Source organism: Gallinula chloropus (assembly GCF_964237585.1).
Source record: "Gallinula chloropus genome assembly, chromosome: 11".
In the NCBI taxonomy this organism is placed as follows: Eukaryota; Metazoa; Chordata; class Aves; order Gruiformes; family Rallidae; genus Gallinula; species Gallinula chloropus.
In genome coordinates, this window is record NC_140096.1 from 21,771,402 (window position 1) to 21,915,580 (window position 144,179).

The following is a 144,179-nucleotide window of genomic DNA, read 5'->3' on the forward strand; positions in this document are numbered from 1 at the left end:
TGGCTGGGGTCAGAAGGAAAGGCTGATTACACCAGCACAGAGCTGAATCCATCTTTTATGGAAAAATACAATAATGTTAACTAAAGTGCTGAAATGGGAAAAGTCCCGAGATATTCTGAATTAAAAATAGGTCTGACCAGGGAAGGTAAATGATCAGTAAGGGCTTCTCAGCCCTCTATCCAGAGGATTACTTGAATCTTTGAGTTTTATTTGCTACTGCAGTAATTGATACAGCTGGAAAGTTTAGATCCTCGTATGTGGATTCTGAGGAACACTTTCCCAAAACACTTGGCATACGTGCCTTTAGGGTGTTAGGTAAACACCAACTCTAATTAGTTTCATTACACATGCTGTAAATGAAAACAGAGTGAATCAAGGGGGTTAATGCATACTCATACAATCTGAGAATATTTCCCTAAAACATGCAACAGAGAAGGAATTTCAAAAAGTTCATAAAAAATGTAGCCCCACACTGATGCTAAATAAGAGATTTCCCTTTGAATTGTTTAGGCTGCAAGACAAGATTGGCAGCTCAGAACTTGCATTTAAAATTGAAGTGGCAAATGGGCATTAAAATCTTTGTAATCCATGGTTTCTTTAGACAGGACAGGAAGAGTTTCTTTACATACAGTGCAGTCAAACACTGTAACAGCCTGCCTAGAGAGGTGATTGATGCTCCACACCAGTCAGTCTATAGGAGGCATTTGCCCTTACACTCTAAATTTTGGTCAGTCCTAAACTGGTCAGGCAGTTGGACTAGATGATCACTGCAGGCACCTTCCCACTGAAATAGTTCTGTACTGTAGTCATTAGCTTTGGTCATGAATTCAAATTACAGAAGCTAGTCTTTTAGGACATACTGTGTCTCTGTAGTCACAGAGAATCCAAAATTTATTTATTTTTTAAAAATTATTTTCAGGACTGTCCTTCAATCTCATTTTTTACCCTGAGTCGAGTATTTTATGTTCATGACATTTTAGTAATTAAGGACAATATGTCATCATAGGAATCTTACTTTTTATGGACAAAATCCACATCTTCTATTTAATTCCTTTTTCTTCTGAGTCACTTTGCCCCCTGCTGTACAGAGCGCTAAATACTTCAACTGGCATACAGATGTGTGGTGCAGATGTCACAATGAGCATCTCTGTATGTCTTTTGAAATACCTGTTTTCAGAAGCTTACAGTTCTGGTTTCACAGTGATTAGAACTAATGTTGTAATTGTGCATTCCAGTCTTAGTCACAGCCTAGAGCTTCACTGTGCTACACACTGCTGAAGAAAACAGAAACACAGACTAACAGAAGAGGAATAGGAAACGGTGGACTGGAAATTAAAAATTAAAAAACACTACAACAAATAAAATAAAATTAAAAGATCAGCAGAACTGGAAATAACCTTAGTGAATAAGAAATTTAGCCACTATCCTAATTTAATAAGTCTCTAGGCAAAATGTGGTGAATCTGAAGGTGCATAAAGAATTATTAACTGACCCTTGGGGGATTTTTTTTTTTTTTAAGATGTGAGCGGCATGGAGGGAGAAAAGTATTTGGTTTTAAGCTCAGCAGGTGAGAAAAGCAGCCTCAACAGTATCTAATCATAGTTGAGACTCAGATTACCATTCCTGAGTGAGAAACATCAGGTAAAGCCTGATAAGATCTGGAAATGAAAACATTTATCCTTTCTCATATGAGCTAGAGCCCAATAGCTAATGTCATGGATACATGGGATGGCCTGATTACAGGAAATTTTCTAATCAGAGTAGGGTTCATTGTGTCTGAACAGTGCACTCCTGCTGCTCCAGACATTTTTTGTCCAAAATATACTAGGGTCAATTTCCTTTTATTTCATCCAAAGCAGGACTTTCTACACCCTTTTATACATTCTTAGCAGGTTTTGCCTGGGACCAGAGACAGCTTTTATCAAGTTACCCAGGAGCTCTGCTCCCAAAAACCACTTGGGGAAAAATGTGGTACCCACAAAACCAACAAAGCAGCATGGTTCAGGCATGCATACATACATACATACACATATACTCATATATATATATTTATATATATATACACACACACTCACACACGCTTACATCCTTTACTTTAAAAAGAAAAGAAATCAGCGCAAAATAAAATTAAAAGATAAAGACCTCTTAGATCCAGAAACCTATTTCCCCCAACATTTCTAGTCGCTTTGCTAAAACACTGAACAAGAAAAATCTCCTACTGATCCTCTGAACAGATAGAAGGGAAGAACTGTATTTATCAACCAGAGAAAATGATGGCACAATAATCAAGATGTGATGACAAAAGCCTAAATAATACATTCAGTTATTCAATAATTCAAACGCTAATAGATTTGCTGTTTGTTAAACATCCAAGGCTCTATCTCAGCAGTCACAACTGCATGTAAAATACAGTAGCATAAGTAGCAGTACAAAATAAGTAGTACCTGCCATGTTTGGTTTAATGCGAGTGGTTTATGAGTGGCACGCACAAAAGCAAATTGTAGTGTGTTGCAGTATTGGCTTGAAACAATTAAAGCTGGTCAGTCTGGCTTAAAGGTTCCCTGTAGTATGGATTTTAGCCAGATCCTTAATGGCAACTGGACATTTTTATTGTGGTAGCACTATATACTAGCATATTAAACATTTACTACAGGCATTTTCTGGTTGTGAGGTGAAAGACTTGAAATATTCCTCAATGTCTCTGAAGTACTATGGAAAGAAATCTGTAGAGACTGAGGATAGCATGACATTTCTAAATTCAGCCTACATGACAAATGAATGTAAACTGTACTACAAAAATATGTGCATTTCTTACCTTCATTTCAAACACACTGCCCTGTTTGAGTATCACTTTTCATTTTATGCTTTTCACTTATCAAGGTTGGCAAAAGAAAATGATTAGTTTCATAATGTCCATAATCAATACAGTAGCAGTTTAATTGATTAGTTAAGATATGTTCTCTAGATCTTCAAAATATTTTGGGCAGCATATATTGAACTCCTGGCAATTTGGCAGCTGATGTCATAATGGGAGGTTTAGTCACTACGCAGGCACTTAAATGCAAACCTTAACCCTCAGTCCTAACTGCAGAGGGTGAACTTTTGAAATGTGGTACTGCATTAACTTTTTGAGCAGTGGTTTGGTTTTCAGACTTACAAATCTAAGTTCTGACAAAGGAAAAGGATTTACACGTTTCAGTTCCTACCGTACATTGCAAGAACAATGTAGTCTTCAAAACAAAGGAAAACACACAAAAAACTGAAGTCACAAACTGTACAACCTGTCTCCTCAAAATATTTGAAATGTGCATATTTTAGAGTATGGTATGATCTCTTTAAAACCTATTTGATACATCATCTTGCTCTTTCCTAATATCAGCAGATGAGTTGATTTTATAATCAGAGGCGCTGTCAGCTTGTCACAGTCTGCAGTTCAAAATGTCAGATGCACTGTAAACAGGCTCAGAGTAAGCCAGACACTTCAGAACAGAGAGACTGCATGCTGAGTTCGGATGTAGAGAAGAGATGAACCCTCTTTATATTATACAGAATAATACATGAGGCAATAGTTGTTATAAGGGCAAATTTCCTTTGAGGGATTATGATGAACAGGATAACTGTGGGCACTGGGGCACCTTTCAATAGAGCCCTCGCAATCTCATCCCTTTTCTCCTGGAATTATCCTTTTAGAAACACATATGCTGTATTAGGACACACACTCTAAAATATCTGGTTATTTCAAATTCTTTTCTGTCAGTTTTGTGGGTCTTCTCTCTTTCTTTCTCCCTCACCCCAAAACTGTTTGACACATGCATGGTAGAGTTCACTGAGAGTAAACATCTGAAGGAGATTAACATCTATACAGCCATGAGTGTGAAGAACAATTACGAAGTCTTGAATGTTTCTGGAGGAATCAGGAAAAATCTAAGTCCAGATATAATGTCATTTGTTGAAACACAGTAATTTTTTTTCCCCAATTTTTACTTGAAAGGATAACTTACCTCTTTTTTCGTGCTATATCTGCCTACAAGCTACCTAAAAATATGGATTTCACTAGAAAAACTTGCATTTAATTGGCAGGTGAATGTAAGTACATCAAAGGAGAACCTTTCTCTAAAGCAAAGAATTTTGAATTAACCAAAGCTTGTTAGAATGAGGATAATAGCAGCAGCAGTGCTCTTTTCTATTATTACAGTGCTGGCAGATAGATATTTGTTTCATTATTTTTTTTTAAAGAAACAGACTGCATTATTATCATAAGTGTAAATAAGCCCAAACCATTCTAATCATACTTTCCTCTGGGACTGAACAGTGACATAAAAAACCCCCACAACTTTGGTTTTGGTAAGTAAATGGTAACACATCTAAATTAATCCATGCATCATTTTGCTGATGGATTCATGAATAATTATGTTCTAGAGGATAAAAGCAGGACTCCCAACGACTGGAGAGCAGAGAAGTTGAACTGCTGCTCCTTCAATCACCTTTTAATCAACAGCAGTCATTGTGAAGGAAGTAGGATGGAGTCCATGAAGGATTTAAGTTACCAAAGTCACTCCCTCTGAACTCTGTCATTCGCTAGTTGAAATGGTGGGGAAGGCGATGAAGACACACAGACACACACAAGCAGGTCATAAAGACAACACACTTCTCATCTGCATCACGGAAAGGCCACTTTTCACTTCATGCTTAGGCCAACATACTTTACAGCATCTCTTCCTGTGAGCAGTGTCAGCAGTCAATCTGTATTGAGACCGATTTTACAGTGAAAGATAAATTTTAGGCAGGAAAACGTTATTGATCACCACTGACAGTGTGTTCTTTTTGCTCTGTCTTTCCCAATCCCTACAACCCTGCTCTAAAAGCATTAGCATCGATATCAAACATTTTTATTCTACTGGTCAAAATCTATTTCTGCTAATACCAGCAGGTGCCATGGACTAAGGCTGCATTAGCTGAGCATCGCTCCTCACTCTTGGCCAGGCCCTGAAGGATTGCTGTCAAATGTTTTCTCCCCATAAAGAATTTATAGTTCTTACTCTTTTTGTCAGTTCCTGATTTCAAACCAAAGACTTGTCAAGATTCTGGTCAATATGTAGTCATGGGAAGGGGTTGGGAAAAGAGTTGATCAAAGTCCTACAGAGTCAGAATTTTCTTTACCTACATGCCTGTATATGTAGTATTTGTAATATTTGTATATTAGTATTTATATATTGTAGTATTTGTATACTAGTATTTGTAAACCATATCATTCCTGGTTTTGCCAAATTTCAAAATAACTTTTATTCTTTTATCTTTTCTTTTACAAAACATATGACAGCATTACGAAACCTTGATCATTTCCATTCTGAAAACACTAAACTGTAACTCACATTATTGTAGCTTCTTGAAGACAGTGTACCTGTATGTGCTTACAAAAGGATAATCTCAAATTAACATAGACTTTTTAGTGACCAACCTATGCTTAGGAGATGCATGCACCTAATCTCTAAATGACTTCTCTACAAATATCTCTCAACTTGATGCAATGTGTTATGCTGAATGGCAAAACATCAGATTGCTACTGCTTCAGTTATTTTAGTGAGCAGTGTCCTATTACATGGTTTTAGAGGAATTAAAGATGGGGATAGCTGACAGATCGTACAAACAAGCAGTGGGGAGGGTGGGGAGTTCTCTCACAGGCACACAAGGACCTACTATTAAGAAGACACGGAATATAAGATGAAGGTAGTGTTAGTCAATGAGATTTAATGCACATAATAAATACCATAAGAAAACTGATCCATCTAGTCAAGCAGCTACCTATGCAGAATGGTTCAGGGCCATTAATGATGATGACATACAGTAACAGTTCTGAAAGATGCGCTACATATTGAAGGACTGTAGGGGAAGTATAGGCAGAGTGAAATGATGGTGCTTGGTTCAGGCTTGTACCTGAACAGTATCCAAATGTAAAACAAGGCATTTAATATGTAACTATACATATGGTAATACTTTGCAAAGAAAATGAAAAAGGAATATAGAAAGAAAGGTTTCTAACAATAATAACTGGATTTTATGCATTCACAATGCACTGAGGTACGTGATAACTTCTCTCTAAGTGCAACAGTGTCTGCAGACTGGGAAAAGTAGCTGCCCTTAAATCACTGCTTCTGCAGTGGTGCACATTTGGTGGAAGTGGGATAACAATGAAACTTCTAATTGTTGCCTGACAATATAATACCACTCTCCTTCAGTGTTAATACTCAAATTTATACTGATACTTACACTGAATTTATTTTGGTTCTGTTTGAAAATATTGCAATATCCAGTTGGGTTACCATGATTAATTAATCCATCAGCTGGCTAATGAAGAACAGTAGCTGTGTGTCCCGGAATTTCAAGGATAACTTATACTTCTTAAGGATCTCAAGCTGATTTTTTTTTCTCCTGACAAGGGGTATAATTGATTGAATTTCAATGAGCTGAAAATCAAGTCTTTTTCAGCTTCTTAATTTTTGTGACAATCCTATTATAATTGCATATAGTTCAAATTGTTCTATATCACATATGACCCGAATACAAGTAGTCTTCCCTTCTACTCTAACTTTGAAAACACATTATTTGATCTCTATTTGTGATTGACTCTTTGATGCTTTTTTTTTAAACTGAATCTACTGTGGGAAACTTGGAGGCACTTCCAAACATCTATGACTTTGATCCTGAGCCCTTTTAAACTCTATATATCCCTCTTCTACCCCATAAAGTTTCCAGAAGAAACCTGAGTGCCCAGGTGGGAGTTGCAGCACAGTCCCTAGCTTGGACTAAATGAATGACAGGATTCCTGTGTGCCCTATAATACATATCACCTACTTGTTTTACATGAAGTCTCAGCCACCTGGAATACTTCATGACAGGTAGTTACACCACTATATCCTAAACTAAACTCAAAAGGCATCCAAATAACTTTATTCTCTCCATTAGTACATATAACTAATAGCAGCTGTTAACACTACAGTTTATTTATAAGCATGCTTTATTTGAAATAAAGACCTTACTTTTCTTGTATCTTCCTAGGTAGTAATAGCAAGACCTATTCTCCAAGTTGTCATATCAGAAGTACATTGCAGTACATCCTGTGCTGTGAGATACAGTCTGCACTCCAGTCAAATAAAGCTTTGTGGTGCTACATCAGATCAAATATTCCCTGGGGCTACAGGCTGCTGACTGTACAAGGAGAAGAGGCATTTCTGTGTTCCTTGGACATCTCTCCAATTGTAGGTAATACAGTATTGCCACTCCGTATGAGCTGAGTAGGAACAACTTTCTTGATGGAATGATGCATTATTCACAAGGAGAGAAACAGAGCGAGCTGGCTCAGAGTTGCTGAGTTGTTTTGTTCCCTTTCTGAGAACAGCGCTTCAGCTTAACAGCTCTCTTGCTTCAAGATTTATGTTCTTGGCCTTCTAACTGGCCCTCTCCAGTCTCTTAAAAAGAAAAAGAAAAAAAACCCACCCAAAAGCCCAAACAAGCAAGCTATAGGAGGCAGTACATGGTAAGAAGTGTCTAGAAGTGTTTTGACTAAGTATGTCCACTTTAGAAAGGATGATATCAGTTGGAAAGGGAGCAGTGGTCACTGCTAGAGCAGGTCTGAGTCACACCATCAATTCAAATTGAGGACTGATAGGGACAAACCTACTCTCAAAACCATCATGTTGAAACTATCTGTATGTGCAAACAGCACTGGAAATGCAATTCTCTCAAGCAAGGACAGGACTGAGTGCAAAGCAAGGCTATGCTGTTAATTAGCTATGAGATATTGAAAACCTTAGTCAGCACAAACTTTCAGAATGGGCATCCCACTGATTTTGGGAATATTCAGAGCATCTATTTTAGAAACATACAGACATTAAAACCTCATTTTACTCTTTTTAACTTCAAATCCTCTAAGATCTGCCTTATTAATTTGCAAAAGGACAGTAATTTTACTAATATTGAACCCTCCAACAACTCAAGCAGCATAAAATCAGTCCTCTCAGTTAAGTGTACATAACTCCAACTGAAGTCAACTGAAATTATTTTTTTAAAACTTCCTATTTCACTCTGCAGAATACCTTAGACACCTTCTCAAGATAATTTCTTTAGTTTTGCAACCATTTAAAGATAACACGTCTTATTTGGTATGGATAGCTGGACAGACACAAAGATATTCAAAGCTAAGGGATACACCAAGATTCCGCTCATGTATTACTTTTTCTCTGGATTTTACTTACAACCACTAAAAATAATTTATTATTTACTCTCCTAATAAAATTTCTGGAAAACATGAAATGCCTAGCCAACAGACACAGCCTGCTTCCTCACAAAAGATATCACTCCTGAATATGGTTACAAAAAAAAAAAAAAAAGCTTTACCATTGGATTAATCATGGTGAAAAGAATATATTGAGTCATATTCTAAACTTGGGGGTTTGTGCCAAATGTTTTGCTTCTTCCTCTCTACAAAACCAGTCATGATGTACATTACACATTGTGTAAACTACGTTCTCTACAGTGTTGAAGTCAGAGTTCATGATTCTAACACCTTGGACTGGAAAGTGGAGGGGGAAAGAGTTTCATTTTTGTCAGTAATTATTCTTTGTATATCAAGTATAAAGAAGATTATTCTTTTTTTTTCTGCTGGGGTGTTGGGTTTTTTTTTCTGTGGTGGGATGTGGGATGAACATGCAGAACTTTTTTATTCCCACAAATCTATCACAGCATTTCAATCAGTGCAAACTTTGTACCTGCTGTCAGAAATGACTACACTATAAATGGAAGTAGAATCAAAAAAGTTAAAGACTGCCTGCAAATTGTTCAAGCTTAGAATGGTTTAAGTTGGAAGGGACCATTAAAGGTCATGCAGTCTGAACATCTTTGTGGTCTCCTCTGGACAGAGGTGAGGCTGACAGGTCAGTAGTTCCCAGGATCTTCCTTTCTACCCTTCCTAAAAATGGGTGCAATATTCCCCTTTTCCAGCCACTGGGGAATTGACCTGACTGCCATGATTTTTCAAATGTCCTTAAATATACATAAACAATCAAAAGCTAAGGTTTGGGTGAGCATGTAAAATGAAAGTAGGATTAAGCAAAATAGAAAATAAAAATCTCTGAAATTCAAACATTTAAATAACCATCCAGCTTTTCTCTGTATTTCTAAAGCTCTGTATCTTCTGATTCTCTATGATAAGAAGATGAAACAGCTGTGCCTAGTGACTACAGGTGCCAGCTCATGGAACCCCCTACTGCCTGCCAGTTCTGGTAGTAATTTAGTTTATTATTTTGGCAAATATTTTAACCTACTGTGCTTCAGTGACCTGATCTGTTAATGAAGAAAATGATGGTTTGTGATTATACTGAAATCTGTGGTTGGAAAATGTTATACAAGAATAAGGGTTGATCTAAAAAAGGAGGAAAAGGAAAACAAATTTTTCTGATAGATCTTGCACAAGTGTAAAATAATAATATAGGGAAAGGGAAATGTCTCTCTGAACTCAGTCCTTCATACAGAGGTGAATGATCTGCCGATAAGTATTTGCAAAGGCTGGGGTCCAATACAACAAGCCAAGACAAGTTAGGTGAAGAAGATAATAGTTCACTACACCACAGTTACTACAAGATCCTGCTAAATGATCAACACAGCTGTGGTTGTAAACTATACAAAAGTTTTCAAAGTCTTCACAAAAAAGCACGTGGTAAATCCATTCTACCAAATATCCTGACAGGGGCAAAATATATTTACATGTAGTTACCAGGTTACAATCTGGTACATCAAGACCAAAATAAATAAAACCTTCAAGCCCCAGGTGGCACGAAGGAATACAGCAGATGTGAACACTTGTCTCTATCTTGCAGCACAGGACTTGTGGAGAGGAGAGAAAACAGGGAAAGATGGGGCAGGACTGAAAATGGGTATGCAAGTTCCCCACCCTGCTTCAGGACAGATAAATTTGTGCAGCATCCTATTGCTTGCAGGTAGAATTCTAGACAAATGTCTCTGGTTATAACACATAGCACTCTTGCAATGTTTGCCAGCTCTGGGGAGAGGTATTGTGTCATTTCAGTTAGGCCCAGATTGATACACTGAAAAATTACTGCAGAGAATCCTGAGCAAGACCTTTGCAGTTTCTCCTCACTTAATTTCTCAGATTATTCTTTTACACTTTCACTTAATACAAAGTGCATGGCAAACCACAGCTAGTACTTAATCTAACATAAAAGCTGAAAGGTAGTATCTTATAAAATTGACACACTTATTTAATGATAAACACCTTTTTCTAGAGAAAATATGTAGCAATTTAAAGAGAGATCTATACCTAAACTTATAATTCCGACCTTGAGGTTTTGCATTAAAAAAAAAATTCTTTATAAAAGAAAATAGAAAGAGTTACCTCCAAGAGGACCCTTTTCCTCTTGGGAATAGATATTGGTAATTAACTTAACGGACCACTGGATGCAATCTTTTCTTCACATACATGAAGCTGATAAAGCACTTATCAGAAAGAAGAGACTTCTAAAGGAACATAACCCAAAAATGACATTTGCAAGTAGTTTTTTTGCAGTCTGCATTGCTGGTAAAATTGAATATATTTTAATCCTCATAAATTGACAGTTTCCCATAATCAAAAATCAACTAACCATTGAAAATACCATTAAAAATTAGAGCAGATTTCAGAAAAGCCAAATGGATACAGCTCAGTGTATCCTACTTAATTTACTGCAAAGTAGTTTTCAAGACAAGAAATAAAAGGAAGTTTTAAAAGTCTAAAAGTGTTTCAGAAAAAGAAAAAAGTTTACAACAGGAATTGAGTATGGCACATTTGAGCATGACACTTATTTTAGATTTTTTTTTTAGCTTCCAATATTTAGGTGTTCCTTTCTATGTTTTCTGAAATAAAAAAATTAGATAAAAAGCAATGTAATGTCCATTTCTATCTAATATCAACACTGATCTAAAGATTTTCATGTTAAGTACCAGGAATTTACACTTCACAGAGGTAATTTTTGGGCTTGAAAGTTGCTTCTTGACTGCTGAATCTATTTGGATTTTGTGATGTTGGTATTTGGTTTTGGCATATTATCACGTGATAAAAAATAATTAAGTATTTTGTAGCCAAGTTCACTGAGTATGAATGGCTAAGTACAAACTTCCATTTCACACTGCAGCAAAAGAAACCTATCTTCAATGGTTTTCAATTAAGTAATTCTGAAAACAAAGAGAAAATCACATCTAAAAAATTAATGTATTGACTTCCTTAAACTTGTTGTTAATTAGAAATATGGGAAGAACCAGCTCATCCCCAATACAGAAAAAAGGAGGGTGAATTTTTGCTACTGATGTGCTGATATGCTCTAAAGAAATATGGAAAAAGCCTTCTTAAAAGTGAAAACAGTGAAACTGATCCCTGTCCAGAGGAGCACTGAAATTGGGCCATGGGAATGCCCAATTTAAGCCTTTACAGGCAAATCCACCTCTTGCTTTCTGTATAAGAAGGTTGATTTTGGAACGAAACCTTCTGACTCAACTTCAAGGAATGATACACAGTGCTTGTCCTCAAGGCTGAAGAGCTACAGTTGGGCAAGGTGTTAAACAGGACAGGATCCAGAAAGTGGATCATTTCCCTGAACCCTTTCTTACATAAATAACCTTTTTTGTTTTTTACAACAAGTATTCCCAGGGATTTCTTGCACAGACCTGGCTCCCATTCCATTCCATCAGAAGTTGAAAGCCTCTTTTTTAAGAGGTGAATATCCATCTACAACTTCTGTTACTCCAAAAGCTGACTGTACAAAACTGACAAAATACAGGAGTCACACATCTGATGGAGACCTGATGCTTCTCTGGTAACAGGGACACTATAGCTCACAATCATTGGCAATGTAATGGCTTTAGGAACTAGAAGAATTTATTTTATTTTGGCAAAACTCATTAATTCTGTTGAGTTGACATGATTAATTTATATTGCAACTCTAGGTACATATTTGAAATGCATTCAAGTTGTTGAGCACATCCTTTTGTTCAGGAGTGGATAACAGCAGGTTACCTGGAAGCATAGAAAATAGAAGCATTCAATCCATTTGCCTCCTTTTTGTCATCATTAATTATGAGTGGTTTTAAAACTTTAGCTGAGTTTTACTGATATACATTGTCCTCCCAAAGTACCATATTTCTTTATTTTTAAGATAGGACTGCTCAGTCCTTTGGGTGTTTTTCTGGAGTACAGACAAGTTTGACTGGTTGGTTGGTTTTGTTTGATGATCAGCAACTACCACATTTGTAATCATTGCAAAGCAGATGGAAATCATTCTTTTACTAAAAGATCATGCAACTTTAAAGAGAAACTAAACCCCATAAGTAATTTTTAAGGAGTAACAGCAGATTGGGACAAGACCACAGATGACAAAAAATGTCTCTCAGGTTACATTTAACCTGATTAAATAAGAACTGTTTGTCTTTACCCACTCCCAAAAGCCTTTTTGGAGCTAAGACAACAGATGTTTGTCACTACAGCTAGTCACATGCTGCAATTTCACTCTGGTGAACATGTATTGGAAACAAGCTAATGAGGTGATCTGCAAGAAATGTGTTTGTTCCCCTTTGGCTAATATTTTACCACTGATATCATTTACCCTTCATCATTAGGTAGAACCAACCTGCAATTACTTTGTCCTCTAAAAAGAAAATTAAAAAAATATAATAGAACATTTTCTAGAAATGTGTCTGAACCCTCAGGTCTGCCCAGTGTCCATATCTGTGGCTCTCCAGAAAAACTAAACTGAGAAATCAGATGCGCAGAAACTGAGTGTTCCCACAGAAATTTGAAATACTTTTCTTTGTATATTTTGCTCCACTGTAAGGTGATCTCTTCCCACCTTGATTCCCTCCTCCGCTTTTCAGAGTGCACCTGTTACCAATTTTAACAACCAGCCTCTGTAAAAGTTACAGTGATATTTCCAAAGTTTTGTGCCAGAGGATTGTTTGACAGATTTGGACTTCTCGTTGAGAAGTAGAAACTTTTCCAAGGATAAAGATGCCTTTCCTTTTCTAATTATTTCTAGTCATTACATAAAAAATAAAATCCTTTTACTATGGTGTTTGCTGTTGACAGGATCCAAAATGAACACTAAATTCATCGCTGAAGACACGTACCATTTTGCATTTACTGGCCCAAACTAGACGCTTCCCTTTCTCCATAAGCCACAGGACTGAAAAATAGTCTAAAATTTCTAAGCACTCTTGGCACAGTGGAGGCCTTAAAGCTGTAGAAAGTACAGCATTACACACTATCTTTAACATGTATTAGTCACGTAAGCTCCCGCTAAAAAATAAAACCAAAATGCCTTTATCTGAGGTAAATATTATTACATTAGTGACTTCTAACAACATTACAGATTGTGTAGAAACACATTCCTGGAAACTTCACACAGTTTCAGCTTTAATTAGGCCATTCATTTCTGTACTCATCATGACAAGAAAGACAAAGAATAACAAGAACATAAGAAACAACAGGAGGAGTAAGTGAATCTGGATTCTGCTGCTTTTTTTGCTAACGACTTACTGTGCTTTTCTTTAATGAGACATTTTCACATTTACATCTAGTCAGTTAAAAAGAGAATTAAAAGTAGTTTCAAACACTACATCTGCCCTTGAGTCATTCTGCCAATTTCTGTGATTTTACAAACACATTTCTTTCCAAACATTTCCTTCCCCTTGCTGTGTGAAGCAATCAGACATAAAACAGACAAACTGAAGAAAAGTCTTTCATTTATGATATTGCTGTCATTTGTAACAATGGTAGGGTAAAGACTTATTGGACAGGAATATAATGCCTATGTAGAAGCATTAACTTGGATATCAAATTGTTTTCCATTTATCTGCAATGAGGTTGGAGAACACTCTTGAAAGCAGAATAAAAATTAATCTTACTGGGACAGTAACTGTGACACTATTGAGTGTGATGAACTGAGCCGTAGTTTTAAAAGAGATCAAACAAAAGCAGATTAGCATTCAGTTAGCTTCACTTATATTCTGTACAACTCGTGTCTAGTGAGATCAGACAAAGTGAATTTGCAAAGTTGGGGGACAAGACACAAGAGACAAGTGATGGCAATACCACTGCATCAGGAGACCGTACGAGTTACATGGTAAATCAAATACTTCCCAGGCAACAGAACATCTGAACAAAAAGGCAAAGCACAAAATCACTGCTGGAAAGATTTGGGCCTTTCAGCCTTTTCCATTATTTATATTTTTCCTCAACATTTTTAATTTTTTATTTGAGTTTGGAGTTTAATGTAATATCAACCTAATACTTTTAAGAATGGCACAGTCAAAAGGTCTCTGTTTGGAACGATCTGCTCTACCAGTAACTGAAGAACCAAAGATTTATAAAACTTCACCAAATCAGTTTTCTTATTTAGAAATTAAGTAAACAAAAATCACTCTGTCACTCTCACATTGCAACATCCAATGATGTGACTCAAATTTCACAGTCATGACTCAGCAAACTCCAGTTTGTGACACAGCAAATTGGTATAGTCACAACTCTGGAAATCCCAAGTTCATAGGGTACACTCGAACTCTTAAAAATCTGCTTTGGACTAAGCAGTCATGAAAGGAAACAGTCACTAATGCACAACTGCTTCTGCAGGGAATGCTGCAGTCTGATGGCAGCTGGGTTATGGGGTTCTGAAGTAGAGTCTCACTTACTTCCTCTGCCTGCACAGTTTGATGTGGTTATCCGTCCTGTGCACTGGCTTCATTTTGTGCTATGCAGCAGTAGGGAACATGGACAAATTGCTTCCAGTTAATGAAATTAGTTGTTTAAACTAAAGCAAATGGCTACGTAATACAAAATAAGTGGAATAGATGGTTTGATTGATTTATTGAGGAAACTGTGAGGTATTAACTGCTTATACTATGAAGACAGTTTAACACGGTCGATAAGATTGCAAATTAAAAATACATTTGCGAAGAAAAAGAAAGAGAACAAGAATAGAGTACCTACTGAAATATGAAATTAATCAAGCAAAATTGAAATCGATTAACAATTAGTAATACTCTCAGGACTTAATAAACTTCTGCTTAGGATGATGGAAATAGTCAACACAGTTTCCATGAATTTAAGTTCAGGCCTTGGGCAGACACCTTAAAGTGACTGGGACTAAAAGTTACTTAATCTTATCATATCCAAAACTACATCTGTAGCCTCACAGCAAGTAGTTTCTTTACTGTTCCACTCAGTCTAACATCTGAATTGATAATAGATAGTTTAAGTCAGATTAGATTAAGGTACTTTTAATATGCAAGAATGAAAATAATCTCAATTAAACTTTATTAACCTATGAAGTCCTAAATTAGATCTTTAGAGCTGTCAAAGTTTTCAACTTTTAAAGTTAAATAAAAGGGCTAAAGTTCTTTTCAATCGTAAAGTTTTAATTCATCTTCTCAAATCATAATTTTAAAGTGTATATTTAAAAATATTTCTAGTTTAACAAAGCCATCCAGTTTTGTAGTAAATAAGGTCTTCAAATTCATTAATGTCAGTAATGGTTGGGAAAATTTTTCTGTCTGTTTTTCACTCTTTTCCTAGTTCATTTCAAACCTTTCCATGTGATATTTCTGTCCCTCACATTATCTTCTATATGTGTATGAAATTCATATATTTGATAATTCAGTTCTTTTGAACAGTACTGTCATTAAACACATAGAGGTCAAAATTTTCTTATATTTAATGACATAGTATGGATGTAACTTTTGAAATGATGATGTATGAGGTTTTTTTTCAAAGAAATGCATGTTGAAATATATACTCCTACATAAATTATTCCAGAAGTCTTCGTAAATATTTTTTTAAACTGCAAAAGATATAATAGTCAAACCATGAGCAGAAGGTAAATTACGTTTATATTGTCCTATGTTGAAATGTTTGGGATTATAAAAGTAACATTTCAGAGGACAGGAACAAAATATGTATTCCAGAAGTAGATATATTTTGTATTTAAAAGGATAAATTAAGCTACAAAGCAGGAGTTGAGCTCATTTTTGAGGGGAAAAATATATACTTGGATATTTTGCATTCTTTTCCCTCCCCCTTTGATTGAAAGGCAACAAATTTAACAGGGATTTGTCATTATTTTCAGTTCCTCTACGCAGTTTGGGTTTTGGGGTTTTGTTTGTTCGTTTGTTTTTGTGGTGTGTCTTGTTGGGTTTTTGGTTTGGGGTTTTTTTGTTGTTTTGTTTTTAAGTTCAGCAGACCACAACACTTTGATATCAAGAGAATAAAACAAAAATTATCAAGCAGGTATGAATTGATATTTTCCACTACTACATAGCTGCCCAATGTCAATTGCAGTTTTTTTTCTTAGGCAAGTGTGTCTTTTTTTCTTTTTTTAAACATTCATTATTGGCATTTAATATATAGGAAAAATTAATAACGGAAAAATTATTTTAATTATTAAATAATCCAGAAATGTTAATTTAAACTTACTTTTGCCTCTATACAGACAGCATTGTAATGAATAACTAACAGACTATCCTCCACAGAGCAATATACTCTATCACAAATCTTGAGTTGCATTTCCTCCTTTCTTTTTACACCAAAATATGATTCCAAAAAGATATTATTAAGTTATAACATCTTAGTCATTTTCAAGCTCCAGGCACTTAAGGTGTTGAATTTTAGATTGCTTTTTTATATTCTGCCTGTGCCTAGCTTCCTTACTGTATGTTAAGTTATTAAAAGTGTCTGCTCCAATTTCCCCTCTGCTTAGGAAGATATGACAGAAAGATGAAAAAGACTACCTTTAATCTTGAAAAGCAAAACATACCATAAAAAATGTAACAGTGGAAACTATAAGGGATCAGTGGAAACTAATAGTGCCTCACCAAAGTAGCTTACATCATGTGGTCACTGAAAATACACTAAACTAAGAGTGTGTGACATAACAGGAACATGGCTCTGTTTCTTCTAGAAGCACAACTGCTAACCCTCATAAATTAAGCTTCCCCTAAAAGGCCCTAACATAAAAGAAATTCCATGAAATTAGTGTCATAACATTTTAGAAGAAAAACTAAATTGGAAGGTTATTCAGAATAGCAAGAGCATCAATTTTTAAGTTTCACTTTTATGTGAATGGAAATAGTTCAATTTGGGGGAGAAGGTTTCAAAATACTGATTAATGACTAAAAATTGAGTCTGAATCCATCTCCATTCCCATAGCTTTCAATGCTTGAATTGACTTGTAGCATGGCAGTGCTTTTATGTGCAACTCCTGCTGTCCTGGAAAAATAAGGAAAAATAAGGTATGGCTCTGTGACTAAAGTTCTAGAGGGTATAGGTAGGTGGAATTTGAGGTTGCAGTATGTAATCTTAGCAACTGTTACCCAATAGATGGCATAATTTAGAATTAAAAAAAAAAAAACAAAACAGTTTTTATACACATCTATTCAACTAAGAGCCATCAGGTGCATTTATGTTTTGTTTGTTCCACTTTAACATGTATGTCCCACACAACACACTTCTTTAGATAAATTTCAGCAAGGGAAAAATAAAAATTTGGTCACAAACTCATCCCAGGAGAACAGTGTAAGCTTTTATATTTATTTATGTATAGAGAAGACTAGTTTCCAGCCACTTTGATCCAAGTGGCATTTGCCCCACCATGGGCCAATAACAGTACAGGTTTTACATCCTTTGGTTTAACCAGGGAACCACAAATGTGACACCATGAAAGCAAACACCCGAGCCATCAGTTCCTATGTGCTTAATAGGCTGATTTTGGTCACTCTCATAATACTTCAGAAAAAAATGTCTGAGCTATTAGTGAGACCGAAGGTAAATAAAATTTTGGTACAGAAAAAAACAGGCCTGAAAAGGCTCATTAACTAAACACTAAACGAGCTGTCATACCACCCTGTGTCTGCCGGAATGCGGCCTACACAGAAGCAATCCCAAAGCCCAGGTAATGGGGCGCCATTTGGTCTAATTCATATCATGGACTCCGGCCTCACGTTGATAAATGCAGCTTTGGTCTGTGATACATTGAGCTGCATCACCAAACAATTGTACCACGGCAAAGGTAAGCACTGAGCTCCTCTGAAAGCTTAAAAAGTGGTTTTGTGTTTTTTTTCCTCAGAGCATTTGTCATTAATGGTTAACTGAGCCTGCCTGCCTTTGGCTGCTCAGCGAAGCCTTTGGAACGGCAGCAGGTTGCTGTAGGCCAAGGGGAATCTCCTGCCGTTTTGCAGTGCCGGTGACAGGAGCACAGCTGATTTTATGTGAGATATTTGCATTCCTTTTTATGCTAACAGCTTACTTTTTAATGTTAGGGAAATCAAACATTGCAAGACAGAATAATAAAACCACATTTTCCTAACTAAGGGACTATGGTTAATTGCCCTTCTCCACCGAGGTGAAAACAGTGGTACCTCAGATACCTCTCTAAAACAAGAGAAGGTAAGCAATAATTTAAAACAAGCTACTATTTCAAATATATTTTACATGCCCATAGATGGTAAATTTTCTATATCATTGTTGAGGTGTTTTTTTAGACTGAGAAGATTATTGCTTAATAACTCAGTGAAACATTTCTCCTCTATTGATGATGTGTGTGTAGATGTTTTGCTTAGTAAACTTGTAACATTTTCCTACAAGCTGTCTTTGACCCCATATCAGTGCTGAAGGCAACATGTTCCAGAATTTTCTGTCAAATAACATGGAACAATCAAGACAAATTATATTTCTGCACTGCAAAAGCAAAATTGAAGATGTCAGCTCCTGTTTGTATCCCACAAACAGCTCATCTGGAAGATCTGATAGGAAGAATTTCCTTTTAATTAGTAAGACAGAAATGCTAATATGAATATGCTGTAATTACAAGAGATAAAAATCTGTCCATCCCATTCTGTACAATGATATATACTTATATATTCATTTCACTCTGCGAGTCAGCTTAAAAGGCAAATGACTCTAATAAGGACTAATGCGATCTCAGTGTTATATAAAGGACAACATACAGCAGAAGGAGGAGTAAAAATAAGTAGTAATTAATGTGACTACATATACATCTGGTTTGCATTCAACTGTTTTTCTGCCTTATAATGCATCCACTTACTCATGCTGTCTTTCTGTGCTACACTCCATTTCAGAAAAATAATAAAACCAGTAAGAAGATAATCAAGGAATTTAACTTTCAAACATAGTACAAATCCTCGCTATGCAAAAAGAGAGAAACTGATTAAATCCATATATTGATAAAACAAGGCTTCATTAAGTATTCAGGCAGCAGGTTTTTGAAGCAGTAGAGAAATGAGATATCTGTATTTTTCCCTAATTGATGTATGCTAAAAACCACACGTTTATTTCATAAAACTGAACTTGCAGTATTGTTTCTAGATAATCTGTTAGGTAAACAGTAAATCAATTTTAGTAGGAAAAGAGAGGAACGTGCTACAGGGAAGCGTATCTAGTCTCAGCGTTTCCATTTCCATTTGACCGGTTTATTGATGGTTACTTGCATATTAGCTGTGTTGAATTGAAGAAGTTATTTGGGATAGAAATATTTATATTTGCGGTATTAAAAGCATGTTCCAGCAAAAACTCCCTCCTCTACTTATAATCCATCTAGCTTCTGAAAGGAGACAGTACTTGTGCTATGAATTAATGCAGAGAGCTCTAATGATCACCGGGATCAAAACTATCAACATTGGTTTGAATTTCTAGCATGAGCATACCTACTTCTCTAGCTATCTAGTGAATGAAAGCCCAATGAACTAAGACCCAAGTCACAGCTAAATACCAACACAAGTCAAACAGCAAGCTTAGCTGTGGTTTCTATTAAAACAGTCCAAAGCAAGGCTGGATATTTCCCAGTCAGCTGTAATAACCAGAATGTCACTATTTTGTTATTTTAGTCTTTTGGAAATGTAAATGGAAGAACAGGGGATGAGCACAACCTCTGCTTTCATAATGTTCTTCAAATCCCACTTATGAGAGAGTAAATTTTCACATACTAAAATCCATCAAATAGTCAGACTCTGTAAACATCAACAATTCATTAACTGCTGTATACTGCTCTTGTGAGGATTTTACATCCATCCTCTGCTTAGCACTCAACAAATATAACAGAATATACATGATAATAACAGGGAAAAATTCAAATATCTAAGTGTGAGGTAACACAAATTTGGTGGAGCTTGCAAGGAACGGCATGTGGAAACAATTGAACTGTCACCATGATGAGCATATGATAAAAATGTACAACATGTGGATGGATGAAAAGAGAAAAGAAAAGCAAATACTGATGTTATCTCAAATGATTCTGATTACCCCTAGCAAAGCAGTCACAAATGTGCAATAACAATAAAAAAATATATAAATGGAAAAATAATAGACCAAAGAAACAGAATTTTTGTTCTTGTTTTTCTATCGCTTGACTATCCATTTTCAATGTCACCTGATGACTTTCTGATCTCTAAAACACAGCATTCTGTATTTTGCAGTGCACGTCTGAATTTAGGTTGAGTATATTGTACATAAAATGTTCTAAGATAACTATGGAAGATCAGTTGTGTTCCCTCTATTTAGCTTCCTTTGGAGATGGAAGCTCACCACAGCATTCCTCATTAGAGAAACTCCAATGGAAGAGTTTCAGAAAACCTGAAGAAACACCTGCATGAGCAACATCCATCTTGATGTTTCTTGAGAATTTTGGAAGATGTCAGCTCGAACTCTCCAGTTCTAAGAATGGAGAGCTCATTACCAAAAAAAGCAGATGCAGAAGTTATGGCCAATAGCTATTTTCATCATTACATCTTGAAAGATGCTTCCAATTCGCACTAATAGACAGCAACTACACACAAATAAAGGCAAGAATCCAACCGAGACAGGCAGTAGGATTTCTGTGCAAGTCATAAAGCAAGGTTAGATAGCTGTGAAGTGATTCAGAAGGAAAAAAATTGTTTCCTATGGCAGAAGTGCACGTACCATTGGAACACTGTTTTAAGCACAGGGAAGGAAGAACAGTAGCACTGGAAAAGAAGAGAATACGATGGCAAGAATATGATTTCTATCTATGCAGTGTATTTTCACTGTCTCTTTCAACTCATCTTTTGTCATGCAGTGAAAGCAAGGCATAAGCTACAGATGGACCATGCAGCTGTGCTTATTTGGCTCAAAGGTGTGTCAGCTCAGATTTGTTATCAAGTCAGCCAGCAGGCACATGTTGCAAAGCACGGGATGGGATCAATACAGACGTATGTTAAAAAGAGCAAGTCAATCTGCGTGTGGGCAATTTGCGCCTCTGTACCGCTCTCTGTATGCAGTGTGTCTATGGTTACTGTGGTCGGAGCACTGCTGTTTCTCTGGTTTACTGTCTTAACAGGGTTGCTCTAAGAGTTAGTGTGCCTATATCATGAGTTTTAGATAGAATTCAGACTCCACTTTTACATTAAGACTGGGTTCACTGAAACTTCAGGACATCAGGACAATGTCAGAGAAAGCAGTTGTTTTATATGACTTCAGCAAAGATAGCACCTTTTTCTTTTTAAAAAAAATATTTATAACTAAATGTTTTTCATCCATGATCTATGTAAAATATTATAACATGTTTCAGTTTTACTTGTTCTGATGATGCATACATAATTAAAGGAGTCAAAATAAAAAGCAAAAAAGAATAACCACTTCAGCATGTGGGAAACGTTTGTGATCATTTTTAGGGCACCAAAGACCAATAAAGGAATATATTTGAACCTTTCTAGATGTTTTCATTATATTTTCATGACATATTTCAGCTCCAAATATTTGAAAATTGTGCTGATTTATTATCATTTTTGATATTTCAAAATTACATCAGTTTTCACTTTATATTATTTTTGTACATTTGAGGACTTGACTTCCTTTAGTACATAACATAGTAAATATAAACCTTTTCTTTGTGAGCTTGTGGAGTCAGGGAGAAACAATCCTCACTTTCCCTAATTCCAGCAGTGTAATGTAGTGCTCCACAACTATGAAATCTCAGATTGCCTCAGGGTTATTTTTCAGCATATATAGTACCTAGTAACAATGTTTTGAAATTGTGTTGTTCCACAAAGGTTCTTGTCCTTATGTATATGGAGATGTCAGGTCTTGTCATGTTCCTTGCAATTCTCATTTATCTTAAATTTTGCTCCTGGGCTGATCAAATGAGAATCTCATATTTCATTTTGATTTTAAACAGTCATTTCATGATTGCAAATACTTTGGGGAAAATTTGAAAATCCAAACCTGCATCTAGCCAAAATTTCAAGGAATATTAAAGTATTCAGACTGAATATTATTAAATAACATTTCTGATTGAAAGACCATCTCATAGCTTTTAAGGTTAAATTATTTTTGAATTATTACAGTAGAAAATAAAAAATCCAAATATAAATTAATATGAACCAAATATCAGAAAAATATAGTCTGGATTTAGTTTTTTGGCCTAAAACTACTTCTGTAGCTAAAATTACAAAGTAATGTGTATTTTAAAAAGAGAGATGCATAGATATCAGAGCCCACCTTTTACTAGATCCCTTATCAGGTTATCATGTATACATATTTCCCGTGTGCCACATCCCCCCACAACATCAGTTCTCATCTACTCTTCTTCAGCATATTTCTTGATACACATGTTGCATCTAGACTTCTCATTTGTTCTTCAAAGCATAATTGCAAAGCTGAGGAAAAGAAATAAAAAATAATAGCAAAGCTCCATATGCAGCAATTCAATGCCTAGCAACCTGTGATAGACTGAAGGAAAAAAAATGACAAATTATCTGCAAGAGGCAGTTGGAACAAGGGCTTGGGGTAAACAGACACACAAACAACATGTCAGCCATGATAAAGAGTGTAAATTTGAACAGATGTCACTTCCAGAGCAGCAGCAGGCAGATTAAACAGAATTGGCTTTGGATGAAATCCAAGGAAGAGCAAGAAAATATGATGCTTTTACCCTGAGCTCTTACTGAAATCTAGTCTCCAGAACCTGTTTTCTTTAGTAATCATATTTGAGCAAGGCTAAAAATAGGAAGAGACTTTAAGAAAACCAGTTTAAAATAAATACATTTATTATACACATTGTTGTATAAATACTTCATTTTCAGCTAAAAGGAGAAAAACACCTATCTACTAGGAAAAACAATTGCCAAATAACTAGTTTTCAAGTTATAATGGTAGTAGCACAGCTTTCATCAACATGCTACTAGTGCTTAATGAACCTAGGCCAAATCATGAAACACAAAGTAAGGTTGCAACTCTCCAAATTAAATAGTAGTCATTACAAATTCTGGTGTACCTGTTGCTTCTTGAGTTATTCTGGTTACTAGTATTTTTGCACAGGTATATTTTAAATAATTGTTTATTCTTACTTTGTTGTATCAGTTTATTGTAGATGAAGTACCACAACAGAGAGAATACAGAAGAAAACATGAGTCAAGAAATAACACACATACCTATTGAATTTCTACTAAAATTTTCTAGATAGACTTTACTCTCTAATTCTGTTCAGCTACACTGTTGTTATACATTGCAAACCACTAAAGACTAACCAACTCTATCCATGACATAGTCTGCAGCACACAGATCTTCGCGTTGGTTTTTGGTTTAGTTTGTTGTTTTTTTCCCAGGATTTCAGTGTCTCTTTCAGTGTAGCTTTGAATGCCAAACAATGAAACAAAACTTTATTCCAGAAGTTCAATGAACACATCCCAAAAGAGTTCTTATCTATTCCCTTCATAAGTATATAATTGTTCTATTAATTTTAAACCATAAAATTAGCAGAAATAAATGCCATTAAATTGTCCTCAGTCCACGTTTCTGTAGTCCAGAATTAAGAAAATTTTCTCTATATTCCATTAATAAGCCTAAATTAATCCATTATCAACATTACCATTATTACTTTTCAGTGCTAGAGACAAATAAAGCAGGAAAACAAAACTCAAAGATATAAAATAAAGAAATAAATAAATCGCAAAAGTAGAATATCAAAGCCAACTGACTTTTCAATTATTTTTAGTGAAGTTAACTATATGATACAACTCAGGATCATGCCCTTGGTTCCCTAAGGAGACCTGCTTCCAATATGGCCCACCGAACAGTGTGACAAGCTTCATGGAAGAAAAATGAGTGACAAGTCATTATTTCTCAAATTAGTTAATATCAGCTTTCCCAGTCAATGCTAAGCTCCACGTGGAAGAGATAAAAATCACACACTTCTTGAATATGCACAACAGATGCCATTTTTCCCCCATCTCAATAGCGTTTTCGTATTTCTAAGTCAGTATTTCAAGCTGAAATGTTGCATGGCTTTTCTAAGTCAATAATACAAGCCTACAAAATTAAAATGCACTACTTGTGTCAAATACAACAAAATCACTGTTTGTTTATTTTTAAGGTGATAATAAAAAAGATTAATGATACTGCTGGATGATGAAACAATCTGCCACGAGGCAAGCTGCAGAATATAGAGTGAAGCTCCAGCAACAATCCTAAGAGAAACTTCAGCTTTCTTCCAAACACATTACGAAGTCTCTTTTATTACCAGGTGACATTTTTGCATTTAAAAGAGAGTTGATTTTCATGTGGTGCTTAAAGGTCAAACAGTTAATCTACCTCTGTAAGGAGAGCGTTTTCCTCTGAAGAGATTTCTAGAGGACATCAAATCAATAAGAGTCATCAGACTCAACAGGAATAAGACCCTTCAGTGTTCTCAAGGCAAAAGTTTATACCAGTCCCAAAGAAAATGGATCCAGCTCATGAAAAAAATTCAGACATCATACAGCATTAAAAAGTAGCAACCTTTATAGTTGAACACACATATAAAAGGGTTTTTTATCATTAATTCAGAAGAAAAATCTCATTCAGTGTGCAACCTGGGAAAAACATCATTTTCATCCTATCTATTCACTATGTCTTTCTATTTCCTAAGTGGTAAAAACAATAAGAGAGTAAAAAGTGGAACTTACCACAGTATGATACACAGCAATTTTCACTGGTGTGTTCTTCAGCTCTCAAATGGTGTGGTACAAACGCCACGTTTCTGCTGTAGATGAGAGAGAAAAGGGACCTTCAATGAAAAAAACATAGCTGTACACTTCATCTTGCTAATTTTATTCAACATAATAAACCCATTGTTTTTCTTCCCAAGGAAACTGCCACTTGCCCTGCATACAATAGCTTAAGTAGTTTGTTGGGGGCACGTCAAATGAAAGTATAATACTGAATTCTGGAAACCAGGAACAAGTAATTTCAATGAAGTGTTTGGTTTTCAAAGTCGTTGGCCTAAAAGAAGGTTACATGGGAGTCCACAGTTTTGGAATGGGGTTACAAATAGTTGGTCTTGCATTCCTAAGTCTGACACAACCTTGTATAAGAGCTTTTTGTATGATTTTCATTTATAACACGAGAGTAGTAATAACCTTTTTTAGTCTTTTCCATAGACGGAGAACTCGTTGAGGTAATGCCTGTGTCAAGATAGGAACTGTACATATATATATATCTATATACACATGCCCATTTTAATATCCTAATTCCACTTAAAACTACCAGGCATCTCTCTAGCACAAATGGAAGGACTGTAAAAAATTCAAAGAATAATCAGGGTTTTAACTTTCATTATATTTGTGGAACACTTATGAGCTTGAAAGGAAGGGAAGGTTGAGAAATACGTAGGAATACTGAATCTTCTATGAGGACTGCTGTTTAGTATCTTTCTGCATGTACACAATAACACTGTTTATGATAGTTTTGACTCTTATTAAATAACAGGAGGAAAATACCAGGAAAACAGACTGGTAGAATCAAAAGGTTAGGGAAAGGTAAAAGAGAAGGTGAGAACAAAATAACAATCCAGTGAAATATAGAACTAAGAGGCTGCATTATGTGGATAGTACTAGAGTAAAATTATTTAATTTGTTGGAAAAGAGTTATTCAAGCCAGAGCAAAACATTACACCTGCTAGGTCTGTATTATGCCTTGAGGAATTCACCTTGACAGTGACATTGCAATTTCTGAGCATTTTTATACTGAAGTTATGGTAGATACATTTTTAATTTTCAGTCCCGTTTCAGCTAATCTAGGATAAATCTCAATCATTACTCTGCCTAGCTTGCTTTCAACTACAGGAATAAAAAAATCCATAGTGTATAGGCTTTAATGCTTTTTGTTTATACGATAACTGCTTTTAATTACCGTCTTGTTTGCCAGGTCTCTTGAATGAAATTTAAAATGCAATTATTTTCCACTCAAATACACACTAATTTGAATGACTTATATTTTATATAATTAAGGTAAAACTAATCATTACATATAAAACATTTTTAGCATTTCCTGACAAAATATTATTTATTTTTGAATTCTCATTTCATTCATCATTCATTTTGAAACTCTTCCCAGAGCTTTTATTGCATCTAATGATTGATTTTACAGTTATTAGATGTAAAATTGTTAGAAGAATGTTTCCTAAACATACTTATCTTTCCAATTATTTTAAACTACCTGGAACAGATTTTTTCCCCCTCTTCTAATTAATGTCTTTAACTTTTATACACAGTCATCCTTATCTTAAATTTTTCACTTAAACAAATTAGACTCCTTTGGAGAAGAAACAAATACACACATCCAGGTCAGAGGGAGAACACAGACTGGAGGAAAATTATGTTTTCCTTTCTATGTCCTCCCCATACATCCACCTGCCAATATACATATCAACATTCAAGTATCTGCACTACACCTTAATCCTCCATCAGAATAAGCCCTGAAGCAGTTACTGGGTTTACAGATAACTGAAACCTGAGCTAACAAAGGACTCTGAAAAAGACATGGAGGAAAGTTATCCCAACTTCCAGACATTTGGAAAGACAGAAGTTTTGGATGTGACCTTGTTTGCAACAGAAGAGTGAATAAACGGTCCTTAATAAAGAATTCAGCACAGTAAAAAAAGTCCATCATGCACACAATGCCATTCTTTAATTCTAAAACCCTCCAGAAAATTATTTTTCACTATTGTCACCTTACTTGAATTTTAACCTGTCTTTCCCACAAGTGCATTTTGCACTGCAAAAAGACTAAAAGTTCATATCACAATAACCATTTTCTCTTCTCCTGCGTTTAGTCAAGAGAGCTATTCCAACCCTACCCTTTGATAATTCTAAGATCCATGCTTTGGAAAACTTGCAGAGCTAAAATTTGTTACTGAAAGCACTCATGGATTTAGACTGAATTTGACACAGCCGTTTGCCTTTCTCGTATTTTGAGCAGTCTGGTTCAGGGCGAGGTGAAGGGTGCACTTCCAGAAGAATGGAAGTCAATGTAAATTTTGAGCACTCTCAGTCCTCCCTTGCTCTCCTATCCTCATCCTCTCTTGGTTATGTCCTTTTCGCTCAGTAAGCTTCCCAAACTGGCTCACCACTGCCTCGGAAAGATGAGTTGAAGCTGTTCTTCCCTCCTGCCTAACTGCAACATGGGTTCCTCTTCCTCCCTTTCAACCAGCACTGTCAATCATGAGACCAGCAGATGAGTCAGAGGAGTAGATTCAACTGAAAATCCCATTAAAAATACACCAAACCCCAGACTAGTTCTCAGCTATTTAATCTCATGAAGAATTGTGTATGGATAACGAAGCAAGATCATCTAAACTCATAACACTAAAACAGGAAAAAACCCCAAACAAGCAAGGAATTATTACAAACAATAGGAATTATAAAATATTAAATTGTAACAGGATCCTCATTATATAAATATATCACTTTGCAGGCTCATAAAGAAAGTCAAAACAAATTTCTCAGTTAATGGACTCTTTGGTGAATATCTAGATGTAAATATTAGGATTGGTGAGCAATGCAATATAACCAGTATCAATCATCCTTTCTTGTCAGGAATTTAATAAGTATTAGTAGCCCACACTTCAGCGAAATTTTGCTTATGGAAAATAGATATTACAAGGGCTAACATGCCTCTGATTACAGTATTTTTCCTGATGAAAGTAATAAAGAAAATTGACAACATAGAAGTCTATGTCCTCTGCAAGAGGAAACTTGGGTAGAATAATCTAGGGATAATGAAGACATTTCTTTTTGAATATATAACAGAGACTATTGGATGAAAGGACCCAGAAGCAGAATGAGACTATACCATGGTTTCTATGGTGGTATTTTTTTTTTCAATAATGATAAAAAAACAACCCCTAAATTAGCTATATCATCTGAAATGGGAACTGCTGTACAAATGTTTTGATCAGACGTTCCAGAGGACACAGTGATCTCCTTAAAATTATTACTGCCCTAGAAATGTAAGCTAAATTGCCAAAGCCATATATTGGAGGCAGAATGTTCTCCTGCTTCCTTGTGGTCAAACATTCATAGAGCAGTTACATCTAAAAAGCTACTAATTTATTTAATAATTTTACTAAATCAGCTGCTCAGTTTTAGCTGTCTAACTTCTAAGAACTACTTCGAAGAGTGCATGCCTACAACTAAATGAATCAACAATATAAATACTTTTCTCTGCAGCACAGTTCCTTCACACCTGCTAGCACAATTCTGTTGCACTAAAACTTCCTGAAGTTTTGGAGGCTCTTTTGACACTGTCACACAGCCTAGCACAGGCCAGTCCCACAGACTGCCCCAGCTCAAAAACCAGAGGCTCACTGGTAATGCCTCCCTGGTGATGTCAGCTGGCAGAGGACATGTATGATGGTAAGAATGGTTCCTGTGAGAGCTGCTTCACTTCTGGCATGCCAAAAGCCACAACAGCAGCTGTAAAGATTATCGAGTTACTCTCCTAAAGGCCATCTGCCTGCACTGGTGCAACAGAGCAGCACATCCGGGTCTACATCCCTCTGCCCCCAGCATGAAGAGGGTTGGACTATACAGAGTATAACAAAATCAAGAACTAACTGGGATACAGTGATGTTGAACAGGTAAGTAATCTGTAACAAGTGACTTCCCCTATGTCTGCTTTGGTTGTGATATTTGGAGGTCAAATGCTATCCTTCTTTCTATATTTACATAGGGCTTAACACTGTAAAAGGAAAGAAACAACAACAGATGTTTGAGGTTTTTACTACTAGCAATAACTTACAAAACTATGAGAGATGAAACATGACATGAGTTGCACACTATGAAGAAAAGAATGACGAGGGGTGATCAACACAGTATGGGAATCCCGTATACAGTTCTGGATTGTCCAGATCGGCGGCTGACACGCAGGACACTGCGCTGCCATCCAGAGAGACCTGGACAGGCTGGAGAGCTGGGCAGGGAGAGACCAGATGAAATTCAGCAAAAGCAAGTGTAGAGTCTGGCACCTGGGAAGGAACAACCGCTTGTATCAGTACAGGCTGGGGGATGACCTGCTGGAGAAGAGCTCAGTGGAGAAGGACCTGGGGGTCCTGGTAGATGACAGGTTGGCCATGAGCCAGCAGTGTGCCTCGGTGGCTAAGAGAGCCAATGGGATCCTGGGGTGCATCGGGAGGAGTGTAGCCAGCAGGTCAAAGGAGGTGATCCTCCCCCTCTACTCTGCCCTGGTCAGGCCCCACCTAGAGTATTGTGTCCAGTTCTGGGCTTCCTGGTATAAAAAGGACCGGGATCTCCTGGAGAGAGTCCAAAGAAGGGCTGCAAAGATGTTTAAGAGCCTGGAGCATCTCCCCTACGAGGAGAGGCTGAGTGAGCTGGGACTGTTCAGCCTTGAGAAAAGAAGACTAAGGGGGGACCATATGAATGTTTATAAATATCTTAAGTATGGGATGCAGGGGGAATCAGCCAGCCCCTTTTCAGTGTCTGTGGAGACAGGACAAGGGGCAATGGCTGCAAGTTGGAGCACAGAAAGTTCCACACCAACACGGGGAAGAACCTTTTCACAGTGAGGGTGACAGAGCCCTGGGACAGGCTGACCAGGGGGTGTGGAGTCTCCTTCTCTGGAGATATTCAAGACCCATCTGGACGCTGACCTGTGCAATATGAGCTGGGGAGCTGCTCTGGCTGGGGGGTTGGACCTGATGATCTTTCGAGGTCCCTTCCAACCCCTATGATTCTGTGATTATAAATATTTAGTGCAGACTATAGATCTTTTTGTAATGGTTCAGAAGGGTAAACGTGAATTTGTAAGAGAGAAAGGGAGGCAGATCATACCATATATTTTTATAAACTAAATTTAATAATTATTTTCTCCTATTGGCTGACAAAACACTGAACTGGATATAGCCATGGTATACAGAGACTTTCCCATCTTTCTGACTAGCCAGGCAGTGGAAAGCAAGTTTTAAAAGGTCAGTCTCTTAGAGATAATCCACCATAGATCATAAAGCTGCTTTTGAGACCCAAAAAGTGATGAGTGTGACATGCTGTAACTGCCTAAATCTGTCCACAATTTAATTTCAAAGGTAAATTAGGGAAAACTTTTTCTTGGTGCAGGAAAACATCACTCTACCTAGTGCACAAAAACCATACAAGCCCTTCCAATGGATAAAGAAGAGACGATACACATAAACATTCATATTTAAGGCAGTAAATTAGAAGAACAGGGCTTATAGTAGCATTTCATTCTGACCTAATTTAGAAATTAGGTTACTTACATGGCATCACTGGAATTTCCCAAAAGACTTCTGACTGTTTACCTTTTTCACCCTTGAAAAAAGCACATGCCATGGCCTGCATTCAGGTGCAAAGACAACTGGGAGACAGAAAACTGCTTTTTCATTGGGTGAGATAAGGAACATCTGATTGAACAACAAATTTTGCTCTGACAGCCCCAAAGTCTCTTTTATTGCTTGTGTAGAGCCATAATTTCTGTTATTTTCACATGAAAAGCAGAGTATAGGTAATACTATGTGCATGCAACACAAAGATGAATGAAATATCTGTTCCTGTGGCCCAAAAGGAGTCCTGCAGTAAATGAAATCCAAACATTTCCTGAGTAATCTATTCTACTAAAACCCAACCCAAACCAACCAACCAACAAAAACCCCAGACCCCTAAATTAAAGGTTTCATGCGAGGAACTTTGAAAATATATTAAGAATGTTATTTCTTTTTCCAAATTTGCACGCACAAATTATCACCAGATAAATTTCAGCTATCACTCCCTCTAGTACCTCACAGCAGTATTTTTAGTGTGCTCACTTAAAAGGTTTCTTCAAGTTTTAAAGGTCATCAGAGTTTAAGAGGTATGTTCTATACTTAAGAAGTTCCCTTGAGTTTTAGAGTTATTACTGGATCTCATTATATTTTCCATATACAAGTACATCTCTTAAAGTTTACATTAAATTTTAAATAACTGGAATTTTGAAAGGTCAAATAAATAATGAGGTATCTCGCTGCAACAGGAAATATATTCGCTATTTTGCCACAAGGTTTTCTAATTCCGTTACTTCTGGAAGAAAATCCTTTGCTATACTGACTTGATGCATTAAATTCTCATCATGCTCATCATTACAGAATATACAGTATAAAATCATGTTAGACAGAAGCATAATAAAATCTGTAGTGATGCTTTAGCCACAGTAACCTCTTCTCAGAAATGAAAATGTGCTTAAATATTTAAGACTAGTACTTCACCACCATCAGAATGAGTCCTACAGCATCATTTAGTCCCTTTATTGTTGCCTTCTAATTGGTGACAACAGTGGAGACTAAAGTCTAAGTTCCCTGCCTAAGATTCTAGATTTTTCTCTGTGGGACTGGATTGCCCAGAAATTGATACTAACCTCATTTAAAAGGTATTGGTTTCTCTTCCCAGCATCCACCTCATCCTCAGCCTTTGCTGACACCTTGGGTACACTAACACACAACTGGTGCTCCATTCTACTGGTGACAGGTAAGAAGCCAATTGAACAAGAAAAGCCACTTAAATTTTGAACCAGACAAGTATAGCACAGCATCATGGTGTTTCACATTCATTAGCTGGTTTCTTCCTTCAACATATTATATATTCTACTGTCAGCCAGTACCTTCTTCATATTTGTTATAGACTTTATAATTGGTCAGTAACTTTTCTAACTGAAAAATACACTTAGGAAGAATTTATTATCAGCAGCATCAGTTTAGTTTTGTCCATTAATCCATATAGTTTAAGAAGCTCTCTGAAATTCTCCTAGGTTGCACAACATCATCATTGTAGAAAATCTTTTTGTACTAGGTATCTGTCAGACCACAAGTAAACAGTCACGTCTAGACATTTGTTAGTCTAGACATTTCATTAATTTTCCTCTCTTGAGGAAATCAAGCTTCCCTGGGTACAGCTGCCTTGTGATTTACAAACCTTCATTAGATAACTGCTCTTACTTGTAAAGCACCCTAATCAAACTATTAAGCTGGTTCTTAACTGAACATCCAGAGAGAGACTTGAGCAGAAGAAACTAGAGCTGAATCCAAACCTAAACCTTTTCCAAGTTTGTGGTTATTCAGAGTGGTTGTTCAGCAAAGCCCTTCAGTTAGAATTTTCAACTCTAGCTTTTAAGTGTTTAGATATCCTGAACTTGGCAGCCTCATAAGACAAATATATGTTAGCTTTTACTATCTATTACTTTTAGTACACAGTTTTACATTTTTATACTTTCAGTTTAGCTGTCTAAACAGTTTAACTTTCATAAAACTTTGTACGTGCTAAAGCTCTCTGTTAGATTTAAAGCTGGATAACATAAATTTAACTTGGTTTTATGTTCTATTTTCATTTTTTTTGAATAATTATCCACAGGAAAATTCCTTTATGTTTTGTTTCCCATAATTGTGTAGAAGAGCCTTGAGGCAAATTAGAAATGTAATAATCAATAACTGAGTTTTATTAAGAGATTGAATTTAGATAGGCATGAAAACTAAACATTAATGTACCAACTTATTCTGCTACTCAAATTTCGATATAAGATTTATTCAGAAAGATGCTGAGTGAGACAAAAAAGTTTGTGTTGGTGAACAACAGTTTTTCTATTTTTCCACTATTAGTAACTGTTTAGATTTTTTGGATACAGCTACAATATTCCAGAGATAACAATTTCAACCAATTCAATTTTCTATGATCCAAGACTGGTTATCCAAAAGTCTTGTCACTTAGCAACTCTGAGAAGCAACAACGCTTAAGTGAGTGCCCAATATGCTGCCACTTACTAAATTATTTTTGGGATAATGTAGAAGGCAGACCAGGAGAGAGATCCAGAAGAAAAAAAAAAAAAAAAACCCAAACAAAAACCCCTCTGTTTTTCTACATAGCTAATTTTATTGAATTTGGAAGCAGAAATACATAATCTAATTATTTAAGTGACTGAGCACAAATGAGAGATAATGAAACACTTTTGGCATTGTCATAAGTATGATAAATATACTTAAATATTTTGGTCTAATTAGCTAGAATAAGAACACCACAATGGAAGACTCAATTTCTGCTCTTATAAAGTTACTTCAGTATGCATGAGGAGGGCCTCAGCAAGGTCGTATGAAGCTAAAAATACCATATTTGTAGCAGATTGTGGTAACTTGCACTGTGAGGGACTGGTTAAACCATCAACACATCTTGCCTCCAACATCTCATGGAGAGTCCCCAAAAGAGGCACAAGATCCCCGATAACATCAGAGTAGGTGGACTGATGTGAGGACATTAGGAAGAGGAAGAGAGAGGCTCTTTCAGACAGGGGATCACACAGCTATACCCATCCTGGCATGAAGACATTTTGCTGATTCTTTTTCATACCTCCCGCCTCTCCAGAACCTGCTCTGTCACTACCATGAACCTTTACCCTTCAGCCATTCTGCTTTGTTGAGGCCACTCTCCTACATACAGACAGTACTATAGTTATTTCACAACAGCAAAGAGCTGAGCCTTCAATCAGGCTATCACTCAACTGACATAACACATTTAATCACAGGAAAGTTAAAAGAAAATATGCAAAGAGGTATTGCCTTTTCTTCGCTTTCAAGTCTCAAATAAACATGAGCAGACTGTCTCACACTACGCCAGACCTGTCTTAATAGATCTGTATCTCTGAAAGAAAAGGGCTGATGCAAAATAGGAAAGACATAAATGGAAATAGATAAATAACGCCTCAGAGAAAGCTGATTTTATTTTATAACCAAAGTGATCAAATATTTCCAAGAAATTCAATCTAAAGAAAAATGTGGTTTGAGCGAATGTTTCTTTGACCTTTAAGAGCCTGTGATTAACAAATACTTCATTAAAAAGTTGAATCAATACCTGAATGCTTGAGAGGAGTTTCTAGGCAACCATATTTTGAAGTTTTAATCCAGTGTAAGACAAACCAATGGTGAATGCATACTACAGATCTTTCTCTCCAAACACGTGGAAACCACAGAAAATTTTCTTTTCATTCTGCGAATCTCTAGGTCAGTCTTTTCACACAGGCAGTATACTGAATAAGGTGGCAGCCACAAAAATAATATATTTTGCTATCTAGATAGGAGTGAAATAGGAAAGTTTCAAGAAAGAGTATGTTCTCAGTGAGATCTTCAAGTGACATTTCTTTCTGCTGTTGTTCCAATTGAGTTATTTTACCTACTTAACATAATTGTATAGTGTGAATACAGCCATTAAAGAGCAATGACTATTTCAATTCCTTCTTTCAACTGAGGAAAACCATTACACTCAATCTTGGTACAGATCCACAAGTAGAGTCATTGGTTAGAAGGGTAGAGCTATCTGAAGTATTTGGTTTGATGTTACAGAATCACAGAATCACAAGGTTGGAAGAGACCTCTGAAGATCATCAAGTCCAACCATTCCCATCCTATGCTAAACCATATCCCTAAGCACCTCATCAACCCTTTTTTTTTGAACACATCCAGGGAAGGTGACTCACCCTTTCTTCTTAAGTATACGAAGTGTCTGTAACTAAAGTTAACAGTTTATCTGAATTTTCATAACAAATTCTACAATATATTGAATATTTCCATTAGTAAACCATTGGGAAGTGCTATATTTTGTGAGCTCTTGAATGTGTTACCTGAATATAAGAATTATCCATTGCTTTCCTCTATTTCCTTTATATGTTTTTCATAAATAATGTTTGGTTCCATCTTCAGTGTTCTATCTTTAAGGCACTGTTATGGTATACAATCTGTTGTATTCAATTCCGATTTGTCCAACTTTTCACTTCCAGCCTAGAAAATTCAAAGCCAGAGCTCTGACACATCAGTCACACAATCAGCTAAATTAAGCTACTCCAGTTGGTTTAACTGGCAACTTTCGGGGATGCAAAACAAAGCAGCAAGGTTTTAATGGTTTAAAGCCTCCAAAGTGGATCATAATACAAAATGTATTGCTCATCAGCTGGCATGGAAGGCAAGGACTGCCATATGCTTTCAGTTTCATTTGTGTTGTTTATCTTTAATACTAAACCCTAATGCAATACACTTTCTATTACTCTGCCATGTCAATCTCTTTTATGTGTAAAGGGGTCAGGAAAACAAGACAATATTGGTTTCAACAGTCACAAGCCAATACAGGCTCTACTAATTCCAGGGCAGCTGAGAGCTATGGAGTACTAAATTGCATTTTTTCATGCATGAATTAGAAAGCATATAGTTAACAACACAGTCAAAAAACTTGTTTGGATGGCTAGCTATATGCTTGCAGTTAATGTTTAGGCAAATTTGAAAACAAAACAGCAGTAGCTCAAGAATATGGACGAGCAACTCAAGTTTTAAAGTATCAATGCAATAATTAGGTCCTACATACGTAACTGGAGGTTAACCAGCAGGTGGAGAATCACAGAATCACAGAATTGTAGGGGTTGGAAGGGACCTCAAGAGATCATCGGGTCCAACCCCCCTGCCAAAGCAGGCTCCCTATCTCATATTACATAGATAGGCATCCTATCTAGCAGGGAGCTTCCTGCTAGAGAGCATTGCATTCTTGGTCTTAGAAGAATGTTTTTGCAGTTACAATAGGGGAGGAATGACAGTGCTCTGGTGATGATAATTCCCCAAGCTTCAAACCAAAAAGTCATTACTTAGGAAAAGCCAGACTCCATCTGATCCTACTCAAAGATCCCCATATCCTTACTGGGTTGCTGGTGCACGCACAACACACACAAACATCACTACAGAGAAAGGCAGCAATGAGCATCTCTGAGATTAAACTTTACAAGGCAAAACATTTGATTCCAACCACATTATCATTTAATAACACTACCCTTAGTTTTGAAGCCAACAAAGGTGAAGACACAGACACGCAGGTAACTTTCTAAGTATCTCTTTGCTGTTAAGTTATCCTTCTAGTCACCAACTTGTTCCTCTTTATAAGTAAGATGGTGGAGTTTACATACTTTTCATAAGTATGTACACTAGTCACCTTACAGGAGGTATTATGTTGCAGCTTTGCTTCCCTTACTATTTGTATAGTAGCATTTGAAGCATTATTCTTAATTCTACTGCAATCTCTTTTAGCCCTCTGTTCTTTTCTGGACTTGAACTATGAATTGTGAACAAGAAAGATGCTGCAATATGACATGATAAGAGCTTAGAGTAGGCACTTTGCCAGCTGGCCACAGTCCTGAAAACTCTCTGGGACAAAAACAGAAGGCAGCAAGCTGAATTGCTGAAAAGAATCATGGGGGAAGACAGAAAATGCAGCTTGATAAAGGTGCTGCAGAAACTAAAGCAGGAAACAGAAGGGATTGGGTAAAATTGACAATCACTGGGGAAATGGTCACCTAAAAACTACACTCAAAGTCCAGACCTAAGAAATTAATCTTGAATCAGGAAAACAATAATTGTCTAGCAAGGACATTGGAAGACATTGTCAACCACAAAGTTCTGTGTGTTTAGATGATGGAAAACTGGCAGATACGCAGCTTAATTAGGAGAAAAACAGTTAAAAAGTAAAGTAGGTTTTGCTGAAGAGGGGCACATTAATTATCTTCCAAGGAGAATTAAGTCCCTGCAGTCTTAAAGCACTTTGAATACAGTTTCACTGGGAAAAGGTCAGAGAAGCAACTGCTTTGTTCTCAGTTAAAACATGAAATAAAACTAAACAAACCGAAAACCTACAAAACAAGCAAATAAAAAAACCTGAGCAAACCCTTAGGGGACCATGTATTCTCTAAATTGTCTGGTTTATTTTAGAAAAAGCAATAAGAAATAAAAATTAAAATGCAATTAAAATACAAATCCCAACCCTCCTTCATGTATCTGTGAAGTATTCACCAACACAACAATTATATTTATCAAGTATTGCTCAGTATTTACAAAATAAAAAGAAAACCACAATCTACAAGTTTCTTCTTGAGAAGGGGACACATCTGCAAGCAAAGGCGACTTTCAAAAAACTTGCTAGGGGTGTCCCAGAGAGTTAAAGCCTCCTAATAAAAGTCTTTGCTTTGGTGATTTTAAAGAAAACACTGGCCTTACTCTAGGAGCTCATGACACAGCATTCTCTTGAGGTTTTACAATCTTTTCTACTGCTAGCATTAACACCACTACTTGAGAAAGATTTCACTACATGTTAATGGGCTAAAACATAGCTTAAAGTTTAAGTAACCAGATCAATATTTTTCTGTGCCATCCTTGCAGGGATAACCTATATAATTGTAGATAAAAATATTTATACAATTGAAAAATGAAATGTCAAATAACACAGCAGTAACATAATTCTTTCTGAAAAGTTATTCTGTTCTTAATCTTAAGGTGACAGCATTCAATCCCACCCAGCTGAGAAGTCTTCTGTGGTTTTGACTTGATAAAAAAAAATAATCCAATATCTATATTTGACCTAAAGTTAACTTTTTGTGCAAACATTTAATTCTGGGTGTAAAATCTTCATAGCTGTAGAATTTACCAAGATCCTTGGTAAATATTTAGCAATCAATCACCTTCACTTAAAAATTTACTTATAGTCTGTATTTATATAAATTCACCTTTTGTGCAGGAAGCCATATTGTCCAAGAATCTCAGAACAATTGCAGGGACCTCTGAAGATCACCTACTCTGTCTAGTCAGCTAAAGCAGGTTGCCCAGAGCTGCATCCTGTCAGATTTTGAACGTGGCTAAGGACTCAACATCCTCTCTGGGCAATCTGTGCCAGCATCCAACCCCCAGCACAGAGGAGGAAAAAAAACAACCCTATTTTTTCTTTTGTTTGAATGAGCTTCTTGCATCTCAGTTTGTGCCAGTTGGCTCCTGGGATGTCACTGAGCAGCACTGTGAAGAGCTCACCTCTGCACTTTCCTGCCTCCCATCAGGCATCGAAACACACTGGTAAGATATCCCTCCCGGAGCCTCTCCCACTCCAGGTTAACCGACCCCAGCTGTCAGCCTCCTTCAGTATGTTAGTCTCCACTCCCTCAGTCACCTTCCTGGCCTTTTGCTGGACCTGTCCAGTATGTCCATGTCTCTCTTGAACTGGGGAACCCTGAACTGGACACAGTGTTCCAGTTGCAGCCTCACCAGTGTTTTCACATGCTGTATATATATGTGTTTATATGCCAAAGCAATGAATTTAATGTTTTATCCAGTGGTATTTGTAGAACTCACCCTAAGTTCTTTTTTGCATTTCTCTAAAGCATTTATGAAAGAACTTTTGTCTCTGCTACTCTGAATTTCTCAGCTCAGCTGAAAACTTTCACTGTCTGTTGGTTTTAGACAGCATATTTAAATATCAATTTATTTTCTAAGGCACCCACTCCCCACCCCCCACCCCCTTTTTTTTTAATATATGTTTTTGAGAGCTGAGTTTCTCTTATGCATGTATTCTGCTTTGCTGTCTGGCTTCAAAAGCTGGGTTTTCTGAAGTGAGTTTCTTTGGTCCTGGATGGGCAGAGACATCTCTACCGTTCTGGCAAAAAACACAAGCACTAGAAGGTGCTCCATTTGTTTGGCCTTTAAAGTCAGAGCCAAGATGGATCAGCATCTCTAGGATTTTAAAATTCCCAAACCTTCTAGCTCTTTGGTAGTCTGCAGCTCTGCATTATGCCCAGAGTTTTAACCCTGCCACCCATCTGAAAAAGAGACTGGACAAAGAATTCACATGCTTCCAAGGCCATTCTCTGCTCTGCAAACCCATCCTCATTACCACATCTCTATAAAAGACTGAGCACTCATGAGTCTTCTGTTCTTCAGTCTGATCCCAACACTTTGGTGCCATAGACCTAGCAGAGCAGCCATCACTTCACTCTGTCCTGAATCAGGAGCCTTGTACCTACTCCTCAGCATTCTGCAACCAGTGACTGCCTCACCTGGGCTGCTTTGGCAGTGTGAAATGCAACTGGTTTCCAGGAGTACAAATCAATACAGTTCCACAGTTCCCTTCTCCAGGGAAGTGGAAGAAAAAGCATGACATTAAAGATCTTCTATAATGCATATTTTGATTACAGCTTGTTATGCATCTGTGTCCAAGTGACCCAGATATTACTATGAGCACATTCACAAGAGACAGCTAAAGCAAGCTTTTGAAATTTCTTGCTTTATAATTTTACTTCTAGTATTTTGATATCTGCTTCTTCATTGATGTAGTTACTAATTTCTAGAAACCCAAAGAAGGTGATATAAGTTAATATTACTCTCATGAAAGTCCATTCCTCGTGCTGGTTTTTATTTTTCTGACTCACTGAATGCATACTTATGTCCACCCAACGTAAATATCAGACCAAATCCTCCCTAGTATTGCCATAATTTTCTGATATTTTGGAATAATTTCTCAGGAGAGCTTAGACTGTTCCAGCCACCCCTATTCTTGGATATGTTCACTTAGAGAATGATTAGACAACTCTTCTAAATCTTAGAATTATTTTCTTCCCAGAAGAACACTCTTTTTCGTTGGGGTTTTTAATACCACTCATTAGTTCCCTGGGCTTCTACTGCTTATCAATCCAGTGCTTTTAAACATGGAATGGATATTTTAGAAAAAAAATATTGTCATCTTGCAAAGCAAGGTCTAACAATGTTAACCCACTTTATTTCAGTAAGAGACACCAGATTTCTGTTTGCTTATACAACCTAATTGTCCTTTCCTAGAAGCTATGGCAGCCACAGAACAGACAAACTGAATTGCTCATGATAAATGAACATAAACATAGTAAATCCTTTAATAAATGATGCGTTTTTCAATCTGGGTAGGATGGAGAAATTCTAGCATCACTTCATACTTCTGACAGAGTAGCTAGTTCACATCCAGCAGGATCTCTGGGTGTTTTACAGGATAGCCACCCAAAGAAGGTTCATCTCAGTTTGTTCTTCTGTCAGACAAAAAGATCTTCTAAAATTAGAAACCATGACCCCACTCTAGCTTTAATACACCTTCAGATTCTGTGCTTTGGTACAACACCTCTCAGCACCAAGCCAGCTTTCTAACACCATGCTAGAGAGAAGCAAGTGGATCCTTCTTTTCCATTAAAGCCACTAATCGCTCCTGTTTAACAGTTTTTGGGTACAGGAAAAAGTACACGGGTCAGGATGGTTCAGGCTTTGTGGTATACAGTGTCTGACCCACGGATTTCAGGATTTCAGCTACTGCTTCATGATGTTACCACCTTCCACCCCCATCTGTCTTTTCAGGGACTTTACTAGGAGAAAAAATGGAAGAGACAAAATAAATGTTATTAATATTATTATGCCACCGTATAAATATGTGATGAGCCTGCACCTTGAATGCTATGTGCAGCTCTAGTCCCTCCAGCTCAGCAAAATTATAAAAAATTAAAAAAAAAAAAGGAAATAGTAAATAATGCTGATGAATTATGCAGAACTGCTTCCAAATGAGAAACCAATTAAACAGCCTGGATTACCTCAGCTTACATAACAGATGCATGAGAGGTATTTGCTACATGTACACTCACAATACCGTATTCCCTCTCTAAAACATGTTTTATAGTATAGCAGACTATATCTTTTAAAATTATATCTAACATACTAAAGATATTATCTTGAGGAACTTGAGTGTCACACGAAGTTGTGAAACACAGTTCTAATTAAAAGCAAAATTCTCACAGTAATAAGAACATACCATTTAATGAGCACTTATTCTCATAAACTATTGCTTTATCATGGAATCAGTTTGTTGAATTTAACATTACTTCAGTTTACTAGAGGTCTTATAGAATCTCAGAGTTTTCTCATAGCTTTCTACTGTCCTCAGTTCATCTTCCTAATGAAGTCAGTTAGGAATTCTTTGTACCAGGCTTAAATTTAAAAAATGAACTTTTATCCTGGCCCAGTGTACAAACAGTGTTACAGCGAGAGCTAAAACCTCACTGATTATTAATTAAATGTTTAATAAACTAATGTGTTGTCTTTTACCTAGAAAAAAAGACATTTAGATGAATACAACCCTTGGATTGCTTTATTTTACATTCCCATGAATGTGTATATTACTTTGCACACAATGTAGCTCTGAAATTCAAAAGGTATGACTAGCCTGGAGTAAAAACACAATGAATTAGTAAGAGTAGTATGTGAATAGATTTGGTTTAATGGATTTATCACCTCATCATTTATCATTTTTCCCCAAGCTCATTAAGAAAGAATCCAGCAAAGTACAAATGTCTGAAATAATATTAATGGACATTGACTAAGCTTAACAGAGATTGTTTTAATTGCTTTGAGATAGGGCTAAGTTATAACATTATATATCTCCCTGTTTCGGAGGAATTAAATTGTAGCTTCAAACAATAACTAAATAAAGCAATCTACATAAATCATTGTTACTATTTTCAGAAGGATGGTATTTTTCAGCCCAAATACCTTGACATCAGTGCAGAAAGCTGGCCATTTACTAAATACTGTATTACCGGTTTACAAATACAGCTGCTGACTCAGATAGAACAGGTGGTAATAAACAAACCCATCTGCCACCATACACTGCAGGTAAAATTCACTTATGTTTGAGTTTAGGAATTATTACAATCAATAAAAATATTTTAAAAGATTTTTTTTGCCCATAACACATATTTAATTTATAAAATATGACCTTTCATGAGATCAAAAGAGAGGTCAAGTGTATATGACGACTATTTGATGCTAGCAGATGCTGAATGCACCACATAAATCATCTAACCACAACCTTTCCAGCCACTAGCTAAGCAAAAAGAGAGGGGCCTGCCAGAGCTGCCTGGTGGCAGCTTTATGTCATTCTCAAAGATTTTATTCTTGTCATAGACACCTGAAATAAGCTGAATCCTTTCTGATTCAGAATCATCACAAGTTGCCTTTCATGCTCACAGACTCACTACTGCGATCGCACTTAACTTTTACTCTTTTTTTCCTCCTGAGAAAAGAGGTAGCAATGTATAACATGGGAGAGCAGTAATGCTCTTCAGCCACTGTTTGTTATTTAAACTATGTGGAGGGTTGTGGTTCTGACAATGAAGTAATGTATTTACCATATTATAAGCAAAAAATATAAATTTTGTATTTAAAGAGAGACCATTCTTCACCTGGTTTCACACAGGCATGAGCATTTTATTTTTTTAAAAAAAAGAATATATTCCTGTTCTCTGCTTCAGTACAGTTGAGCTATGCAGTGCCTGAAGATGTACTACAGCAAGCTCCTAATGTTCTATGAAATTAAAAATACCTATTCAATGCATAGAAACACTATTTTGTGCATTCATTATGTCAATATTTGTTCTAAAACTCAACTTAAATATAGCAAAAATCCCAACAAAGAGTGTAAGAAGTTTATGACAGTATTAAAGGAATGAGAAAGACTCAGGGAACAGGGCATAAAACCAAGGGAAAGCCTACTGAAAACCAGACTACGATCTATTTCCTGTATTTCTTATTTTCAAGCACAGCCACTGACCAGGCAACACAATCATCTCAAAAAAAAAAAATAATCAACTGATATGGAAAATAACAACATTTTGAAAAATCATATTTTACTGCTGCCCCATTGTGTGTTGCAAATATCTATTAAATAAAGTCCTGTAAGACCTGATTTTGTAACATGATCCAGGTAGGCACTCATGCAATCGCTTCAGGAGTTATCTATCTGTCTCTGGCTGTATAAGTTGTAATAGCAAAAGGTTTTTAAGATACCTTATACTTAAATTTTGTGCTGATATTTGTAATAACAAAATACTAACACTCCCCAACCAGAAAACAGCAAAAACCCCAAAACACATAGGGCTATGCATCATTGGCATACCTGGATGATATTTTTTCAAGCCAGAGGTTTAATTCACCAGAACATGTGTTTAGTACAAAATCAGATGGATTTTGCAGTGAACATATATACACTGGCACAGAATTTATTCAGTAATTACCAACCAGTGCCTGTCATGCTTCTTTGGTCTGGACACTAAGCAATTGTAACTGCACAGCTGACTTACACAGAATTCCTTACTCTCCTCTCTTTCATCTATCAGATTCAACCTTTCTACCCAATCCTCCAGCCGTGGCTGAGAACGTCCCACATGAATATTAAAGAAACCCCAAGATGTCACTGCAGTAGCTCCACAGAACAGACCAGGTATAGTAACAATGTCACCTAGACACCCATTTTATGAAAAAATTTATAGATTGGAAATTCCAATCATACTAAGTTATTTATACTGTCCTCCAATTTAAGAAAATATAATCAGCAATTGTAGGAAAATTGAGCCCTTTCCAAAATAATGTTACCAGCAAACAGTTATTAAGAGCTCTATGGTCTTGCTTGTCATTATTATGCCATGTTCTTTTTTGTTCAGTGACAAACCAGAACTCAGGAGCTGGAGAGCTTTCCAAGCAATACTTGGAGGGTCTGACATCTTTCATTCTAACTAAATGTCCTGCTCTTGGACAATGGTGGAATTTCACTGCAGTTAGAACATGTACATCCTCCCACAATTATCTATCAGTTATTCCTTCCTCATATCATGCCCTCCGACCATCTTTTTATTGCCCCAGTGCTTTCAAAAGTGTTTTTCAAAACATCATCTTTCTCAGCAACAGTCCATGCCTAAAAACACAATGTTTCCAGATATCTAGAGTATAGTTGTCATCTTTATTCAAATCTAGATATCATCAGCAGAAGTCAAGGAATCTTTTAATTTTTTCTTAGTAATTCTGAGAGAAATATTTTAGTTATGCAAATTTAATGAACTGCTGACTGTTAGACAGACCAAGTCAAGATCTTGCCATCGTTTTAGCATGTGTTTTGTCTCATCCAATATCAAGATCCATGTTTCTTCTCGTTCCCTTGTCAATGATTTTTGTGCAATATTTCAGTCTCTTCCATGAAAGCCAACTCACCGAGAAAGCTTACTGAAAGGAATACTGATATAAACCAGAGGAACACAACATAGACATGTAAAAAACTTTCTGTACAATCTATGGGGTTTTAGGGACATTTCCACTTAGTTGAAATTTGGTTGATACACAAAGCAAGCTGAATGAATCTCTAAATATGGGAAGACGAAAAAATAACTTACAAATAGAAGGTAAGGAATTATTACTGTGTTCTCAAAAAGGTAATAGCATTCATCAGACTCATTTTAGACTTCTGGAGAAGCATTGGCATGGATAGTAGATAAAAATGCAGTTGATAAAGGAAATGAATAGAATCTTTTGGAAATAACCACAGCCTTTCAGGGCTATGCATTTTGAACACAGGTAGATGAAAATGACATGCCTGACCTTAAATGTAACACTTTTCTTTATAGATTGGGTTATTTGTGTTGGACTTGTCAATCAAATATGGCATGAATATATTCCAGCAGCTGTGAAATTTGATTAAAACTTAATGCAGTCTTTCTTTTTCTTAAAGTCTGAATGCTAGTTGGTCCACTACCTGTGAAATTGTGATGTTGCTTGTTAATTCTTCATTATTTTTATTGTTAGGGAAAACTATTCTTCCTTTGCTTTTACCTGAAGGGCAGATAAAATCAGCCCTTTGATATTAACACTTTCATATCATGAGGCAATTTTAAAAATGCCTTTTACAGTGAAGGATCCTGACTGCATGTGCTTAATGCTCTGAAAGAAACTCATAAATACCTCATAAAATACCTGCATTATACATGAGGAGAAACTAGTGCTTTGAAACTTCAGAAATTCCAATTCTTAACTGGACTTCTTCCTCATAGAGCTTAAAAGCTTAGGTTGTCTATCAAAAAATGGAGATAGACTGAAAAGTTTTCAATGTGAATGATAAAGGTCTATCACACAGAGTCATTTATCAGGAGTTACTACTTATTAATGGTTTTATATAGAAAACAATGCACCTCTGAAAATACTTATTTAGCAATCATTCTTTACAAATTAAATAGTCTAAATATCAGAGAGAGGTGATTTTTAGTCATTGGCTGTACCTTAGAAAAATTAAGTTATAACTAAGATAATTCTACCTCTTTGCAGCAATAAGAAACCTCTAATGTTTTGAGTTCTGATTCTCAGTTTTCCTCTTACCCCTCAAAGGAACAGTTTCAAAGGTGCAACCAGAAGTGAAGGCATTTTATGATGAATTGCATTTCATGATTCCGATCTCAGCTAGAAAGGTCTATCTAATTGTGTCCATATTTCAGATGCAGCATTTTCCTATTAAATGACATCAATTGCACTCTCATTATCTGCAGTTCCAAACTAGGAATACAGGATTTAAAATTCTTTCACTCCTTATACCTCTTTACACCTCTTTACAGTAATTTCAATAATTATTATATTCTTTTTATCATGGCCTTTAGGGTGAAGAAAACACATCCAATTCTCTTAGGATATCATTCATAGGAGATTTTTAATAACAGCATGCAATTATTTTACTCTATTTAGAGAGAGAAAAGTTACAGTTGGGTGAAAGAAATACAATATATAGTGTGCATATTAGGTTATGTATCATCCCCATATATGTAACCAAATTTGTTTGAAGCTGCATAACTAGTTTTATCTCCTTCCTGAATTCAGCAGTTTCAAAGGTCCCATTTCTTCATTCCTCACAATTAAACAAAGTTGCTGAAATCATATTTTTTTTACTCCAATATTCTCACCTAAATTAAAGATCATTAAATCTTAACACTGCAGACTGGTGCTTTACAGGCACCAGGACACTTTGGAAGATGTGTGGACACCATCTGAATGTGTTTTAATTGGCATTGAACTTATTTGCCCCAAGTTGAGTCTGCTCTACCCGTGACAGTAACTGATAAGCAATCTCTCTGTCTTTATCTCAACCCATGAGCTTTCTTATCTTAATTTCTTCCACCGTCCATTTAGGAAGGGGGACTGACTGAGTGGCTGGGTGGGTGCCTAGCAGCTGGCCACAGTTAACCCACCACATACAACTGTTTGCTGGTTTCATAGCTGTTTTCTGAAAGTCTAGGAAAGTAGTAGAGATTGTGCTAGAGAAATAAGATGATCAGAAACTCATACTACCTTAGACTGGGTAACATCCGGAAAAATTTAAGACAGATGGAAGAACAAGAAAAGCAGTTCCTTAAAACTATAATAGAGTGCAACAGACCCCAAACCTTTCAGGCATGCACACCAAATTAATTATGGAAAACCAGTTGAGCAAATACAAAAATTGAAATTCTCTTAGCCCACTAACATGTGCTGAATCCAGTAACCCATGTTAAAGTCACTCCTTCAGCAAAAAGCAATGAACTATGTTTGAAAAATTCAAGTGTTATATTGATAAGAAGTCAAAGGTGCACAGTATGTTTTCAGATCACTCTGTAATAAGAACAAACTGGTCCAATGCCAGTAGCTGTGGCATTCAGCTCCCCAGGTCACTTAACCAACGCCCAGCAATAACAGCGACTGTTGCCTATCCCCAGCCTTTGGAATCATCTGCCTCCCTATCACTAGTCTCTAAAGTTTTTCTTTGTGCTTGTACAAGCAAAATCTGGAGGCACCTTATTTCCTTAAACAACAGCTGTCACTTGCATGGCACTAGACTGTGCCAGGCGAACCTAGCTGAAGTGGATGACTTGGGTCTCAAAGCCTGAACCCAAGGCATACAACTGTTCACACTAAGTAAGAAATAAGCTCTGAAGCTTAAACTGGCAAAACAAACTTATAACAAACAAACATAACTCCTCCTTTACAGCCTTTGAAACCAGGGATTTATGCACTAAGACAGAGCTATACCCACAGGCAGGTAACTGCAGTTTCAAGGCCTTAGTCAAGGAAACCACAAGCATAAAGTATAATGTATAGGTCAAAATGGAGAACGTTAATAGGCTTACTCTTTACACAAACTCCTGTAGTATTTCTTAGCCATGAATCAGGTGGTACTCTCTAAGCATTCACTGCTCTCATGGTCCAAGTTATTTTTAGAAAGCAGAGTCAGGCATGACTTTTATGAACACAACACTGTTACAAGAATAAAACCACCAAATATTAGAACCACTTGTAATAGAAATATCACCCATTCAGTCAACAATTTATAAGAATGCTAGCTAGGCTATTATACAGATCATAAACATCTTATTAGTTTAGAAGCTGACAGTGCATTTTAGTTAATCCCATGTGCTCTCCACTTCCTTTTAATTGTTTAATGAAGTAACACCACAGATTCCACTGCTAAAAACTGGATTTTCTATTTTCCTTAGATTATCAGAGGCTAGATAATAACATATAAAACTTGTTAATATTCCTATCCATTAGTCATGATTTGATAGAGGAGGATGAATATGTTATCACTTAAAATAGAAAGATGGCTCAGGTTGTCAGGGGGAACTTGATTAGTTTGCAAAAGAAAGTTGCTCAATTTGTATGCTTATGAGACACACTGTCAAAGTTCTGTTAGATTAAAGACAAATGCCCCATTGGAGTTCACGGGCAATGATAATGTACATATAAACATACCATCAATCTAGATAGACTCGTATTTTTCAAAGGGATCAATCTAATTCAGAAAGGTGAAGCAAAATGTAGTAACAGTTTGAGCACTGAGTATTTCCACCAGACAGATCTCTCACATGAGTTTCAGATTCACTGACATTCTGAAACAATCTGTTTTACTCTTTGAGCTGAAGCAAGGTAAACTTTTTGTTTTCTGAATGTGATAAAAGGTACACAGAAGTTATTTTGGATGAGGAAATCTTTGTTCCAAAGGGTGGGAAACAAAATGAAACTGCAGCGAAGTATGCTATTTCACATCCACACACTCTCATTTATTACAGCACTCTGAGATTGCTATAATAACAACTCAAGCAAGGCTTATTACGGACAAACCTCCACTCTTCACTGTGACCTCTACAGAACCTGCTAAAGTCATGGCTGTGGTGACTTATGCATCAGAAAAAATACTTCTGATTGATTCATTCTGATTAAGCACAGGGACAAATGCAAAGGTAATGTGTATGGTGGTGGAAAGTTACACATCACTGAATGTAATGTCAGATGTCAGGCAGTCTTAATCGAAGGCAACTGTGCCAGTATAATTTATGTGCCAAGCCACAGGAAGAAAGTGCTTTATTTGAAGTAGAAATATGCAATATTAATATACACTTTAGGTTGTTCTTCTTCCCAAACCAGGAAGCCCTGGCATGTAAATAAACACCAGCCCAGGCTTCTTATGTTTCTGTTAATTCAGAAGTGATCCATAGAAATCAATAAGCCCTGCATCAGCAAGTGAGAGTAAGTCTAAGCAAGTCTAAGCTTGTCAAGTAGAAAGTGTTGAAAGGAAAGTGCAAGCTGCAAAGAATTTCTCTTGAATCACCTTTGAAACTCATCTTTAATATCCTGAACTGAACAAGGGCAGACAAGGGTCATAAAACATGGTAGTATTAAATGCTCAATAGGGAAAGTAAACACCCAGATATTTCTTGGCATTCTCATTGAAACTTCTTCAACGAATTGGACCGCATGGACTTGCAGCCAATTTACATTCATTCACAATATAGTGAAACCTTTGGAAAACACACAACACAACTGAAATACAGCAGAGATCTTTCACAACAAAAGAAGCAAGTTGCAATCAATTACCTTCCTACCTCTGGAATGTATGGCTATTCCTAGAAACAACTGCTCTAATTTAATTATGAATAGTTCAGGCTTTATGAATTCTCAATATTATGCTTACCACAAACTCTTCCAATATTTTACAGTAATAAAACCCAATTACTTTAAACAATTTTGGGGAAGCATCGAACTATTCAAGAGCGGACTAACTCTTTTGGCCAATTCTTATATGAATGAAGATAGAGATACTTGGTGGACTACTTATAATTGCCATAAAAAGAGAATTGTTCCACGATTTTCTCTTAGTTGTATATAGAAAAGGAATAACCTCATTACATGAGAGATATGTTCATCCCACACAGCAACACAACAGTTTTGAACTTGCTGTGCAGGTGAAATACACAAGCTGTGATCACAGAAAAATTGCTCTGCCACCACAGCTCGTATGTTACACATCATATTGTATAGGTATTGCTCATTAATAAAACTATCACTGACATTCAGCCAACACTAGGATAGTCAAGAATTTCTACTGTGGAGAATAATGACCTTAGAAGTAAGCACTGCTACTCACTTTGGCACCAAGAGGCAGATGGAACTGGCTTGCCATCTCATGAGATATTAGAATATCCACACCCCAAAGCCTGTTAATAACATCTGTTAACCTAATTATAAAGAATGTGCATCCATAATAAACAAATTTCTTACTCACCTAGCTTTCAACATATCTCTTATGACTGTGGATTTGAAAGGCTGACAAATTATTTTTTCAGAGAAGAAAAAACCAAACTAGACACCCCCACCTGTAATACTTTTAAAAGGCTTAATGGAGCAAAGGGTTATCCTTTTATTAGGATAGAAATTTTCAGTTTTGGCATATATAACACTAAATAGAGGGACATCTACAAAAGTATTCTTAAAACTTCTTAAAGGTATTTGGACTCAGCTTAAGAGCTTTCTTACAGATTTCTCTATTTTCTTGTCTAAACTGGCTCTCAGTTGAGTTTTGCAGTTGTTGCTAATGATTTGCATGTGGGTGAGAAGATAAATGGGCATGGTTAATTATGCAGTATCTGGTGAGAATAATGTTGTATCTGTATTATCCACATGTATCATTGAGAAAGACAATTTTATACACGAGACTAGGCAATTGATTAAGATGAATCATCAGATCACTGAAGCTCATTTTACCACAGTCATTTCAATGGGCTCTGTCTGACAATTTCAGCACTTCGGGTTATCATGAACCTCTTTCCTAAGCTGTTTTGAGGGGATAATTCAAGAGCAGAAAGGCTTGATCTTTACTGTCAAATGGATTATGTTAGGGGGAGGAAATTATCATCATATACTATCTGTAGTGTATAAGGGTTATCTTTCATTTTACAACATTTCTTTTGGGGAAAGCAATTAAATATCTCCACGCTAAGGCAGGTAAGACTATCACCTCCTGGCTAAATACAGTCATAGTGTTAAATTAAACTAGGTTTATAGAAGATTCATCAATACTGTGAAAAAGACCTGGCAAACTTGCACTATTAGATTAAGTATATCTGAGCTATTGCAGTGACTTTCGTTCTAAATGACTGGTTTAATTGCACTGTCTCCAGCATTGCCAACAAGCCTTACAGTCCTCTCTTTTTAAAACCAAGAGTCAAAGGCATTCAGTGGTATTAATTTTGGAAGCTACAAATCCAGGACAGATTATTTTTTGCCATTGCCCTCATACTTCAGTGTTGACCCCATTGTTTGCCAAAAGGGATGAAGAAACAGCCATTTTTAAATTTATTTTTTAACAGACTACTACAATTTGAGGGCAGCAGCGACTGCACTAATTACCTCTGACACACGGTTAAAAATGGACCCAACTGGGGGTCCTGAACATCTACCAGAATTACAGCAGGCAAAACTAATAGCTTCTTTATTGCCCACAAGGCAAAACGTTTGGATTAGATCTTTATTTCTAGACTGAAATTAATTTGGACATATTGGAGTTTGCATTAAGGAGGAAAGCAAGACTGAAGAAGTGCATCTTGCATCTGGAGTGGAAGCTTTGCAGTGACATGAAGCTCTTGTGGGGATTTGGCCCACAGTCTACCACTATTCCCCAGGGAGATCTGTTTGCTGAATAAATGGGTTTAACTCTTCCTGGAGAACATTCTATGTGCTTCCTCCTAGAAATCACTATCACATAAGTGATATTAGGGTATGCTGAACGTCTTAAAAAGGGCCCAAGAGTTTAAGCTTGGTCGTATATCATGGGCACAGTAAGAATTCAGTCCAGAGAAGGTGGTTCAGAGACTGGCTAATCTAACTTGCTGACCTACCTATAAAGGTGAAATCAATGCAAAGCAACATTCTTAATGGCTAGAACATATTTCTGTTTGAAATAATTTTCCAAATTTAAAACACACACACAAAACCCTGAGATGCTTAGAAGATCAATACATTACAAACTAAGCTACATTAAAAATATTTTTGAAAGTGTTAATGTTTTTTTTTATGTAGCAAACTGCATGCAATATTATTAAATCTTATGGTACATGAAGCATGATCTACAATATCCCTTAAAGAGTAATATGAGCAGATGGACGATGTTTTAGTGGCAATCTCTTCTATGTGCATTTCCAATTAAATAAAGAAATGAAAACTTCCCTGTCCTCTGATGTTATGATGATATAGATAACTGAACTGCACTGTGGCACAACCATTTAATAAAGCTTCCTATGAAGTGTACTTTTAAAATGTAGAAGAACACCTCCATCTGCTACCTAGGGAGATATCATTCACATTTCAGATAGCTAAAGCATAAGAATCATTACTTAGAGCATTTTCTCTGAGTTACTATTGTATAAATGCAAGAGGCAACAAAGAAAAAAAATATATCCAGAGAAAACAGAAAGAAATCCCATTTTTCCGTGGCATATATGGCCAGCGTGGCATTAGCCTATGATCAAGCCATGATATCTCTCACAAACCCTAAAGGGGTTTTCAGCACTTGAAGGTCTTGAGACCATCATGTTGCCAAGATCCCAACATGTTCCAGTTAACTAAAGTCTCTCAGAAGACACCTCCAATTCTCCCAGTTCTCTGCTACTCTCCTCATTGCAACGCTCTGTCTTTGCTGGTCCTCTGTTCCTCTTTGACAAGGAACAGCAAAACAAAGCCCCAAACCCCAGGCATCAGCAGATGCAACAAGCTGCCAATCACTGTTGCACCAATATCAATCTCTCTTATGGCCACATTGACGATACGAGTGGGTGACTCAACAGCATCAGCCCAGAAGGTCTAGTGCAGAAGCAGGACTAGGAAAACAAGTCATGGAAACCCAGTTAGTTTAGAAAGTTTCTGCTAGTCCAGATTTTTTCCTTAGAGATAAATGTCTGTTTGGAAGGAAATATGACAGCTTTTTTCTAAGTCTCATAGATTAAGTTTATACATTTCTAAGTTTTATACATTATACTCCAACCTTTTAAGCTGAACATTAAAACTGTTCTATTCACTTTTTAAAATTATATGGGTAGTTTATGTTTACAGTCTCAATAACTTCATTGTCACATTCCCACTACAAACCCACTCAGGAATTATACATATTATCTCTTTATAGAGATAGTATTAAAGTTCTAGAAAAAATTATTTATAACATTCTATATTTCCATCCTGTAAACTGACACTTACTGTACTTTTTTTGAAAAAAGAAAACAAATAAAAAACCCCAAATTATTAAAATGCAAGCAGAATAATTTAGTATCTATAAGGTCTATGGCATGGTAGGCACATTAATTCACAGTTGTGGACAATCTACTTTTGTAGATAAACTGTCCTTTTGTCATTTACAATTGGTAACGAAATGGTCTTTTCTGCTCGCTGGCCATGTAGGATGCTGTAACTCTTCTGGCACCTTGGATCCTGATTTTTTTAGTGAAGAATACAGCAAAGGGACCTTTTGGTGTTTCACATAGTACAAATGAAAGTTGTGAGTTTTGGTTTTGCTGCTGACTTGCTCCTTAAGTTCCCCAACCAGTTTCTTATCTCAGTTTCTACACTCAGATTTGGAGATTAATTTCCCATTTTATCTCATGAAAAGTTCATAAGATCTAACAAAGTAAGAATTGTAAACTGTTTTAACATTGTTGGATGTCAAACACTACACAACCATAAACACCACAAGCACAGAAAAGCTGTTAGTTAACTCCCACACCTAGCATCTACTGTGTTGAAGACAGACCAGCAGTACTCCTACAATTGCAACACTCCTCTCTTGCTGCAAGGACAGTACTTTCTGTACTACTGAAGAATTTCATGGATATTTATGAGTATTCATGAGTTCCTCTTTCTTTTCATGCATAATGCAACAATGATAATACTCTAAAATACTGATAGTCTAAAATAGGGTAAGCATCTCAAAAAGTTTAGGACTGGCTATATAGTCATATGCACTGAGATAACAAGTTTCAGAATGATTTAATTTTGTTACTGTGGACAAAGAGAGACAGCCATCAAAACTTGGATTGGAGGGGGACAGCGGGGCGACACCAAACCCAAACCAACATTACTGACATTGAGATCAGAAGCAAATTCATGTTGCTTGTGACTTGAAGCTGAGAGAAATAACTCGCTTTCATTTCTTTCTAACAATGTTTCCTACTGAATTACATCACTTCCTGTGGTGTTTCAAGTCACAAGAAACGGTGGCCACCTAGCCTGATAATGCTTTCTTATCTCTGCAGATGATACTAGTTTCCATGGACTATAAACAGCCTAGAAAAAGGAAGACGTAAGACGACCAAAATACTTTTATACTACATTTTTTCCTTTTCTGTAAATATAGTTCTTTGATTACATTTATCCTAGAGAATGAAATACATTTAATGAATCCAAAGTAGCATCCAGTACAATATTTTTGTAACAGAAAAATAAAGAAGAGCAGAACACTACTGCTCAAATGTTTTAAATTGTCAAATATCACCAAAACTGGAAATGTTTTTTCACCGGCTTTTAAAGTATCAAACTAGACTTTTATTTTTTCTTGTATGGCTGATAAAATGCTAAGTGCTGCATCTCATATATGTCTCTGCATTTAGTTACAGAACAGCTGTCAAAGGCTCTATGCTGCTCTGAAAAGGTGATGAAATTCCACTTTCTGAAATGACCGTTTGTTGCAAAAGACACTTCAACATTTTCTTTCCCTCTGTATGAAAGTCATTGTTGAGATACCAGATATAAATAGACTTTGCTTTGTACACTAGGTGCTTTTTTCTCATCCTTTCTTCTTCCCTGTGATTCTGAATAAGCACTTTGCTGAGGCAATTCAGAGATGCAGTGAAATCAGTCTGCCATTTCTCTACTTCTTTTAAAAGTGATGAAGGCTGGTTGCAATGTTTTAATATGTTTCCATTTACTGTGGTAAGCCAGCAGGTTTTTTTTCTAATATTTACCTGTATTATAGTCCATTGCCTTGATTTTGGAGGTTTCAAATGGGAGTTTGGGGAATGGGTATGCTTTTATTCCTCTAGAAATCAGTTAATGCTAAAATTTTTACTGTTTTTTTGGGGTTTTGTTTTTTAAAAATTATCTCAGTATACATCCAGGTAGTAAATACAGGCGCTGTTTGAATGTTTTTTCAGTCCAATAAAAGTCTCATATTCTCCTGAGATCACATTTGACCCTACCTATTTTTTTCATTCCTCTATGGAAAGAAAAAAATGCAATTGTCATTCTGAGGACAGGATAGTGTCAGAACATGGAGAAAAGAGGCAAGTCATGTGAAAATGATGCCAGGAAACAAAAGGTAAAGTCTTCCACTCACCTGCAACCAGGAGAAATCGAAGTTAGGGATACGTGCTGCTATGCTAACCTTCCATCAAAGAGGATTGAACACACACACACACACACACAGAGTTACATCCTCTAAAATTTTAAAAGCTTAAGCTAAGCATCTGCATTGAGAGAACATCAGTGTTTAGAATATTCACAGTTCTGGTAGTGTTATTTAAAGACCTTCCCCAGTAGCAAGACATAAAAACATATGACAGCTCCTAATACACTGCTGGCTGTAAACCAACTGATTACAATCCCTAGTATGCTTCCCACATAATGTGATTGGAAAACTGATAGGCAAACTTAATCTAGTACACATTCACTTCATTGAATATTTAATGCTAAAAACTAGGGGATGAAAATCTTCGATATCAAAATTCACATAAAATTAAACACTGCTCGACAAAGAGTGACATTTATACCTGACAGTTGGTTTTTCTCATTCTGTAGTTACAGACATGAAAGGAAGGCACACCACAACAACATGAAAACATAATGATTTAGCATAAGAGAAGTTTAACATCAGAGTACATATTGGAAGATTTTTTTTTCCCCAGAAAGTAATTATTTTTTAGAAATACCTTTTCTTATTTTCACATCTACTGGAAGATTACAATATTCTTGCCTTTGGTGGTCGAGACTTCCTTACCTCCCCCCAAGCAGAAGTCAGCAATCAATACCCACTCTTTTGCTCATTTCTTTCTAACTATAGTACAACAGAGAAGTAAAACTCCCAGAATACATCTGTTGTTTCAGCAGTACAAACTATGTTTTCTGCATATAAAACCATATAGAATCTCTTATGGTTCATACACTCCCATGCTCTCAATTAGTCTGCACCCTGTTCCTAAGACTTAACCTACTTCTCACTCATTACATTCTTATAGAATTTCTATTTCCATTTAACTTAAAATATATTTGCTAGCTGCATCCTTTTCATATTCCTCATTTTATGTCATACACAATTTTCTTCCCACTTAGCAGAACAGGAAATATATTGTTATTTCAGCCAGATATTAGGCAAATCTTTTGGAAGAGAGATTCTAGCAGTGCACTTTGCAGAAACGTATATACTTTATGTATGCATATAGGTAAGAACACTTCAGACTTTTCTATGCCTTCTATAGAATTATGCCTGTTACATTCTGATTCATTTTCAGAGGATGAAAATTATTACATTTACACCAGTAAATAAACTGTGCTGATTTTTATTAGCTGATGAACCTGTTTATATCATCCCTTGGGGAGTGGAAAAGTTCTTGTGGAACTCAGTGGAGTTTTCATGTCTGTTGCAAAGATGCTATTACTAATAGGCTTTTCCCATAAGAGTTTTTTTAACAGAACAAACTAAAAACTAGGTAATTAATAATGCCAATATGTTCAGTATAAGAATGATATTAAATAATCTAATATCCCACACTTCTTAGCTTCAATATGGAGATAGATCCCAAGATTAACATAGAAAACATTTCCCAAAAATATAGTAAATGTGTCCTACATGTCAGATTTTAGCCAAGACTCAGAAAGGGGAAAATGATTTCATTACTTAGATTTCTTTTTATCTTGTTTTGGGAGGTGGAGGGATACTGGACCAAACACTGAAAGAGCAACTCTTGAGTCTCTCAGCCATGTTAAAAGTTATGTTGGATAAATTTCTGGAATGAAGATCAATGTATGAAATGGCCAACAGTCCTAGCAACATTGGGAATAGGTTGAAAAAACACAACACTTTGTATTTTGAAAACTTTTTTTTACCCCAGACACTTACAGTGTGGTGCATTTATGTACTACTCCTTGCTTCTGTCATTTTGGGAGCTCAAAGCAAGATCTATTATGTCTGCATTTTCTAGAGACAAAAAACTGAAATAAAAATTGAAACATGATGTGGGTGGGTGCAGCTGTATTACACAGAACTCAAAGTTGCATTTCAGTTGTTGAAATCAGAAGATAAAGCACTCATGGTCAGATGCTCAGCTCCATGCTGAGGAATAAGCTTCAAGTTTAAAAAAATCCCAAATAAACAAACAAAAAAACCCCAGAACCAACACACAGAAAACAAAAAAAATCACACACACGAACACACACACAAAGAAATAATCATACAAAGTAAGGCATGATCGGATACTTGTCTAGGCTAGCTGCCAGGAAAAGAATGTATTTTAAACAGCAAATTTAAAGTAAATTTAAAGTAAAAAGCAAAAAAAAAAAAAATGCCGATCACTACAGGGTAACCACACTTCAAAAGCAAAGCTATTATTTTTGTGCTTGCTCTCTTATACCCCCTTCACCCCATTCAACTATGTCACCTATGACCACTCAATTTGAAAATGCTACATTCTGGTATATTATCTGAGGAACAAAAATACTTTATCTGGGCTTACTGCTTTTATTCAACACCCAGAACAATCTATGTCTATTCCTTTAAGCTTCTTTGGATGTGAAAAAATATGGTTACATAAATCTTTGTAATCCTGAGGGGAGGATAGCATATAAAGAGTTTACTGGCATTAGGATTAAGTCTAGTGTATTACAGTGGAATCGTTAATCTCCTAAAATCTACCTCACCATTCCAAGCTGTTTCGTGCTAGTAGATGAAGCTTTGGAAATAGGACACAGCTGGCAACAGTGAGAGACAGCAACACTTCAAAAGGAAAAAGAAAGGAAAATGTCAATCGCTGAAACCACTAAGGAGCTGATTAACACAAGGACTTGCATATTGGGTTTTTTTTTCTGTAATTTAGAAATTACAGAAATTGGGAGACGTCCTTGTACACAGAAATTATGAGGAAACAAAATCACTGATGTTTGAAACCAAGGAAGCTGCAAATGTAGAACAAACCCATTCTAAAAATATTGTACAAGATGTAAGAGTTTCCACTGGTTTTGAGATTCATGGATCCAAATGAGTACAACAAATTTGTCTCAGGTGACCAAGAAAAAAACCAAAACCCACCTCATGCTGAAATAGGCTTTCTGTTCTCTTTTGATAAATCTGTATGGAATGAAACACTGCTGAAGCCATGTATTATGCGAGAGAAAAACATAGAATGAAGATTATTATTGGGCATATTTCTAAACAATGTCACAGTTCTTCTATTTGGACTTGTGATTTCCCAGTCAAATAGTTTTCCACTGAGCTGCATACGGCCTCTGCTGTGTTTAAAGGCCAAAAGCAGCGTAGCTCAGCAGCTAGTGCCCAGCTACTGGAGCACTGATCCCTGCCTCGCCAGCCTTGGCTGAGCCTTTCCACCTGCATAAGTCTCAGTTTTCTTTGATGCTGCTGTGTATTCAGGAAAGCCTATAAACTTACACCAAGAGGTAAACATTTGTTTAAGGGCTATTGTGACCCATGATATTTAGGTACATGATTAAATGATAACCTAATTAAGGCCTTAGATAATAAATACAGATTATATGCTCATGCTCTGTCTGGAAAAGAGAGTTCTCTTGCTCCTCTTCTATAGCTGAAATCCCTAAACACAGGACCATCACACAGTGGAACAAAAAAATAATGAAGTAAATTCTTGCCCCTCCTCTCTGAAGTGTTACTTAAATTTTGAACCTGAAACCACTGGTTTTTTTTAAAGTTCTGAGTATAATAAATTGTTAAGTATCAGCACAGACCCCAGTATCTTTCTGGGACACTGGCAGTGTGATTTTTTTTTTTTTAAATGAGATGCACACTTTCCTATATTTGGGATTGTTCCATCTGCATTTTTCAAGCTTTAAATAAAGCATGTTAAGAGCTAAATATGAACCATAATACATAGAATTATGTCTATCTGATAAAGGTATGCACATCATTCCACACTTATCTGATACTCATCAGTATTTCAAATGCTAGGTAAGTTTTAAGCAGTTCCAGCAATGAAAAGAAGTATTAGAGAAAGTACCCATGATACTGCCAAATTTGTTAGATAGTAAAATAACACCATTTCTTTTTTATTCGTATTTCCAATGCATGACACAATCATGAACAAATTAATCTAAGGCTTATATTGAATTTTACTGATAAGGACATTAAAAGCAAAAGGGAAATGTTTAATTGAAATAACTGCTACACGTTAATTCCAAGAAACTTGTTTTAGTATCATAGAGACTTAGCAAACACCTAACGAGAATGAACTCAATATGGCCCAGTGCACAGAATCCTTGAGTTTCAGTTAGCAAGAAATTGCTTTGAAATGACATCTTACGAGCAGATGAGGGGAACCTTAACAATTGAAGGAACCTAATAATATACTGTCCCATACAGCATGTGCAGAAACCATAGTCTTTAAAGCTGACAGCGCAGTTTTCCATGGAGAAAAATATTTCATTTTGTCCTTCCTTTAGTTCTGAACTTGGCTCCAAATCCAAAGGTTTGCCCTCTCTAAAGCAAGAGAGACTCACCTGTTTTCCCTCTTCAAGATAGTAAGTTCTAATAACCCAGTAAAACCATGCACTGTGATGAACCCAAAGGTTTTCTCAGAAGAATATATTTCAAGGAAGAATATCACTGCTGCTGCTTCTGCATTTTGCAGTCTCCAAATGGACATCTGAATCCTTCAGGTTCCCCACTAAACACCACTGCAATAAAATCAATTTGTATTTTGATTTGGTCTTCTTGCACATTCATTTTTGAAGAGAGTGTCTGGCATTTCACCAGTTGGTCTTTTCCCCAAGTAAATCTCATACATGAAGAAAGAGAGTATGTTTCTTCACAATTACCAACATCTCAAGTAATTTGTACACTGGAAGATTTTTGACACATCTCAACCATGAGGACACTTATTCTCCCAGAACAGTGCAAAACAAATGTGTTTCTGAAATCACTATTTCACTAGAATAGAGGGGAAGGAAAAAAATAATCTAAATGTACGAAGAAAGGTGGCCCTTAAAATGTCCTTATAACAAGCATGTTGCATCTGGATCGTCTATTGGCACAGGGTTTGCAGCCCAACTGTATGGCTACCCAGCCTGAAGCATGGCACCTGGTCACATTGTAACGGACGACCTTTGAACAAGTGTCCTAACTGTGATGGTCTACACCCTTCGGCTTCCTCTGCAAGGCAAGGTTGCACCTCAGAAGTTTTGCTGAATCTCCTTACATTCTCCAAAATATGCTTTTGTCTCTCTCTCTTCAGGGTAACCTCTTCACTTTTATATTAAAAAAATAGTAAGAATATTTCAACAAGGAATTTTTATATATGTAGTAACATCCTGAATTTCATTCTAGCTGAAATTCTCCTTGAATATGGATACAGAAACAATCAAACAAGTAGCCAGGAGAAAGAAAAAGTGGAACTGCTTACACAGTAAGTAGGTTGCAGTCCATTAAGAAGTAAATGGACAAGCTTATTGCAATATACCTGCCTTTCATATACGATAATTTTTGTTATAAAGTAATCTAATGATTGTAATTTAGTAAATAAAGCTATACACACCACGTACATCAGTCAGTGCTCAGCCAGTCTATCCATCGATCAATGACAATACAGACATACAGCCGAACATACTCGCTTTCTGGAAAGTCAGAACATTAGTACTTACTGTCATACCCTCGCAAAATAAAAACACTACCTAGCATAACAGCAGGACTTACAAGGCAGATGTGAAGTCAATTAATGCCTCTCAGTAGATATACAAACACAAATGTTTGCCTTAGATCTATAGGTGTGGTCACTGAAGTTACACTACCTTGCATTATGTTAGCAATTTCTATCCAAAATAAAGTCAGAGAAAGTATTTGTTATCATCTCCAATGAGACACAAATTTGATATATTTAGCATATACAAAACTGATGGCTTTCACTAAACAGAGTTCTTAAATCCATAATGAGTCATTTTATTTTCAACATTTTTATGAAAGGGGAAAAAGAAAAAACCTCATAATACGTATGCATATTCATAAATCACTACCACAGGAGAATTAAAACTGCATAAATTGTGAGCAAATTTTGAATTATGGGGTGGGGTTAAAGCAACTTCACGCTAGTGAAATATCCTACAGTGGCTTTCATTATTGATTCTCTGTCAACATCATGTTAGTTCTTTTCTAAATTAGTTCTGTGGCTTGAACTTGAAAAGATCATGATTCAGAGTCCACAGGTTCATTCTAATTGCTGTTTTTCCTGGTGGACTGCACCACGCCAGGCTGTCACTCATCAAGACCATTTGTCTGTGAACAGACTTAATTAAACTCCTCAAATCCAATTTCTTTGATCCTTTCCCCTATAAAAAACCCCTACACGCACTCCATCAACTACGAAGAGTTTTCTAAAGCAAAAAACTCCTTAACATGCTCATTGGCATTATTCTCTACTGTTAAAGAAACAGAGAATTCAAAAGCAAGAAGATTAATTAGGAAGGGAAAATAAAATAGTTCTGGAGACAAAAAAGAATTTATTAACTCCTAAATATTAAATACAAGATTAAAGAATGATTCACAGCACCTATGTATCTCTCCCTTTCCCTCCACCTCCCTCCTTTAAGCCTGCAGAACAGGCTTGACTTGAATATAAATTTTAAATTATCTTCCTTCAGATTTTAACAGGTGATCACATTCTTTTTTGTGAGAGGTAAGCATTTTCAGCATCCTTCTTAATGACTTAAAAATCCAGCACATTGGTAGAAATGGCTGAATTGAAAACACCTCAAATATAAATGTGAAGTTTCACAGGTACTTCACGAGGTGCTTTTGCTTTCTGTTCTTAACATTCTTGTAATTTAAAACTTATTTACTAAATTTTTGTCAAATGGCATTTACTCATGTCTAGTGTTATAATTGTGTTTGCAAAGTCTTTTGCATTTTAAAAAAGATCAAATCTCACATCTTTGGAACAGATTATTCTGCATTTGATGGGTAGTCACTGCACCATCAATAGGTTCATGAAGCCTTTAACATAGATTGCTGAGAGTTACATTTCCAAGGCATTTCTTGATAATTAGTTTATTACAGTATCTCCTACTTCGGGAAGTTATTTGTATTTCAGAAAATATTGTTTCTATAAGCACTTTTATGAAAGAAAATTACCAGTTGTAGCTGGTTTTTTTATGACAGGGTCTTCAATGCCTGGTGGGTTAATTATTCCTGCCCTCAGTTGTGTCTTTTCCAGAGTTTTATGGCTGCTCAAAGGAGACCTGGTCTCTGCAGCCACATCTGAATAGATGCTCCCACATGACAGATTCTTAATTGGCAAAGTAGCAGCACACTTTCACAGACCTGTTGTCTAGAAGTTCTCTACCCACTACACCTTGTGCTGAGGGACCTGGTGAACAGATCTTACAACATATTCAGCTTCTCTACTGCCTTCACAATTTTGTAAACTGTAGTTCATTACCTCCCTCACTCAGACAGCAACTAAGTTATTCAAGCATCTGACACAATATGCTCCTGCCTTCAACCACATGCTTAACTCCTCTGAGTTGGAACATGGGGGTCAGAGCATTGAAAAAAGAGTGTATATAAAGACCAAGAGCTAGTTTAAGCCTTGCGATGAATTATATTTAGAGAAGAAAAAAGAACACATAAAACCCAGCAAAACAGCTAGACACTGTGTTGGCCTATTATTCGTTCTCATTATAAGTCTTGTTATGCCAGTGTTAGTGCTTTACAGACATTCAGAGCCATCCTGTCTTGCAAACAGAGGAGGCTTCCACATCACAGCCCAAATGGTGCTATTACAACTTGATTAGATATGCCCAAACTCTCAAGTAGGCAATTGGTAACAAGGAGGATGTGGGTGACAGCCCACCTTGCGAACATTGTGAAAAGGCTCAGATAATTAGCATGTACTGAACTCCAGTGATGCCTGGCAGTACGAGTGGCAGCTAGTTTAGAGATAGCCAAATGAACTGTGCTTTCAAGAGATTTACTAATGTGATATTTTTTTGTCCTCACACATTGCTGCCACAGTTGGTGCTCAGCAATTACCACCTTTACCTTATAATTTCATACCTTTTAAGCTCATCCTGACTCAAAGGATTTATCGCTCCTGTTTCAGACTTAGCATTAATAACAAAAAAGCAGTATAATTTTTGAACATATCAAAACAACAAAGACAGGAGGGAAAAATCAATCTATAGATAAATTAAGATCAATTCAGCAAGTGGGTGGTCTCAAGCCTGCCAATCCAGTAATAAGGTCCAGTTCAGGTTCTTTTATTCTCTAATTGCACTTGGAAACTTTTTCTGATTACCAAAGTAAGTAGTGATCAATGTGTAGAAAAAGCTCAACTTAAATTCTGTAGTTTATGGTTTTAACAGGAGCAAAACTACACAGATTTAAACTCTTTTGTCCACCAGAATAAGGACTGTGAGGTCCAGTTTCCTAAACTGCCCTTTTTTTTCTTTCCCCTATGCTATCTCTTGGGAAGACTTTACAGTTGGCTTTGTCTGTAACGGTAAGGATGATCAGAAACAGATAAAAGCTGTTCATTAAAACTTCATGATAAACTTTGCATATATATTTGTATATAAAATATTTAGTTCCCTCTTGAATTTAAGTCTGTTTCTCCTATTAACAATCCATTATGGAAACTACGTACAAATGTAATTGAAGTAGAAATCTCTTTAGAGTACATTATACTTTATTGTTTACTAAGCTTTTAAGTATCTTTAGACAATGAAATTTTTATGTGGAGAATGTAGTAACTTCATACAGTCTTTCTAGAAGCATTTTTGTTTCTTTGCAAAATTAAAAAAAAATCATAAAATTTAAGTTTACTTTCCCTAAAATCCTAATGCACATGGTAGAGTTTCAGATTAAAAAATAGCAGAGTCAATTTAATTACTATTCCAATGTCTATTGGAAAGTTTGAGGAATTGTAATATAAAACTCATCATGATCAAAGATGAAAAGTGGTTTTAGATGTGATTCAATAAACAAGTGCTAAAAGAAGGTGGAAGGAGCCCTAAGCAATACTGCAAATTCCCTGTTGCCTCAAAACATTCCCATTTCAGATTGCAATACTACTCACCCATGTTATGCTACACAAATTTAGCAGCAACAGACATTGCTGTATTTTCTTCTCATTGAGTATTAACAAGGTACCAAGACCTATTATTCCCTGTAAGCATGCAGCAGAAAACTGCACATATTTTTTCAAAATACCAGGCTTTTAGTCCTTTTTACTAAAATGAATGAGAAGGGTCTTCATATTTCTTAGGTGCCTTACTAGTAAGTCTCCATGTTTTGCAAGGCAAAAATCACACATACAGAGTTTCAGAAGACAGGACTTTCCTGTGACAAATATTTCCAACAGTAGAAAGTGAAGTGCAGCAACTTCTACTTCTCAAGTTATCAGAAAAAAATTAGTGACAAATTACATCACTCTATTAACTACAACTTTGCCAAAAAACATTTTCAAATGACTGTAACTACATTTTTCTTTGTCCACTGAAGCGGCACTTTCAGCTGTTATTTATAAAATGTCACACCATTCTTAATCCCCCTGTCTTCAAAGTATTAGGATTTAATCTGTACTGCAAATAGTGCAGGTCAAAGTTTTCTTCAGCATGTGGCTACAAATAGTTTGAGGCGATGTGCTAAGACCCAGAGTGCAGGGTTTGCTCTGTTTCCAAATGGTGTGAATTGCCATCATTCTGCTGGATATGGAGGCAGTATCATCAGTACTTAAGCGTTACAAGAGTCAAATGGGGTTAAATTCAGAAAAGATTCTCATCTGCTATTTCTCATTATCCCAAGTAAGGCCTCTATCTCCTCTACCATTAGAAGGTACTTACTGGAAAAAACATCAAACACACATAGCACATCTCTTGAATCAAATCATCATAAATAACTTTTTTTCAAGACCAGGTAAGCAAATTTGCAGTTAAATACACTCTTGGTATAACCTCTTTACAAAGCAGTGACAGTACTTCAGAAGACAATAAACATGATTTTTTTTTTTAACAGTCTTACCCCACAATCCCTTAGAATTTCCTGACAAAAATCATTGAAAATAAACAGAGTGGGAGCAAGGGAGAAGTGGCTAACACAGCCAGCCCTGATTTCCATGAAGAATTCGACTAGGTTCAGTCACCAAAGGGCTTTAAATTAAGCTGACATAAGATAAGAGGAAAGGCCCTCACAGGGATAACTAACTAAAGGAATGGAAACAAAGAGCTGCAATAAATGGTCAATTTTCTTAGTGAAGGGAAGGCACCAGTGGAATCCCACAGGGATCTTTGCTGTGGTCTCAGCTGCTCAACACGTTCAGGAATCACTGGGAAAAGAGAATGTAGAGGAGATTGAGTTTGCTACCAGTGAGAAGTTCTTCAGGGGAAGAAAAACAAAAGTTGACTGCAAAAAAGAGCTGCAGAAAGACTCTGTGGCACTGAGTGATTGAAGTTAAAATGGCAGATGACGTTCAAACTAGTAAAATGTAGAGTAATGAACTTGGAAGAAAAACATCTCTCACTTTGCACACCCAGTGATTGATTCTGGATCAGCTACCAGCAAACCCGAAAGAAAACTTATGTTAAAATAGCAGCCTTATGAATATATCAGTTCAGTAGCTTCAGAATTACTATTAAGCAGAGGAAAACCTCTGGGTAAAATCAGTGTTCTGCCCATGCCGTGACTGTTACGTGGAATTCTGGTCATTTATGTGACAAAAGGCATGTAGTAGAATTTGAAAAAAAGATTGACAAAAATTATCAAAAGGTTGACAAAAGTTATCAAAGGTAACCAAATAACTTGCACAGAAGGAAGATATACACAAGCCAGGACTCCCAGCCTAGAAAAGTGTCCACCAAGAGCCACCTAAAAATCACGACAGGCATGGAGGAGGTAAAAGAAAAATCTGTCAGCTGCTTCTTCCACTGCAATAAAAAGAAAGCCTCAAATACAAATTAGCAGGTGGAGGCTCAAAATTAAAAACCAGGCAGGCACTTCTTCACTTACTGCAAAGATGACCTGTGCAACTCCCTGACAGATATTCACAAGATATTGAGAACGCTAAAAATATGCATGGGTGCCCAAACTTCGGAAAATATTCATAGAAGAAAAATCTGACAAGCCATTCAAACCCAAAAAAGCCCATCGCTGATTCAAGCGGCCCCTCGCTCCTCAATAGCTGGATTTTTCTTTCCCTGCTTGCTGTACTTCTGTGTCTGGGAACATTTTGATAACAGCAATGGCAATGGGCCTGGGCTGGCAGATGGCCAGGGCACTGCCGCTGCTTCTGGGCTGTTATACTGGGCAGACTGGAACTCCAGTCCAAGCTTGAGTTGATGGGCCTGTCATCTGTGGATAAGTCCACACCACTGCAGATATATCTCAAAGGTTCTGTGGCCATGGTTCTGTCTGTACTGCAGCAGGTATTGTGGCTCAAGGATAAATCCATGCAGAAGCAGGTGCATCTGCACTTGTGGATAAGACCATGCTGCAGCAAGTACACCTTGAAGCATCTGTGGCTGTGCATGAGGCTATGCTGGAATATCTCAAAGCATATGACCACAGATAAGCCCACAGCAGAGCAGGTACACCCCTCAACAGACTGCAGGGATTGATAAAGCCATGTTGGAGCAGGTTCACTCCTGAAGAGACTGTGATTGTGGGTAAGGCCACACTGGAGCAGCTGTATCTCTGAATACATCGTGGCCCATAGAGAAGGCCGTGCTAGAACAGACACACATCAAAGCAACAGTGGCTCTGGATAAGTATCCCACATACTATTACATGGGAGAAACTGTGACCCAGAGAACAGACTCCACCTGCAGCAGGTACAACCGTGAGAGACCGCAGTTTATAGATAATTCCAAGCCAAAGCAGGGGCAATGGAAGGAGTTGATTGCAGTGTTAAACTTGATGGTCTGGTCCAAAAGGACCAGGGATAGAGGCTGTAAAGAAAATATCTTTGAATTGCTGCAACCCATGATGTGAGCTGTAAGTTACAGGAATTACTAAAGCAGAAACCACCTGATCCAATGGAGGACAAGTCTTACAAGCAGCAGCGGCCCAACCTGAGCCTGCCTTGGTGGCCAGTAACTCCACATATACCCCACCACTCCCACCCTGAGTGATCACTGTAACACAGAGCCTAAGGGCATGAGCTAAATCACCACCTACAACTACCTGAAGGGAGGTTGTAGAGAGCTGGGCGATGGTCTCTTCAGCCAGGTGACAGAAGACAGAACAAGGGGCAATGGCATGAAGCTGCCCCAGGGCAGGGTTAGATTGGATATTAGAAAAAAATTTTTTACTGAAAGAGTTGTCAGGGCCTGAAACAGGCTGCCCAGGGAGGTGGTTGAGTCACCATCCCTGGATGTGTTCAAAAAAAGGGTAGATGAGGTACTTAGGGATATAGTTTTGCATAGGATGGGAATGGTTGGACTTGATCTTCAAAGGTCTCTTCCAACCTTGTGATTCTGTGATTCTGTAAATGATTTCAGTGGACATACATGGGCATTTTAGAGACATTTTACAGGGGTGGCAAATAGACTAGGGGAATGCTCTATGAGCATTATATCTGGGGTGGTAAATGGTGATGTAGTCCTGAGTATAATGCAAATGGTATGGAATAAGGGGCAGACAATACGCTGGGCTTGGCCAGGATACAGTTAGTTTTCTCTACATAAACTGGTATCAGGCTGTACAGACAGGATGCCAGTAACCAGAACAGTCACCGTGTTCATAAAGCACCGTAGTGCCAGAACCCCAAGGGTACCAGTTTCGAAGTCCTGTTTCAGTGGGACTAATTCTGAGTACACAATATGAACCAGACAGCCTGTCTACTTAGAGCAATTATCCCTTTTGTTTTAAAAAGACATTTTTAGAAACAAACATCTTAATTTTAGAGGACAGCTTTCCATTCTGGTGGATTTTAAAACGAGAAGCAAATAATATTACGCATATTAATAATTTCACAGTTGGTTCAAAAGTCCTTCCATGAAGGAAAAGAAGATTAATAATCTGTTCCACAGATGAGAGGAATAAGTGGCAGAACAAGCTGTATAGAAAGTCAACCTTATATGCTGGGTCAGTGTTTGGTATGCTGAGCAATGAGGCCTCTGAGGAAAAACAGGAAAGCTTCAGTAAGAGTTAGAACAGGGATTTTATTTCATACATTACAATAAGAGCTTTTTTTCTCTATTTAAAATGATTTATCCTTCATTCTTACAGCTAGTTTGAACTGCAAGAAAGGTGTTGAAAAAGTCCAAAATGTGTTAAAAATAAAGAAAAAAAACCCCAAAGCTGCATCTCACTTCACCTGTGCTACTAACTATACTGAATTCAGGAGGTTTTAATGATGATTTCTGGTAAATTTAAGTTCCTGTTTACAAAAATGAGGGTGGAGGTGGGGTAGGTGTTTCTTCTGTCATTTATCTGTCTTACAATTCTAAGAACAGAAAACAAAGGGTACAAAATAAGTGTCTATTTGACCCTGAAGATTAGGTTGCATATTCTGTATATGGTTTTTAAAATCCTAGCAATTCTCACCAATGGGTGAATGCACCTCAGTAAATATTATTTCTAGTTACCACCCATTGTAACACAAAAACCTGCAAATTATCTATACTCTCTGAAAAATTAGATGTAGCATTTAAATGCTGTGGTTTGAGAGAAAGGGCAATGTTCTTTCTCTTTGGCTGAATGGTATTTTTTTAAGGGGCAAAAAAAGTCTGGTATAGTTCAGAACAGGAAAAACATCTCCCCATCAGTCTCTGAATTATAAGACATTCCATTCAGCGTATCACTGAACATTCAGACTCTTGTTTTAGGCTCCAGGCAATAGCTATTCCATTGTTTGTAGCAACAATTCTAACTTCACTGATTTTACAACAGTATAATCAACTACTACTACACAAAAAGTCCTGAATAAAACCATCACAAAGTTTGCATCAAAATCACGTTAGCGACAACATCAAAGTAATGGAATATACACTGAGAAATGAGCTGAACTTCAAGTAGTCAGCACACAAATGCCTTTGGCTACTCAGTGCACACACCCCAATAAGAGTTTGTAGGAAGAGTAGTAACAGTAGGCAGTGAAATGCTAACATTGTAAGTCCAGAATGTCCAAAGCAGCAGCAAAAAGCTGACTTTGGGAGGTAAGCACAAACAAGAGTAAACTGAGATGCCATCGCATTTCCTTAACTTCGTAAACAGCCAAGAAAGGAACTATCAGGGAATCCTAACACAGAGACTCATTAACATGCAGACTGAGCATAGATCAGCCACATCTCCCGAAACCTTGGCCAATGATCATCTGCAAGTTGAGATGATTCATTTTACATATCAAAGTCGCTTTTCTCCTCCTAAGGATCTCTTTTTTTGTACAAAGCTCAAAATGCAGCCAAACCCATTCAGGGGATCAACAGGTTAGAAATCTCTATGGCACTGAGATAACTGTTTAGGGGTTACAAAGATAGGGGAGGAAAGAAATGTTTACTACTCCTGCTATTAATGTATTTATAATAGGGAATGATTCCAAACAGTTTGAAAACAGATGGTTACACCATATTTGCAGAGTAAGAATAACTTATTGCATAGTTAACAAGAGTTTAAATTTCACATGGAAATTCCCAGGACAATTCATCTGTAAGTATATTGTACCTTTCTGTTCTCATGCTGCCCTCATTGGTATTAAATTGTGTTCTCCCCTGATATCTGAGATTAAAAACTGACTGCAGGTACAACATGAGAAGGGATGGAATTCAGAACTGGTCTTAACCTCATTTATTTATGGATAAAGCTTTGTGGTTTAAGAAACACAGGCATTAGAAGGTTAATTAGTAGATACTATAAATTTTCCTTTGCACTCTGTTTACTGCACAAAATTCAAATTGTGAGCTAAAGATGCAATAATTAATTTTGACATAGGTCTTTCTAGAGCATCATCACTGTGGTGTTTAAGTTATTCATACACACCCACAAAATTAATCTTCACAACATTCCTTAAGGACAAGCATGACCAAATTCTCAAAGTGGTGAGTATTATTTTATGATACAATATGCGAAATACAAGTTTCTGGTTTGGTTTTTTTTACCTCTGGATTCTAGATTGGGGGGTGTCTGTGTTTTAAGGAAATGAAAATTTTAGATTAATTCATGATCATCTGCCATGTGATTACATAGTTAAATGAAAGAATTACTGTATTTTTAAAATTTTGCTGGTTATATTAGCAATAAAGACTCTCTCATTTTGACTGTGAACTATTTTCTTTTTGAACCAAGGAATGTGGAACTTAGCAAAAAAATAATATGATCTTAATGAGAGTCTTTTAACTTATGAAATTAAAAAAACTGTGGGATTTAAGTAATATAACCTGCTGGTTTGAGAAACCATCTAACATCTGAATTAATACTAGTGATAAATTATTTCACAGTAAAATTATTCATACTCAGAAGGAAATTAAATTGTCATAATATGATAAAGTGTTAAAGAAACAGTATCTCTTATCTACATCTACATATGTTGTATGAAATCACCGAGTAGTCATTTTTCATAGTGTAATCTATAACACATTCCACTCTATACATGGAGTAAAGTCATGTTGCTTACTTAGTGCAAGTTACTGACTTCATGAACTTTATATTAAATCCTACCCCCTCAATAAGGGAACAGTGAAGGATTGCTAGAACAACTGCTCAGTGATAGCATTATTACAGAACATAAAGTAAGTCTCTCTACCAAGATTCAGTTTTATAAATGCATAAATTAATCAAAGATTTAAGTGATGATATAGTACAAACTAAGTGTTGCTTGTAAACTAAGTATGGGTTCTCAATTTCTGGCTTATTCAGAGCATTTGGGAGCATATTCTATAAAGATGCATTATGTTCAAGAAGGTCAAATATATTACTAGTTACACCTTGACACAACAGGAAACATCAGATACAAATACAACCAAAATTTGAGGTTATGTGGGGGGTGTATCACAGCTTGAATTTATACTGTGTAAATAAAGCAGAAGGTTCAGATCTCTATCCAGGTTTATCAGATAAGTGAATTGCCTATGGCATTGTGTGTTACTGTTGTGCAGAAATGAACCACTGTGGAGATATCGAACATGTTTAGATGTGTCAGTCCAGATTTTCATATACGATGGTTGCCGATCATTGTCTACCACTTACCACCTGAAGTATTTTCTTGTTGTTAGGAAGATGGAGGTATTTCAAATGCCTGCAGTGTAAAAATGTTTGATAATTATATCTTCTAGTGATTATTAGCGTACTGATGAATAACTTATTTTTTCTGCCAAATTCATAAAGTTGGAGATTTAGTAAACTAATGAAAATTATACTTAACTAAAGTAACTGTAGTCCTTCAAGAGCAGGAAGCATGAGCATAAATCTTGGTGTTTCACAAACAGGTCCATCATCACTAACAGACAGACAATCCTCCTTTTCCAGTGAGGCAGAAAAACCAAGCAGCTCTTAGAGACTTTTCAAAATTAGTTGCTTGTGCCCCAAATTATCAGAGTTTTAACCTGTATAAATAATTGTTTCTCTTTAAAAACCTGTAAACAAATTAGAGAACATGTGAACAATGGCAGAACATTTTCTGCTTAACTTCATGGAGACCCAGTTCCAAAGAACTGATAACTGACTTTATCTTTTAAGTCTGGCATTCACAAATTGCCAGGAAAAATAATGCACATGCTGTCCTGAGCAGGTCTGCATGTTCTATTTGATGATCTGTAAACCTGAAAAAAACCCCAACTTTCTCGGTATAAAATTGTCATTAGATTTGTCTAGTATATAATTTTTTCCATAGGTAAAATTATGCTGAAGAAACAAAGCCACTGAAAGGTGTAACTCAAAGTACAGAAGACAATGATGCGGGAGGTTTCCTTGTGTTTCATACTTCAGGTGCTTCATTAACAGCACTGAAGAATTAAATTGAGATTTGGAAGAGCTGTGGAATAAAATTGTTTTAAAGGCCTGTTTTTCAGTCCTTATTGTAACAATTTAACAGGGTTCTAATCTTGTTACTTTCTTCCTAATAACTATAGCATTCATTGAAAATGTGAAAGAGCATGAAGGACTTTTAGCTTAAGGCATCTGTTAGTCAATCGGTTTTGCTTTACTAAGTAATCAACAGGCTTAATTTAAAAAAAAACCCAAACAAAAACAACAACCCCCCCCAAAAGGTTTATATCTAAGTTATAAACACCTCTTGAGAGAACAAAGTCATCACCACAATTACATTTGACCTTTACTGTTTGAACTCCATGGAAAATGATCACACTTCATAGAGTTAATTAAAAGTACACAATGCTGCAGAAAATTGAAAAATATTTGAATATAAAGAGGAAAAAAAAATTATTTGGTAAGGAAAGCTCCAGGTGCAACTGTTTCTCAGGCAAATAGATTTTTTTAAATCCCTGCTATTATAATTATAGTAATAGCTGTTTTTCTGCAATTTCCCAAATTTTCCAGCCTCTTGAATACCATGGTATAATCCTACTGCTAAAGTTACATCTGTCGATAAAGTAAATATTCCATAGATTGTCCATAGAAGTGTATGTTGATATTTTGCAAATCAGATAGTTTTTCTTGATGTTAAAATATCTGTGTGTACATAAAGATAGGCAGTTTGCATATGTCCACCTTGAAATGTAACTGTTTATCTATGTAGACCCCAATGCAAGACTGAAATAGCTGATTTGATTTGTCTTAACAGATTTGAAATATAATAATTATCTACTTGACTGTTTGCAGACACTTATGATTCTTTTATAACATCGTCACTTAAGCATTCATTACTTATAAGAGACAGAAGAGTTACAGCCAAAGGGCCTAGTCAGAACTGGGATCTCAAGAATATTGTTCACTAAATAAACCAGACGAAGAGCCTGTCAAGGAAATTTATAACCGCACGTTATGTGCATTATATCAAAGCACAGCCTACTCATAGGACTCTAATGAGGAAGTAAACAATACTGAGGGTCAAATCAGAGGGCTGGAACATTCTGCTCTCTACAGGGAAAACGAGGGTTGAATTAAATCCTCCAATGGTAGCACTGCCACAGGTAGGGATGTATTTTACTCTTTAGACATATAGGCTGTTCTGGAAAACCATTTCCCAGCTTGTTGTCACAGGGGTCTTCTATTGGTCACAGCAAAACAACACTTTGATCGATCCTTCTTGTCTGTAGTATTTCCAATATGATCATAAACTAAAAGTCTAGGAACCATTTATGTGGAAGTTAATGTGATGGTGTGATCGAGCCTAGGTTATTCCATACATGTACAGTTTTAGAGAACAGAGTCCATCCTCTTTATGTCCACTGTTTTACTGCAAAGAATCAGCAGACTGCTTAAATAGTATTGCACATAAAAATATTGCTTGATAAACCTATCACAATATATACACATCTTCATTGAATCATACTTATTTTATATGTGTTTCCATCCTGGCCCTAGGAGTAGAGTAGCTGTTACATTTATCACCTCGGTGTTCAATGCTATCTTCTGTTATTTCTAGTCCTACCTCCTTTTCTATCAGGTTGTGTTCTAAGTCTTATATTTACACTTGCCCTTGAGCTTTACAGTGACAACTAGGCTTTTATTCCTTGTAAGAATTTAGCTCTCCTGTTGACACATGTTCTATGCCAACATGCAATCTTCCCTCTAAAGAAAATCAGCCTTTACCTGACAGTTTACCACATTAGCATATAACTCAACAAGAAGTCGAAATTTTACAAGGAAAGGAGGACAGAAAAAACACTAGTAAAACTGGTGCTTGCCAAAACAATGGAACAAAGTTTCTATGCTACGTAGTCAGCACCAAAGCAATTGCTTTAGTCTTGTATATGTAGTGAAATCTGTACTTAGTTCTCTCAAACTGATGTAAATACACACTCTGTCCTTCTGTTCCCATGAACCATTTTATTGGCAAAGTCATGAACTTCATGATGGCTCTGCCACATCAAATGTGGCTAGAAGCCAACTCCATCAGCTAGGTAAGGCTGTCCTCTTTCTCAGAGCCTCCAGTTTTTGTAACTCCTTGGGCAACAGGGTTAAGAAAATAAATTTCACATTGAAACACCCTCTTCTTGCTAAGTAAAAGGAAGGATACAGGAAAAAAGGAAGAAAAATGAACTAACATTTGCCAACTTTAACAGTGAAGAGGAACCAGAAAATTAAGTGGTTAAGCAAGTAGCATTATCTGGAATTGATTTTGAAGGAATGACAATGTATTTTTCTTCATGTTGCTGATGCTTTGGTTGTTCAAAAAAACAGCATCTATGCCAAACCACAGGTACAGCACAACTTTGATTTGAATGGGAAGGGCTTCAGCCTCTACTAATTAACCAGTGAATTAGAGGCCCTTTAATTTCTTTCACTCTATCCACTCTTGTAAACACACTTGAAGCAAAAAGTGTAGAAAATTAAGCTAAAGAAGGGAAAGATGAACTGTGCAGAGAAAAAGAATAACAGTGAAGTCAATATGGTACAGAATTGTCTGCAATTTTAGCATAAGTTAATGCTTTTTATTGAATGAAGCCCTCTCCGTAATTTGAGGTCTGTTATTCCAACCATATACCAACTCTTGAAGGAGTTACAGAAAGGACAGAAATTATGTCCATACTCAATTATCCCTTGAAGTAAATTCCTTCACTTTTAAAAGTTAAATCGAGAGGTGAAAAAAACACTTCCCCACAGCACTAGTTTATTCTCTTTGTTCATTTATTTCCCTCTGTGATTATTTTTCCCCAGTAAAACCATACCTGCTCTAAACCAAAATTAAATAAAACTTAAGCACCATAACAACGTGTTTTTCAAAAACTGGACTCCAAATATTTCTGCTACACAAGAGTAAACTTTGGGAACTGGAAAACAGGCTAAGATATTCTCTGCAGCAGGAAGTAATTTTGCAGAGATATCCAGCTGCATTCTATGGCACTGATGAACTTTTCAGAGAAAGTAATGTGTATTTTTTCAGGTTTTCTTGTAAAACAGAAACAGCAGTCCATGCACCAAGCACAAGCTATGATTGTTATTACAGAGGGCTGTCCCAGTCCAAAACAGATTGCAGGGGTGGACAGACAGAAAGGGTAGAAGACCACCTAACACACGAAGAATTCTCTCCCAAGCAAATATGGGCAATGCCTATAAGTTCTTATGCTATCACTAAAGTGGATGGAGGAAACCTTCACTGTGGAACTGACTAACATTAGGTCACAAAAGAATCCTTTTATGGTACCCTCACTGTTTTGAAAACAATATTTGGAATTTAGAATAAAATCAAATTACATATACTTTATCAGCCATAAATTTGGAGCAGCATTGCAAAGAGTGCAAGCAAAGCAATGTTTCCATGAATGTTCAGTACAAGTCCTGAATCTGGGTTTCATTTTGACTGTCTTCACACTGCTCATCTTAATTGTTAATAGCTTTCTAGTTGAGAAGTCAGTTCAGAGGAATTCTATTTAGCATTGGTGAACGTAAGAAAAAAAATTATATCTGGAAAGTAAATCTTCAGTTAATAATTTTGCTTGTATCAAAATCTTGGTTCTGAAAAAACTCTGATGTAGAAAAACCTACTTGTTGACCTACAGGACCAATCCAGCTTACCTGTAACAAATTTTGAGCAGTCAGTCTCTGCTCATGATGAGCTGTATGCATACATATAATCCATATATTATTATTATTTGGAAGTAATTTTGTAAAATGCAAGTAGAAATCAGCCTACAAGGAATAAAATATTAAATACTTATCTCTAATATTTCACTAGTGGTGGTGGTGATTAGTCATTACCTACATTTTTCCCAGATATTAATTTGATACCATACCTGCCACAAAGGAATCCGTAGCAAAAGGTTGCTGCAGTTGTTTCTTTTAAACTCACCTAATCATTAGTTCCAAAGTTCTTGCTTTTCTGAATGCTCAAGGAAGCCCCTCTCCATCTCCTGCAGGGTCAGCTGAAGATCGTGACAGAGCTGTGCTGCTAGAAAGAAGACAACAGATGAAGAGAATTTTATTCAGATCTGAAAAGCTAAGCTGGATGTGCAACAGAGCTGCAACATACAACAGGTGTGTCCAGAGCAGCCCTTTTATAAGTATATGCAAGTCACTAATACACCCCTTCAACATTAAACACCATTGTTTAAGAAGAGCATTAATGGTGTTTGTGACCCTCCAGATCCTACAGTAGCTTCCACTTCTGGATTGCCATTCACATTAAAAATACTTGCTTTTAATAACAGTGAAATATAACAATTCAGCAGGAGCAGAGGTGCAATGTGTAAAAGCCAGGCAGGCTATAAATAAAGATTCTATAGCAGAAATCTTTTTCACTGAGAAAATATCAAGGAAAAAAATAATATTTGTTCTGTGTCCCACCGGAGTAAATCTACTATAACTCCATGTGATTTATACCAGTTCAGCTGCAACACCAAAGTCCCCTTCTCTACTATTCACAATGTGGACTATGTCTATTAATTAATCAATTTGGACCTCATCTTAAGAAACATCAGTTTATACATATTTTGAAGGCCAAGATATTGTCTGGAAAGAGATCCTCTCACATTACTATTTTTTTACAACTCAGATTAACAATGCTGCAAGATACTGAAAAATGAATAAGGTAGTTATCACATACTGCTTGTCTAGGAGCTGTGGATCAGGCTACTTTCAAATTCCTTACTACACAGAATAAAAAATAATCAAGCTTTGTTTAAATTTTCACTATTACACATTTTTTTTATTTTTAAATATGTATTAGAATACTCTATTTTTCACAGCATGAAAAATAAATATGTTCTGAACAGCTGCAAAACACTGCAAAGAATTATTGTCTTAAAGCTGGCACAGATTTCAAGCAAACAGCACATTCATTTTTTCATCTAACAACCAGCACAGCTAAGGATCAGGAAAAAAACCAGACCAGATAAACATTCCAAATGCATTGCTTTAGTTCATCACCCCATTTTTTGTGAAAAAATAGCATATATATATATGTTCATCTACATCAGAAAGCATACATAGTGATGTGTAGGGAAAAATGAATCCAATAAGAGAATGTTTGGAACTGTCTCTTTTGGTCATCTTAACTTCGATGAGCTTACTTGGCAAGCAAAAACAAAGTAGTTCTAAGATTTCAAGTTGTAGCATGTTCTCTGCTGGTAACAACTGGAATATATCAGGTGTGTGGACCAGCTTTTCCTCTGTTTAGTTTCATTCAGTTCCACAGACAAAATGATACTTGTCTTTTTGTCACTGGATAATAATTAAATTTAGTTGACAAAAGTAACATTTGGGTGGCTGCCCAACATAGATTGCTTCTTTCTGGATGCACTGTCATAAAGCCATAGAAATAAAGCTATGGGTCAAAAATGTTCCTTACTGAGCCTGCAGGACACACACCTGTAGACAATAACAGACATGCTAAAAAAAAGGAAGACTGAAAGACGTGTGCACCACGATTGTTTTTATTAACCTCAAACTGATTTCTGCCTGAGCAGGTCTTATCGTCTTGTGTTCATTACAGGTATTAAGAGGTCCAGAAAATATAGAATTAAAATTGATTTTACCCCCAAAATATGACAACATCAACTCTTACAAAAAGCTGGGATGGAGATGGCAACAAAATCATAGAATCATAGTATGTTGTGGGAGAGAAGGTACCTTTAACGGTCACCTAGTCCAACCCATCTGCAGTGAGCAGGTACATCTTCAACTAGACCAGGTTGCTCAGAGCCCCAGCTATCCTGACCTTTAATATTTCCAGGTATGAGGCATCTACCATCCCTCTTGGCAACCTGTTCCAATGTGTTGGCACCCTCACTGTAAAAATTATCTCCTCTGTACCTAGTCTAAATCTACCCCCTTTTAGTTTAAAACCATTTACCCCTTGTACTTCATGACAGGCCCTGCTAAAAAGTCTGTCCCAATCTTTCTTATAAACCCCCTTTAAGTACTGGAAGGCTGAAGTAAGGTCTCCTCAGAGCCTTCTCTTTTCCAGGCTGAACAACCCCAAATTCTCAGACTATCTTCATAGCAGAGGTGTTCCAGACCTCTCTTCATTTCTGTGGTCTCCTTTGGACCCTATCCAGCAGATCTTTGTCTTTCTCATGCAGGGGGTTACAGTAGTACTCTTAAGGGTCTGACAAGCACAGAGTAGAGGAAGGAGAATCACCTCCCCCAGCTTGCTTGTCACAATTCTTTTGATTTAGCCCAAGATATGGTTCCGTTTCTGGGCTGAGCACACACCTTCCCAGCTCATGCCCCAATTTTCATCATCTGGTACCCTCAGGTCCTTCTCCCCAGGGCTGTTCGCAAGCCCTTCATCCCTCAGCCTGTATCAATACTGGGGGCTGCCCCAACCCAGGTGCAGGACCTTGTATTTGGCCTTGTAGAACCAAATGGGCCCACTTCTTGACCTTGTCCAGGTCCCTCTGAGTGGCGTCCCATCCCTCAGGCGTGTCAACCACAGCTTGGTGTTTGCAAACTTGCTGAAGGTGCAACTTGATCCCACTGCCTATGATGAAGATATAGAGTTCTGAGGGACACCACTTGTCACTGATCACCATCCAGACATTGAGGCATTAATTGTTACTCTCTGAACACAACCATCCAATCAATTCCTCATCCATTGAGCAGTCTATCCATCAAATCCATAATCTCTCCAATATAGAGAGAAGGGTACTGTTGGGAAACATGCCAAAGACCTTGAAGAATTCCAGATAGATAGCAGCCTTTGGTGAAGCCATGCTGGCTGTCTTGAGCCACCTTCCTATCCTCTGTGTGCCTTAGCATAGCTTCTAGAAGGATCTGTTCCATGATCTTCCCAGACACAGAAGTGAGGCTGACAGGTCAGTAGTTCCCAGGGTCCTCCTTTCTACCCTTTTTAGACATTGATGACTTTATAAATGGAAGGTTTCTCTTAAGAAATTTCATAATGTCTTTCTTAAACTACTTTCAAAAAGACTTTTTAATTTATCTCGTAATTGAATTTAATTTAAAATATAATATAAAAGCTCAAATAAAATATTTGAATTTTTTTTTAGGTCAAATTCCAGAAGTTTGAAGTGATTGATATGTTAGAAATTTTTTTTTTCTTTTTCAAACCTCTAAACACCTTCATTTGACCACCACCCATCAGTCAATTTTTCTACTCAGATCTATTTCCAATGCAATTTCCTAGAGGTCAGTTTAGGCATATATAGAATATATATCATTTTAACCTGAGCAAAAAACTATAAGACATGAAGCTGCTAGTGAAGCCAGTAATTTCTTTCTACAATTGACCTTTCAGTCCTCCATCTATTTCATATTTCTGTTTAATCACATAGCCAGGGTTATTCTCACTCAGCTACTCTATGTTTTTTACAGTTTTTATCCATTTTTTAACGACAGTTCTTTTTAAATGAAATCTAAGAAGGTTCACTTTTATAAAAATATTCTTGAATTTTTCATCAGCTTGAAAATCTACGAGTCAGAAATGGTATACTCTTTGTTATGCTATATCCATTTTTAAAGTTAATTTGACTAGTTTCAAAAACAACACAGAAATGTGAGGAATTAAACTGATCACTGTATCAGCCATTATTTCTCCATCAAAAAAAAAGGGAATGTTGGCTTTAATATCAGCATTTAAGTCATTCAAAATAAAAATTGAGGTATTTTTGCTTAGACCCATTAAGAAACACTGTCACAGGTTACATGGCAGGAAATGCAACTCTAACATAGCTTAACTCCCCCACAAAGAAGTTGACCAACACTGGCTACTTATCCAACATCAGAAATGCTATCTTGAAAGAACTCCATCTGAAAATTGGAGATTGAAACTTAGAGAACCTATAGCAACATATCATATACATTTGTCATGTATGGGTTGCAATCATCTATGTGCATTTAAAGACAAATCAATTTTCTTTAAGTTTAATATTCTCTTACTTACAAGAAATAAAATGTATGTGTTATTACAAACCAGTTCTGTTTGGTACTACCAGTTCTCTTTCCAAAGATGCCTCATTTTTATGTCATTGAAATAAAACAATCAACCTGAAATCCCAGTGGTTGAAAACTTCTAGCAAATTATGAAAAGCAGTTATATTCTATAAAAAATACTTATTTTTAGATTAAATGGGTTTTATCCAAAGCTCAGGCATTGATTTAAACAGGACAGAAGAGTAATTTGGCCAGCACTTCTGAAGATGCTTTTTTTATAAACACAAATGCAGGTTCACAGCAGTGAGAGAAGAAATGAGCCCTATGTCCACAAGTAATTCAAAGGAGGACTTCTCAGGACTTATTCCATAACTGCCAAGTGTATTCCCACATGCTTTGTTAGTCCATTGTATAGGAAACTGTCCAAACTAAAACCAAGAGTATAAACAATCCCCCTTTTAATTTTCTAGCTTTAAACTAGTAATTCTTCATTTATAACTGTGGTAGTTTACTAGGTAAGGTGTCTTATTTTATATTAACTTTGACGATTTTCCAATATACACCGTAAAGCAGTTTAAGAAACATCAGTGTTGGGAGGAATCTGGATTTGAAGAGTTATTGTTCTGGAAATCTTGAGGTTTCTTGGAGTAGCACAATATTTCTACCATATGTTTTGCTTCCTTTGCTGCAAGTAGGGACCAGGTTGCTGTGGCAACTGAGTTACAGGATGAGTACAGTGCTGTGTTTGCTGACACTATGCAGTGGGATTACTGTCCTCCTTGAAAGAGGAGTGCCATATATTACATTTCTGTTGTTTTAAAAGAGGGTTCATTTTGACTCTGCAGTCAAGTCTTCATCTTGCTTGTATTTACATTGTCTAAAGGCCTGAAAATTCTCAGGAGCCAGCTGTCGTGATAACCCTTGGTGGTGAGGTCACTTAGATATTTGTTCCTGACTGTAAGTGGGGCTGTAAAATTAAGAAGTATTTAAAGAGTAAGGTCTGAAAAACTGGCTTTGTATGTTTATTTTATTGTACTCCTGCAAGTCTCAGTTTAAAGGACAAAATGCAATCATAGGTTGCACACTCAACAGCTTTATAAATACTACGGCATAAAGGAAATCATGTAGAAATTTCAGCAGACTTATAAGTCTGCTACATGGTGCATCACCTGAGAAATCAAAAATTAAACAGAGTACACACCTACAATAATCCCATTCAGTGTTACCCAAGGATATTTCTGCCTTATTCTTTAAGGACTAACAATTAAAATTGTTCCTACAGACCAAGAAAATCAAAGTGAAAAATGATATACAGGTTAGTGTCGACTCTTTTTAAAATTTTCACTCATAGGCCATGAACATGAAAAAGTGCATCAGTTTTATCATATGGAAGACCCCCTGAGCTGCCTCTAGGCATGACCCAGGCTGGGCACTGCTAGCCTGGAGCCAAAGACATCTCGGCTCTTGGTATATCTCAATACCCTATTACATCAGCAGCTTTTCAGTTACAGTGCATAAGGAAGGTAAATAAGAAGAGTTTCACTTGAGTCTTTGAAGAAAACATAGCTTTCCACTGAACTGGTGACCTGTACCTCCTTGTGAAGTTAACATTCAGGAGCTGCACATTAGTCAGTTGGTATGCAAGCAGTTTGGTAATTGCCACCGACTAGAGCAAGTCTACTCCCATAAAATGAGCAAGTTTCAGGCTGACTGTGTGTTTGATAAAGCAAACAAAAAATAGAAGAACTAAGCTTAAGATGATAGAATTTGCTCTCCAGTTTAGGATGGCTGTTTAACTTTGTTGTGCTATCAGAAAAGGAAGTTTACTTTTATTCCTTTTTCTAGGCTTCTCTTTAACACCTCTCAAAGTCCATCCTTCATCATATTACCTGCATTTTACATATATACTGCCCAACAACATATCACATAGTAACATGAAGCTTCAGGGCAAAATCCTAACTTTTCTGAAGTTAATAAGTGTTTTTTTCACTCAGCCTCCTAGGGCCATAATTTAATTGCTGGAAAAGGTAAAAGCAGTCTAGAGAATATGCAGGTGCCATCACTGTAACTAGTGTACTCTCCAAGGTAAACAAAATCCTGAAAATAACCTATTATTAACATTATTAACCTAACATTCCTTTAGCTCAAAAAGAGCTTGTCTTCATTAAAACAGCATCCAAATATCACTTATCAAACGGGCAGATCTCATTACTTAGATCTCACCTTTAAAATCTAATCAGTTTCTTAGTCCCAAATCATTTTTATGCTCCTTCCTCATTACAAAACCTGCTATTTTCAACTTAATCTGTTTTACCACTTAGTTATATTTCATTAGATACAGAAAAAAACCGGTGAGAATGGGGCAGTCTGTTAAAGAAAACATTAAATCTAGAGCTTGGTTTCTAAGAAATTAAGTGCTCCACAGGACCACTAAGAGAAGAGACTGAAGGAAAAATCATCCGAACAGAATTTTACGAGCTATAAGTTGCAACATATTATTAGAATTAAAATACACTGTTTAAAAGACCTCTCCAATTCATTCAAGTGGAATTACTGCCAGAGCATAATTAGAGTCACACCAATTTTTCCTGGGTGTAAACCCGTGTGTAAGGGAACAAGAGTAGAATTCACACCTCACACCAAAGGCTGATCATTTATCAACTCTGCTGGGTTAGGGGAGCAGGGGAGACAGCAGGGAAGAAATAAACCACAAACCCAAGGAATTCTCAAGATTTTCTGGAGGTTACAGCCATGACAGACAGTAGTGTGTAAAATCCCCACTGTTGTCATGTTTGTTTGAAGGTTATGATGTTGCTGGGCAGTTGATATTCCCTTGAACACCCAGATTTTATGTAGGACCTTATGGAAGAGATATGTACCTGCATTACAAAGAAAATCTCTATTACTGTTTTGGTGTTCCTCTGATTGTATGATACATACTAAAAGCTGGCCACAATATATTTGTTTCACAGCAAAAAAAATTGATTTACCTTTTGTTCAAGTTTAAGTCACGGTTCAGTTCAATTCACCTTGTGAAAGAGAAAAGAAGGCAAACCATGGAGATGATCAATGCAAAAACTGAAGCCTGACTATGATACTGGGGAGAATACACTATTTAAATTCATGCCAGTCTGAACTAAGAGTCCATCAAGCTCACGGCCAGGATTTTTACAGAACATTAATGAGAGATGCTCAGGGTGCAACTTCTTAAAAAGACTTATTTTCAAAAAGCACTAAGGTTTAGGTGAAAATAATCAGGTTTCTGCAAGTTACTTTTGGTTCATCTACAGATTGAAGCACGTCAGTTGTTTTATTTAAACCATGGCTCGTGTGTCCCACTGTCTGAGCTGGACTGTCAGCAGCAGTATTGGGAACACTGCATTAGAATTGAACATCAAAACTCAGGTCCTGGTTTCTAATACGTTAAGGAGAAAGTCATACACCATTAAACCAAAACTAGGGCCAAGGCTGAGCCCTAACACATCACCCGTCCACAATGCAACTCCCTTGGTCCTGTTGGTCTCTGCCCTTTTCTCAAAGCCCTTTCTGAGCACTGGTGTAGCAAGAGATAGACACCTAGAGTCTGCAATCAGACATTGCCCTAAGTGAGGGTTAAAATGACAGATGTCTTCAGTCTACATCTGGTAGCTTAAGTGACCACTGAGTGCTAGTTTGGGTCAGCTTGTTAAAACTTTTTCCTCTGAAACAGATGCAGAGCATTCAAAATTGTCCCCACACCAGAGCTGAAGATGGTGACTGTAGGCCGCAAGCACAGGAAACTACCCAAGGTTACTCTCGTACAGCTACTGTCTCCAAAGCATATGCTGTAGGACAAAAACTTTAGGAACCAAGTTACCAGAAGTCAGGGTACGTTGTACTGAAGTCTTCTCTCTGTTTAGCTACCCAGCTACTTTACTTCAGGCTCCATTTACTGCTTGTAGTAGGCCAACGTGCACTCAGTGAACACAACAGCGGTGGCTCAGGACATTTGCCCACCCCACACCCTATCTAAACTACAAAACAGAAATAGAGCTGCAAGTTCCTATCAACAAGACCACCAATGTCTCATCTTTGGTATTTACCTTGTCCAACCAAGTCTGTCATTTTCTAGGAAACAATAAAGCTTCCTCAATATCACTGTACAGACACTAGCATTAAAATGACACTTCCAAAAGGTAAAACAAACTAGGCCACACTAGGCTTGAGTACAGGTGAAAATACAATATGATATTAAGCTATGTAAGAGATGCTGCGGATATGTCTGGTGCTCAGAGAAAACGTACAGCACAAATGTTGTATGAATCAACGTGATGGCTGCTGTCAGCTACAAATATCATCTGCATATTACGCACCTACCACATGCAAAAATACTCCCACAATGATCTTATCAAGGAGGCTGTGCCATACATCAAAATAATGTTATACCTACAGCAGCCCGTAGGTGCTAAAATACGCCCTTCCTGCTTACTTTGTACACAGTGAAAAATGACACACTTGTGGGTAAACTTGCTCATTAATTCTGACAGATAATTCAGGATACATGCTTGATACCACAACTTAAGTATCTGAGAGCTGTAGAAACAGAAATGTTCTAAATGGTACTAAAAAAGTATGAGAGAAAGGAAGAGAAACAGACATGACAATTACTTGAGCTACAGAGAATTTTAGATTGTAACAATTAATTTTGTAGCGAGTATGAAATGAGTGATAGAAAAAATCTCACAAGGTTTCTTGACTAGTATCTAAAAACACCTGGGTCTGAAACAGAAGAGAAACTTTTTCTAGAGTTACTTCTGAGTTTCTTTCTTCCATCCTTTGTGGGAGAACCAGCTTATTTACTTCGATATACAAAAAGCAAAAGAAACTCTGCATGAAAACATGCAACATAACTTGTGCTTGGTTATGGCCTTGAGCAGATCAGCGTTCATTTAGATGAAATAAAACTGAAGAGAGGAATTCCAAAAATTTTCATCTCAAAAAGAGACAATTAGTCCCAGAGCTGTTTTATATGTCAGTGATTATTCCTACCTCAGTACCTTCGAGCAGCATGGATGTTCCTCTCCATTTGTAGCACAGGGCACAGCGTAATTTCCTGGACAGGGTATAGCACACCCTTTGAATATGAACATATTAACATAGCTGTCTGAATAGCAACTAGCTGCAAGAGTAGCTTTGGCAGGACTGTCTCTTCATTGCTTGCTCAGAATTAGACAACCAAGTCAGAAGCTGAAAGGAGAAGGAAGAAGCCCCCATCCCACCATGCACAGGCAATAAGAATCCCAGAAGAGATAACAGCAACAGGGGAGAAAAAAAACACCAAAACACAAACACACACAAAACAACCCCAAAAACAAACAGGAGATGAGTTTTAACTTGCATGTCAGACACCAACTGTGATTTTACCCAGTGCTGTGATCTGGCAGAATCAAAGCATTTCTTAGAACAGCACCGTGTCAAGAGCTGAACCTGCTCACCAGGAACAAAGTAGATTCCTCTCCACTACTTTTCCTTTGCTGTATAATCCACCCCACTAGACATTTTTTAAGGAGAACCAAATACATCGTTCATTCAAAGGTCAGGCCAACACATATGGCATGCAATTCAGACAGTAAACATGAAAACATTTGTTAGTAATTAATATAACCCCCAAGTAAAAAGTAAACATAGTTACCTACAAAGATTATTTCATTTTCTATAAAAGGAGGTGGCAGTAGATGCTCACTAGCACTGAGTTGTGGCTAGTAGAATAATTTGAAAATTTATATACACAGTTGGTGCTCCAGCCAGCAAATAGTGTACGCAATTACTGCTACTGTTAATGTGCCTGCATGCCTAATTTCTGGAGCAGCATGCTGAGTGCTTTCCCCTTAAGGTGGCTTGAGCAACTGGTCTGTATTTGAACAGAGGGAACTGTACATAACGAAAGCAGATCTTTCAGAAGACAAGCCACGCTTTCAGCTCATTCTTGCTGCCAGAGTAGTAATTGCAGTGAAATGGAAAAAAACAAGTACACACCTACCATAAACAGATGGCTAATAAAAATTTGGGGAGCTCTTTCAATACAGAAATTGAGTACACTAAAGAGACACCTACATAACAAATGCTTGGACATGTTGTTGCCTTTTATAGACTACTTAAAGATGTGCCCTTTAGCTCAGCAGCTGAACTGTTTGTTCTGTTATTCCCCATTATAAGCAGAAGTTTCAGAATCTATGTGTACCAAATATTCAACCTTAATAACAGAATGTATCAAACGTATTAATGCAACACAGGCAGCAGGTATTAACTGCTGATGTGACATACCTAAATATATTAATGAATATGTTACAGATCACAGCTTTCTGGCCTGCCATCTTTAGATGAAGTGTAGTCTTGATGATAGTCAGAGGTTACAATATACAGTAAAAACGCATCTTGGTCCACTGAGGTTTACTCATGCCTGCAAACATCTGCTCTTGTTTTGTACTTCTATTTGAAGACAAGAACAAATATTTCCATTTGCTCAAAAATGTTGACAGGTGAATCAGCGTTTCAATATTAAAGTAGGTCAGCCCATGTTGCATTATTCAGTGTAGCAACATGACACTTCTAAATGATAAAATATTTTCTAATACAAATTTGAAGTGATACAAGCATATATCTCCTTCCTGCAGAAGGAAAGCAGGTTTAATTTGAAATGGTCCCTCCTCCATCTGTAAGAAAAACGTGAAGTATTACAAATCAATTCTTTTTGCCTGCCTACCGTCTTCATCCCAGTCAATAGCTGGGCAAACATAAGAAATAAGCACAAGTGCATTCCTGTTCCCAGGCAGCACAAGTGACAGCAGATTTAAGGGAAATCAGCTTTCTACATATTCAGGTAGAAGCAAAGAGGAGAATAAAAGCCATGTCAAGTACTATAAGCTTATTGGAGTCTCCCACTACCAATTTAAGAAGGCATAACCAAGCCATTTTCTGTTTCTTAGCATGTTTTCTCACCCCTCTTTGTGTTTGAAAACTCATGCCCCTAAGGAAAATGCTGTCTGAATGTTCTACATTACCTGTACACAGAAATACTTGTTGGGGGAAAGTAAACAAAGCAAAGTTGGCACCTCTCACCTGCCTCATTTGCAATAACTCCACATAGCACAGTACTAGGAAGCTGTGTATTTTCGGGGAGAGTTTATCAAACAAATATTTGCCCATGAAAAAAATAAACAGAAATCAAAACTGTATTTCTACCAAGAAATCAATAACATGACTTACACAAAAAAAAATAACCCCAACCTGTTATGTTCTCTTTTTTGTAATACATTATTCTGTCACAGACTGGTGACACCATATATCTACTACAGAGTTTCCTCCATGTAAAGAAAATAAATTTTTAAGACTGCAGACAAAGACCTTGAGCACTTCCTCAGCTCATGTAGTAAGCTGTGCCTTTTTTGGAACAAGAAGAGTCAACCAAATTCTTTGTTGAGAAAAAATAACCTGAGCAACTTGAGTGTTTTCTTAAAATACAATGTTGTCATTTTCAAAAAAAGAAGAAAAAAAAGCCCTATGTATAATCTAAGCAATTACTCATTAATTACGTCACAGAACAAGATATTTGTACATAGCCTTAGGCATCAATTTATGGAGTAACCAGCCTGAAATGCCATTTTTTGGCATTGTGGAGAATAGGTTCCACAGCTTCATATTCAATCTGGTTATTCAGCAAGCACTACACATATGATTAAATCTAAATACACCTGAAAAGAGCCTTGCAGATGGAACTGCCCACAACCATGCTTGCAGCTGGTATGATGGAAGAAAAATCCTAGAACCTCTTATAGCAAAATTAGCAGCAGAAACTGATGCGGATTCATCGAAGAATAGAGAAAGAAAAGCAAAGTCTATTATATTACATTGTATTACCTCCCCATTAACAGCACGTTCCTGTGAGAAGGTTTTACTTGCCTCTGACCCTTAACAGATGTGATACAATAGATTCAACCCTTCTCTGCCACACCTCATAAAATTTCCAAAACGACAAATGGATCAGAACTAACTGGAGAGAAGAGGGAGGGCTGAGCCTCTAAATGTAAAGCAATAGTCATAAAAGCCCACATTTGTGCAATTGATTTATCTTTTTTTTTTAAAGTGATTACAGTAAGGTCATCCATTATTTTAAAAATATTTCAGGTTAACAACAACAACCCCCTCAGAAACCCTTCAAAGACATGCTTAAAGTAAAACTCCAACAACTCTGATCTAGCTGTGTTTACACACAGAAGCTCTGCTTAGACACTTTCTGTAGACAAGGTAAAAAGAAAAAAGGCAGCGACTATCCTTGGCAGCACTAAAATTTTGGCCAAATGTGCATGTGGGAGGCTTGGTTCTGGCTACTCATACTAGTTTCCCAACTCACAGAAATTAAGAGGAGGAGTCTAGCTGAAGGAAAAGCGAATAAAATCACTGATACTCTTTTTCTCAGCCTTTCCCCCAATTTACAGACGCTGTCTCTTCCAAATGCCCAATTACAGCACATGCCAAATAACCCAAAGCACAATATTACAGCATGTGTGCTCCCACACTCTGTTGATAACACACTGGTAAAACACAATAGCCAGCTATTTTGATGGTATGAATTTCAAAGGGTCTGTCTTCTTGAACATCAACTCCTGCATAAATCTGGAGACTAAAGATCTCCTAAAATTTCAGAGATAAGAACTAAGCCTGTGCATCCTGTCTTTAACACGTTTCCAATGCTCCTATCTAACACTTATGTACAAAAAACTGCCAAGACATTTTAACTTCAATCACATTTTATATTAGCCACGCTGAGATCATTCTTTTAGACTTTCTGATCAAAAACATTTTCATAGATTTAACATACAAGCAGGCTTCATTGCTCTATCTGTCCAGTCACTGTATTTATTGAAGAGGTGTTCCTATTCATCTTTTTTAGCAGTCTTTTGTTTCTCTCTTTCCTTTAGGTCACTTATTACAGTAATTTAGAGACCCTGAATGTTGCATATGACCATTACGCTGTCAGACAGCACCAGAGAGTGAGTATTTAAATACCCTGGACAGTTCTCACTTCCATCCAGGTGATGGTTAATTATGTTGCAGGGACAGATTTGTTCAACATTTACAAATTGCTATATACTACGATCAAAAAGCATGGATCAACAGGTTCAGCAGCAGTTTTTCCAAGCAGGAGTTGGCAGTGCCTGCACTGGAAAATGATTAGTATTTGGTTGGTTTTTGTTTAGGTTTTGCTAGTCCCTTTCCCCCTCGCTGCCTTTCCTTCACTAATAGCAGTGGCACATATGGCCCTGGATATCCACCTCCTTGCACAAAGAAAACTTGTGATGATACTAATTTTAATTCGTTTGTTTTCACTCTGTCTAGAAGACACAGGAAAAAAATTATTTTCCTATTAAAGTGTGATTCTCCATAGAAAACTGACTAAACAGTGACACCATGGGGTGTTCTGTCTATTCATGCTAATCAATTTTCACCTAAAATTACATAGCATGTTAAGTATTTCGACTGCTATGCCTGTGTATCAACTGGGGGGGGGGGGGGGGGAAGTGCCTTTGTCTCCTGCCACATGACTAAACACTAACGATAATTAAATAAATTAGAATATAGTTGTGATGCCAGTCAAACAACACAGCCCATTTGCTGTTCCTCAGGTGTACTATACTGCCACAGGCAAGACCACACACAACCACCCATAGTGGATGTGGATCCCAGGGTTTATCTAGACAGCATCTATCAGTGGTGTCAGTGGCAACTATCTAGGCAGCATCTATCAGTGGTGTTAACCTGGGTTAGAGAGAAGAGAATCGATTACATCATTACAGCATCATGTACTCAAATCATAGCTTGTTTTAAGCAGAAGTGCTTTACTTTCTGTCAGCAAATATTCAAATGTTTTCATGATTGTGGTCCTTACTGCAGCTCTCTGGGTTATCTGGCTGGCACAGAGCAATAAAATATGAAACTGGCATCCAGGGCTATTTTTGGTGGGTGCCAGACTAGCAGCATTATGCTACCCTGATTTAGGAGATATAGCTATGAGATCAGGAAACCACATCTGGCCAGATGTCAGTCACTGTGACAGTCCAGTACCTTTCAGGTTACCTCACTGGAAGCAAACGACAGTCCGGATCTCCTCTATTCTACCTCTGCTTCACCTAAGCTTTGTATGTACCACGTTTTTCACTAATGTTATTCTTAGGAGATAACAACCCCTGAACAGGACCTTTTTTCAAGAGTTCAGCTTACTTCTCAGAGTTATAACCTTTCACCATGCCATTGCTGTCCAGTGCACGGTTCAAGAGTTCAGGCAATGGCTGAAATGAGGACAGAGTTCCACTGCAGAAAGACCCTCTCACCCGAGCACAGTCTGAAAAGCTGCCCTTGCTGTAGGACCACACGCACCAAACCAATATCCCTGAGACCACACAGCCATCAGCTTTGACATACTTGATTTCAAATCACAGCTGATACAAAGTCCCCTCCAGAAGGGTAAACCAGAAGCATATATTGCATACACCAGGCATCACCTGGTTATCAGCAGGTCCCAGTACTGAGCAGCCCCATGCTCGTATTCTTAGATTTTCCACAAGCTTTGTACAAAAATCTGTTCTACTACTCCCCAGAATAGCAAAATAATGCCAAATGCAAATTAAGCTGAGGAAGCTAAAAAGGACCTAACTTCAGAGATAGCAAAATGTAAAGTGATCATTAAAATGCTGGTGACAGACATGCAAACAGATACACATTTGTTTTCTATTTTTTTTTTTACTACCACAATTTTTTTGCATTCATTTTCACTTTTAAGGGAAAAAAATCCCAACCAATCAAGTTAGAAATGCAGTTTTAAGGACTGACATGAAAAGACACTTCTGGGGATAGAGACAGAGGTACAGATTAAGTTTTACAATTTTAAATTACATTTCTGATAGCCACATTTATGTCCAAGCCATTAATTTAAAGGTCTGTTGTAACAACAAGTTTGTCTGTAAGCTTGACAGTATCTCTGATAAATTCTATCAGTCCAGAACCAAATTAATATTATTTTAATTTTAATCATATGGATAAATCCCAAACCAAGACTTCAGGGCCATATTGTATTTGACATTGTACAAACTGACATGACCTAAACTCTTGTTACTAACACACATGTAGTCATGCTTAAAACAATAAAATCAGTAAGAGAGTCTCAAATAGAAAACAACAGCAGACTGCACAACAACTGTGATTTTATTTAGTGTAACCAACTGTTTCAGCACTTTTTCCATTTCAATGGAATTTTCAGTTCTCACTCAGGTTATAAAAATGAGGCAGTTTTTCACAGGCTCAACATCCTTCAGAGATGCTTCAAATGGTCTGTCCTATCCAATTCTCACTTTAACAAGCTGGACAACTTTCTTCAAACAAGCTCAAGTTCAGTCAGTACCTAAAGTGTGCTCCACTCGTCTGGCCTTGCTCAAGTAAAAGGGAAGCTGGGTACTGACTTCAGTGGGTCTGAGATTTCTTATGGTCTTGTAGAGTTCAGGAAAGCTGAATCTTGGACCACTACATTCAAACAAACTTGGGAAATAATCAGATCCAGTTCAGCCTCTGCCTCTAATAACAAGAGAAACTATCCCTGCTTTGACTACACATCACGACGTATGAATCCAGGTTTCGTTTGCAACTGAGCTATTTTAACTGCAGCAGCTAAGCTGTGAGAACAGTAAAATACTTTCATAAATGCCATCAATGAAAACACCCAACATAGAAAGAAACCACAGCATTGATGTGATGCAGCACCTTCCAGATTTCCAAGCATTTAAAATATACTCCCTTGTGGCTAATTGCTTTGACAGTCTCAACTTTTGAGAGCCAAATCCAAGATATCTCAGATCAGATCCTTGAAACCAGACACATTCAGGTCACAAGCTGGGTGTCCCAAAACAGAGGCACTCAAAACTTTTGAGATGTATGTCATTGTGTTTTAGATGAGGAACAGGAATAGAAATTACTATTGCAGAAAGTTGCGTTAACTCTTTTATAAGTGAGGTTCATTCAAGCGGGCTGAAAGAAACATTATCTGCCCTAAGGAAATTAATTTAGCACACTGGTCTTGTTCTGTCCTGAAGACCTGCTTGTTTTAGGTACACATCTCCAGACACAATGCCCCAGGTTGTTATTTGTTTTCTAAAACTACCCTTTAACTCTGTTTTTCTGAAACCTGTGTCTCTATATTTCTCAGGGTGACATAGTACTGTGAGAGACATCATGTCTGATCACATCAGTCAGACTGCATTAAGCTGTGTCAGTAATGACTGTCAATGTGACTGATGTAACTGGGTGTGACACACCGTCACACTGTTTCCTCGTCTGTGAAATATGAGATGGATTTGGGGGCAAGAAGAGGAAAAAGGAAAATCACAAAAATTTCATAGTGATAGAAAAAGAATTTAAAGAAACCTGTTCCTGTGCTCACTTTCAAAACCAAAATTGATTTGAAATCTTTTATTATGTTAAGGACTGAAATAACAGTCTTATATCTCTCCAGTCAGCTGAGCACTTCTTAAAGTAAATAGATGAAACCTGCAAGATGGAGCCTAAACAGTTTTGCATGCAAGGAAATACTGCTTATTCAAAAGCCTGCATGGCCACCACCTCGACATGCTCAACAGAATGCTCTCTTCTTCACCAACTCTGTAGATGTGAATAGAAAGCTATCCTACACTGGAACACTGCTGGGAAAACCGTAAAAATTTGGTGGATCCTACATTCTACTGGTTATTATTTTATGATTAAGTATTTTAACATGATTAATATGCCATTTGGTAACAAATTTCTAAGAACTGTTTCCTCTGGCCATCTGATCCTTTTGGCGCTGGCTGAGAACTGTCAGAGGTGTTTACTTCCCTCGGTGACTGACAGGGAATTAGGATCAGAGTGTGCCCAGGCTTCAGAGCCAGGGCCAGGAAAGCCTGCAGGAACAGACCTGTAAAAGCCTCAGTCTTTCAGTACTAATGTAGACTCACAGACGAGATTTAGGCAATCTTCAGCAGTGCCAACACTACAGAAGCCAGCGTATTACTTGCCATGGATGCATCCTCCCTAACCCTCAAAAAAAAACAGGCAGTCATGAGAATCCAAAACAAATCAAAGCCTGGAAAGCAGCTAGAGCAGTAAGACTTTCATATGGTACACAGCAGAAAAAATCAGCCTCTTTTCAAGCAGATCACTTTCTAAAATCCCCCAGAAAAACTAAGGCAAAAATTATGAGAAGTAACAACACACAAGGGTCATTTATTCTTTCAATATCCTACTATATATATTTTATTTTTTTTCCCTGGCCAGTTGGAGAATTCTCACAACCACATCCTCAGAAATCTCTCTGTTACGAGCTGCCACACTGCTATTTCCAATATAAAGCTCTCAAATTGGCGGAGTCACATCTCAAGCAACAAGATGAATCACTGGCTCTTCATCTTCCATCTCTGCCTCCCTGCTGAAATTATATGCAACCTGTTACAGTCCTTTGTACCACCACTAGAAACTGGAGGTACCAAATATTTTGTATACCCTGACACCCACCTTCTAATAAGAATTAACTTGTGTCATATTTTTCTAGCAAAAAAGTCACACCTAATCAAATGGCTGCAATAAATGTGTTGGTAGTGAAGAAGTGAGTAGCCTTTTTGTAGATCTAGCTTTTCCTTTTTATTTTTTTAAAAGAAGTAATAAAAAGCAGCAAAGCACCTCTGGGTTTGATGACAGAGCACAGCACTGCCAGGTAAATTACCTCCTATCAATTAAATCCATTACAAGCAGCAGACATTTCATCCCATGTAGTTCTGGGGAAACACACCTTTGATTTTCCTTTCCTTTTTCCCCCTCCAGTTGCCCAAGAGTTGCCTCATCATGACCTACCAACACAAGACAGTGGCCAGGCAGAGGGGCAGAGGAAATGCACCTTGCAGGGGCTGGAGGAAAACAAAGTCACACATGCAGCAAACACAGAGAGAAGCGCACACCCTGTTCAAAGCCAACATATTGATCCTCGGTAACCAACCCTGCAGCGCGCACTCTGCCAAGTGCTCAATCCCATATTAGTTTTAGCTAATGGCCCAGCTGCAGGGGTAGCTGTGCCTGCCAGTAAGCCCATAAGCTCACATGGCAGTGTGATTTGCAGAGAGGGGGGAGATGATTGTTTGCGTGAGACGGATCCGTGCCCTGTTTATAACAAAACAGCTGAGAGGACGGTTTGCCCAGTACACAAATGATTGTGTGCAGGTCTTTAAGCCAGCTTTGTGGTTCAGTAGGAACTTGAATAGAAAGAAGCAACAGACAAAAAAACCCTACAACTTTTGTGTTTTCTTGCTGTGGAAATAAAGCATGTTTTTATATATCCACAGAAATGAATCCTTTAAAAGGAAAAAAAAAAAAAGATTAATCTATATTAAAGCTTTCACTTCTTAAAAACAAGTTTTTTACGTTTGCACACACAGAAACATCAATTCTGGAGAATACACACCAAGGTACTTAAGTACCTTGGTAACTCTGAGCTTTCACCTCAAAGACTAGTACATAACAATATGACAAGCAGGAAAAATAATTGGCCAGGTAATATTGAGAGGCACACAGGTACGTTTCAAGGTCCATCCCTGTCTTTAAACTCCATTTCTAAATGCATCCAAGTGTTCTGATAAAAATCAGCCCTCAATGAGAAATAGGAAGTGAATGTATTTTTACTTCATTTCAGCCTTATCTCAAAAGGTCATCTCTCCCCCCCCCAACACATTTTGCTTACAACAGAGAAGAGACTACATTTGCCATGATGTTGCCTCAGTAAATTATGTGAGTCAAATTAATTTGTGTGCCCATTTTCTGCCAGAAGTTTGCTGAAGCCTAGAGCTCTGACCAAGAGAGTATGTATAAATTAATTGTCTTCTGAAGGAAATTACGTGAATATTGGAAGTGGGAACTCTGTATGCAAACTTTAGCATTACAGAGGTAAACAGAATGCAGAGCACAAGCCTACAGGTGGAAATACAATTTACTACAAATGGCTTTGTATGTCATGCAGAAAAGTTGTATTTCCCACTTCTCCAACTTACATTCTGTTGAGTAGGAAAGGAATTACAGGGTATTACTTGCTGGGCTTGTGGGAGGGAAGAAATTAGTTGTATTATTACTTTAATTCATCGAACTTTAATTCTATTTTCTAATTCAAATTCTGCTTTCCAATTTTACAACCAACCTTGAAGAAAAAAAAAAAAACGTTGTTTAAAAATCTAGTTCCAATTGACACTCAAACACTCTTTCTAGGATACAGCAACCCTTCCTGCTTTCAAAAGCTTTTTCCTGTCCAGAACAGACATCTAGTCTGTTGTTATCATCTTATCTAGTGCCATTCAGGAATCAGCTTATATTAGCCTTCTTTTAAAATTCTTCAGAATTTTAAAATTCTTCAAAATTTTAAAAGAAACAGAAAGGCTAAAAAGGAATGAAGAAAAATCATCTCCTTCAGACCATTACAACAGAGTCATGTTCTTTCCCAGGTCCCTGAGCAAACACTGTATACTGTGGTTTTCTTTGCCCAACTGCCAATGTTTGAAAAAAGTTCTTGAGTAAGGAAACACCTTTCTCATGGGAAACTAATTTGCAATCAAGATCTGGTGTATCTCCAAGGTAAGGCAGGCTGAAATCACATAAGATAACAGAGTTCTTTAGTTCACTCTATGGTACCCTACTCCTTCACCCAAGTCACCTCACCTGGTTTCACATGGAGGCTGCTATATGAAAGAAAACAGAGACACTATCAAACATAAGCCTACAGCGATTCTTGAAGCAACAGAAGACAGACACAATGCTGTGACTCACAGTCTCCTTTCTGGGGATGTGTTAGCTGAACCAGACGTGTTTTGTCCCAGGTTCTCTCCATTTCCAAACCCTGCATGAGATTCCAAAAACTTCTAACAGCGGTCAGGTAAGATGTGCTGATGAGACTTTTCTATGAACATCGCTAAACTGCTGTGGACCCGAAGTGTTTTTGACCACATGCAGACCACAAAAGAAGCCATCACTGTCCAGCACACCAATGATGATCTAAAGAGTCTTTAAATACATCAACTAGTTAGAGTGGAACTTACTCCCTAGAAAGGCACATATTGCAAAGTGAATTCCTTGCCACTAATGTGCATAAAACAAATGAAATTGTGAAAAGCTAACCAGCCCAATGACACCTTGATGCCCAAGTACAAGCAATGAACACAGACATTGCTGAGATGTCTGCCTGGAAGCTATCTTCTAACCCAGATGACAGCAACAGAAAAAAATACATTCGAGAGCTTGGCATCTGAGTCTTGCAGCTGTCAGAGCACAGAGTGGCCACAGGTGCTACTTCCAACCATGAAATCCACCAGGGAGAGAGAAGGCAAATGAGAGTACAAATGCTACCAGCAAAACAGGGAGCACAGGGCAGACATAAAGCCCCTTCAGCTGCCAACACAGCGGTATAGATGTACTGCTGTGTATTTACATTGTGACAGAGAAAGGGCAAATTGATAATCTTAACCTGGTGAGCGTGTGCTTTTAATGCAGGCAAGGCAGCACCTGCCAAAGAGTAACTTGCTCCTAAAGTTATAAGTAAGAGCAAGAGTGAGGTCTAGGAAAAAAAAAAAAATTAAATGAACATAGAGCACTAAATAACTGAAGGGAGAAGGCACAGCACTTTGCTTCTCAGTGATTGCTCAGTGATCTGGATATGTTTTTCACCCATTTTTCCTCTTGCTCCATTCAGTTCTTCTCCTTTCATCCCTTCATCAGCTGTCATTTCTCATTATATGACAATGCATCATCCAGGCAGGATGCTACTTCTCTGAGTGTCACCCTTACAACTACACTCATGTCGTCTGTAGGTCTATGTAAATGGCTACATGAAAACCAGCAATATTAGAGGTGACTCTGTGAAACAGCCAAGGAACTCATGCCAACTTTCTTTAGTTACAGAATTAGGGTAATAGATCTTTTGCAGTATTTGTGAGAGAAGAAAGGTCACTCCCAGTGAACCCAAGTCCTTCCTTCTCTTTTCCTTTCCTCCTTCCAAATTACACCAATGCATAAGGTGAGAGATTACAGCAGCAGAATGCTGGGAAAGTCATTACAACAGTGCAGATCTGCAGCGTAGAGAAATAAATCTGACAGACTTGCTGTTGCAGTCAAAGGAAGATGCAGGTCTCAGCTACCCTTCTATAAGCTGCTTACTCCAGGAATGGAATCCACCATTATCTCAATGCATGTTTTAATTCCCCCCTTTTAAAAATAGAAATTAACATAAGAGAGCAGGAAAAAATACCAATATTATTCATGCAATATAACTTAATAGCAATAGAAAGCATTACTTCTATCTCATGGAGTTTCAATTTTTAATATTTGTTGGGTTTTGTACAATATACTATAGACTTTTTTTCAAATCCAAACGTTTTGATAGACAGATTTCCCCCTACTTCCATTTGTTCCCTTTATAAATAAATACATCTGTAATAATCAAATATATACACAATGCTAAACAGACTCAATTCCTTAATCCACACAAACTCTAAAAAATTAGCTAAATCCCTTCCTGTTATTTTCTATCCAGCTTAAAAAAGTAAAATAAGAAAGGGAAACATTTGCCCCAGACAAAACAGCTGGACATAAATTCTTCCACATAGTCTTTTGAAAACTAAAGAAGTCAGTTCCTGTGTAACCACAATGGTTAGATCATAGATAGTCCTTCAGATATATGAAGCAGGACATGGTTTAAATGCCTTAGTTTTTACCTGTGACATGTTCAAACTATTGAAGTGGTAAACAGATTTATGTGAGTCCTTAAAAATGTAAAAATAAAATATGGATTCGTCTCAGGCAGGATTTTCTGCAGCTACATAAAAAAGGTTAATTCCCTTAACAGCCTTTACATTACAACTGGCCTCCACATCCATTTATCCCAAACTTTTCCATTTAGGAATTGCACTTTGCAACTTAAAATCTGGGAACATGAGTACCTAGATGATTTACTCAAGCTGAAAATCTGATGATGATGTTTAGCACTCAGTTATTATCTAGCTACTACTAGAGATGATTTACCACGGTGATGTCTACTCAGTGAGAGGGTACACACAGGGCCCACCCAGCCACAGCTGAGCACAGAAGTTCAAATACCATCCCAAGAAACCAAGGCTGTGTAAAAAGGTCTGTAGCAACTAATGAGTAAAAACATTTCTGTGGCATTGCCAGTACTTACAATTCTGTATCTCTATCAGAGCAACCGCGAGTACTTCAGAAGACATAGATGTCAATAGCATATAAGAGGTTTACTAAAACTAAATTTAAATACCAATGGATTTTACACATTCAACTCCTTTAGATGTTTTATTATCTAACCTGTCACCAATTTGCAGCTAACAGTGCCTAAATACCTTAATAATAAATCAAGTTTATCAATTTGCATCTCACAGTTCAGTTTCACTTTAAGGACAAACTATTTTCATGGTACTGTGTTATATTTAATATTACACGGGCTTCTGGAAGTACCATGAACTGAGAGAGACTCACAACATTAAAGAAAACCATTTACAGCATTCAAACCAGAAGGAAAGAGAAAACAACAAACACACACACCCCACCAAAAAACAGATACTGGTCCATCTTTAGATAACAGACTGGCTTACATTAAAGCCACAGAAAAGTCTATTACTGCTTTCCTGTCTTCATTCTTTGTCCCTAACCCCAAATTCCCATGCAGGTGTTTGGTTTTACACTTGCCTGTCAGAAAGGAAAACATCTCAGATAAAGAACTATGACAGGTGTAAATTGAATTGCAAAACCCCTTAGGTGACATATTTTAAATACTGTATTATTTTTAAAAGCAGAAGCATTATTGTAAGTAACTCTATGGGTAAGTAGTTCATGTAACTTAAAAATTACAACTGAGAAACAGGCTTAGCCCTTAAGAAGTGAAAGCTGAACTATTGGCTTTTTCTCAACTGCTGTTTGTTTTGAAACAATAAACACACTACACTTAAATATATTATGAATATACAATAGAGATAATTGTTTTCATTTGGACAACCATTGGTAAAATCTAATCCAGTTAAGTGACACAGATGGGTTTTTTGTTCATTCATGTGTAGGCAATTAGTCTTCCCTATAGCCACTTATTTTACTGATGCTACCCAAACCCACCACTCCTGAAGTTTATCCCTCCTGAAAAAAACTTTCAGTTGTATTTCCTGACAGAAAATAATAAAGAAAGTAATAAGGTCCAACTGAGTGCATATCATCAAGGAAATTAGGATGTATTTTATTAGATAGCATGGGTATAAATATAATTATTATAATAATAAAATACTTTTTTTTGAAGTTAGTTTCCTTGTAAAGTGGTTTAATAACAGCAACTGCATCATTCTTGCATATCACAGAATTTGATTAAATACCAATTATGGTCAGATACTGAATTTAATCAAATTGGATGGGACCTCTGTTACTTGAATTCAGATCAGGACAACAACTTGAATGCTATTTGAATCTTAAAGATGAAATTCTGTGTTCATTTAAAAGGCCATTTGCTGCTGTGCTCAAGAGCTTTAGGAATCTGAAAAGGTGTCCAATGTTTTGAAGCTGTAGAGGAGCCTCTTCTCACTTCAAGCTTGGGTGGCTGGTTCAGATTTTGTGTATGCCTGCTGTATTTGCTGAAGATAAACAACTCCCTAGTCAGACTTTGTCTTTATGAGCCATGACTAAACACTGTGCTCAGTTTCAATTTACCAGATGAAGGTCCTAAAAATGCATTTTTCAGATCAGATTTTTCCTTGTTAGCATTTCCATTTGTATTCTGGTGCGAGTGAAATTCACTAATTAAAAGGCTTCCGAGCTACGTAAGCCTGGGTAGTGAGGCACATAGTATGGGGAGGGGAGGGCGGCCAGGTTGTGAGGGAGAAGATGAACCATGGGGAAAAACACATGTTGGGTACCATGAGAGTGTGGAGGTGCTATGTTCAAGCACCTCCTAGGATGTCGTGAGACACGGTACGGACAGACTGCAAAAGCTGTACCGTCCCATTGTCTGTCTGTGCTGACTCTCACGCCCACGGGTTTCATGACAAAACTTGCAGTTAACTAAAGCTGCATCCTCAATTGCTCGTTTGTTTGTTTGTTTGCAATCCACTGTAAATGACACAATATTTAATTTGGAACAACTCAAATCTGCAATGTTTCAGTTTTTCCTCACACAAGATGGGAAAAAATATTTACATTTGATATGAAATGTTCCACTTGATCAAATGTAGAATGTAAGGACAGCTTTGAATGTAATCATCTGGATGAAGGGAACCGTCATACACAGTAGCATAGAAGTATATTATTTCTGATCATTTCTCCTCTCTCAATGTCTGCTAAACATCTAACAACGTGACAAGCATCTTATTTGCCACATACGGAAAATGTTTCCAAGCAACCTCTTGGCTTCTCTGAAGTGAAGCCTTGAAAGAGCTCATAAGCCCCAAACTACCTGCATTCACCTCAGGCATGGGAGATTATCAGGAAACCTCTAGCTATTCACTGCTCCCCCCCACCCCGCCCAGACACTGCAGACATCACAGTCCTGACTTGGGCTATGGAATCATTTTGAAGTTACTGAAGGTAAAAACGTCCCTATTTTGTGGATGCTTTTTCCAAACCATAGAACCTTCTCCACATTAATCAATATATCAAAATCATTATATTTTAATGAACCCATAACACATTGTGAGTATGCTGACACACAAAGTCCAAGATCTTTTAAATAATTACTAACTTCATGGATATCAAAACTCCTACACATGCAATGCAAAAGGCAGTGAGGTGAGATGCAGTAGGTAACAAAGGTGCATAAGAAAGCTAATTTAAGAAAAAAATCATCTTTCGAGTCATGAGAACGTTCCTATAAGATTTTTTTTGCCAAATTCAAAAGCATTACCCCTGTACCTCTTCTCTACAATCCCCCCACAACCCCACATCCCTTCCTCTCTTGAGTACTCTGCTACCACTTCTCCCTCATTCTCTGTCTTTGCTCCCAAGTGTCTGTCCTTTATTACCTCTAGATCCTTACTCACTTTCTTATTTTCACCAGCTATCCTATCTTTCCTTCACCAGATGAGTTTTCCAATATGTAGTTCTATAAACAGTGTTTCTCCAGCAACTCCTCAGGGAAAACCTGCCTACATCTTAAACTAAACAGAGAAACAGAGATTTTTATGTAACCTGCAATAGGGATTATTATAATGCTGTGCCTGCTATTTACTTCCTATAACATAGATCCACTGAAGTAAACCCAGGTAAGAGAATTTAAATAAGATATCTCTATAAACTAGAGCTTGAAAATCTATAAAAAAGTGCTTGTCTAAATCAAGCAGGACAGTGGTTTTGCTCAGCTCAGATTCCCATGCTCCTACATAGACTCCCCTAAGTTTCCACTCAGCATTCACGGCAGGAACAGGGGGCAGCACGTGTGTGACACTCTGCAGGACCAGAGCCCGAGTCCATTATAAGCGACTAGAGTTGTGCAACAGAGACACCTGGACAAAGATCTGAACTCACTAGGACCTAGACAATTAACACATACAGTAATGTTAACATAGGCATTTATACAGCTTCTGAAACACTATTTGTTTCTTTTTATACTGAATTTCAAGGAGAGACTTAATATTTGATCCTTTACCCATAGAGGATGCTTTAAGTATAACAACTCCTATGTGCAAATTTGTTTACCAAGAGGAACTCATTTATTTCAAGGCAGAATTGTTGATAGCTTCCCAAACCAAATAGAATTTCTGACTTAATAAAGAGATTATGTATCTATCGGATTTATGAGGCTATAGAAAATATTAAACCCATGAGAACTTAACTTCCAGTGGTTCATAAGTGTTATTTCCAACTGCTAAGCTAATGTCTTATGGTATCATTATGCAACTTTTTCAATCCCATCGGAGAATTTCATCTATTCTCACTTCTTGAACAAATAGCCTGAAACGATGTACTCCCAAACTGTTCTGGCTGAAAATCTTATGACACCCTGTTGAGAATCATAGTTAGATTATTATTTCTTGCAAATACAAATATTTGCTTCTCAAAACATTCAAGGATGCTACATTACTGAACAGTTATTTCTTATTCATCTTCCAGCTATCTTATTAAACCTTTAAGGAGTTATTTTGAAAAGATAGATAACTGAAAATGAAGTATTACCAGCCATTTATTGGTAAGCTTAAACTTTCTGAAGAGCAGGGGGATGATTGTGTATGATAATAGGATGATTTTTGAAGAGCACAGCAATGATGTATGTATGTATGTACGTATGTATTAGTTGGTCTTTGTGTTATTTGTGTTATGTCATAGTGAACAAATGCAATTATTTCCATGAATAGGAGATGCCATCTTATGATGGTGCCACTGCTCAACTTACTGACTCTTCACCTTACTGCACCAGGAAATGCTCCATTTTGGAAAGATGCACACAATCAAAAAAGGAAAAAAAAAGATAAAATTGAAACCAACTAAAACCTTCAGTCAGCAGGACAGTTTGCTTTCTTTTAACTGCCAACAGCATGTCTGGCCCCCAGAACTGATGCCAACAGATTAGTGGAAACTTATATTTCCTTAAAAATGGATCATTCTTTCTGCTGGAACCTTCAAAATTTGAGGGCATGCATGACTATATAATATCACCCAGCTTGAATCTAGCCTAAACACCAGTGAATCCATGCCTGGGAACCTCAATATCTCAAGCACTGAAGCTAAGTGCCACAGGCTGAGGAATTGCCATTGCAAGGGAACCAAAAGTAACCTGAACATCTGTTGCAGTAGCATATCAACAGCATTAAATGACTGAAGGTTTTGGTGCAAATAGCTTAGCCTGAATATCCTGCAACGCAAAGTAATTTTCTACCCAAGCTTACTCACTGAGCCATTTTTTGAGGAGTCAATTTCCTAATCAGAGTATCAATAATATTGCATCATATAATAACCTTGGTTGAAGATGACTTCCGGAGGACTTATTGCTCAGAGCAGCATCAATGATATCACTACTCGGGGCCTTGTCCAGACAAATTATAAGTGGGGATGCTTACAAAAAGCTCAAGGTAGTCTGCTCTCTTGACCACCCCCACAGTTATCTTATTTAACTAGAGTTTCTTATGTTCTAACTTGTGTCCATTCCCTCTCATCCTTTCACTGTGCATCTCTGAGAAGAGTATGGCTGTCTTTTCCACACCTTCTAATAGGTTGCTGTAGATGCCAGGAAGATCTCCCTTTCACCTTGTCCTTTCCAGGCTGAACAGACCCTGATCCCTCAGACTCTCATAAACCATGAGTTCGTGCCTCCCAGAGTCTTTGTGGTCCACCATTGCAGTCGCTCCAGTATGCCAACCTCTCTCTTGTATGTCAAGGGACCAAAACTGGAATTTGACCTGGTTTGGTATCACTTGACATCTTAACTTAACTTAACTTGTAGACTGGGCTACTGCAGCCATGGATAAGGTGAGCATTCTTTGCTGCAAGGACACATTACAGCAAATATATATCTACAACATCCTGTTCATCAGAACTCTTGGGTGTTCTGCAAACAGTTTTTCTGCTCAGTCTCAAGTTCGTATTTCTGCATGCTGTTCTCTCATCCTAGACAGAGGTTCTGAAGACAGTGCTCTAAAGCAGATCACAGCACAAAAACCATCGTCACAACCACCCAATCAGCCTCCTTCCTTTTCCTCTTACTGAGCATTCATTTACACTGGGTTTGGTCATGGAGAGCACTGAAACAACTGAACAAAAGGACACAGAGAAAAGACTTATCAAGAGATAAATAACAAATCAGAATCATTGGCACAGGTGTTAGCTTGATGTTATTTAACTCCTTTGAATTTTACATTGTGATATTTTTAGCTTAGACACAGTTTCTTCATAGCTATACTTTCCATCTCTTTTTATGGTGTCAATAAAGTGAAGATAAACACTGGAAAATAGGTCCATGCTTGAGAAAGTTTTCTGCTGCTTTGGCATTCAGTCCCTCCTGCTAAAGGCACATCCTGTGTCTCCTCTCCTCTCAAACTTACCACATGGGGCAACACTGAAACACCTGCACTGCCCACCACTTGTTAGTCCAAATCTAACGAAAAGCTAGTTTGGTGCACTAACCTGTGGAGAAATTAGATGCCCATTGTATATGTGGGAAATTAATTTTTAGTACTATTAAGTCAATAGGATTTTGAATCTGACCTCTGATGAAGTAAAATTTTCATCCAGTACCTTATCCACAACCATTTACAAAGCAAGCTGACTGCAGTTCAGTATCGTTTCCCCACTAGAAAACTGTCTGCTCAGTTGGAATAAACATTACAAACTACCAAGAAAATTTTAATTGAAACTAACTTTTTTTCTTGTAACTGCTGAAGTAAATGTTTGTTGAAGATCAAATCCAGTGAAAGAATCATCTTCCTGATAAAAGCATCATGTTTATATCTAGAATATTCATGTTATAATGCAAGAGCAGTTTCATCTCTGCAAAAATATGCCCTTGTCAATCTGTTGTCCTTGAAGACTTTTGTGTATCTTATCCAAGAAAAATTTTCACTGAAAAAACAGAATTCATTAGCATCTCACTAAAACTTCATTTCTATTTCTGCTTTCCACATGTTCATTTAAAGACAAATACTTGTACTTTCTTCTGATAAACTTCCCATACTGTGCAGCATGTCACAAAAGATGGACAGGGCAATACCACTCCAGTTCAAATTAGAGAGAAAACTAACACAGCTGACCCTTGCTTTAACCTTTTTTTTAAAGTTTCACTGTATTAGACCTTTAAATGGAGTCTATAATATTGAGGGGAAAAAAGTGTTTCCAAATGACAGTTTATTTAGATAAAGATGCAGAAACAGATTAAACCAGGAACAGGCAAATAACAAATATGATAGTAGAAAATTGGGTTCTAACTACTTTACTGTTATCTGAATCAATGTTTAGCACAAGATGCTATGAAGCTCACAAACGTAAACTGCCAGTGAACAACATTTGTTCTCTCTTATGTACACATGAAAGCCACTGATGTCCACTAATAAATTCAAAGACTATGACACAAAAGTGCTCATGTAAATATTAACAAAATTGCATCTTTGGTCCATCTACCATTGATAGAAAAATATGGGTATCTCATTTTTACTGTGAAATTAAAAAAAACCCCTGCAAACTGTTTTAAAGTAAATGTTGAAAATCTTTGAACAGCCACAGTGGGGAAATGAAAGTATAAAAGCTTTTTTTTTTTCATAAAGTAATTTTTTCATCTAAGTAATAAAACATAGGTCAAACTAATATAAGCAGATGTACAGGCAAAATATCTAAGTTTTGATGGGACTTGTGATACAGATATAGATTGTGATACAGATTTCCTGCAACCTGGTTATCTGTGAAGCATGACAATGGCTTGAGAGGAGAGACCTGAACAATGCTTGCTTGAAACAAGCACAATAAGCACCAAAGGGGTTCAAAGTGAAGATGTGGAAAACTTCCACTTCTCCCTTCCACCCTCCACACACACCCACCCCAAACTGCTGGGCTACACTATACTTCAGAAACACTTCTGTTTTCTACTGCACAATGTCTAATGCCTGTATGATACTGTATAGGGATCAGACTGATACAGAAGACTCAGCAGCTCAGCTCCAAACTTTCCCAAGCCAAGAGGATGCAGGTAGAGGTTAGCTATTGCCCTAGTTATAAACACAAGCTCTGGAGTGCATACACCCAAGCTTTTATCCAAGCCCTTCTGTTATCTTGCAGTTCACATATCACTGACTAGGAAAAACAGTATGAGACGCTGAGACAGGCACATGACTTCTAAAAGCTCAGGTGAGTTTCCACACAGTGATACAGCAATTCAGAAAGTCCTCTACTCCACAGGGAGCCTTAGAAAACTCCAAGTAAATGGTTCCACCTTGTTCTGCAATGTTTCCAACTTTTTTTTTCCTGTGTTTAGATTGCATTTATTGATTTACTTTTGTGATAATCCTCTGTCAAAAGTAGCAATTGCCTGGGTTATTGAGGCATTTGGACAGAATTGAGGAACATTTCTTAATGCACTTAACACCTTTTTCACGCCATCCTGAAGGATCTCAATCAGTCAGAATGAGATTTCATGTTTGGGAATGAAAGTTACATGAACATCAGAAATTAATCTAACACAGACAGAAAAATACTAATGCAGAGGACATCCAGAAATTCCTCATTAAAGAGAATTAATAAAGGTACAATAAAAATGAAATTGAAATAACTTCATAAAGCTCACCAGTCTGTGGTTTGCAAAGAATCACTCTAGAAGATTTTAGCAATCTCTATTAAAAAACCCCATGCTGCATTTGGTTTGGGTTTGTTTTTCTTTCCCAAAAAACATTATTCATGAGGGGCTCTTGTGTTTTGGGTTTTTTACATTCCCTGAAACAAAGTGTCATCATTTATAATCTGCAAACTTCATTCCTTCTAAAATTGATCTAGTTATTATTTTTTAGTTACACCATGAGAAGCCTCCATTGCAGATGACTTTCAGGAATACAGTAATTTCCTCCTCTGAAGCTAACAAGGTTACATGCCACCCTCACTTCAAGATGATATAAATCATAAATACCCCTAATTTTTTTCAAATTATTTCATATTTAAAAGTTTCCTAATAATTCCTCTCAGCCATGGAAGAAGTACTGCTAGGAAGCAGATTTTCTATGCCAGGTTTTTTTCAGCTACATCCATATGCCTGATTCCATTTTGAAGATACCTAATTATATTTCTAAATTAACTTTGCGTTTTAGCTAATTGATTGTATTCTTCGTGCAAGCATAGCAGTTGATGAACTGTTTACATTTTAAATCTGTTGCCCCTCAATGTTTTAAAATAAGGCATAAAATTTCTTTTCTGTTATAGTACTGAGGGGATCTTGATGTCTGCTTTGTAATCTAGCTATACATCAAGTAAATGATGCATCATCTTCAAGCCTTTTACATCATTTCAACGATACACAAGGATAGAGTATTTTAAGTTGTAGCCACATATTTGACCACCTTTGGTTTTGACTTTAAGTTTGCAAACATAGTGCCAAATTCTGAGATGATATGCTGGTGCTAACAAACAATCAACTGAAAGAATCAAGTTTAAATTGCTCTCTGATTTGATGAAGAACATGCAGAGATCAAGAAAAATTGGGGAAAAAAAAGGAGTTTGCACTAAACTGCAAAAAAGAGATTATAACTCTGGAGAGTGGTAAGAACAGAACAGGTAAATGTGAGAAACTTAAGAAAAATAAAAACAAATTCACAGAACTTGGTCTGCTGAAGGTCAGATCAATGAGAAACAGTGAATCCAGGTTCATACTGCATATGGAACTTTTACAGACAATTCAGAAACCAACTTTCTTTAGAATAAGTATATGTCAATCTGAATTTAGTTAATAAATAATAAATCAATGAATGATAAAACTGAGAAATATTTAATACATGAAAAATATGCCAGGAACCAGAATGCTAAACACAAACTCAATAAAAACACCAGTTGAGTCACCAGTAAGCTGTGCAGTTATAGCCATGCAGCTGGCTGCTGCCCCACTGGCTTTTACATGAAGCATGCTGCTTATCAGTAGGATAAGGATATCTTTATATATCCTTAGGACTGGATATTATGTTTTTCTGCAATGCAGAAATACATGGCTAACACAAAGCACTGGACTACGTGTACAGAGGGACAGCTACGAACACACAGATATATCGAAGAGAAAGAAAAAGAAAACAAATCTGCATTCATTGATCCCTACCTGGCAGCACGGGCTCAGAGACTCAAATATTTTGTTTTATGGACTGATTACAGCACTTGTGCTTTTAATTTTTTGGCATTAAAATTTCATAAGAACATTAATGTGGACTTACACATTTACAATAGCAGCAGTGATCCAATAGACCATGATGACTCTAAAAGCCTTTTAACAAACTATATGGACTATAAACTAGACTTGACAAAGGAGCCTTTAGAGACTTTACAATGTAGAAATATGTATACAATATATATGCTTCCACAGGGTTTGTTAATTCTTTAGGACAGTCTGAAATTCTATCAGGTGTTTCTTTTCATTAAACATTGCTAAACTTCTGAGGTAGTAAAAGGCTGTGTGAACTGTGAAAGATGTGGCCTCTTATGGTCAACTTTGAAACTTTTCACAGTCGCTTTAGCTCCTATCACCTCAGTTTCAGTTGAATTTCCAGCTGTATATCTTTCAGGCTATACAATAACAAGCCAGAAAATTACAATGTGCTCTATTCATACTCCTCAATACTGTGCATAATTTTTTCCCAATTTTTCCATAGGCAACCACTTCATGAGCTGCTTCTCATTTTCTTGAGTGCATTCATACCTCATCTTTCTTCACCGCTAACAACTTAATTGCAAGAACTTTCTAGTTAAACTACTCCAAAATAAGATGGTTCATTCTAATTGGACATTCAGCTAGCATGGTATTATTTCTCTTTCCAAGCTGGATTAAAGTTATTCTTGAATTCAATGTACAAATATCTACATATAACACAGAGACTATTTCAACTTTTTAAATATTTGTCAAAAATTTGCCACAGTTTTTCTTCAACTTTTATACTTGCTTTCCACACACATGGCCTTATGTAGATGAAAAGTCTTCTTATCAATGTGAACAATGTACATAGGTTAAAATTAGTGAAAATAATAGCATTCTTAACTCATTTCTGTCATTTGCACTTAGACGAAAAGATTTTCTAGGATATCATAAACTAAGTATGATACATTTCAGACTATTTTATTATTCACATATACAGCAATCCTCAAGGCAACTGAAAGGAAGAATTAAAAAAAGACAAGTGTATTTTAAAATTTGCTTAACACCCAGTCACCTGTCATGGAGGCTGATACAATGAAAACCTCACAAAAACTACTCTGTAAACTCCTGTTAAAAAGCAGACAGTTCTACCACTTCATTGGGAGCACGTAGGCTTCATCATAATTCATTACATGATCCTTGAATCCCCCAGTCCTCATCACCATCGTCAGCCTGAAGGTTATGACTGTTTATGTGAACCCTGCCCATGGTAAACTACTATCAGAGATCTTGTTTCACCCAGATAATTCATACCACATTAACAAATGCAAAATGCTATCTCAGCAAAACCATTCTTTGGGAGGATAAATAACAAAACAGAAAGCACCCCTCTTTCCTACCACACTACAGACCATCACAATTCACACAGAACTCTCACATATAGATATTAAAAATATAATATAGTGATATTATAGAAATAAACCAGTGTAGATTATCTTTCAGAAAAAAAATATAGTATCCTAGCCTTCTCTCAAGTTGACAACGAGAAAATCTTTTCCCCAAATCATATTCATCCCTTCATCCATAAGTGTAGTTTTCATTAACTCTCCCACAGCATAAGAAATGTACTAGCAACACTGCAAGTAGAAAATCTGTCTGTAAATGGGATTGGGAAAGGCAACTCAAAGACAAGTGGAAAGGTGAAGAGTTGAAATATCTGCTGGAGTCTTGTTTGTTTAGATTAGCAACTGATTACCACTTGCCCACATCAATTGCAATCAACAGTATTTATATTTATCCTTGGCATTTCCTTCTGAGCTATCAATCAAAACATTACTTTCTGGTTTTCATGTTAATGCCCACTTCTAATCTCCAATATATGCACTTAGTCCCTAATTCAACAACACTTAAATACTTATTATTAAAAGCAAGAAATAGTGAAATAATTTAGTAAGTACGGGGGAATTTATGCTGCTGTCGAAAATCTGATCCTTTCCCTTAGTTTTTAACTGAATTGAAGCTCTATTAAGGTCAAAATTGCTCCAAACATTTGAAAATTTCCTTTTCCAGTAAGGACTAATATTAAAACACTATTATTCTGTAAATGGCAGTATATTATCAAACAAGCCATCAGTACTTCCATTTCCTTAAAATATTTTAATTCATAAAGCTTGAACTACAGATCCACCATCTTTTCATGTCAAGTTAAACATGGTCCATTTTTATGATCATCCTTTAAATGTGAAAATAAAAGGTAGTAGAGATTATTAGTTTCTATTTAGTAGAGAGATACAAAATACACACTCAACACTTGATTAATTTCTACTTTCTGGAATATTTCTGGGGGTTTCGTTGTCTGTTTTGTTCTATGGTGTTTTCTTTTAACTTCCATTTTAAATACTGTTTCTTTAAGTACTCACAACTGTTGTCCAGACACAAGCATACCAGCCCCTACCATTTTCAAAAACAGCCCAAGCAGCTGTTTCCCATATGGAAGACATGGCACGAGAGTGGCAGTAGAAGCCATAATAAACAAATGAACTGGATGCAGTATGGAGCGGACAGAAACCCTTTAGGAGTGTTTGCAACTTTGGAGCCTGTTCTTGCAATTCTCACACCCATCAAGTTTCCATGGGGTCCTGGAATGTCTACAATGGTACAGATGAGGAAGATAACTGAATGAACTTTCTCTATTTAAGAAAGCTGGATTTCAGTTCCTCATATTTGGCTCCTAAGAATACCTGAAGATAAACTGTCTTGCTCTTTGGCTTACTCACAGACGTTCATCGAGACTATTATTTTCAAAAGTCAAGCTGTTCATTGTATATAAGTCACATGACATGCTTCTGCATGTACACACTACAGAAAATCCACTATGGCAAGGTTTCCATGCAAAAGTGCCTAATAAATTCAGCCTTTCTACCTTTAAACCAGTATATTTACAGAAATTGCAAAGCTTTGGTGAATATTGAGATTATGTGATATAAGGGTATCCATATAACATGGATTCTTTTGCATGTTTACTTCATATCTCTGCATACATGGGTATACCACCTCTGACCAGTTCTTCCAAAAGATTTGGAACATGCAATGAAATTTCCTTCTGATACTCTCAGAATTGTCCTAGCTCTCCTAATTTGTAGGATATTCAGCCCCTGAATTATTATTTTAAATGCAAGTGTACAAAACTTTCAAACTATGAATTGACTTTTGAACACTTAAAAGCCAAAGACTTTGTATTTAAATTGATTTTTGAAGGGTTTCCCAAAAAGGCCTATTTCCATGACCATACTCAGTGATATCTAGCAGGATCCCATAAAGCATGGGTAGCTTAGAATAGAATGACATTCATTTACATACAAATGAGCTCATTACTATTGAATTTTTCACCAGCTGTTGATTCAAAATTTGAAAGATGTTTTATGAATCTACATAAAATATTAAACAATGGCCATTCTATTATCAGTGTCCCTTATTAATTCTTTGTACAAGTTTTTATCTGTGTTTTAGTAACTGTCATTCCATATGTTGATTTTAATCAGAACCATCACAAGCTCAAATTTTAATCTATGTTAGGAAGGATTTTCAAGTGTACAGCACACTGCATTGCCTAGTCATGAAACGTTGAAGCTATGACATGACAAGCTAACAAAATATACATTCATATTTTAATGGAACCAATATGCTACACTTCCTTTCAAGGAAATATGTATGCTACCCATCGCTTAAAGCAACATCAAATTTATGGGTAATCTCTGCAGAAACTTCCTTGAATAAACATTCACTTTGAAAGGATTAACATACATCTTTTCTGAAGCCAGCTCTTAATCAATATTCTGGCTGTCTTGCTTTGAAGCAGCAGGAACACTTATTCTTCATCTACTGTATAGCAAGTAATATGCTAGACCCCCTTCCAAAACTCTCACCTCGCTAACTCCAGGGAGGATTTAATTTACACGCACAGAGAAAAATCTTTATCTAGTCATTAAGAATGACTTATGCACAGAATGACTTTGACTAAATTCATGTTATATTTCATGCATTCCCTTACATGGTAGTAGCACAAGCAGACCCAAGGGACATGCCCTGACTTAGAAGATCTACCAGGCTATTATCTGCTAGGAGGACATTGCATGGCTTCATAACATGCTGTTAACGCTTCCCTCTCCACGTGAGCAATAGCAATTAAAGCAGTTTTTTGATAATTTCATAGGAAAATCTTAAAGCTATCCATAAAGAAAAAGAGATTCTATCCTAATACAGCAGCACAAGTTCTGGATCATATGCAATAAGCAACCACAGTGTTCAAAACGATCCCTAAAGAGGTAAGGTCCTCCTGAGCAGAGGAGGTTCTAACTGAACACAGGCTACAATGCCTCAAACAGCAAAAAGATGAATCCATGAACATAACAGGAGATAAAGAGAGACAGATGCCTATACCTGTCTCCAAATTAGCACCCTTATTCAGAAGCACCCAGTGACGATGAGTATCTCTTCCTGTCACAGTTTCTTACATTACAGAGGTACTAGATGATGTAGTTCTACAATCTTAGAAAGCCCAACTCCTCCTCTCATTATACTTAGGACAATCCCTCATCTCATTAATTGGCGAGGATTTTCACATCAAAACTTTCAAACTGGACAAAAGACAGAATGCAGCCTTTCACCACTGTCAGGCACAACTTGTTTAAGCAGCAATTAGGCATACTCAGAATCAAAATATTAACAGTGCAGGAAAAAACAAAAAAAAAAAAGGCTTGGGGCTTGCCAAATGATAACTAAAAAATAACCCAGTTTGAGGGCTTAACCACAAAGAGATTTCAGAAGGTGGTGCAGTCACTGACACCATTCCCACATGGCAGATTTCAATTTTCATAAAGCTGCAGCAGTGTATCATCCTATTTGGATATCTTTTGGCCTATAAACTTCCCCATCACTGAACATGAATTAATAATTTCTAAAGTGGTGGATTTTAGTTTAAACGTTGTAGCACATTACTGTTAACATTATAGCCTCTGAAACTGCAGATTGTGTACCATTGTTCATGAGTTTCCTTCCTGCAGAGTTTTTGGAGGAAACAAGCATTCATGAACAAAGCTTTGCTAATTAGCTTGGAGCCTGCCTGTCTGAAGAGGCCATCAGTAATGAAAAATGAGAAGCAATCAGTGAGAGACTTCAAAACACAAGAAATTGGCAAGAGGAGCACAGCAAACGAAACATAATTGTATTCTAAATATTGCATCAGCTCTGAAATTAAAAATATATAAATATAGGAAAATTCTTTAACAGAGATAAGTATAACTGGAAGAGCTGATTAATGCATTCAGAAAAAAAATCTTTATATTTTAAATACATTATTCTTCTCATGTTCTGGTAGGTACATATATAGCTTTAATTTCAGCGTGTTTCATGAATGACCAACCCAGAAAACCATTGAGGATGTCAGCAAAAGCTCACATGAAATTCCATTTTACCCACACAGCTTATGCAAACTCTGTCATTGAGAAGATGATCTCACATGTAACAAAATGAAACATTACACTGACAAGAAACGTGGGTGCACTCCTTAAATGGACTTACAAAGAGATTTACCCCTGGAGAGCCACCACACACAAATTCAGTAAAAGAGGCCATCCAAATATCTCACTGAAATACTGATGCATCTTCACAACACCAAATCCAAGCTATAAATTATGAAAGTTTTATCGAAGTCCATCTGAATAATCTGATTAATAATGACATGTAATAGAAGAACCTGGTCTATTTCAGGAATTAATCAAGGAACTGATTGCAAACAGAGTACTGCAGAAGCACAACACCTAACAGAGAACCAGCATATCATATGGCCCTAATATGCATGCAATCATTCAGCTATATCCAGAAATGGTTCCAAGAAACTGCATTTACATAAAATGTTACCATATCCAGACACTTAGATTATTTTTTTCTGTGCTAAGTTTCTCAGTAAAATTCAAAAATGAAACAGAAGTATCTCCATGAGAAGATACTTGTTTAGTTTATGCTCGAACTATTCCCTAAAGAGATCAGTGTTGTCAGAGGCTCAGCACTGGAAATTAAAATATTTCTACTGTATTTTACTTTCCAAAACCATTCTACTTGGGCCAGGACAGTTGCCCCTGAAGAAAGCTAAGATCTGGGAAAGCTTTTGAGAGAAGACACTATTTCACAGTATCTTATACTTTAGTTACATCAATATTCATTCCAAACCAGACATTCAAAACACTGTAAGAAAATATTGCTTTAAATTTTGAAGTTCCAAGGAAAGATAAATTAGATGTTAATTAAAATCTCAGATTTGGATTCTTCAGAGAAGAGTCACATGCAGATATTATTTTTCAAGTATTTATTCAAAGCTTAACTGAGTCTTTAAACCTGTCAAAGTTTGACTGTGACTAATTGACTACACGATTCCTGATAATTTTCTAGAAGTTATCAAGGCCTATTGCATAATATTCATGGAGTGGGAAAATCCATGTTATTAGCATAATAAAACATAAAATCTTTGAAATCGAAATTGTTTGAGAATGGACAAAAGAGGGAAGTATTAAATACAATCCATCCACCTACTTAATGCAGAAAATGGCTAATAATGTAGAAACCACTATGAGACTAGAGGGATTCCCCCACCCAGAAATTATACAGAAGTAAGGAAGTTCAGACCAAATTGTGTACTATAAAGTTTATTCACCACATGCATTTTTAAATTCACAATTATCTGGCTTCTGTCGTCTTTTCTTTCAGAGGTGTTGGGTCAATTCTCCTGAATGGCACAAGCATTGGCTTGCCCTTCCTACCTTGCTAGCACAAAACAACCATCCCCAGGTTCCAGGAACTATTTTCAGAAATAACACAAAATAATGTTTGTGCACAAATGTATACAGAAATACAGATGTGTGTCATATATAAGCACCCCAGATAATGGGTCATTAAGTTGGATGGAAGTGCTAGAAACCAAAGAGAAATATAATACAGGGTTGCAGCATCTACTTTATTTGCTTCACACAGTTGTAAAACACTGCGGTTCATTTCTGTAACAGGGGAAAATCATAAAACCCAAAACACTGGAGACTTTACTGAGTTCAGTGGATTCCTCATGTGAATAACCAGTTACAATATCAGTAATTTTTAAAATAAGGCCAGTAAGAAACAGTGTGTGTACATCTGTAAAAATTTTTTTTGTCCTCCTTTTTACCAGGCATTGCCAATAGCTGGACATCCATGTAACCTAAAATGCAGCATTCCATGCCAGTTCTTAAAATCTGGATTCCAGCAGAAATACAGCTTTCCCATTCAAAAATAACAATAAACTCCACATATTGACAATTACACGTTCAACTGAAGGGCATAAAATGCTTTTAAAATATTTTTTTCCAGATTGTAAGAAATTGTAGTTTTATGGAAACCTGTCCATGTAGGGATCTCTGAACAGCTATTATTAAAATAGCTACTCACAGTTAAATCTATGATCTGTTTTCCTTTATAAAATACTGTTTACAAGCCAAAATACACATTTTCCACACACAAAACAAGTACTCTGTAATTGCAGATGAAAGTGCAACATAAACTAACACATTTCTCTAAAAGAAACCTGAGCTTTACTTAGAGTCTACAAAAGCTCTTAGGCATGACCAAAAAGAAACTCAACTATTAGAGTTTATTTACAACACAAGAGGGTAGATCACAATGCCCTGTTAAAGAAACTGCTTGCAAGATTCAAGGCAAAACCTAACCACCATTTGACTGATTTGAACCACAATGCACTACGGGATAAAATGGTTGATTTTTTTAAAGACTAAAATTTAAATTTTAGGGAATGGGTGTTATTGTGCACATTCAGTTTGCAAGGCAAGAGAAACTGCCTTCAACTGAGCTGAATTTCTGGATGCTAAGAGTGAATATTAACTAACAGATAGCTTGACCTAAAAGGTAGCAACCATTTTATCATGAGATGATCTGCTTGTATCAGTATCAGTACAGGCTGGGGGATGACCTGTTGGAGAAGAGCTCTGTGGAGGACCTGGGGGTCCTGGTAGATGACAGGTTGGCCATCAGCCAGCAGTGTGCCCCGGTTGCCAAGAAGACCAATGGGATCCTGGGGTGCATTAAAAGGAGCATGGCCAGTAGTTCAAAAGTGATTCTCCCCTTCTACTCTGCCCTGGTCAGGCCCCACCTGGAGTATTGTGTCCAGTTCTGGGCTCCCTGGTATAAAAAAGACAGGGATCTCCTGGAAAGAGTCTAGTGGAGGCCTATGAGGATGATTAAGGGCCTGGAGCATCTCCTCTACAAGGAAAGGCTGAATGAACTGGGACTGCTCAGCCTTGAGAAAAGCCTAAGAAGGAATGTGATCAATGTTTATAAGTATCTAAAGTGTGGGACACAGGGGGAAATAGCCAGACTCTTTTCAATGGTCTGTGGAGACACAACAAGGGGCAACAGCCTCAAGTTGGAGCACAGGATGTTGTGCACAAATACGTGGAAGAACTTTTTCACAGTGAGGGTGACAAAGCACTGGAAAAGGATGCCCAGGGGGGTTGTGGAGACTCCTTCTCTGGAGATATTAAAGACCCATCTGGATGCCTACCTGTGCGATATGTCCTAGAGAACCTGTTTTGGCAGGGGGGTTGGACTTGATCTCTTGAGGTTCCTTCCAACCCCCACAGTTCTCTGAATCTGTGAATTTCCGTATTAATAAAAAATAAATAATTTAAATCCTAAGAAAGTAAATCCACATTTTTCAGGGTATGAATAGGCATTTTGCTGATGAATTTATGCTGTTCTTTATATAGCCAGATTATTTGACAGGCTATTTTAGAGAGAAATCCACGTCAGAGACATCATATCAGATTCAACGGACCACTGCTCTACTTCATTACAGAAACTCAAGGATTTCTAAAGGGTCTTTATTCCAATTGTTAAATTAGGAGCCTTTATTGTTGTCCCACTGGGCCCAGAATAACCTTGAATATTTTATCAAGATACTAGGATATAAACAACTTCTAGCTTTTATGAAAAATTATATTGCTCATACTGGTATCAGTAGGACACTCTCATTTTATTTATTTTTTTATCTAAATGAGAAAGTTTTATTTTTTATGTCTCACTGAAAGAATTTGTGACATTGCAAGGACACGTGGGAAATAATGATTGAAACCATTTGTGGACAGTAACGTTTCTACTAATTGCTTCAGTCCACAGGAACTGGAAAACTATCCAGAAGTTGTTGGCTTCAGTTCCCTTCTTACATCAACTTTTTGATAATTAGCTATGAAGTAACCCCTTATACATTACACTTGCATGATCTCCTAATATTCAGGCTGTAACACATAGTTCCTTTGCCTTCTTTGAAGAGTTCCCTCAGTAGGTACATGTAACAAACAGACACATTTCTGGGAAGTTGTGCACTGAAGTGTACTAGGTGGAAGTGCCCCTTTGTCCAACACAAGAGGGGAGGCAACGCTTTGATCTGTGCATGAAGTTCTAGCATATCTTCACCTTTGGTTGCTTTCAGAATAAAGATCAGACAGATCTTTCTGAATGTCTGACCAAAACTCTGCCCTCTCCCCCCCCTGCCCCAGAACTGAGGTATGTCTTAATTTATTGCATTCATGTGCAGGTTGTGTGCTTTATCAGAACCACAAAATGGTTGAGGTTGGTAGGGAACTTCAGAAGTCATCTGGCCCAACCCCCCTGTGCAAGCAAGGCCAATTAGAGCTGCATGCCCAGCTTAAACTAAAAATTGTGCTTAAATTCTACAGAGGGATGAGATTTTCTTTAATAAGCACACTTACAGAAAATGTTCGGTATTCTTATTCATTTTCAGAGCATTTGGATATACAGTTTTAAAGTTCACTTGTAGGTTAAGAGGGGTTGGTTTGCTTGATTGGTGATAAACCTAAGAGATGATTTCACAGAATGTATTTTGAATCTAGTGAAAGGTCATCAGGAAGGCAAAACCTTAAAAATTAAAGTGTTAGCAGGGATTATGCTCTTTCTTCCCCTCTTAACTGAGATTTATCAGTTCTTGGAAATGTAGATAGGGAATAATCTGGTTCATATTTTTTACACTCCTAGGGCCGTTTTTTTGGTGGAAAGAACCTAGCTATCCTTTCTGGCTGGCACTATATTTCTGTTGCAATCTTCTTCATGCATTACCTCTACAATCTGCCTGGAAGTAAAAGGAGTTCTCAAATACCGGACACAGTGACACTGCACACCGATTTCCTGACCCCTCTTAATGTCTTATGACACTAGATTATCCTAAACAAGTTTTTAGTATATCCACCTGTATTATTAAAAGTCACCAATTATTTATTACAGTAACACAGTACTTCCACTGGCAACAGTTACTTAGATGGAAATGCACTGTAAAGCAGCTATTAAGTAAGTACAGAGGATAGATTGTACTTTGCACAAATGACAGTTATCACCGTAAAGCAGAAACAGCTTAAAAAATCATTAAAGATGAGTGAAAGCATTGCTTTCAAGAACTAAATAGTGAAAAATGTTTTATTTAAACTGAGTGTCTTATTTCAATAAATTATATTTTAAAAGTGCAGCTTTCAAGACTGATTAAAGATAATGTGTGTTTAACATGTTAGCTATAGCTTTGTATATTTTAAAAAAATGAACAATAGCAAACATTTATAGTCTAGGGCTTGAAATCTTGAATTTTTAAAAGTTGTATTAACTTTTTTCTTTGAGCTGACCAAATTTGCTGAAAACACTGACAACTCTCTCAAGTCCAGAAGGAAGAGATTTAGAGTTATTATTTGCAGCACTTTATTTCCCAGCCATAATCAGTCTCCTAGTCTTTTATTTCCCCCCCTCCACAGCATTCCAGCTACGTGCTTCACACTTGATTTATTAAAGTACAAATAATGAATGAGGAGAAGGTCACACCAAAGGAGGACTGGAAACAGAGTCTGGAGTTCTCTTGTAAGAAATGACAAATCAGAAAATATTTACTTCCTGATCCTCAATGCAAATCTTGATTTCCCTGCCCTCCCAAGCGGAATTTGGAGAATCACAACATAGAAGATAGCTGTAGCATCAGGTTTTCTTTCTCTCTGGTTGTTTTCCTCCCTGCCTGTATCCCTCTTACATGTCTACAACACACAGCTCCTCCCTGATACAACCAACTTTCATTAGGAGAAAAAACTTTGCTCACATAACAAAACCTGATTTCATCTGTATAAAAGGGGACTGATACTTTCAGGTTTCTCTCTGTTTTCAATATTAGGTTCACGTTCAAGTTTCTTGCCTTTTTCATCATTGCATTCATTTAATGAAAAGGATTTCCTTCTCTGTTTGAGCAAATTACAACCCAGAGAAAGTAAAATTAGACATAAAATTAGAGTTGCTAATACATTCACACATAAGAACCCTAACATTGCCTCTAAGGATTTTCAATTTTGATTTTAAGAAATTGCAATAGCCATTCAGCATCCTAAGATAAAGCACCATGGAGACTCCTTTACCCTTGTTTGTACTTCTGAGACTAAAACTATAATCACATAAATCATCTACAATTTGTCAACTTTTCTTTCATTTGGGATGGGAAGAACATGCACACACAGCATTTTACTCTGGTTTCCTCTATATTGATCACATATAACAAAAAACCTTGACCAGACTGATGGAAATGGAAAGACTCCATTGAGTAGACTTTATTTTGAGGAATTGAAAGGAAAATAAATCAATCAAATTATGAAAACCAAATTGGACTCCACCTACTTCCTGGGAGATGATGATTTAGAAGAGCCAAAGAAAAATCGAGAGAGAACATTACTACTTAACAGCAAAAGACTGGGGTGTTGCATATTCTTATTCTCTGCCAGGATGTGGAGGATTTGGAGAATACACCTACAGCTCAGTGGAAGAGTTCATTTAATTTAAAGTGTCTTGGTTTGTTTCCTTCAGCTAAGAACCTACCATTGAGATGAGTAAGCTGTTCCTCCCAAAATGCCTTCCAAATTATCTGAAATTCACAGCATCACTCACATATCCTTGATATTTGACCTATTGTGTGAGGATTGGATTTTAATATCAGAGTTATGCAAGCTATTAATTTCTCACATAGCATGTCTACTTTTAAAAAACCATAATATTTTAGGACATGGTTATACTGGGGGCATGAGATGTTAAGTTTAACAAACATCAACATAGCTCTTGCTAGGCTTAAAAGGAGTTTAGGAAGAAAACCTTGCCCTCCTCAAGTTCAGGCAATAAAAATTCCATTTATAGATTAACAGTCAACACGTTCTTGAATAGGGAACTAAATATTGTGTATAGGAAACCCCACTGCACAGATTTAGCTACATTCACTGCAGCAGCACAGAGGAGTTTCTGCTTTCACCAGAAAGCATTCATCTGGAGAGTTTTCTATCTCTTTAGCTTAAGAAAATAGCTCTCACATCCACACATGCAAACCCATGAGAAGATAGGCTTTTAGGAAATTTTTCCTGAAAGACATGAGCCTTTCATGCAGGTATACACAACACTATTTGCAGCCAAAAGTGTGAGACTTGCTAGGCACTAATGGTTTCTAAAATGTTAATAGCTCAATTAAATGAGAAGTGGGTAGAACTGGATATGAGGAAAGGGGCCCCTATTTTCCTGTTGTGTGACTGAGGCACCCAGCAGAGTGTACATCCCTCTCTTCTCATGTGCTTAAAGGTTACTGCAACCATCACGCAATAAAACTGCTGAGTTACTGGGACACTCAGTCCCAATACGGTTATTTCTGTCACAAGCCCTGCTAGTATCTCCAAACACTCCAACTATTCACCATGACAATACATGCACTGACAGAATTAGAAAAGTCTCTAGTGATATCTTTCACCTTCAGGAGAACATCTTCAGCGTAAACCTGGAAATTCCTGTGGAAAAATATTTTTTCCTTTTACAAAAAAATGTTAGGGAATTCAGTATCATCACAGAGTTACAGATGACAGTGAGTATTTCAAATATTCCAAACCACAGTTTACTGAAGACCAGTGTAGTGAGCAAATTTCTTAATTCTGTCTTGGCTTTCTGGTACCAAAGTGACCCTAATGCACAGATAGGGTCACATATCTGCTTTTGACAGGTACTGATTAAATATCATACCATCACCCTACTCCACAAATATAATTTAGCATTTGCTAAGTTTTACAAGCCTATTCTCCTTTTCTAAAGCCCTTCATTTCTATGCACATTACACTATCTCACTGTTTTAGTCACACAAAATCATAGCTCAGAGCTACACTCCTAGCAACTACCACAAACCCAGCCTTGCTGCTGACACAGACTACACCAAGCACAGATCTGAAGTAACGTCTGATGGGGCTGTACCACCTCCTTCTGAGCAGATCGAAGCAAGACAATAGGACATGGTCCACTAAATTCTACATACAAAATAACCATAACTCTGCCAACTTATTTCACATAATCCTTCAGTACTGGTACTGTACGGTTACCAACAAAAGCTCGTTATACATTACTTGTGCTGGCCAGCTATGAAGCAGAAGAACTAGCATTTTGTTTCTTGATATTTAAATATTGATATTTTAAGTATAAATATTTAAATCTTGATATTTTTCACTTGCACCAGGTTTATTATCAGACAAGAATCTCCATAGAAACTTAATTCTGTTAAGAAGTTTGCCATTGAATTTTAAATAGTTTAAAACTGCTGATGGTTTGTCATATTAAACCAGTGATATTATCTAAATGTAACTGACTTTTTATATACAGAACAGTACTGGCAAATTCTTTATATAAAGCATAATCTCTCTTGAATAATACAGAGCTTACTCTTAGGCTAACCTGAATTAAAGTCTAAGTCAAAACCACAGTAAGACTTTTGTACTGAGTAAGAATATAAAATTCATATAAATAAGAATGAGAAACACTTTGTCCTCTCATGCTTCTCTGAAAGTTAAAGCAACCAAGTTTACTTCCCAAGCCAAGTTTAATACAGCTGGGATTTCTAAATTACCATTTCTTAGGTGTGATATCTCCCAGAAGGAGGAAGGAAAGTTTTCTAATGCATTTCAGCAACGAATTTGCTGCCCTGACCAAAAGAGAGAGTTAATTTTAAAGCTCTGCAACTTTCTAAGTTTCTTTTCCTCAGTAAAAGTATGCATGCATATTGAGGTCACCTAAAACAGATGCTTATGACTGCTTTCTGAAACAAAAATCAACTGAAGTACATGAACAACTGACGTACATGACATACTTTAGGATTTTGTACTCTTTAATAAGCAGGCTGCCTGATTTAGTTGAGAAAGCTAATGAAATACACACTTTTATGTATCTTTGTGCTTCAATGAAGTGTGCATATATGAAAATACAAAGTTCATAGAAAAAGCAGAAGTTTTGCCAAGCAGGTAGCACAAAATCTCTCATTCAAAATAAAATAAACATTTACTCTCGATTTAAAGGAAGATAGAATTATAGAAAAAAACAGAAGTAAAAAAACCCCTCAGTATCTTATTTAATGTACAAATACATTCTACATTCTCATACAGCTACTGCAGCCAGCAAGGTCATCCACGGTTGAGATTTGGCTCAGTGAAAACATTAGGTCAAAGCAAGAGATGATTCTGAGTGAAAAAGCACCCAAACCATCACAAAAATATATCCTTACCAAGGGGTGTTGGAGGGGGGACACACAACACCACCGAACCTAATAATCAAATTCTAGCAGTTGCAGGAAGATTTAACTAGGTCTACAAAAGGCTTAAAAGAATAAATACATGAAGAACACTAAAAACAAATTGCCAAGTACTTGAACACAGTATAAAAACACTCCAGAACTGTATTCCTCCAATCCCAACTCTGAACAGAATAACTACAGAACTAAGGTGGGAAAAAAAACCCATCATGAAGCAACTAAAGTATCATTCTGTGCAATCTAGCAATGTTGTTCTATTGTCATATCACATGCTTAAAAGAAATAGAGATGAGAATAAATGACATGTAATTCAGCACACATAATGCAATTTTACCTGTAAACCTTCAATTTCTCTAAATAGTGTAATAGTAACTTTATTTTTTTTTTTAAGAAACAAAATTCCCACCACTTCTGTTTTAGGGATTTGTAGAAAGGCATAAGTAGTTTTACAGTATGGCTCAGAGTAGTAATTTTGGACTATTTATTTATACTTTTCTAGTGAAATCTTACTTTCAAAAAGAAAAAAAAATTGAAAAAAATCATAGTGCTTTAGCTTTTTGTCTTTTGTTGTTCTCAAGATTGCCTTTCCTAAGGCTGAAGCTGAGCTGCTGCCATTTCTGATCATTTCTCTACTCAAACATAGACCAGACAAGATCAATCTGCAGAGAGAGCTAATAAACACTCCCAGGCCCCACTACCTCCACTCACTACTGCGAGGGACCTGCATCTTTCTTCCCAGTCACCCTAATTCAGGAAACACGGCTCAAAATCCCAAACTGACCATGCACATACAGAAAGCCAATTTGGTAGTGTATTTCTGGCATTAGTTTTGACTTAGACATGGTTGGTAATCATCTTCTGCCTTCTTGGGAGGCACACTCACCTAAACACACACATAGCAAAACTAGATGTGTGACTGCAACATCTGTAATGGCACTAATGATGGTGTTATTGTAACTATTGTTAACTATAACTATACTACCCATTGTTGTATGTAACTATAGCTACACAAATTCACATCAACCCTGGCACATAAAAATGTCCTCTATGTGTCTTCAATCTTAATGTCTGGCAAACTTAAATCAACAAGTAATCACGCCTCCACTGAAGACACACTATAATTACACAAATATTTGCATGAATACCACAGGCAAAAAAAGGCTTCTTAAAATTTTGTTTTTAATATAAATTCCTATCTAATCACAGACTGAGTTTTACAATGAATTGCAATAGGCATGCAACGTGAGTGTTTCTTCCATGAGAAGTCAGAAAAATAACGCCTAAAAAGAGAGAACTCTTCAAAGTTTGTGTCTTGCTGAACACCATGGGATCCTCTCTCAGGCCAGGTTTCATGGGTTAGCTGTTTATCTGTTATGCTGCAAACTCTGATCAAAGCCTTGATGTAGCTAGGACACTTACAATATCTGATGTGGGGTTTTTTTAATGCCAAGTGAATTTTTAAAAAATATTTTTAATAAGAGAAATTTCATGCTGTGTATTTGCCTGACTGCCCAGAATTTGATTTAAAAACAAACAAAAAAATACCACAAACATCCAAGTTGCCAAAGAAATCAAAGGCAGCACTGAAGAATGTTTACTCCCAGGTTTTCACTGGGGAGTAAATCAGATAATCTTACTTTTGAAACTTCCTTCCACTTTTTTCTGGATTTTAATGCATACCTACAGTCAAACCCCATGAACTTAGACTCACAAACCCCTTTGTCAAACTATTCAGATGCTTAATGTCAAAGGAAAACAAAATTTAGTTACTTCTATATACTAGTCATAAAAAATTATTTTCCCATTGGTCATTTTTATTGCTGCACTTTACACTTTACCTGATTATTTATTGGAAATGGTAATGAAATTCCACTGCTGTATTGCATTATTTAGTAAACAAAGTAGCGAACTAGGAAAGTACAGCACTAAAATTAAAGTGATTAACATAAGGCTGAATTTTGACTAAGTTATGGGAATCTTTGAAGATGCAAAGGCAAGAGAGTTTACTCAACAAAGGCAGAAAAGGCAGTTCCTTTCTGCATGACAGAAATTAGAATATAACATTCTAGAAATTTCTTCATCTGAAGTAAAAAAAGAGGAGAAAAAAGGGAAAGAGAAGACAGTACTTTTGCTCAGCAGAATGAATATGGATTACTGAATATTATAAGGCAGTCCTGGGAAGAAAATTAAAATTAACATTCCAGCAGATTTCTTTGCCATCAGCATTTCGTCAAGCCTTTATTCCCCAAAAGAAACATTCACAAAACCCACAAGTGATGATGCAAAAACCCTGAAACCCAAAATACATAACCCCCATATGGGCTAAAAATATTAATACATGCATAACATTTATATAGCTTTACATTTATATACAGGTGAGCAGATTTTTCAGCTCCCCATTCCCTTTTATAATATGTCTCATACCTGTAATATTAATACTTCATTTTACAAGACAGCTTCCCTGGATTTCCCATTACTTGGGAAAACTACATTACCACAGTGCCCTGAGTTCGTGATGTTTTTTCCTCAGCTCATGTAATTCACACTGGCTCTGCCACAATTTCAGTGGCCTGTTTTTTCTTCAGTAGACAAGGTTTTAGCACTTCTGCACCAGCACCTAATGCTTCCAGCTAGAGAATGGGGTCATCCTCTGAACACAAACCTGCTTTCTGAACTCCTGAAGAAAGTTCAGTAGGTGTTTCCTGGAAAGCCTTTTCTACATTCTACCTAATTAATAAACTCCTTTCTTCTCTTTAATTAAGACCTCGGCAATTCGATTGCCCTGCAAACATATGTTGATGGGTTTGGTTCTCTTTGGGATGCCTGAGCAAGCTGTAGGACAGACCAAGCAGACTGACTAGACTCCTTAGCTGTAAGTACAGAAGAGAAGCCTGTAACAGAGCCAGGTGTCACTGTGCAAGACGCATATGAGTCCCTATAATATATTGCTATTACTCCTTGCTAAATATATACCCAGTATTAATCTGGCATAAACTCAAAACAACTGATGTTTTGACAGCTACTGAATGAGTTCTGATCAAAAAAACCCCAAGAAAACTATTTGAAACACTGTCAGGGTGTCCCCTTCTGAAAAGCAATACCTGCTGGTATGGCCAATGTGATGAAGACCCAACAATGTTAGATAGCTTTTTTTTAATATACACTTCCTTTCTCTCACCAGCTCGCTCTATTATTCAAACAGTTATTTCAGTTTATTTCAGCTGCAGAATAAAATCCCTGGGTTTTGTGAACCTAATATAGCTCCATTCTAGATAATGGGACCATGAGATTATTTTGGTTATTAGTATTGCCCTTTAGCTTTCTGAAGATAGAAGTAAAAATTTAAATATGAAGTTTCAGAAAGACCATATTCTCCTGACTACACAAAAATAACCCAATTAAATTGAAAGACCAAAGGCTTTCTCTGGCTCATACAATGACATTGTATAGCTTTTATTCTCTTACGGAACATAAAGGGGAACAGAAAAACAGCATACTCCACGGTCCCAGATAAAACAGATGCTCTTCTTCCCTAAAAAGCATGCCCTGCTTGCAATAGGGTAGACACAGAGTGAATGGAAATTTTAGAGATAGATGTTTTTTTCCTTAGGAATGGTCTTCAAGTACATTAACTTCTGTATTTCATGCATCTGCATGTGGGATGAAGGACAGAAAGGTAGCACCACTGTGAGCCAATATAACACAAACTGAAATGACAAAGTGACAGTGATGACTGGGATGACAAATGACAACATTCATATTAATAAGTGCTAGATGACATTCAATCACTGTCCAGTCCTGACTACAGTGAAAGACAACACAACGTTTAGGCACAGCAGCAGAAGAAAGATGACAGTTTAACATCTTCCACAACTTAAAAGGTCAGCAGGGAAGAGACAAGGTTATATACACCTGTAAAGAGCCCTTGTTGGAGTTCAACAATGCAGAAATTATTCAGAATCTCTATATGCAGTATTTTTAATTGTCCCAGTTAGCTGTATATATATATATTTTAAATCCATAAATCAGAAGTTCTCACATCGCGTGCAAAAGGGAGGAAAAGAAATTGATTCTTATCCTGAAACAGGGGCATGAGAAGTCTCCAGCCTTTCTACGTCACTAGCACAGACAGTGCCTGGTTGTCCCAAGCTCAGGTGGTCTTCACATGCCTTATACAAATCTGTTGGTGTGACAGATGCAGTATAAGCCTGTATGTCCATATGAAATCCTGTTATGTCACACTGGCATATTGATCTGCTAGGCACAAGCTGGGGTTTTTACGTTCAGGAAGAGAACCACATTTACATCCAATGAAGCACATCACAAATACAAAACTATAAGAAAACTCAATACTCAACTAGTACATTGTTAAATATCATTAAGGATCTGAATTTGCCTCAGATAACAATGAAATCAAACACCACACTGCTGCTCTGCTCAAAGTTTCTGCTGACATTATATGCACATACATTTTTTCAGTTAGCCTTCATTTTTCAGTAATTATAAACCTTTGCTACATTATGGTATTGTAGAGAGTATTATCAAGCAATTTTTACCAATGTCCACAGAAGCCAAATATTTACTTCGACTTGTCTTCGCAAAAGGTTTTTTACATATATACACACACACACATTATATGTAAATATATATTTTATAAATAAATTAGCTAGGGAATATCAAAGAGTGTGATTTTTTGCAATGCAGGAAAGGAAATGTGACATATGAAAACAGTTTGTATTAATAAATCAGTAAAAGCTGTAAATATTTTCCAGTAAAAGCCAGAAAAAACCCCAACTTCTTGGTTGTAATAGACTTGCTATTGTAGAAGATAGAAAATCTAAAGAAAGTGTTGACTAAAAGAATAAACTACAATGTTCTGTTTGTTATAGCTCCTGATGCTTGCTGGAGTTATTTACCAGAGCAATTTATGATTTCAGAATTCTGAGACACACACACCCAAAAATGTTAAAGCAGCATATATCTGGTACATGTAGCACTGTGTTTTATTGTGTTCCCATGCAGAATAGCTCATAGGACATCAATGGGATAGGCAGGTGCTTCCAGAGAGATGCTACAGGTAAAAAAAACCCAACCCAACAAACAAAACCCCAAACAAAACAGCACTAAATCTGTAGGAATTTACAATTCTTTTAAAAGTCTGCTAATAATCAGGTGTCTGAAGTAAAGATTTTATCCTGAAAGTGATTATGTATGTTTTGTCTCTTTCATTCCCCCCACCAGTCCGGCCCCCTCCATACTATTTTACTTTTTTAAAGGGCCAAACTGACATCATGATCAGAAGAATGACATGATCCAGCTGAAACATTTACCTCATCACTGCAGTGAGGTACAGAAAGCTTTCTATATGCAGTCTGTGTAGCTAAAACAGCTAATGTCAGCCTTGAGTCTCCATAATCAGAGCTCTGTGAATAACAATAAATCCCACTAACACCTGAGTGAAACACAGGACATTTGGCACCACAGGTACAAAATGGCTCATGGAGAACAGAGCATCCAACTGTCTTCAGCCACACACCCAGCATGTTTAGATGCTGCAGTGCACACACAAGAGCTTTGCAGGTACCACTTGGGGCAGCTGCTGCAACTCCCACTGTACTGCAGGGTTCTCTCTGCTGAACTGTATTTGGACCCTGTGTTATAATGTGTAGGCTCTACAGAACAGGGCGAATCAATAAGACCTGTTGACTTTAAATGAAACTTTTTCCAAAAAAACCTACGTGAAAGGATCCAGTCTAATGCCATCCAATTCTTCGTCGGCAGTGCAGTCCTCTAGGTACTTCCAGAGTCCTTTTAAAACAACAAAATGTATAGGATTCTATGCAACACTGATGAATCAAGTCCTGCTGTGTCTGGGTAAACATGTAATTTAGATTTAGTGTAATGTTTTCTGAATATTCAACAATTAGCTGATTGTGGAAAGCTTTTAGAGTTTAATAGCCATATTCAAGTAAAATATACCTTCCAGAAAATTACTTTTAAAAACCCCTCCCATGATGCATCAGCAAGTACAAGGATGTGGTTTCTTTCTGACTGTACTTGAGATCTCTTCCTTAAGAAATGAATCATCTGTCCTTCAATGGAGATGTTCCCTCCCTTTTCTCTTGTACTATGCCAAATCAAGCTCTACTGCATTAAAGACAAGAACAGCAGACTTGAACTTACCAAAACAATACTTGATTTTAACATGAACATGTTGGCCTAAATTTTACATTAATTTATAATTTTGCTATGACAGTTCTCATCCCGACAAAAAAAGTTTTGCTACATGGAGACATCAGCATTGTCTGTGTTCTTTGCTAGACTTCAGAGTTCTCCCAGCAGCCATGAACTTTGCTGGCTACACAGATGAGGGGTTTCCTTCAAGATCATCATTTTTCCTGTGACATTAATTGCCACTTTCTACTGACACTTACCAATGCAGCTGTTTCTTTATTGCTTATTTCAACCTGTATCCCCCATCACTCTACACCTACTGTTCCTATTTTGCTCAGGCTGCCACCTCCCAGAGCAGCTGGCTTAGTTGGTTTTTTCTTAAGAGCTGAAGAAGGAAATGAAGTCCTTCAACGTCACCTTCCAGACTGTTATTTGGAGTGGCTATATCCCATAGTATCTTTCTATCACACAGTATTTTTCATGGATTTTCTACTTTGGTGCTGCCAAGAACACTTTTCCCAAGCTATAGTACAAGACTCAGAATCTACCACATTCGGTGGGGTTGTACACCGGGGGTTCAATAAAATAAATGAAGCACTTCTAACAGAATAAAAATATCCTTACAGCTGAGAGAACTTTTAAGCCTTAAGAAAAACACATTAAATTGAGGCATGGAAAGATACAGGCTTCTGCTTTACAGGCTGTAGGACAGCACAGCAAAAACTCAAAAAGTCAGCTTCAAATGAGCGCATAATCAATGTTAGTCCACCGAGCTACAGAAGCTTTCCTCCAGGCTACCAGCTCAGCTACACTTCAGCCAAGCTTTGACTACCTCCTCGAGTTTATCTGCAGGCACTCCCCACCTCTTCAGCAAGAGAAATCAAAAATCCTTCCTTACAAAGGAGTAACAAAATATTTATCCTAAATTTCCTATATTGCTAGAGCACAGTTTAGCTTTCAGACACTATACATTCCATTCATTCCTGAAGCTACATCCCTGGGAAAACGCTCTTGGAAAAAATTTTAGCTATAGATATTTTCCATGTATTGGGGATGAGGGGAGTTATCCATCATCTAACACATTTTTCAATCTCTTTGTGGCATGAAAGCTATGAGAATTTGGTTCTGGGCAACTAGTATTATTGGAGGCATGTGTGGAGGGCTACATATATATATATGTGTGTGTGTGTATATATATATATATAAACACACACAGATAAAACAATCCTCCAACCCGGTTTCATAAATGTGCTAACACTGATTTTGTGAAATACATATAAAAATTCAACGAAAGTTAGGTGCAGAGACAGAGTCAGAGTACTAACACAACTTTATACTTTTATAAAGAAAGGAGCCTGCCATAGGAAGAAACAAGGTGAATACTAATATACTATTTATATATTTATGCATTATGTATATAATACTATTTGCAAACAAGATGTAATGGAATAGAGGATTTAGGGTTAATCTGAAATACAAATTATTTGTATGACATGTTTTGTGATTACAGAATATGCAGCCAATGCTCATTTCAACATATAGGGCAGAAATAACTACTGACCCCATATGTCCTGAATCTTTTTTTTTTTTTTCCCATCATTTGTGTGTGTTTGTATTTCCCACCAAGAAAAAGCATATTTGCAAATAGATCAAAGAATCATAGAATGGCATGGGTTGGAAGGGACCCCAAGGATCATAGAGCTCCAACCACCAAACTCCAGGCCTGGAGCTACACAAAGCTGCCCAGGACCAGGGACGGGGCATCCACCCCCTCTCTGGGCAGCCTGTTCCAGCACCTCACCACTCTCTCTGTAAAAAGCTTCCCCCTAATATCTAATCTAAACCTTCCTTCCTTTAGTTTTAATCCATTCCCCCTTGTCCTGCCATTATCTAACCTTTTAAAAAGTTGATTCCCCTCCTGTTTCTCTGCTCCCTTCAGGTACTGGAAGGCTTCAATGAGGTCCCCCCGCAGCTTTCTCTTCTCCAGGCTGAACAAGCCCAGCTCCTCCAGCCTCTCTTTGTAGGGGAGGTGCCCTCTAATCATCTTCGTGGCTCCTCTGAACCCTCTCCAACAGTCCCACATCTTTCTTGTATTGCAGGCCCCAGATCTGGACACAGGACTCCAGATGGGGCCTCATGAGGGCAGAGTAGAGAGGGACAATCCCCTCCCTGTCCCTGCTGGCCACTCCTCTTCTGATGGAGTGCTTTATCAGTTAGTAACAATCATTAAAAGTATCATATAGAAATTATTGAAGCCTTCTACATTCCCAATGACTCCAGGGTTTTAATAATGTGTAAAATGTTCCAAGTCCTGGATGTAATCAGATTATACCAATATGCTCTAACAGGATCAAAATAGGGATTCTAACAGGATCAAAACATGGAGAAAACGTTGAGCCACAAACCAGAGAAAAGATAATTTAGTGTCTACATAGAGAAATTATGACTCAAGTGGACCACAGCCAATTATTCTAAATCAATGAAAGGGGAACAAAAGCAACAGCTGACACTATACAAGAGTTTAATATTATACGGAGAGTTTCTAACCAAAAGTCAAAACCCTAGAACTGACAAAGGAAAATGCCAAACATACACTGGCTACACCCACACCAATAGCTAACCAGCCAACTTGAAAAAATTCATTCATCTATTTTCCATCAAAAAGCGTAAGACCATGTTTCTTTTAAAAAACTGATACTGAAACATGACCACCGGTTGCTGTGAACCATAAAAGTCCTAACACACTAAGTGATGATGTACAAATGTACAAAGCAACCAAAATTTGAACCCTAAGCAAAGCCAGCTCCTCACATGTTCAACCATCTGAAAACTACACACATGAGCCAAACTATTTCATCCACTCTACCTTAAAAGCAGATCTTTCCCACTTGCTTTATCTTTCTCAGGACTGCAGTGTAGAGATATTTGTGATCCAGAAGCTCACTTTGTTCCCGAAGGTTTGAGACCTCTGCTAATTTATCAGCCTGTTACCAGGTTTACATCACTCAACAATTCCTTGATTTTCTTCTATGTACCAGAAAAGAATGCTAGTTAACAGCACCTGTGTGTTAATTTGCATTACAGGGGCATATAAAACCACAGAGAAGATAGAAGTCAGTTGTCTTAAAAAAATCTCAGGAGTGCTACTCAAGCTGGCTAGGCACTGTGATACTAGAACATTATCACAAAGTCCCCAGAATACCACAATAAAATTAAAAAAACAATAAATCAAAACACACAACTTCCAAAAACCCCACAACAGACTAATACATGCAATGAAAAATGCATGAAAAAAAATTTTACATAAATACAGTCTAAACACTGCCATGTCTGAGTGCTCGCAATGGTTAGGAAAGCTGATGAGGCAGAACAGCCATGGAAATGCTCCTCATTTTTGGCAAAAGCAATGCAAATCAGAATTTTATACCTAACTGGTGAGTCCAGTGCAATGCTAAATCCAGACTGTTAGCACTAGAAAATAGCTTTTCATGATGATGGGATGACTGCAAATTCTCTAGGGCTTGAAATACCAGCCACAATGCTCCTGTGAGATACTCAGCAATGGCTAAGGATGAGTACAATCCACATAAGGAAGATCAACTCCCCATAGGAAAGGATGTAATATGTCTTTTCATACTCCACCAAACTGTACATGAAAAGCATGTAAAGATTATGTTGATATTTTTTATTGAAAAATTTCCTTTTATATACCACTAGTTTTCACTAAAACCATAGTGTATATTATCAAGTACCACTGAAAAACCTGCAGAAAATAGAAACATAAACTTGTTTTCTTGCCTATTCTCCTTCATAGTTATCAGGTTACTTACTTCTTTCTGACTGAAGCCTGAAGTTCTATTATTAGGCTTATACCATATTATAATTTCTATAATATTTCCTCTCGATGCTGACTATGATCAATCAAGAAAGCAATTAATTATAAGCACAAATACTTCATTTAGGTCCTAATCACCTGATTGCAACAGTACATCATGTATTTGTATGGCAAATTACTGCCTCTTCCCTCTGTAACTGGCTTTATAGGTAAAACTGCAAGTGCCAGAATCTAGGAGTTAAACCTTAAAGGACAATCCCCCCCCGCCCCAAACCCAAAACCAACCAACCAAAAAAGTCCGCGCTGTGAGGGACTGTCACTGTGAACACACGACTAGCCTTTGCTGCAGTTGTTCAAAAGGCACAGTAACTCTTCTAAATCTCAAAAAAGACCCTGCAACAGGTGGAACTAACTTTGCCTCGAGCCACTGGAGTCGGTTCTGGTTTGTTACGAGCTCTCAGCAGTGATCCATTGATCTGGGCAGATCAATGGATAGTGTGGACCTTTTCAGAGGAGCAGGATGGAGTTCATTGCTTGTAAGTTACAGATCCTTAAAGATTCCTAAGTTTTATCCATATTACAACATGATCCAAGAAAGCTCCTAAGGTTTTAAAAGCTGCCAGTTTAAAATCCATTATAAGTTTAAGTAGATAAAATGATAACCACTTCCTGTCAGTCAAATCAATTTAGAGAGTGTGGGGGATATAACTGACATGCATTGGTTGCTTTGCTCATGCCATTTTTCAACACTGGCTTGCACTGCTGAAGACTTTAGTGGGTTCTTCAGCTGTGTTGTAATACAAGTTTCTCAGCACTAATATGTGTTCTGAACCTTATGAACCTTAGGCAAAGAAGTCCTGAGCATATGTTGCTAAAGGACGCTCCTCAAGGCTATTTTATTCTGTTCTAGTCTCAGCCCCCATCCCTACAATGGCCATCAATTAAGTGAATGACATTTTACCAAAGGGATGACTACTACATTTCCTTCTCTAGAGTAAAAATCTGTACCTAACACGTCAAAAGTAGAACTTCAAAAGACTGTTTTCATAATGTAGCCCTATCATTATGCTCTATATCCTTGTTACTCAAGTGACTTAATTTTTTATCCATTTATTTTTTAGAGCTGACAATCTATTTTTCTCTTAAGGAGTGAGCTACATTTCTTAACTACATTTCTTAACCTACCCCTACAGATATATGTACAGACAAATCAGTTGAAGAAAGAGATGTCATTTCACAATTTGTTCTTAATTCCGCCCTTCAACTCTGTGACTCATAATCTGCCTTTTTTTTTTTCCTAGATCATGAGCTACTCATCCTGGTTCTAATTTCTCCAAACATCATCTATAAGACTAATTATTCAGCCAAGAATCACCATCAGCAAAATCTCAAAGAAAGGCTAGAACTTAGGTATGGGTAAACCAGAGTTTAGAAGCTCTACTTAATTGCAATATACTGGATTTTACAGTAGATTACCTTAACCATTTGTGGGAAAGGAGATCTTGCTTATCAGCTTCCTCTTCAGGGGACAGATGAGATTCCAGTCTCCAGTGCATTATTACTCATCCCATTTTGATCTGCTGACTCAATTGTTCAAGAGACCTTCTAAATGAGTTTGCATAGGCATGTGAAGAGTGTTTGATTGGTAATCACTCTGAGTGAAAAGGGTTGTGAGGTACACACAAGATTTGCTTCTACCAAATACCTTGCAGGGGGTTAATGATAAGCATCAGAACATGACAGAACAGCAGAGAAATCAGCTTTCTACCAAGCTGTACTTTTAAGATGACAAGAGGTCATTCTTATCTTGTGTTAGTTCCTTTTGTAAACTACCTCTTTCTCTCAGGAAAGATACTATGAATGTTCCCTCCTCGTCAGGTCTTTCATTCCTTCTCTCCTATTTGTTTTTCACTAGCATTTGTGTGGGAAAAAACTTTAAACAGTAGATGGAAACAGTGAGTTCATTATACTCAGTGATGGACAATATACTGAAGGGAGCTGTTAAGGGATATTATAACAACAGTGTTACTTTGAAGACAATTTGTTGTCTACTGTCCTATCCTTTTCCAGATAATACTGCTTCTGTCTAAAATATAATATGCTGCAGTAATTAAAGCTACGGGTCATCTAAGTATGATTTAAATATGACAACAAACAAATCTGGCAAGATGAACAACGTGCAATTAAAAAAAAAACAACTGGGATGATTCATGACAAAGTTCTTTATGGCTTAGTCATCATCTGATCAATTAAGGCATGCTAGTTAAGTCACTTGAAAAACAGAAAGACAAAGGACTATAAAGTATTACTATAAGTGTGCCTACCTAGACATAAAAAATTAGAAACAATGAAAATCCAAATCAAGTGAATCAAGCTATCAAAAGTGCTACACTGCCATTGATCTCATAAGCATGATAAGTATTTCTGAGGCTTTGTTTATCCTGAAAGTATGAAATCCTATGCTTTCTTTTAGTAAATTGTAGAATTATTTGTACAATTAAAAATCCCTGCTCCTCCAGTGGACAGTGAGAGAGCATGAGCAATCAAGAGACCAAAGAAAAAAACAGTTGTTTTTTAAAAAAAAGAAAGGAGATCAGTCTGAAAACATGAAACCTAAAGTGGGGAAGACACTTGCCAAAGGCTAATCTGCAGACTTTTGGGTGGTGAGAAAGCAAGCTCAGTATCCTAAACTCCTGGTCAGTACTAATTCCCCTCAATCACATCATATCCAAAAATAATAATTTCTCTTCAGCTACTAAAGGTGAGATGATAAAGAACTGAACATCTCCTTATATGGATTAAAAAGTAATCATCAAGGGTATATATATCCAAGATCAAACAACAACAAATGAAGCTGAGAAACAGGAATATCATTAAGACAGCACATGCAACCATACTATTTGCTACAAGCAAACTACAATTTTTGTAATTCTTGTACTTGGTGCTGCTTGACCCCATAAACATTATTCAACTTCTGTTTGTCTCGAATTCCTCTTCTATAAATTGCACAGCAAATGCAAAAGAATGTTGCTACAAAAATTAAAAAAACCCGCTCAGTTGAAAAATAGGCACGTTAGACTTGTACAGCCAAATACGTCCCAGGATTCTCCTTTCCCCATTTCCATAAATAAGCAAAAGAAGCTGCTTTTGTTTTATACGGAAAAATCTCTGGATGTTGCTCTCAGTAGAAGCATCTAGGCAGTGCGATCACAGAACAGCTGCATCTGCTGACAACAGCGGCCGCATCAAGGGCTGAATAAAAACAATCTTTTCTCATTTCCATCCGCTACACTTTTCAAAAACTTTCTTCCTCAACTGATTGGAAAATCATTCCCTCTCCCTCGCACAAACCATTACAAGTTAAATGTATTTAGTAATAGCTTGTTGGACACAGCTGAAAGAAGAATCACATATGAGGCTGAACAAACTATCGTTTTATGAGAAGATACGGCTTTTGCTTGATGAGCTGTATGCAAAGTAGTCATACGGGAATCCTCACTACACTGTGTTGGGATTAATGCTCCTTCTCTAGAATTTTAAAAATGACTTTACATCTGTTTGATATTTTTTACAGTCAGTCTCCCTCAGCTGAGTATGATTCACAGCTGAATATGCCAGCAGTTATTACCCAATTACACATAGTTCATGCTTTCTTGTATATTCTTGCCTGTGTTATTTATTCTTGCCACACTTCTATTGTGACCTGCAGACCACACTAACACTTAGCTCCTAAATTATTGCCTAATTTTTCAGAAGTGCTGAGCTTTACAACTCCAAGGAAAATCTTCCACTATTTCATATTTGATTGTCAGCCTCTTACATTACCAAGTAGTTATTGCGGATGTATTTTCAACAGCTTCAACCAAACAATACAGAAGAGTTCTGATTAAAATGATCTTTTAAATACATGGTACTGGGCATGCATAGGAATCCACAGTCTTCAGCTGAGATGTAATCTTATGATTAAATACTCCACTAAAGAATACCACTAGTCATATGTTATCATTATTACTATTACTGTTATAAATAAAAAACTATATAGTTACTCCATAGAGCTTTGTATTAGGACAACAGAAACGCCAACTTTTAAAATTATACTGTATTCCATCAGTTATCACAAAATATTAGTTTATTAATACAAAGTATGATATTTTATCATTATGGTTTATTTTACAATAGTCACATTTTTCAAAGTATTTCTAAAAAGTAATGAAACGTATTTCCTAAGTAATAAAAAAGTATGTAACAGCAGTACACTAGTTGGGTACTAGTAGATTAAATCTTAATAACGTATTTGTAAACATAAAATTAATCAACCTAGAGTACAAAACCTAATGGAAGGCATTTATAAAAAATGCTTTTTTAAGCAATCCTTTACATATTAAATTTACTAACATTGATTTGGGGAATTTATGTTTTGAAATTACTTACTTCACAGCAAAACTAGAAGACATTTATGAAATGTTTTGGTGAACTCTAAAATTTCTCTTTAGCCTTAGGACTAGTGGTTGCACTTCCTGGAGCAATACCTGACAGAAAACTGTCAAATCAGCTATTAATACACAAAATTTAGAACACTAAACAAGCAAACAAAAAAAGATAAAGGGGGTTAAATATGTTGTTAAAAAGATCTTAGTTTGAGTACTTAGGAGGACTGAAGAATGATTGGCAGGTCACTAAAAAGTGATTTCTATTTTCACATGTTTGGAATTACACTCTCAACCACTGCATCTTTGTATGTGTTTCTCTCTCCTTTTGGCATGTAGAGTTCATCCAGCCATATTATTGCAGCTAGTCAAACAATACACACCGTATTTGTGAGAGATGTGTAATGGATACATCAAGGATATTGTTAGCTAGAAAAGGACAAAAACCAGAGATGAAAAATAAATTCAGTTCATCACAACTTTCCACTTGAAGTTGTAAGGACCCAAGTCTGCCAGTTTACCAAATAAACTGGAAACTTTCTTCCTTCTGTTGTCCATTTCTAGTTTTCTGTTATTGTTACTAACTTTCTAATTAATGTTACTATAGCAGAATCATCTATTACAGTGCTAATTTATAAATCAGTGATTTTTTTTTTTATAGATGGTAATTTAATGCATAGGCAATTTCTGTGCATGGTTGACAAAGAACGTGACCATTAAAGGACCTAACAGGAGGCTTTGTTTCAATATGTGATAGTTTATACCTCTAACTTTGTACACATAAATCCTGGTTTATCCCGGTTTTGGTGTCTTTTCTGACAATCTCTGCCTCTCAGCACTGATTCACACTGCAATCTGCTGAATCTTGCAAGCATATAACACTTATTTAGTTTTCCTGTCCCTGGAGTCCCAAATTCTAACCCAAGAGCTGGTCATATCCTAAATGAAAGCAGGAACTTCTAAGTGATCTAAACCCAAGCCACTTAGCCTTTTTCTTAACTGTACAAGACTTGTATGACTTAGCAATAAGCTTTCATCTTTGTCCCAAACAATACAAAATCCTTCACCCCCAGGCAAGCCTAGGAAACCATACTTACCAAGAACTTACCATAACCCTTCACTGTTAACAGTATTCTCCCTTACGGAAAACCAATAAGCCTTTCTGAGCCTTGAGATTACCTGAGATTTACTCTGAATCTAATCTCACCTGCTCTGAAACTACTGGTAAACTGTTTTTCCTGCTGGCATTTCACCCCAGCACTTTCAGAATCCCAAACAAAACTTTTGGATTTTTAGAATCAAAATACATTCAGCATCTGCAGTATCTCCTGGTCCTGACACCAGCCCAACACCAAAACACCCTACCAAAGCAGCAGCTTTTTCTCAAGCTTTCTGGTTAGGCCCTGAAGTCCTTGATGATAATAAATAGATACCTAAGGTTTACACTGGACTTGAACTAAGCTCTAGGCCATTTCTTGTTCTTCACTCTAAATCCTAACCCTAGGTTTGCACTAAGGCAGCATGTTCCAGCCACAGGCATTATTCCAGGCTTGTGGACCTTGCAGGATAGAGTGATAAATCTGTTGCCCTATAATTCAAAGCCTTAAACCATAGACCACTTTTAGTCACCAGAACTTGTCAAGAACTCGTACTGATGTCAGCACCAGCTGCTTTGATCTTAGCCCTAAGGTCCATTACCATTACTCTTGTCCTTCACCTTTTCCACCTCAAACCCTAATATCACTGCAAATATAAAACAAACCTTTCCCCCACATCCCTGGGTGATAAAGGTCTATTCATCTTTAATGTAACCAGCTGTAAGCCAAGACCAGTTGCCACACACTACAAGCATTAACCCCAAAAATGAATCTGAAGAAAAGTTTAATTTAGCTTTAGGGATCTTTAACCATGAACTACAAGCTTTCCATCAGCATTGTCACCAGACTTCATCATATCTTTGTCCTAATATTTAGGCCAGAACAAGTATTATGTGATCTTCCCTTTCAACTGATTCCAGAAGGTATTCTTAGGACAAGGCTTTGATCTAAAGCTGAGGAAAGAAACAACAGAAGCTCTTGATTTATTACTCGATCTCACAATGCTGCAGGACTAGCGTGGACTGTGTGTCAGCAGTAAAATATACATTATTGTTATTTCTCAGAAAGCTGAGTGATGCTTATGGCTAGAGTTTGAAATAGGTTTGAATTCACTACGGAGGACAAACATTTATTGCTATATCTCAAAAGGCAGTCAGAACTAGAATGAATGCTTGCACGAGGTGGGCAATCTAGTTTAGGCTTAGCTTCAAGCAGACATATATCCACTAGACTGTGGTTACATCTAGAATTAAAGGTGATTTGGGAAACAGAGGTTGAGGATCTCAATTTACTGCATCCTTCTGTACTTGTAACTCCTCTGAAATCCAAGAATAAACGTAGCTGCTTGAAGACTGCTTTCTCAAATACTAGTCCCTGTTTTGTCATTAACACTAAGTGTACCCTAAAACTAAATTTTCTGTTTCTTACCTTATCCATAAGCCTTTCAGTCCCACCTAAACCATCTTCACATTAAATCCTACAAGATCCAGAAACAAAATGTACCTATTGTCACTTTACAGTCTCCAACCCTAATCTTTAACACGTCCCTAAACTTAATCTTAATATCGTATCAAAGAGATTTGGAACATCCTCCTGGAGCTAAGTTCAATCCCATTATCCTACCATATATCAGTTCTCATAACCTTGAGGACTTTGTGCAATTAAAAGAATTGAGCTCTTGAGCTAATTCCCCATATTTTATAGGGTTTAGAATTAATTTTTATTTAGTGGTGTTTGCGTGCATGTGCATAAATCCTTATAGGTCTAGCTAAAAAAACCCTATAATTTCTGTAACAAACATAAGTGTACATAAAGCTGGAATGGTTCAACTTTTAGCAAAATTATAGCATGTGTTTTCTAGTAATTAATAGTGTAGAGCATTAATTTGCGAGCTTGAAGTGTTTGTATCTGAGGTAATGAGGCTATTTGAACTTCAAATGTTCTGATAAGACATTTGTGGAGTCACTCAGTGTATAAAGTTAGGGTTTTTAAGATGCTTCCAAGATGAAGTTCTCATAATGATGCATATGGCTTTATGCTGCTATTAATATCCACGTAATGTGAATGTAGTGCTAGCCAACAGAATAAGGTTTCCTAAGCGTGTATTATCAGATAAGTGAGCATGTAATTGTAAGAAATTAAGGAAGGAAAATACACATTCAAGAGAGCTGGTTTCAAAGATCTTTTCTGAAAATGACATCTCTCAATCTTATTTGTCAAAAGACAAAGGACTGGTGAACATATGAAACTGCTCCATTTCATGTGTTCTCAGAACACGAGACAGCCTCAGAGAACAGACTCAAAGATCATGAAGTTATAGCTAGGTTGTTTTTACTGCAAAAATAGTCAACATTACAACATATTTAATTTTTTTCATGTGCGTCAGGTTGAAACCTGATGACGAAGTATTTAGCTAAATTATTTTTTGGTGTTGCGGTTCAATGATACAAGATATGTAGTCAACAGGCATTTGTATTTTCCTTTGCTTTATTTTTAACATAGTTATGCAAAAGATATTACAAATGTCCACATGCTCACTGTAACTCAGTTCAAAGCTTAATATTAGCTCTTTACATTCATTACATAGAACAAGTATCCACTAGTAGTTCAGTTCTGAAGAACAGTATACTCAAAACAACTGCCAGCTGAATTCCACATTATCATCTGCTTTTACCATATGGCTCATCAAGAATATTGATGCTACCTGGTCTTCTTTAGGAAGGAATGAGACTTCAGACAGGTATAAGGAAATTCATAAATAAATTATTTTCTACTGCCTTAAATTCCAGTTTTCCCATGCAGAAAATGGACCAGACAGCAATTTATAGACTCAGGAGGGGCCTGAAGGTGGTGAGTTGACAATGAAGGCAGAAAGGGCTGCTCCAGCTTACAGCAAAGGAAGCTAATTCTTCACCAGCAGCACATAGCATAGTGGAAGGAACGCAGGATAGTTGGAGCTAGCATTATGGGGTTTTTTTTGTCTATGATTTTATTTGCTTGTTCCTTTGTCTTGTGTAGTGTAGAGGGAAGACAGACATAGGGAAGGGAATACAAACTTGCTAATTTTCTTATTTCCTTACAGGCTGCAATTTGATCAGCTAACATACAGTTCATTAAAACCTACCTCATCAATACCACGTATTTCACTTTTTATTCATTAGAAAATGCTAATATTTTTATTTTTTAAAAAATATTGTTTGTTAGTCAAGGGAAGCCCAAATAGTCTAAAATTGTAGACAATGAAGAAAGTGGAAATCACCTAAACTTACATATTGACATGTTTTCTTCTCAAATTTGGGAGGGGGGTGTAAGAACTTAAAATTACTCTCCATTGCTAATGTCAGACTGTTGGAGAAGTGATGAACTCACACAACAGAACTAGCAGAACAAACCATGTAGGACATGTCACCTGTATTAGTTCAAATCAGTCAGCAAGGCTGTTGAAACAAAACTACCAGCTTTCTTCTAAAAACTATGAAGACAATTGATAAAATGCTCCAAAATCCTAGTGGTAATTAGATACGAAAAATTTCAGACTGTGGTAGACAGTTCTTCAGTGAGCTTCTGATCACAACCTCAGTGTTCCTCATCCTTGACTCACAACACTTATGCACTGTGTCCTGCCTCATATTCATACAAACTCATCCTACTCCTCATGGCAGATGCTGCTCAACACATACAATAACTAATTCCAGCATGACAGCACAAATATGCACTTACTATACTGCTACTCACAAATCCATGCAATAGTACAGAACTTGCATTCAGATCCATCAAAGTACTTTCACAGACAGTAATTACATTGAAAAAATGAAATACAGAATTAAAACATTTTAAAAATCATCAGCTGAAGATGTAGCATATACTGGAGCATGTTCACCGAACAGTTATGTCAACCTAAGCTTTGGCCCAATAGTTTCTAACAGCATTTTGAATATTCAAAAATAAGATCTTGATTAGAGTTGTTTCAAATGACACAAAAAATATCTTATGTCTTTAATGTCAAGTGTTCAAGGCCAGGTTGGATGGAGCTTCAGGCAACCTGGGCTAGTGGAGGGTGTCCCTGCCCATGGCAGGGGGTGGGACTAGATGGGCTTTGAGGTCCTGCTAATGCAAACTAGTCTGTGATATGATTCTGTGATTTTGCCCAGCTGGTTTAAAAGTGAGCTGCTCAAAAATACCTTTGGGTTTCAGATTCCACCTTGATTTACTTAAAAATATGTCTTAGCAACATGGTGCAAGGCTGGGTAGGTAGCCAAGCTAAGCCTAAAGTCAGGGCTATGGTAAATGTACACCCCAACTGTGATACCACAGTGTTTCTCATCAGAGTGAATTAGATTAACCCAAGCACTGCCCCCATACTCCTGTTCTGCCTGGGATACCTCTGAGCCACACTATGTGGTGTGCAGAAAATCCTCTAGGTACTAAATGACTTTCAGAAAGATTTAGATGCTGATGACTAGGGGCCTAGATGATGTTTGAAAATATAACTGAAATTTTGTTTAAGCACTGAAGCATGTCAAGTATTTAAAAAAATATATATTTTTTTTTAAAAAAAGCAAACTCCCAGCAAGTCATTAGATGCACACAAAGAAAAAGTTTTCCCTATCCTGCAGGCCCCATTCAGACTTCTTTTGCCATTCTTGGAGTACCTGTTTATTATTTTTGTACACTATATCACTTCTCATTAACCAATGGTCGTATTTTGAAACCTCACAAGCCTAATTAAAAGGCAATTCACAGTTCTTCTGCATCTCACCTTTGGTAAACTTTGCATTCATTACTCCCTCAAACTTGGGATAATCAGCAGATTTGCTGTTTCATGTTTAGATTCCACTGCCTGAGTCATTTCTATAGGTTAGAAAGAGGGCTAACAAGTAAGTCCTAAGAGAATACATGAATTCTCTCTGCACTTAAACATACCAAATTAGTCCACTCTCAAGTATATTGTCCCTACCATTTTAAAATCCAGTTCTTTATCTGTCTTCATACTCTGCACTCTGGCTTTAAAAAGCATATACTGTGCATGGAGACCTGCCATGTGGAACACAGCTTCATAGAACCCTAAAGGTGTATGTGTCACACTGGCTATCTAAAGGTCAAAATCTGCTGCTTTCTTGCACATGGTTCTGTACAAGGCAACAAGGAATAGTGTGAAGCAAACCTGCCTTTCTCTGCAGTTTGGAAAAAGAGATTTTGATATATAGTAAAAGCCAAAAGTGGACTGCAGCAAGTGCAGGTATAACAACATTTTGTGAAAGCCATTCACAAATGAGATGCAACTCAACAGCATATCACAATTAAAAGGAACAATCTGGGATAATATAATTAGTACTATAAAATATCACTGTGCAGGAGAGAAGGAAGCAAGTACTGAGACATGAGCACAATGAGCAATGTGTTTCAGAATAAGGTTCCAAACAAGAGGTTTTTATTATATCCTTTTTTTTCATTTTGGGGAACAAATTTCTCTGAATTCTTAGAGAGATGCTTTAGAATGAGTTGTAGGAAGGACAGTACAAAAGCAACATGCTTTAAAAGTTACAAGAAATAGACTCAAGAGTATAAAGCAGCCCCATAGGGCAATAAGATATCAAATAAACCACTTCTCTGCTGGATTATATGTCCATATTTACTGTGGGGTGCTTCTCAGATTCACCTTTATTCAAGCTCCCAACTTGGTCATTCAGGGACTTGCCCCTCCATTGCTTCTAAAAGTGCAGAGCACCACAAACTCAGTCCTCAACACAGCAGGCTTTGGAGAGTATCCAGCACAGAAGACTGCAGGTTGCTTCTTGCCTGAATAAGCTACTGTGAGATGTCAAGCTTAAAGTGACTTGCAAAGCTTCCTTAGGGGTAGGTAGCACACAGACATGTGCACAGCATCATCCTTGTACTGGAGAGTAAACTAAGACTGAAAGTAGAAAAGAGAAAAAGGTGATGGTAGCACCCTAGTGCAACCACAGATACAGGTACTCCACTCAGCACTAACTGCTCTTGGCCTGTGAAGGACTGGGTTGGCTTAAGTCCCTGTCACATTTAAGGTAATGAGGGTCAGGTAGCATTTGCTGATTCTCTGTTCTCCAAGGTCTGGTGGCATTAATAATACACTTCTACCACAGAACTCAGATGTGATGACCCAGCACTGGAATTCTGGAACTATTGAAAAAAAACCCAACAAAGCAAAACAAAAAACCCACAACAACAACAAACCACACACAGTATTATAACAACTTAGCATATCCAGCAAAGTTACCTTCAGGCAAGCCCTGAGGACCACTAGGAAGTCTGTAGTAGAATACAATAATCGTATGTTTAAGTGATGTCGCATGTTGATACTTAATATATGATTTAAACACAATAACCACAGAATGGGTGATTTCAAATGCTGACTGTTATTAGTGTCTTTTAAATGAGATGTTTAAAATGGAAGTAATAACAGTATTCAGAGACAATTTTCTGAACTGATAAAGTTTCAGTTCCAGCAAACACAGAACTGTGATGTTTGCAGGCACATTGGTACACTGTGAAATTTAGCTAAAGGAACAGCTAAATGCCATATGATACTACTTTTCAAAGCCATCCATACGTT